General features: G+C 45.5%; 4 protein-coding genes and 2 long non-coding RNA genes across 16 annotated transcripts; 2 read left to right on the top strand and 4 right to left on the bottom strand.

Moving 5' to 3' along the window:
* Positions 1-26159: 26159 nt before the first annotated feature.
* On the top strand, positions 26160-92372 carry RAF1 (Raf-1 proto-oncogene, serine/threonine kinase). 9 transcript variants are annotated; one of them, XM_032121123.1, is made up of 20 exons: positions 26160-26390; positions 63837-63892; positions 72359-72574; positions 73295-73407; positions 74421-74523; positions 76089-76246; positions 77160-77258; positions 78691-78844; positions 80307-80366; positions 81447-81452; positions 82137-82164; positions 82256-82383; positions 83376-83493; positions 84744-84828; positions 85730-85906; positions 86755-86801; positions 88184-88302; positions 89558-89689; positions 90264-90398; positions 91312-92372. In XM_032121123.1, the coding sequence occupies exons 3-20, from the start codon at positions 72368-72370 to the stop codon at positions 91450-91452; spliced, it is 2010 nt and encodes a 669-aa protein (XP_031977014.1). In that variant the 5' UTR covers positions 26160-26390; positions 63837-63892; positions 72359-72367; the 3' UTR covers positions 91453-92372. The 9 variants fall into 9 exon arrangements, with proteins under 9 accessions (XP_031977014.1, XP_031977013.1, XP_031977011.1 ...); XM_032121122.1 differs by lacking the exon at positions 26160-26390 and adding an exon at positions 53018-53041; XM_032121116.1 differs by lacking the exon at positions 26160-26390 and adding an exon at positions 53666-53783.
* An 803-nt stretch (positions 92373-93175) lies between these two features.
* Positions 93176-102160, bottom strand: MKRN2 (makorin ring finger protein 2). 2 transcript variants are annotated; one of them, XM_032121128.1, is made up of 8 exons: positions 102058-102160; positions 101416-101544; positions 100265-100419; positions 99283-99587; positions 98305-98519; positions 97235-97345; positions 96068-96212; positions 93176-95575 (listed from the first exon to the last, which is right to left on the bottom strand). In XM_032121128.1, the coding sequence occupies exons 1-8, from the start codon at positions 102081-102083 to the stop codon at positions 95432-95434; spliced, it is 1230 nt and encodes a 409-aa protein (XP_031977019.1). In that variant the 5' UTR covers positions 102084-102160; the 3' UTR covers positions 93176-95431. The 2 variants fall into 2 exon arrangements, with proteins under 2 accessions (XP_031977019.1, XP_031977020.1); XM_032121129.1 differs by lacking the exon at positions 100265-100419 and having other exon boundaries at positions 102058-102144.
* A 58-nt stretch (positions 102161-102218) lies between these two features.
* Positions 102219-106745, top strand: MKRN2OS (MKRN2 opposite strand). Its single transcript, XM_032121130.1, has 4 exons — positions 102219-102433; positions 103802-103851; positions 104475-104637; positions 106020-106745. The coding sequence occupies exons 1-4, from the start codon at positions 102234-102236 to the stop codon at positions 106264-106266; spliced, it is 660 nt and encodes a 219-aa protein (XP_031977021.1). The 5' UTR covers positions 102219-102233; the 3' UTR covers positions 106267-106745.
* Positions 106746-107127: 382 nt separating this feature from the next.
* Positions 107128-114674, bottom strand: TSEN2 (tRNA splicing endonuclease subunit 2). Of its 2 annotated transcripts, XM_032121126.1 has the most exons (12): positions 114234-114674; positions 113720-113909; positions 112887-112968; positions 112167-112203; positions 111277-111781; positions 111098-111175; positions 110571-110621; positions 109783-109921; positions 109056-109092; positions 108332-108443; positions 107860-107949; positions 107128-107434 (listed from the first exon to the last, which is right to left on the bottom strand). In XM_032121126.1, exons 2-12 carry the CDS (start codon positions 113891-113893, stop codon positions 107375-107377), a joined length of 1365 nt encoding a protein of 454 aa, XP_031977017.1. In that variant the 5' UTR covers positions 113894-113909; positions 114234-114674; the 3' UTR covers positions 107128-107374. The 2 variants fall into 2 exon arrangements, with proteins under 2 accessions (XP_031977017.1, XP_031977018.1); XM_032121127.1 differs by lacking the exon at positions 114234-114674 and having other exon boundaries at positions 113675-113812.
* A 1162-nt stretch (positions 114675-115836) lies between these two features.
* On the bottom strand, positions 115837-117742 carry LOC116449386. The gene is made up of 2 exons (XR_004242362.1): positions 117289-117742; positions 115837-116000 (listed from the first exon to the last, which is right to left on the bottom strand). It is a non-coding gene; the product is annotated as an uncharacterized LOC116449386 (long non-coding RNA).
* A 1240-nt stretch (positions 117743-118982) lies between these two features.
* Positions 118983-133460, bottom strand: LOC116449624. Its single transcript, XR_004242468.1, has 8 exons — positions 132811-133460; positions 132054-132176; positions 131156-131274; positions 128364-128453; positions 121545-127457; positions 120948-121001; positions 119546-119870; positions 118983-119436 (listed from the first exon to the last, which is right to left on the bottom strand). It is a non-coding gene; the product is annotated as an uncharacterized LOC116449624 (long non-coding RNA).
* Positions 133461-137768: the final 4308 nt, after the last annotated feature.

Raw genomic sequence — 137768 nt, 5'->3', positions numbered from 1 at the left:
GAGGCCCCGCCCGCACCCGAGCGGCCGGCGGGAGCATTGGAGCCCTTGCCCGCCTCACTCCCCGCCTGTCACTGCCCGGCCCAGTCCGCTGCGCGCCGTGACTCCATGTTGTAGCGGGGAGCCGTGCTCGGCCCCGCTCCTCTGTCCCGCCCAGATTCCCGCGCCGAGCCGGGCAGCCCAAAGCCTCCGGGAGAAAACCCCGCATCCCCAAGCGAGACTTGCTCGGGACTCGCCGCCGCCCCTTCCCCCGGCAGCCTCTGCCAGCCGGGACTCCCTCAGCCTCCGTCCCGCTCCCCGCGCCGCCCTGTCCGGACGGCGCCGGGCGCCGGTGCTGCGCTCCGCGGTGCGGGTCGGGATGGGGCCGCATCCCGCCCTCAGCCGGCCCTCAGGCGCCGCCGCCATCTTGGCAGGGCGCGGGCGCCGCCGCAGCGCAGGAAATGGAGGACGCGGGGCCGGGAGGGCTCCCGGGGCTCCGTCAGCGCTGAGGGCTCCGCTCAACGACTGCGCGGGGCTTCCACGCGCGGCAGCCGAAAGGCCGGGGGGGAGAAAAGTTTGTTTGAGTTGCTGGACAGAATTTGCTGTCAGCCGTTGTGCGTTACGCAAAGCTCAGAAGTAATTTACCGCTTAGTTCAGCTTCTGAGAATGTTTACATACATCTTCTCCCTTTTGCTTGGGAACTTTGTAAACGGATTAACGGCCAGTTATCGCCCCAAACTGTACTCCTGCGTGGATAGTGCAGCAAGTACAACACACCAGCGTTACCCACAATTAGTTGTCATCCATTTGTTTAAATGTCTTTCCCTTCCTGTTCTTCAGGTACCAGAAACCCCCACTGAGCCCCCGGGCTGAGGAATAAAATGAGGCTGATCGTGGAGACACTTTGGATTGACCTTTCCTCAAGCTGTAAATCTAATATTATGGCACTGTTAAGTTTCTTTAATTAGACTATGAGTAACAACATGTGCCTTTTCCTCCCTGTTAAGTGCAGCTCATTTAAGATGGACTTGGGTTTATTTGTGTTTTGTGGGCTGTGTTTGCATGTCTGTGTGGTGTGGTTTATAACATGCTGTATTTTCCACGGAACTAAACTCATCCTGGGTTGTGAAAAGGCAGTGAGCCTCTCAGCAAAAACATCAGCATCGCCAACAGGCTTTGAACTCGTAATAACATTTTCCCCAGTAATAGCATTTCTTCCCATTAATTACTTTTTAAATCTCTACTGTCATAATCCTAGTCCAGCATAATTTTCATGGCCTTTGGTTGCCTCAAATACATTACAATCCTGTTCCCACGTTCAGTTTCAGTCAATTACTACTGTTTTCAAGTGATAAAGGGAAGAAAAATAGTATGTGTAGCTAAGGAAGTGCTCAGAACTTATAAATCATCATTTTTTTCACTGCATGGGAAAAAACAACCAACAGATCAATGTCACTCGCAAAGGCTGCAGAAACAAAATCATATATGCTCATTTTTCATCAAAGCTTTTCTAAAGTAGTAAAACCTGGCTTCTCTCTGAGTCTTTGTAATAGGAGTCAGGAATTTCGGACCGACAGATCTCTTGTAATAAAACTTTTCTAACTTTTTGTTGTGTTGTACTGGTTGTACTTCTGGAGCTGTCCCTGAGGCCAGGAAACTCCAGGCTTAATCTTGGTGGCACCTGTAGACTTACTGTCATAAAAAGTTTTTGTGACTGATGAAGGTGATAAATTGCCCTGAGCAAATCAAAACTCTTTATTTAAAAACTTTAAATCATACCCTGGAGTCTCCCTTAGTTGAAGTGGAACCAGGGTGCAACTGTGAGTGAAAATGCTTTACTCAAGAAGTGTTACTGTTGGTGACACATCAATTAATCATCCTCTCTAAGTGTACTGCCTCACATTCATCTCCAGCGTTCTCATAAGATATTCTTAGCGATGTTTCATTCTAATGGAGGAAATTCTCCCCCAGCAGATAGTAAGAGAGTCTTTAACAGCATTTGGTTTGTGTACTTGCCTCAATAATGAATTTGGCTTGTTGTATCTTCATAAAACTTGTAGTTCTTGTTCTGCAAGTTTCCCTTTGATATTTAGGCAAAGCATAGTCTTGCAGTTAGAGAACAAAAGTGAGGAGCGTGATATCTATTCTGGGCTCCGTTAGTACTTCCTAGAGAAAACAAAGGAGACAGAAAACAAGGTGGAAGTACAAAGTCTCTACATTTCTTGCACACAAGGAAAATACAATTTTATGTCATGTGTCTGCCCCAAAAATCCCAAGCCTCCAGAGCAATTTGCGAATAGCTGTGCTCAGAGGAGCTCCAGTGCAGTCCCAGCTGAAGGTAATCTGTTGTTTCACCAATATATCTTTCTTAACACAGACAATTCTTAGAAGTGTTGGACAAAGAGCCAAATCATTTTAAGACCAAATAAAACAACAAATCACGTTTTGTTGTTGCATTGTTTTCCTGTGAGTGGTCGGAGCTGTGGGTAGAGAACTGTTCTAGTTGCTGGGTGATTGTCATTGCCTCTCAGCCCCAGATTTCCATTGTTAAAGCAAACCTTTCTGCATTTTGTCGGTGGGATTTTTCAAAACCGGGGACGCCTAAAATAAACGCTGTGGATTGTTAGTATTTATTTGGAAAGAATCGTATTTATTCTGAATGTGGCTGAGCTGAAAACACCTCATGAGCAGCACAGTCAAGAACAAGTGGTGGCTGTTTCCCCTTCCTTCCCCATGCCCTGCCATCCCTTCCCCTGACAGGAGGCCGCAGCAGGGCAGCAACACCCCCACCTTTCCAAGGCCTGCCCCTGGATGCTGTGCCCCAGCCTCGGCAGCAAATGGAATTCCAGGGGGCTAAGAGTCTACAGGCAGCTCTGTGGATTTACTTCTTTAGAAAAGTCACACTCAGCCTGCTGTGGAACAGAGGCCTGATGAACCCCCAGTGAAATCAGCTGCTGTGCTGAGAAAGGGGAGACTGACTCTGGGTGACCCTTGGCTGTGTAAATGACAGCTTGGGGAGCACCAGGGCTGATCTCAAGAGACTTCTGAAATGTAGAAGGCACATATTCCCTATATTCCCTGGATGATGCAACAGATAGCAGGAGAGATCTGCCTGCTTCTTGTATAAAATATTCGTATTTGTATTCAAGCTTCATGGCTGAATTATTTCATAGGCATATATATATGCATGTATTTTTTATTTTGAGAGTGTGTCTATGCTAAATTAGCTATATACAGTCTTCTAGGGCAAAATGTGTCTGGTTGAAGAGAAGCAATCATACTGATTCCAGATGCTTAGTCCATTTTGATTTATTATAATTAGCTGATGAGATTTCCAATAATTACTTATTTAGTGTATATAATAATACAAGAGTGATGAGTTAGCTCATGACTGTTGCACAGATATCCACATTTAGAATCGGGCAAAAAGAACTTCCTTTGCTAGCTAAGAACTGCAGCTACACAATCATCCCTCTATTTCTCTAAAGAGATTGAAATCAGTTATTCAGGAAGTCCTGTGGAATAAAGAGCCAGAACTTACATGGTACAAGAGGGGGCCTTCAGGACTCAGTGCCTGGAGCAGCAGATTGGTGTCCCATGAGAATGGGAAGGTGAAACTGCAGATGAAGTCACCATGAGGCCATACCCAACATAACCAGTGTGGCACAGGCTGAGGCACGCTGACAAAACGTCTCAATAAAGTATCCTCTAAAGCATTTTCTCTGACATGGAAAGAACACACAAACCTCCTTGTGCTGTTCTGTTACTTTTAAAACAACCTGTGGAATAACCTGCTGGGTGCCAGCTGCTCGGTGTACTTTAATATTTTACACTGTGCCCACCTTCCAGGTGTCATTTCCTTTGGTCACACGGGCACTTCAGCACCGAGCCCAGCGTTATGGCTGTTAAGCTGGCTACAGTGTTAAGAATCACAGCAGCATTGGACGGTATGTGTGGCACTGCAAGACCTGCTGCTGCAGGCTCTGAGGCCACGCACCCCCAAGACTGAGGGACAACCTCCAAAACCTGCAGTGCCAGAGGCACTGTGCCGTGAGAACAGCATAGATGTTTATGTACACAGTGCTGATGGAGTTCTGGTGTCCCTCTAAAATGGGATATTCCACTGAAGGGGCAGATTTAGTCATTCTGCTGCTTCTCTTTCTGAGCAGTGCCCTGGGGTTACCCAGGACAATGTGGAGCCCCGGTCAGGAGGTGCCTGGATTGTCCCCAGAGAGCTGCGGCTCGCTGGGTCTGTTATCAGCTGTCTGCCCTCAGGCATCTGCCGCAGTCAGTCTGCAGCCCGGGCTCCTCCCTTGCTTCAGATGCTTTTAGCACTGCTCCCAGACACTTACACAAGTGATTCCAGAATTTGAGTTTTACTGATGAGGAATCGGTGACCAAAAATTTCTATGCAGTGTTTATTGCAAATACAACTAAAAAAAGTTAATTATTAATTCAACATGATTGGACTCGATGAGCCCAGGCGTTCCATGATGTTGATGGTACCAGTTGAACGCTTGTGCCGTTCTGACAGGGCATCTCCTGAGCTGTGACTCCAGAGGAGGATCAGATCCCACAACTAAACCTCCTCTTTGCTCCCAGTCCTGCTGGGCTATGTCAATGGATTTTGGAGCCTCCACTTGAGATTCATAACCAGCCCATCTTGTTTCAGTGTATGTTTGACATTGAGCAACCGTATCTAGACACCAAAGGCTTTACCTTGTTGAGGGGACATCCCCTCATGACTGTTCCAGTTAACTCTGGGAAGGAAAGAGATTCTTAGGAAAAAAACCAGTATGTCCAGAGGGCAGTGGCGGAGCAGAGACATCCAGATGCTGGAACAGCTTCATCAAGTTTTCCAGAGGCAGCTGGAAGCAGAGAAGATGGACTGGTCTAGGCTGACTCGCCTGAAGAGAGTACCAAAGCAAAGCTGCCTTGTTCTCTCCCACTGCCACAGCTCCCAGCAGCAGGTTCCTAACCTAGTTTGGATGCAGCAATCCTCAGCTGGGATCCAACACTGAAATGAGCTCTTTATCTGTACTTGACCAGGCTCCAAGTGATTTCAGTAAGAGGAGGCTGAGTCAGGACTTGGCTATAGGTGGATCAGAGCCTTTGCAGTGTTTATTTATGAAATATATCCCATCTGGTGCCCTGTTTGCAGCCTGCCAAAGCAAAGGGGATTAAAACCTTGCCCCCCCAATATATCATTACTGAAGTAATGAGTAGAACTTTTTTTCCCCTCTACATTATTCCTGGAATAAGCTGTCAAGCAAGCAGTTGAGTTGTTGCACCTTACCACAACCTGTGCCAAGAAAGATTTAGCAGCATGATAATTTGATGGAAAATATTATAGCCACATTCCTTTCAGACATAAATTCTCTGAAAAAAGATAGATATCTAATGGGAAAAATTTTGTGTTACTATTACAGTGATTTATCTGCTTTATTGTTTTTTCCAGTGAGGTGTTTTACCCAAAATAGTGCAGAGGATTTAGGAAAGTGAGCTAAGTGAGGTTATCCCACCTCGGATTGAAATGTGGATATGAACCTGACAGCATCCTTTCAGCTGCATTAAATAATACTTAGAAGTACAAAAATAATTATGAGAAATACTCTTTTAAAAGAGATGTGCCCCTGAAGCTGTGCAAAGCCATGTTAGGGATATGCCCGTCAGGAAGGAGTGGTGAGAATAACTCACAGGAGAGGAGAAATTATCTAAGAAATGTAAGCATTACCAACAACAAAAAGATAACTGAATTCCGTGGTAATTTCCACCAAGTAACGAATGAAAACAATTGGGCTCTACCAACAGAGATGACAAACAGTTCTGTAGTTCCTAGAATATTTGTGCGTGCTAAAAATAAGCGTGGCTCACTTCAATTGCATGAGAAACTACAAGCTGAGGATGAGTAAAAGGTCATAGAAAGGGTACTGGCTTGGAGGTAGAAAAGTATAGGAACAAGCATATCACAATTCAGAGTTGTGACAAAGGGGCGTGTGTAAGATTATAGAGTTGCTTTAATTATGTTATAGGCTCAAAGCTGGAGCAGTAATGCAGCTGAGGCAGTTTTAAAGGTTAAAAACCCCCCAGATACTGTGGGGTTCCCCAGCAGGACAAACATACTGTGTTTGGAATTGTAAAGGTTAAAATTTACAGGTAAAAACTCCTCTAAGCTACTCTGACTTCTGCTCTTTTCATGTCAATTCCATATAAATTAAATAGAAATGAAAAAAATTTCTCCTCACATTTGTATCATCATATAATTTTTCAATGCTAAATTTACAGATCTAGTTGTTTGATTCAGCCAAATATGAAAAATCCTCAGCCTCAATGTAGGCTCTTGGTAAGTGACAACATCCTAAACACACGACCAGCTTCTTCTCCTCAGTGCACACAGCTGGGTGCTGCTCTTCTCTTGGGATGTTCTCGAGTTGTTTTAAGGATTTCAGTCCCAGAAATACAAATGGACATTGCAAAACCATACTGAGGTCCTGGGGTGTGACTGATTTAAGCAAGACTTTTACTTAGGAAGGAACTATCTTCGTTTCCTAGGCTTCTCCTCATTAACATGTGTAAAATTTAACTTAGTGAACAGCTACCGAAGTCTTGAGTTTCAGAAAAGGATTTATTCATGAGCACATATGGCCTGCTATATAAATGCATAGTTCATAATTCATAAGAGGTGTGATCTTCTCTGTATAAATAAATAATTTTCTTCTGTTTTCCAGCTTTTTGAATTGATTATTTATAAAATCTTGTGGTGCATTCTTAAGGAATCTAGGAATAGCTCTCTCTGGCACATACACTTAATACTTCCACATAAACTCTGCTCTGGTGTGAGTGCAGGAGGGGCTTCCATTCAGCATTTGGCCTTTCAGGATACATTTGCCAGTGCTCTGTCATCTTACAGGTCCTTCCTTCTCCTGCTAAATATCCCCAGTTCTACTGCTCAGTGTGAGGAGTGGCTATTTCTATTTTGCGAAGTTGTATGCAGCAGGTTTTGTTCCCCTGGTGTTTTTAATTCCCGGGTGGTCTCTCTGGAGCGGCTGGAAACCCCACTTACATGTTTTGTCAGACTTCAGAATTACAGAGTGCAAAACTCTTGTGCCAAGTGTTGCACATGGGTTGTGATCTGTACCTAAACCCCTGCCTGGCTTTTGCAGTGCCACAACAGCACAAGGTACCGCTGGTCCTTTGCTTCAGAGAAGAGGCTCATAAAGGAAAAATACTGCTGTTAAAATGACAGGCTTGAGTACAAACTGGCAGAAACCAACAATTAAAAGGAAAGATGTTCCCTCCTGCGTGTTTTGTAGCTTGACCAAGCTGCATTACAGGGGACAGAAATGAAGAGTCATTGCCTAGCCTGCTCAAGCACAGCCAGAGGAAGAATATATGCCCAGTTAAAAGGGATAGGTGCTTGGAGGAGAGCAGGAACGGGTCTGCCTGAAGCGTGACTTAAATACTTGATGACTTTTTAATACAAAATAGTGATTTTTGAAGATCTTAAGGACCAATGGAGGAGTCAGAGTAAATCCAAGTCTTTTGGCACATGTGGAAGTGCTGTTTGAATTCCTTACCCCACACGTGAGAAATGAGACTTCACACTTTTAAGTCATTTTTCCCCCAGCGCTTCATGATTATTTGACCAATTTTACGCCACCTTAGGTATGGAACCAAAGAATAATAGAATGATTTAGGTTGGAAAAGATCTTCAAGATCATCAGCCATTAACCCAGCAGTGCCAAGGCCACCACTGCCCCATGTCCCCAGGTGCCACATCCCCAGAAGAAGGTAAACAGGGCCTGGTGTATTTGCACAGTTTATCAAATTGTGTGTGTGGACTTCCGAGCTGCAGCCACTGGGCTTTCAAAAGATCCCTAATTCCAGGGTGATGGTACAACATACTTTATATAGGAGTGCTTTGGGATTCCTGTGAACACCATAAAAGCAGATAGAGTCACCTAAGAGAAGGATGGCATTTGGTTCCAGCGTTTGTTATTCAATAAAATGGAGTAAAAAGCCTGTCATTGCTCAAAAGTATGGCTTGTTTTTCCTCACTGGCATCCTATTTGATAATATCATATTATAGTAATTAAATATGCAGTAACTCATCTGAGACTCATATTATTAATACTATCACCAGCTTTAACAGGCATGCTTCATATTAAAGTCTTCTTTAAAAAATTCTTCCTTTAAGATTCAGGCAGCTGGAAGTCTAGTCATCATTATATCATAAATATCTGTCTCCAAGGTTAGTCACACTAATGAAAGGAGTCATCTAGGAGGATGCTTTATCCATGGGAGCCTGAAAATGGCACAATACTGGTATCTAGCAAAAGATAGGGAAAAGGAGGTTGTATGTGAATTTAGGAGAAAAATCAGCTGTCCCTGAAAACTGAAGAATAAATAGAATAATGGGTTTTTTTCTTTGCAGAAGGGAGATGCTATTTTTCAGAAATTATCACTTGTTTTTCTCTTCAGTGTATACCAGGATAAAACACATTATCTGCTCTGGCCATGGTTATTTTCCTGGAAGCAGCTCTCAGTCAGCTTCAAACTGGGAAAAGTGATAGAAGCAATGGAAAGTACCTCAAGAATATACTCTCATATTTTGTGTTGGGAATGACCTTAGGTGTTGGCTGATCCCTCTATTGTTCCCAAGGTTCGTGCAGTGACTAACGTTGACACCGGAGCGTTCAGAAACAAACACATTCATTAGCCAACCTGATGAGCAGGTTTGCGGGCGTGCAACTCCTGCCTGAGTCAGGAGAAGCTCGGGGTGTTTGGTTGGAAGCAGAGACCCGAACTGCAGGGGATGTGTTGTGGGGTGGCTGTGACTCCCTCGTGTGGCTCTGCTGGGGTCACTGAGATGGCTGAGACCCCCCAGCACCAGCACGGTGCAGCTGAGGGGCTGTGCTCCCACAAGGGATGATGCCAGCTGCTCTGGGCAGCTTTTCAACCTGAAGGAAGAACAAGCAGCTCATCGTTCCTCACCTGCTGTTCACCGGCATCTCTTCCCCTGCACGGGTGTAAAGGGAATGTCTGAGCCCACTCCATTAAATTTTCATTTAATGAAATGGAACCTCCTGCCTCAAAGGCAGGAAAGTGGCTTTGGGCCAGTCCATTAGTGCTGGTGAATAGAATAGTTAATTCTTCCTCATATCCGAGCACTGCTACACCTGCAGAGTGTTGGTGATGAGTGTTCGTTCCTAGACAAAATTCGCCCAGAAAATGCAGTTATTAGAGTATGTTACACCACACTCCAAAACTGGGGCATGCTAAGGTTAAGTTTGTTTTTACAACCTTAATTTAGGAATCTTGTGGACAGAATTACAACAGCCTTCAGTGAAATAATTCAATGCTGCTTTTTCCTGGCCTCCTTGGGGTCAATCAGGGTTGCTTGCTAATGGAACCTTTACCTTGTTGGAAAAGCTGGGAGATGCACAAGGAGACTACAGCAAAGGGAAAGGACAATTTCATGGCTCAGAGAACTGAACCTTGTCCAGGGTGACTGAATTCTGTCCTTGTCTGTGTGACAGATCTCCGGGGGGATGCTGCACAGGTCACAGAACCTTTTCCCAGGTGGTGACAATGAGTATGTGCTTCATTTCCAAAGGCTCTGTGTGTGGGACACTCAGGAGTGAGCAATGAGCAGAACTGTAGGCAGGTCCTAACCCTGAAGCACAGGAGCTTCTTCTGAGCTGAGGGAAATCATCTTTGGAAATTGCTGAATCGGTTTTATTTGGTTGTCTCAATGTTGGCTGAGTGTGTGTCTCACCACGTGGGGGGACACGTTCATCTTGGAAAATGTATGAAAATGATGACAATTTGGGAGAGTCCCAAGCAACTACCCCAGAGCCTTCCAGAGGAAAACCCTGGTAAATAATCCACAGTACTCTGTTAGTGTTTGGACTCTAGAGACGGGGGAGCCAGCGGGAGAGATGGCACTGAGGAAAACAGGGGAACTTCTGCCTTTCCAGTTTTAAACAGTGGGACACTGATACAGCACAGGCCAACCAACAAGGTTTTAGGGAATGTAACAAACTTCTCACACCAGTGTCTCTGTGCTGATCATTCCTTTGAAAGAGGGGCTGCTCCAGTGCATTTCTGCCAGTACACATCCTAAAACCCCTTCAGATGTGTGTCCTGCAGCTGCAGGCAATGTTCAGCTCTGTATCTGCTTCATGTGCTTCCCTGTCCTCCCCTTAGATCCAAGTGTCCTGATGGTTAATCCTAAATTGTAAACAGGCCTTTGATTTCACCCCAGCCCAGGGGGTGGAGGGGAGCCGTGCCAAGCCCTGGGCACACGCAGCGCTCAGGTGAGGAGGACTCAACCCGTGGCATCTCCCAAGTTTTGCTTCGTGTCCCTTTCTTTTTAAAGAATAACTTGATAGAAGAATGACTCCCAAGTAGTTCTTGTAGAGTACTTGGAGACTGATCAAATGAATTGCAAGTCAGTGATGTTCTGTCTCTGTATTGCAGTACAAGTGGAAACACAGACTCCTTGGCAATACTAAGCTTGTCAAAATCAAATCTAAAACTCCTGGTTTGTTTTTCTGTTTGACATCTCTCTTTCTGGGTTTTCCACAGAAACTCAGGGAAAAAATACTTGTGGAAAAAGGGTGAGTGAAAACTGATAAAAGGTGTTAAGCAGAGCCAGGGGAATCCCTCTGTACAAACCAGCCTTCCCCCAGTTATGTCTCTGAGAACGAGACCACTGTCCTTATGTTCTTATGCCCTTATTTTTGTGTTGTCTCTGAAAATAAGCAATTTATTTCTGACATACTAGAAAAGAGGATACTGAGACAAAGACTTTCTTTAGCCACTCACTGGCTTCCCCATCTCGAGTAAATTTAAACCAACTAAAATCACATCCAGTTAGCGGAGTAGCTTTAGAGTGTTCTCTTAAAATACAGCCCAGCTTATTTTCATTATTATATCCTAGAAAGCCACTGGTCTAACCAGGCCAACATTTTGCACTTGCATTTGGGAGTGTGACTGGATCAGGGGAGTAACTCTATATTTGAATAGTGACGAGGCAGAGCCCCGTGGTACATGATGTGACAGTGGTCCATGCAGGGTGAAATCCAGAAAGCTCAAGGGCCCCTTTCACCCTGTTCATACCACGGAGAACGGGATGTGTGAATTCCAACAGATCTGATTTCAAGTTAACTCCATATTTATACTCCTGGTGCTCATCTGTTCCACCAAGAAAAGATCATCTGAAAAACGTGATCCCTGTTAATAGTAGCTAAAAGGCTCATTCAGCTCATTAAGTGAAGCAAGCAGAAAGCTCCTGGCAGGAGCAACAGCTGTATGCCTGACCTTTCCCCATTCCCCCTTTTCCCTGTCTGCACTCAGGCCCAGGCTCAGGCATTCCTAGGAGCCGTGTATTTGGAAAAAGAGAGCTATTTTTATTCACCGTGTGGTTTCTCAGCAGAGAGGTCTTTAGGAATATTTCCTTTCACGTCAATCCCTTTAAACGTTTTACAGAGCAGAGTCTGTTCTGGGAAGTCAGTAAATCTGAATTCATGTTTTGAAGTTTTATCATGGCTGGGAATATAACGTGCAGAAGGCAGCCAGCAGGGCTGATGAATAAAGCAAATGCAGGCTGTGGAGTCCTGCTAAAGCTATTACCAGAGTATTTTACATTTTCCGTGCACCCAAATTAAACCCTTTACCCAAGCAAAGTAATTCAAAACCATCTGGCACCAGAATTTGGGATTTCATAATGCTTTATGCAAACCATGTGAGCAGAATGTCCAAAATGTCTGTGTCACTGGGTTGAATGAAGAGATGTGAAGATGAACTTCGCAACAGCTTTGTGCAGTTTTCACTGGGGTTGAGCAGGGATAACCTCTGCACTGTCACCTGTCCTTGCCTGACACTGGGCACCTTCTGTTCCTGGACATGGAGGAAAAGCCAGGATCAGAGAGGAGGAGCCCAACTCTGAAGCCAGATGTACAACTCCAGAATAAAGCTAAATAGCCACATGAGTTTTTTCCATCTTGACAGTCAGGATTTGTTATATAATAGGTCATCAAAGACCTATTTGGCCCTCAGTATGGAAGAGATGCTTCATCCTCTGCCAGTGTTCTCCTGAAGTGCCTTCCCACCCTGCACTGCAGTTTAACAGGCAGTGGGAATGACTGTGACAAAGGGAACTCAGGATCGCTCGGAATTCAGGGTTCCTCTTTCCTCCTCTCAGGGCTCAATCCCACCATGAGTCCCCAGGGGGTGATAGGCAAGCTCTGGTTCTGTGTGAGGGAGCCCAGTGTTCTCAGGAACAGGGCAGGTCACAGCCAAACCGACTGCTGACACCTTCACCAGGCACAAACTCTGCCTTCCCTGGCTGTGCCTCTCCGGAGTGTGCTACAAGAGGCTTTGCCAAACACCTTCACCTTCCCAGGCTCTTTGAGGTCCCAGTTGTGGATTCTTTATCCCCTTCCCTGTATGGATTCTTTATTCTTCCCTACACATTTTGTTTGAGGGCATTGCCAACAGTCCCCTGCACTGCCCACGCTGGCCTTGGGCCCCGAGGACAGCACCACTCCTCAGCCATTCCTCAGTTTAGAGCACCGTGCTCTCATGGAAGGAGGTGGATCCTAACAAGATGCATCTCTAATGAGAAGGGATTGGGAGGTGCCAGATTCCGGTTGCACTTGGAAATGTGCACAGTATGGAATGGGCACATCATGGAACAGTTTGGGCTAGAAGAGACCTTAAAGCTCATCCCATCCCACCCCTGCCACAGGCAGGGACACCTTCACCTATCCCAGGCTGCTCCAAGCCCCGTCCAACCTGCCCTTGGACACTGCCAGGGATCCAGGGACAGCCACAGCTGCTCTGGGAACCTGTGCCAGGGCCTCCCCACCCTCCCAGGGAACAATTCCTTCTTAATAGCTGATCTAAACTCTTTATCAGTGTGAAGCCTTTCCCCCTTGTCCTGCCACTCCATGCCTTGTAAAGAGTCTCTCTCCATCTTTCCTGTAAGCCCCCTTCAGGGACTGCAAGGCCATAGTTTGGTGACCCCAAAGCTTCTCTTCTCCAGGCTGAACAATCCCAATTCTCTCAGCCTTTCCTCACAGGAGAGGTGCTCCAGCCCTGTGACCATCCTGGAGTCCCTGAATGTAACAGACAGCTCTGCCCTGCAGGGTGGAGCATGAGAGCAGAGGACTCATCTGGCACCAAGCCTTTCTAGACAACATTTTAAATTAAAAACCTCAGTAATAGTGCCAGTAAAATAATCACAGCAATTACATTTATCTGGGATGGCAGGAGCAAGGTCCTTACGGCAGCCTGAAGCCTCCCCTGAGGATGTCAGAAATCACCTGGTGGTTGCTCAGTTAGGCCAGGAATCCATCAGGAAGGGCCAGAGAAAGGCAGGGGTGGATGGAATGTGGCTGTGCTTCCACTGCAGCCTAGGGCAGCTGGGTTTATCTGGGAGAGGCACAGCTCTCTCCCCTGCAGGGTTGGGATGAGATTCCATCCCCAGTGTCCAGAGAGCTGGGAAGGGCTGGGAAGGGCTGGGAAGCCACATGGCCCTCAAGTGCCTCAGCCCAGGAGCTCAGGGTCTGCTTGGCATCCACCCTCCAGCCACTTCCCTGCCACTGGAGGATGCCAAGGGACACTCAGCCTGAGAATGTTCTTTCCAGACTCTCCAATCTGCAAACTCCCCCCTCTGGAGCTTCTCTCCTTGAACTAGCCACCCCCAGTTCCTGGTCATCCATCCCTGCCAGCTTTCCTTTCCCAGTTCCCTCCCAGAGCACAGGCTGTACTGGCATTGGTGGTATTCTGGTAGTAATATACTGTGTTAGGATTGATACTTCCCAGCTTTGGAAGGACCTGAAGCTGCTGGAACAAGTCCAGAGGAGGCCCTGGAGCTGCTCCAGGGCTGGAGCCCCTCTGGAGCCAGGCTGGAAGAGCTGGGGGTGCTCACCTGGAGAAGAGAAGGCTCCAGGGAGAGCTCAGAGCCCCTTGCAGGGCCTAAAGGGGCTCCAGGAGAGCTGGAGAGGGACTGGGGACAAGGGCTGGGGGGACAGGAGCCAGGGAATGGCTTCCTACTGCCAGAGGGCAGGGCTGGATGGGATATTGGGAAGGAATTGTTCCCTGGGAGGGTGGGCAGGCCCTGGCACAGGGTGCCCAGAGCAGCTGGGGCTGCCCCTGGATCCCTGGCAGTGCCCAAGGCCAGGCTGGACATTGGGGCTGGGAGCAGCCTGGGCCAGTGGGAGGTGTCCCTGCCATGGCAGGGGTGGGATGGGATGGGCTCTGAGGTCCCTCCCAGCCCAAACCAGTCTGGGCCTCTGTGATTCTATACCAGAAGCCAGTACATTATCACTTATGTAGTGACTTTGCCAGCAATTCTTTCTGCTAATTTAGTAATTACTTTATTCCAAAATGATTATTTGGCAAATTCAGTTTGTCAAATGAACAACTGGGAGCATTTTTTCAATTCTCTTTTATAAATCTGTGTTCCTTTATCTTTGAACACAGAAATAAAGGCCGATTCCCTGTCCCTGCTGCCGGGGATGGCTCGGGACAGCCCAATTTACCCAATTTGGGGCTCTCCCCGGGAATCCCCGAGTCCGCCGCGAGAGGGAGGACGTGCCTTGTGCCACGCTCAGATTCCACCCGGGAGCTCCCGGCTGGCAGGAAAGTTACACCCGTTTACATTAAGATTCTATTTTAGATCAGGGTAGACAAAATCGGTGCAAGATGTTGGCTGACATTTGTAGTCGAGTGTAAGAATAGCTTATTTTGGGTTGCCATAAACACATCCCAAGCTGACATAAACTAAACTAAGAGCCTTTACAAAGTGTTTATACCAGTTTCACTGAGCTGGTTGAAACCTCCGTGGGGGATTAACCAGTGGGACCTTTGTGTTTGGATAAACACTGAGCCTGAAATACACTAATTTAGCTCAGAATGGGAACGAAAAACTCTGGTTTATCTTCAGAAGTAAACGGTGCACTGTATTCATCAGCAGCTTCACAGAAAGACCCTCTTGAAGAAGAGACTCCTCATCTCTACTTGACTGTTTCTATTTGAATATTTTGCATTAATTTTTGTTGTTGATTCTGCTTCCAGACGATCTCTTACCACTGGGGCATTCTGTGAATGCAGCCACATGTCGGAGGACAAGGGAGATAATATGTTCTAGCACTTGGCTGCTTGAGAACTTTGCATTTAAAGCAAAATTTGTAGCAGAAAAATGTACTGAGGATTTGTTTCAGTAATGGTGCTGAGGTGTTGCTGGTTTGTTTGCTGGGATGCAGGGGGAAATCGCTGTTTGGAGTGGTTCAGGTTTGAAATGTCTGGGTCTGTACAATGTCTTCTGAATATTTTTTCCATCCCTCACTTCTCTCAGTTAAGATCACCCCGTTCCTCCCTTTCATACACTTCCTCCCAGGCTTTGCAATCTCCATTGCCCCAAGGAAATGCAGCTGTCATGATGGTTCACAGATCAAAATTCAGCCTTTAATGTAGCTAAGGCTTGATCCATTAACCACTTTGAAGATTATGACCAAAGCCTTAAACTGGCATCTGAAATATGAGACTTCAGCAGGAGTTAATGAGGCCCAGGAAAGCAGCACAGCAGCTCTGCTGTCCCATACAGAGAAATTAGGGAGAGACAAAAGCAGCCAGCACTGCAGCAGGAGGGGGCAGCAGGGCGAGGGAGAGCCTCAGACATCCCAAGCAAGGTTAAAACCCAGTAATTTTAGTAGTAAGAAAGGAATTTTTTGGCTACAATATTAAACAGGCATAGAAGGCAGCAAAGTCTGGAGGCAAGAGCGGCGTGGCCGTGCTCAGATTCCCAAGCCAGGCAGCAGCACCCACCATGATCAGGAGTTACTGAGAGCAGTGAAAATGCAGGGAGAGACTGTCCTGGAAGCAGAAGGATGCACGGTGGGATTTCCAGGGTGCACAGGAGGCAGAGGAAGGCGCTGGTGATGTAAATGGCAATAATACAGTTTATACTGGATTTATTGATTGGCCATGGGCCCCGTCAGCTGAGAGGGAACGGAGGGAAATAACCCAGCCTGAGCTGGGATGCAGCACTGGCAACCCCATGTTCGGATCTGTGAGCCTGTTTTGAGTGAAGAAAGAGCTGCAGTACTTAAAACTCCTGCTAAAAACAAGCTGTACCCTCACGGTGACCAGCACAGCCCTGGAGAGCCAAAGGTGAACCTACGGATTTCCTGAGCTGCAGGAGAAAATGAGCAAGAAGGAGCCATCCACAGCATCAATTAAACAGTGTAGAGAGTTGCTAAGATCAAGGACTGACCAGAAATAGTCCAAAAAGTTTCCACTGAATCAACATTTTCTGATGGAAAACTCAGAATATTCTGTGATTCTGTCCCGTCTGGAAAAGTTGCAGCATCTTAAATTGTTACACTGAAAGCAGCAGTTATCATTTCTCCATTCTATGAATACCAAATGCTCACAATTGCTGCTTTTTCAGGTTTATTATCATTCTAAATATGATCCTGCTGTGACCCACTGGAACAGAGCAAATGGCAGAAAATGTACATTGACAAAACTTGGAGATTTAGGCAGGAGAATTATTCCATTCAGTCTATACTTCAGGCTCCCATTACAAAAATAATTTATAATTTTGTTTTCAAATACTCACCTCTCCTTGTGCAAGGCAAAGTCAGGCCACTATAACTTGGTTGTGCTCTTCTGTTTTACACAGCACCAGCTGAGGGAACATATTTCCATCTGAATATTAAAGGAGACAGCCTAAAAAGAGCAATAATTAGTCAAAGTTTTGTGTTTTCAGCGGGTGATTTATTCATGAACAAGCAAATTTTTACCAGCTGACACAGTGAAAATGGAGATGGCCTTGTTCATACAACTAATCCTAAATTATTCTTCAGCTTTCCCCACCGAGTCAGGCAGGATTCAAAAAACAACGTATTTGAGATGGCAGGTCCTCACCCAACTGATAATGAGCAATTTTTTTGTGATAGGAGCAGCACTGGGCCTGAGTTTCAAGGAATTTCTTTCCAGCTGTTTGCCCTAATCTGGGCAACCCTAGAGATGAACTCAGTGCCCCGGTTCTAGTGAATGAACCGCTCCCAGCAGAGTCAGCTCACAGCAGGCTGTCGGTGCCAGAGCAATTACATCACATCTGGGCACTCTGTGACCTTCTGTGCAGGGGACAGCTCCCACACGACTTCCAAGAAATGAAACTCCAGTTTAGGATTGGATATTAACTGCTTGCTGCTGGTACTTTTGGTTGGAGAGGGTATTTGTTTGGTTTCATTCTTTGGAGCTCACTGCTGCATCAGGTTTGACTCCCTGCGCCTGGGAAGCAAAATCTGAAATGCAGCTCGATTTTGCATAGTGACTTTTGGGGTTTTTTTACTTCTTTAGTGGCTGAGGTTCAGGTAGAAGGTGTAAATGTTGTGTTTTTTCCCAGGCCTCAACCCATGGGTCATTACAAAAACACATCCTTTGGGTCATGGACTCGACAGCTCAAGGTGCACAAATGCCTTTGACCAGCATCTGTGTCCCTAAAACAGCACAGCCATGGCAGTGGGTCAGTCCCACAGGCTCCAAAACCATCCCAAAACGTGGAGTCCTCATTCCATGTGCAGCTGTGCTCGCTAATGAACCGCAGCGCTCCCCGTCCCCGCGAGCCCAGATGCAGCCTGTGGTTTATGGATTGCAAGGCTTGGCTGCAGAAAGCTCCCACGTGTTCTTTGCGTCCTCGCAGTTGGAATTTTTTAGTCTAGAGCCATGCTGGGACTGGGATTGCTTTGCTTTTGTTTGCTTAAGCATTAGCGGGCCTTTGTGAGCAGGATTTGAATAAAGTAGAGAAAGAGCCACTGAAGGAGTGACTGAAAGAATGACAGAGTGGCTTCAGACACTGAACCCCTTAACCCCTCCATCCCACACTGCCACAGCCGAATTTGCTGCTGCTTGTCTGCAGCTGCAGAGAGCTTCTCAGATGCCCCCATGCTCTTCTACCTCTGCAGGTATTTTTTTCCTAGCTGCCTGCAGATATTTTGCAGGAGAATTTCCTGCAGGGCACCAGGGAAGTTGTTGTTAACTCTCTCCAGGCCAGTCTGTAATATGGAAGCCAGCCAGAAATCTTGGATTAATACCAGCATGTCAGTGTTTTGTTCAGGAGCTCTGACAACCAAACCATCTACAGCATCAAACAAGGCCCTTGCCGTGCTGGATGCTGCCTGGGAGAACACTCGGGAAGCTGGCACTTGCTTTGAGCCATGAGGAGAGAGGGCAGGATTTACCCGCCCTGGTGCCCTGGTTGAGCTGAAGTCTGAAGCTTTTCCATTTCTAATCCACTTCAGGCGTGTTTTCAGAAGTCCGTTCGGACTGAGGGGAAGCAGCTCGCAGTGAATCTCGGTTCACCAGGACTGGCTGAGGATGCTTTGGGAGACATCGTCTCGGCTTTGGTGGGGCCGGTGCAGACGTGGCACAGAGCCCTGGGGGTTGGATGTCACCATTTCCCAGGGTCGGCCCTCCTGCTCTGCTCATCTGCAGGGACCAGAGCCTGCCCCTGTAAACCAAACAGCTCCTTCCTCAAGGTGGTGCAGAAGCTCTCTCCTCTGGGTATCTCTGCAGGCATGTGGGGAAGGGGGCATGGGAGAAATAGGAGTGACCCCGAACCCCACGGGCTGAGCGTGCAAAAATCAGTGACTCTGTGAGGGTCACGTTGCTCTCCCTGGCTCTGGCAGTGAGCATTTCCCTGGGCAAGTAAACCTCAGCTGTCGCTGGTGTTTGCTCTCTGCGTACACGGTAAAGTATACAGGATATGGAACGCGGAGCACCCAGGGATGCAGGAACAGCTCTCGCTGAAAGGCTTTCCTGATTTAATGCCGCGCTAAGGTGAAAACCTCACTCTGCTGTAGTAGTTGCGCTCAGCACTTCACCGAGGAATGACCCTCCATCTCTTCTGCACCCTGGAGGCACAGAACCGCCCAAAAGTGCCCAGAGGCTAGGCCTGAGTCAGACAGCCTGGCTGGAGAGCCGGGCAACATGCAAAGCCGATCAGCACCTTGCCACAGCTGCAAGAGCCCGGCTCCCTTCATGTAAAACGCCTTAGGGGTAGGTGTCATTTGGAATTCAGACCCGCTGTGAAATAGCCCGAGCTATTTTTAGGCAGTACAGTGAGTGAGGGCTGGTGGCTCTGAGCAAGCCCCGTGTCCCCCGGGGCAGAGGCGGCCGTGCTCGGGTGCCTTTGGAGGGGCCGGCGCTCCCCGCAGCTGCCGGCAGTGCCGAGTCGGCTGTCGGAGCCGGCTCCGCTCCGCGGGGATGCTCGGCGCGGGCTGCAGAGCTGCGAGCTCCCCGTCCGGCCTTTTCCAGAGGGGTTTTTGGCAGGTCCGCCCAGATCGGAGCGGGAGAGAGCGGGCAGCGATCCCTGCCCGCAGCGATGTGTCCAGCAGCCAGCCCGCGGAGCGGCCGACAGCTCTGCGAGGGGCAGTGCCAGTCCCAGACGCGACTCCGACGGTGACACTGGGGACACTCCGGCTGCCTTCCCTTCGGGCTATAAACTTCTTTTCCCCGCAGGTTCCTCCCGACTCACGCTTTGGAGATGCTGGGACTCGTTTAACCCCTGGTGGGCACTCAGCTCTTCTCCTGCAGACAGTAGCTGGCACAGCTGAGCACACCCGCTGCTTTCCCGGGTGCCCTCCTGCTGTCTGAGGAGCCTCACGAGTGGCTGGAGGTGCCTGAAGTCCTGCACAGAGACCCAGAGTGTCCCCACCAGACCAGAAGAGAGGTTTTAAGGTTGCTGTCGCTGTTAGGAATAACAGGCTGGCACTAGCATGGAGGAATCTAAACGTTCAGAATGACCAGAGGTTTTTTATATCACAAATTGGTTTTTTACTCTGTTCTTCCAGCTTAGGGAAACCTCACCTTAATTAGTATTTCTTTCATTCTTTTCCAGGATCTTCTAATTTTTGTATTACAAACAGCAAGGAATGAGTGAAAAAAGTTCAGGCTGTTGCACATTTGAACCCAAAAACTGCAAAAAGTTCCTATTCTCAGCTGCGTACTACTCTTGTAGGGCTGTACAACCTTCCCGACCCACAACTGCCTTCATTTCCCACCTGTTTTTGAGGAAAGTACTGAGCAAGACATATGACCCCGCTGAAGTCACACAAACTCAGGGGTCTGTGGCTTTGTGTGGAATTCTCTGGCTCTGAATCAGTGCAAGAAGCACCGTGCTGAGGTGTCAGGGCTGGCTCTGATTGTGGGGGTCTGAGGCGATTGCACAGGTAGAATATCTGACTCCAGAAAATAGAGTTCTTATTGTTACTAAGTGGTTACATTCACGGAGCTGAAATTTAACTGCTGTTTTAATTTTGACCAGAGTTTCAAAGTCCTGCACAAAGCAAACCTCCTCAGCTTCTGGAGCCCTCTGCAGAGATTGGAGCGAGCCCCATCAGGAGCCAGGCTCCAGCAGCAGAAACTCGAGCACTTGCTGCCAGCTGATAACAGGAGATGGAGCCCAGGCACTCCTCCCACCCTGCCACATAAAACGAGCCCTGAACATCAAGGATCCAGTTTCAGCCACAAAGCACCGAGTCCTTATCAGCACCAAGGAGTGTCTTTGTTCTCCTCCTGGCTCTTGACCTGCATCAGGAAGGCAAACAGGCTGGAGAGTTGCCTTTCCTGTGTCTGAGGCATGAATGAGCTGCTGGGGAAGTCTGAAGTCCTTGTCCCAGCACAAGTTTTTCAACATGCCAGTCATCTCTGTCTTTCCTGCTGCCCCATGCGCTTGGGATGCCCTGTTTGCCGTGCTGATAAGGGCAACATCCAGTTCTCTACTCTTTGATAAGTTGTTAGGGCGCCAAGGGGAATTCACCCCTGGGCACTGGACGGTAGAGACACCAAACCCCGGGTTTCTTTCCCACAAATCCTCATTGTAACTCAGGTGTAACTATTGACTGGGAGGACTCGGGGATCCTCTCTTGGTTTTGCCTCTGCTGAGCTGCTGAATTGCTCTCAGAGCAGCTTGTGAAGCTCAACATTTAATGCTTCCTGCTGCACTCCTGAACTCCTGACACCCCAGCTCACCCCGAGCTATCGGAATCATCAGAATTATTCTGGTCATCAGTTTTATGAGGTAAGAAAAAAACCGAAAGAGTTCTTTTTCTCCAAAGTTATATTACTTCTGCATCGTTTCCAGGCTCGGCCCTGTCCCAGATGTACAAAAAAATCCAGTTTTCTGTTTAGCCATGTGGTGTGATTGCTGTCTTCTAAAGAAGAGAGAGGCTGGTGATACTTCTCAGTGATGTAATGGTCATAGGGGAGTTCACTCCCCTGCTCAGATTTGGTTCCTGGTTTCCAGTGTCTCCTCTATAAAGCAATTTATGTTACATGGAGACTTCAAGGGCGTGGGAGCCTGTGTGAGAAAGGCAAACAAAATGTTAACTATTGCATCATCCTCGAATATCCAAGTGACCAGGTACAGCAACTGCTGTAAGAAATCCCGGATTTGGTTAAAGTTATTTTACTTTTAATTTTGTTGAGTATTAACCTACAAGAATGAGGGCGTAGGGCATATTTTAGTCAGTAGGGTTTGCAGTTTGGTCTATCAGAAGATAAGAGATGTAAAAAGAGACCAGGTAGGGTGGCCTACTTTGATTCTGAAAAGGAAATACTTCTTTAATCACTGTAGTAAACCATCTGAAATGAATTTATTTGCTCATTTTAGTGGCGACACCCTTCACTGCAGGTGGGAATCTGATTTGCTGCAGACTGTGTGCCCTGCCCCACTCTGATACCTGCACTTCTGCAAACACTGGCCTTCCTCTGAGCTGCATAAGCAGCCAGAAATGGGACCCCAAAACAGAAAGAAACCAAGTAAAAACTCTGGAACAGCACTCAAGAAGCAAGTCCAAGTCAGTAAGTGAGTGATGTTGGTAGGAGCCTGAGCTCCTTGAAAATACTCTTTGTATAAATAATGCTTTTTTCATCAGTGAAGTAGTTCAGGTAATTTCCCTGCCCACAAAAAAATAGGTCAAAAGTAGTACAAAGTGCATTTATTAATGAATGTTCAGTTTATGGATATGTCCAGACCATGATACATAAAAAATGAGGGGTACACTTTTCCCCCTGTTTCAGGAAACATTTAGGAAAGTAGGTATTTAAGCATTTTGGCTGATGGCACCAGTGACAGGGACATTGTCAGCTGTGATCTGGAAAAAATGTGTCAATGAAAACCATGGATTGAGCAAAACAGCTCAGAGAGCTGGGTCTGGTCAGCATTTGACAGATGTGCAATTCTTCTCTCCCAGTGAAACAAGAGAGAGGAGATCACAGCCTCCCCAGTCTAAAGTGAAATCCTCATATTGAAGGAATTAGTGTGAAATGGTTTGGCTCTGCTTATCCTGGCACACTCTGTACTCATCAAAAAAGAGAGACAAGATCTTCCACAAAGTAACTTAAATAAAAAAATGGGAGTCCACTTCTTTCCTGAGAGACCCCAGCTGCAGATCCTGCAGATCAGGCTGTGTGGGCACTCTCACCCCCTCTGAAAAACATAATTAAAATTGCTCTCTCTGAAGGCACAGGACTCAATAAAAACCTTTGGAGTTGAACTTGAATTATCTATGCCTTCCACAGTTACCTCAGTATCACTGGGTTTAAGCCCTGCCTTCTGCCCAGTACAGATTCCCAGATTATTGGTTTTTACCAATAAAAGAGATAATAAATAATTTTTTTCCAAAAAAAGAAATAATAAATCAGCAGAGCAGAGAGCAGGGTGCCTGCAAGGACATGTCAGGGCAGGCAGGAAGCAATCTCTTTTTAGAGATGGGTTGTAAAGAAGCTGTTTATTGGGGGCAGCTACAGAGATTAGGGTTTGAATAAAACACCCTCGCCCTGGAGAGCACAGCAGGATTCCTGTTTACCCTGATGCACAGGACTCCCTGCCTGCTTTACAAATATTTACATGGCATGAGCTTATGGCTTCTTGTGTGTCCTGCACTCAGGGGTCCCTTATCCATATTTCTTGCCGAGGGAAATGCAAGAAGTGGATGAATTATGACCAGAAGTGGAGACTCAGTCCTCGGTGTTCCATCATCAGTGCCCCCTTTTCTCTCCATAACTGCCTCAGGCTGCTATGTGCACATCCTGGGACATCTGGCTGCACTCCCTGCCCAGCACAAACAGTTCTGCACCATCCATCACCAAAAAAGCGCTGCCATGCACATGCAGAGCTCTGTGCAAACACAGAGCCCACTCACAATCACTTTTAGCAAGGGAATGCATTAAACAGGTTGTAATATAGCCCCCCAGTCATACTTCAGGTCTCAACTTTAAAAGGGATTGTATTGTGGCCATCCATGCTTTCTCCTGGAATATTCTCATGGAATATTCTTCCCAAGCAGGGCAGAGCCCAGTGTGGTGCCCCACGTTTTCTGTTCTGCTGCTCCAATCTGCTTTGGAGCCAGTCCAGAGGAGGCCAGGTTAATCAGAGGGCTGGAGCAGCTCTGCTGTGAGGAAAGGCTGAGGGAGTTGGGATTGTTCAGCCTGGAGAAGAGAAGCCTTTGGGGTGACCTCACTGTGGTGTTCCAGTGCCTGCAGGAAGGATGGGGCAAGACTTTACCAGGGCCTGGAGGGACAGAACAAAGGGGAATGGGTTTAAATTGAAAGGGAGTGGGTTGAGATTGGATATTAGGGAGAAATCCTTCCCTGTGAGGGTGGGCAGGCCCTGGCACAGGGTGCCCAGAGAAGCTGGGGCTGCCCCTGGATCCCTGGCAGTGCCCAAGGCCGGGCTGAACAGGGCTGTGCTCACCTCAGGGGGCTCCTTGGTGCTGGATAGTCCAGAGCTGCTCCCAGCTGCCCAGGAACCAGCCCACTCTCAGCACTCACTGGGCTTTCTGCCTTGAGCCCCTTCTCCAAGCCCTGTGGACCAATCTGAGAGATTTCTGCGACAGTCGTAATATTCCAGAGCTCTCTGCCAGCTGATGTGTCAGCTCACACTCCCTGGCAGAATCTGTGTGCATCCAGAGTGTTAGAGACCACAAAAAATTTAATAGCAGATCAGAAATTCCCTTAACAAATCACCATTACTGTTCTACCACTTAAAAAAAAGAGCAAGGCAATGGGACATGGGCAAATTGCCAGTTTTTGACTCATCATTGAGCCTGAATATGAAGCACTTTCAAGGAGGTGTCTCAGGCTGCCAGCCAGCAGCAGGGAGAGAAAGCGAAGGCTTTGGGTCACTTAAGGAAAAATCTGGATGAGAAGAACAATTCTATGGAAAATTTGCATCAACATGAAAGAATAACAAGTTTTTCACTTCAGTTGTGCTTGATGTGATGCGATGCTGCAGCATCACAGTGGCAACAGCAGCTCCTGAACTCTGATAGTCAGCACTGAGGGTAAATAATGTCACTGTCCTTGTGGTTCCTTTTAGGAGTTTGCTAATTGGCACAAAGAAAATGAAGGGTTCATCAGGATTGAGGAGGACCAAGAGGAAATGTGATCCAAAGAGTACCTGAAAAGTGAGAGGAGGAGCACACAGGAGGTTACATGAGGTATGTTTTTACAATCTCTTCCCAGTTTGTGCCACAGCAGAGCAGTGAAGGCAGAACCCTTCCTGCCTCTGTGTGAGGTGGCATCAGGGACAGCTGGCAGGACTGCTCCCAGTTAGGTGAGCAAATATGAAATACTCAATGCCATCCTTGCCAAGGAAACATGCTCAGGTTACATAATTTGCCCAAACCAGTTTTAAATATGCCAGGAATAAAAAACCCCAAAAAACATGACCTTCTTCATGCAGTGGAGAAAGCTGACAGGTCACAGTTGCTCTGTTAAGATCTCTGCTTTCAACTTGTTCTACTCTGCATTACAGAAGGACAGAGAAGCTGCCTCGTGAAGATGTCGTTTCCAGGCACTGTCAGTGTCACACACACTCTGTACGTGCAGTGCCCTGGCAGCCCGGCGCTCCTGCCTCTCCAGGCTGTTCCGCGGCGAGCCCAGTGCTTTCTGGTTGCCTTGATGTACCCTCTTTCCTGGCAACAAGCTCTGAGCCCTGCCAAGACACAGACAAGCAGCGAAGCGCAGTGCGAGGGCAGGAGCGGAGCATTCCCAGCCTTTTGGACTTCATTCCCTGGAGGCTGCGGCAGGAGCAGCGCTGCGGTGAGCGGCGCACGGGATGGGCAGGCTGAACACCCCACTCCAGCCCAGGCTCTGCTGCTGGCTCACCGTGTCACCTCTGCGACATAAAATGCCTCCACACACTCTTTCTTTCTTCCTTGGAGCCGTCACACTCTGTTGCAGACACGTTGCCGTGGTTGCAGATCCTAGAATAGTCGGGATGTTCAGTTTCTCAATCAGATAAACTGGCAATCCTTCACTTTGTTCTCTGCTACAGAAAGCTAAAAAGTCAGTTCAGGCAAGGGAACTCAGCCGGATTTATTCCAGTTGTACAGTGGGGAAGGGAAAGGTAAGAACCTGACAGCTGCCCACCGAAGGCGGGGCGGGAGATGTGGCCCTGATTTATCTGGGAGCTGCAGCTCTGTGTGCGTCAAACGAGCCATCATAACTTGGAAAAAGTGGCCTGGGAGATGCCTGTCAGCAGTGACCTGCTGCCAAGCAGCCTTTTCTTATTTAGCCAGCCCAGCCAGCCTTGCTGACAGCAGCCCCTTCTGAAGGCAGCCCGCGTTGTGCGCGCCGGGCCCGTTCCCAGCTCACTGCAGTGAAATATCTCGGGCTTTTCTGTAAACTCGAGCTTTTGGAAGCCAGCTCACACAGATCTGTTGCGGGACAGACCTTTCGGCATCTTCGATTTCTATTTGCTTACCCCTAACCCTTCCCAGCTCTTCTTTCCCTTCCGAGGAGCTCCCCGTGCCTCCTTTCCCAAGCCCTGGGATCCGGGCAGGGTTCGGGCTCCCTGCTTGTGCCCAGTGCCGGGGTTTGTGCTCTCGCAGCGTGCTGATCGTGGCTGCGATTCCTGGCTCGCAGGAACTCGGGATCCAGTTACATTTGCTGGCGTCAAGCAGGCTCTGCAGACCACTGTGAAATACTGCAGCTAAAAATAAAAGAATCAAAAAGTACAAACCCGAAGAGAGCGGGATATTAAAATTCCAGGAAAGCTGTAGGAAAGGCTGGAAGAGCAGCCCCGGGGGAAAACACCAGCATTATGGGGCAGTTTAAATTAAACCTCTGGAGTTGCCTTTTTTAGCCCTGTCACCCGTGTGACCCTGCCGGGCTCAGCCTGTGGGGCCAGGTATTTGTGCCCGCACAAAGAACGCGTTGGAGCCTTTTGGGAAGCAGAACCATTCCCGGTGCCTCGGCTCTCCCCGAGAACTGCTAACCCCGGGTGCATCTGCTTCAGCAGTCCCAGCCGGGTCCCTGTGGATTTTCCGTGGATCCAGAGCTCCCCGGATGGTGCCCGTGGGCTGGCTGGGTGTGGGAACACGGTTCTGGTGAGTGCCAGGGGGGCCGGGTGGGGGCGATGGGGTTTTCACAGCTTTTGCAGCGCTTTCAATTGTCTGGAAGATTAATAATGGATCTGTGACTCCAGGCTAAAGGGTCAGGATTAAATACTTGCCGAACCTGCTTCCAAAGGTTAAATTAATTAGTCTGCAATCAGATGGAAGAGCCCCAGTGCTATTTCTAAGGGGAGGTTTATGAATTTTGTATGAACGATTTGGTGGAAATTTCCACATTTTCTAAGGAAAATTCGTAATCTAATAATCTTTGAAATTGTCGTTTTCTACTTAAATATTAAAGCAGCACAGGGATTCATGTTCACAAGGTACAAAGTTGTATTTTGAGGTGTGACTGCCCTTTCCTGGAGCAGCACCGTTCCATTTCAGGCTTTCAGGCTGCGTGCCTTTGACTTGTTTGCAAAAATCCTTTCTAGATTTAATCGAAGCCTCTTTGCAGGAGACTTTATTTCTGCCTCCCTTTCTGATGCTTTGAGACGAAACCCGCGAGGAGTGTGAAAGTGAGGTTGAAAAGTAGCTGCGTGTTTGCATAACAGTGAATTATATCCGCACAGTCCCGGTGCTCCGATAGCCCATCTGCACCGGGAGCTCCCTGCATGTAGGTCAGGAGTTTCCAAACCATGGCTGAGATTAATGTGCATTAAGGCCTGCGTTTTCCAAGTGTGCCACAGTTTAATCCTGGCCCTCATTAGCATTTGGTGAGCGCTGGGGAGTTCTGCTGCTCCACGGGAGCAGCCTGTGCTCAGCCTGGAGCAGCCTGTGCTGCTCAGGGATTGCAAAGTCCCGTCTGCAGCTCGGGCTCCTGCAGGGGATGGAGCAATGGGGCCCAGCACCTTGCCCTGTTAGGCAATTTTGAGATTTGCTTTGGTTCTTCATCTGCAGAGCAGCAGCTCACACTGTGCTTTCTGGAGGAAGCTGGAGGGGAGCTCAAACTGCACAGGTGTTTTTGATGGAATCACAGAACATCCCGAGTCAGGAGGGACCCACAGGAACATCAGTCCGGCCCCTGTCCCTGCACAGACACCCCAAATCCGCCGTGTGCATCCCTGGGGGCGCCGGGCGTGGCTATCCCCAGCACTTGGGTGTACAGTGTATGATGTGTGTCACGCTCTCGGGCAGCTTCCAAACCTGCCTTGCTGTCTTTATGAGCTTCGTGCAGCTCCAGCTGTTATTGAGGAGCTTTCCTTTCGGCTGAAGCTCTGTTTCACAGCAATCAGCTCCGTTTTTGTTAAAAGAGTTGCCTGGTGCAACCCCGGTGTCTCCACATTCATTTTCCAGCAGCAGGTGCTGGGAACAGCTTCAAGGTGTGCCCAGGGTGCAGCCAGAGCTACCAACACCCTCTGGGAATTGGGTAGAAAACCCCCATTATTAACCGAAAATCTCCAATGTTTACTGACCTCCTATTAGCCCTGTACTGATTTATTTTAGGCTCACCTCACCTCTCCAGCAAAATTAGAATTGCCCTTCCAAAGACCTGGGCCAGACTCACCTTTACTGCTTCCTGAAGTCATTAATTAAGGTAGCAGCTAATTTTGTGTAGGATCCTTTGGGTTTTTTTGCTGTATTTTACAGAATGATTGCTGGAGCAAGTTGGATGTGTTGCGTCTTGAGTGTTACTGGGGCTGGACAGCAGCCAGAACAATCAAGGAGCAAAACTTCCAGGCAGTTTTCTGTATCTGCAGTAAAAGTCAAGTCTGCAGCAAAGTTATCTGAGGAATTCAGGCTGTGAACAACAAATGGAAAGGGAATGACACAGATATAAGGAAAGAAAAAAAAAAAACCCACCAAAGTGAGGCATTTGATGATTTTGGACAGTTTCCTGCAGTTATATCACCGCATTGCTATTATTCCTCAGCAGAATCAGAGCCAACAGATTGCACTTGAGCAGCAGCCCCAGTCCCGTTCCCATTCTCTGGCAGCCTGGGGAAATCCAAGTGAGCTGAGAGAGGTGGATCAGAGGTGATTCCCCACCCTTGCCCATTCACACCATGGTCAAGGACCAGAATGTTGTGGATACTTCCCAGGATTTTAATTGCGTTGTGCCTCATCTTTGGTACAGTTTGTTGAGTATTCCATGGCTTTTTTAAAGAATGAGGGGACTGAGCTTACTGTGTTCTGAATGTCAGAGCACATTTCAAGGGGATAAAAACCCCCATTGCTCCATGAGCAGCAAGACTAGAGCAGTTTCACCACAGATTTGTGTGGTCTCGTCCCTAAAGCACCTCGGCTCCCCAGTATGATAAATAAAGATATCTGAACTGTGGTCCTCATTTCAGGGGGCAAACCCCTCTCATCGTGGGGCTAATTCAGCCTCAGGTGCATGGGCACTGGCCAGCCTGCTGCATAAACAGGATATTTGGTGCCTGAGTTCTGTCTTTCCTTCAGCTGAGGAATGAACATGGTTCCGTTTTCTGTCTTCAGTTGCTGACTTCCAAGAAACTTTAGAAAATTAATTATTTTTGAGGCCTTGACTCATGTGTTAAATATGTATGAAATTTGGAGCAAGAGATAGACTGAACCATTACATAAGCTTCCTCTCCTTAGGAAAGCAACCTAATCAAGCTTGTTCCATAAAAACTCCCCACCCAAATGAGTGGAAATGGAGGTTTTTTACAGACACAGACCTGTGCCAAACTATAGCCATCAGAACCCCTTTGCCCAGTGTCCTTTTTCTTGGCAGAGACACCTGCTTGTGTTGGACAATGCAGCACACTTTGTCCTCAGTTTTGAAAGAGGAGTTTACAAGTTAAGTATAATGTCAAGTTATATTCCCAATCCAAATCCTTGATAAACTACCATTAATCAGGCTGGGGGAGAAGGAATAACAAAATGGGAGTGTATTAAGTTTTTTCCCCAAATGTTTTGTTGCTGTGTTTTCCCCTCTAAGCTCCAAAGCCACCCTGTGTTTCCCTCCACTGACAGGTAGCCCATGCAGCCTCAAAATCTGAAGCAAAAAGGTTGGGATGAGTGTTTTGGGCACTGCATGTTGGATTAATGTCGTTGGCTCCCTGCCCTGCATCCCCTGGTGAAGTCAGCACTCCCTCAGCTCCTGCTGAGTGTGGGCCCTGTTGTAGTTGATGTGGTCGCTGCCTCCTTCATTTCTGACATTTCACACAAAATGTGACATTTTTCCCATTTTTTTTGAATGTTCCTCTGGTTTGGATTGTGCCACATGCTGGGGTGCTCTGTGCTCCTTCCTCTGTCTGGGAGAACATGAGAGTAGTGGTGTGCTTTTTCCCCTTAGCACATCCCTCCTGGGAAAGCCCAGCGGGGTGGTGGTGCCAGAGAAAGCCCCAGAGAGGAGCAGAGCTGCCAGCAAAGCCCAAGGATGGAGCAGCATTCACTCCAAAAGGAGCTGTGGCACTGCACTGATCCTTGCACAAACCCCTTGCTCACACAGTTCTCCCCCAAAAGATGGGTTGGGCTTATTCATTTTGAATCATAGTGCCCTGAAAATTTAATGAAATGCTTCTTCATTTTGATACTCAGGATGATATTAACTTTTAAAATCAGTTGAATAGCAGCAGATTCAGTTTGACACTCAGGTTTAAGACTTGCTCATTTTGATCCCACGAGGTGTCCAGAAGTCCCTGCTTGAAGAACCTCATGTCTGAAGGTCCTTTGCTTGTCCCCTCCTTTGGATATTCTCAACCAGGAGTCACTCTTTCTCCTTGCCTCAAGTATTTTGTTACCCTGGAGTGTATCAGGTAGCAGGAAGTGTATCAGGCGGTCAGGAGAGAAACCTTTTAACTTTGGAGGCTGCAGAGAAAGATTCCAGAATTCTGTCACAAGGTTTTATTCTATTCTATCTTGTCCCCCGTTCACTTGCAGTGCAAGAAGGAAGTATAACAGTTCCATAAAGAATGTGGACTTTTATACAGAATACATCCCCCTGGTGCCCAAACGCTCTGGTATGAGAAATGACTGTTTGCTTAAGAAAAGGAAAACAAAAAATGCAAAGTTTTGGCAAGCCCTGGCTTTGCATGCCCCAAACCCCAGGTAGGCACCTGCACAAATATTGTTTGCATACCAATAAAACCGTGAACACAGAGGTAGAGAAAATAAATCTAAAAGCTGAAGCACTCTGTAGGAGCCAAGCCCCTGCTCTCCAACTCTTTCAGGGTGTAATTATTGAAATAATTACTGCAGGAACTGTATTAAAGGAAAAAAGAGAATAAACATTTTTGCTGAATGCTGGCAGGTTCACACTCTGGGGCTTCGCTGGCATTTTTAACTCAGTGACTGAATTTGAAGCAAAGTATTTTTGGCTGCACTTGCAGGTTGTTTTTGCTTTTGTAAGATGTCTCCACACCCCCTCCAACCTCTCCACCCACTGTCTCCAGTGCTGCTGGAAGTACCACACACACAGAGACACCCCACAGACTGGATTATCTTTTCTTACTTTCACTTCTTAGCACGGACATGGGAATAATTTCACTGGTTTCACTTGAATTTATAATCTGCCTGCCCACCAATTCACCAATACCTAAGCCATCTGGCTGAAACTTGACTTTCCTCCCATAACTTCCATAGAGAAAATGATTTCAGACTTTTTGTTAGGAAATCTGTGGTGGATTTGAAATGAACTTTGTAGTTATGAGTACTAAAAAACACAGAACAGTTTTGGGTACAGAGGCTTGAATGCTGAGGCAGGGAAAGCAGTGCTGCTGTCTGGAGTAAAGGCTATCCCAGACTTTGTTATAAATCCTGGCCTTCCTGTGCATTCCAAAAGCCAAACTCCAGGTGCTTGGGATTGAATATTTTCCTGGTGTCTTGTCTACTTCCCCACATGTGCAACAAGACCGAGGCCACAATGAAAGCAGGGGCTTGATGCCAGCAGGAAGAAGAATGTTTCTCAGAGTGAGTAAAAGGAGAGGAGTTGGTGTTTTCATATTTCAGCCCTTTTTCTGGTTGCCACAGACCCACTGTCACTCCATGCTCCTCTGCATTTAATCCTGCAGCCTCCTCCCCACTTTCACACGGCTTTGGCCTTGACCAGCTGCTCATTAACAGCAGAATCTTTTCAAGCTGAGACAGTGGAGGATTCCTTGTAATGCCTTTGCCTGAGTGCAAAGTGCCCAATGCAAGAACAACCCTGATTTTGCAAAAGGGGGAAGACAAAGTGTGTCAGGCTGAATTGCTCAGCACCTGGAGCCATTGGGGAGCAGCAGCAATTGCGATTGCTCACTGGGGCTCTTCTCACCTTATTAAATCAAGTCAATACTCACTCAATGATCAGAATCTCTCCCAGTTTTGGTCTTGTGCTGGAGCTCAGAGGAGGAGGCTTCACAAAGGCTTTGCTGTTCTCCTCCTAAGAGCTAACAAACGGTGTAAAGATGGAAGCAGGAGCGATGCCTCCTGCCCAGGGATGTTACTGAAACCTGGGTACATGGAAATTCATTCTTCCTTGGTGATGGCAACTCCCAAGCTGAAGTCACCTGTAGCAGATGAGGAATTCCTTGGGTGTACCAGATACCTCACTTACCTTTGGGGAGATAGCAGGAGAAATTACAGGTTAGTGAGCCAGTTCAAAAGGGAAAAAACCCAGGGCAATTAGAGAGCCCTTTATAGGCAGGAGATGAATACCTGCCAAGCTGCATTCTGGGGTGCTGGGATCAGCTCCCACTGCCAGCAGATGACATCCAGAAGTGCAAGGCTTTGATTTTGAAATGATACACATAAATATATACACACACACATATATTTTATCTGAGGGAAGATTGTAATCGCTGTTTAATCAAAGGTAGAGTTTCCAAGGTGCAGAAGGAACTCTGCTCTTCAGATTATAAATTAAAGTTGCATATACATTTATAAATCTTGTTTTGTTGTTTCAAAACGTGGATATGGTTTTACTTTTACTCACAGTATGTGATATATTGGTGAGTACAAAAATATAAGGTTCCTGTCCTGAGAAAGCCATTTAATGTATGATAAATTGGGGCTATTTTATTTATTTAAAATTTTTTTTTTTGATTTATAAATTTTAGCTGTGAAAAGCATTTAAACGCCACAGTTAATTTTACACATGGGCTGGAGACAGCTCTGGTTCTTTGTGTGGAAACACAAGGTGTGCAAGAGACCCTTGGGACAGTTTTGTGTCCCTTTTGAAGGTATTCAGCTCACAGAGTAAATAAACAGTGCTTGGAACTAGGCAGGCAGATATTGAAGCCTATGTTGAGCAGCCAGAACTGGGGAATTTACCCAGTCCCTGCAGTTAATTTACACACCAGGGGATGTGCAGTCTCGCTGGCTATGTCAGCTCTTCCTCTGCCCAAATTAACTCCTTCCGTCAAAGTTTTCACCCCATACTGTGAGGGGTGGGTGATGCTGTGGGAGGGTATGGGCACGTGGAAGAGGGGATTCTTGCAGTAATTTTTATTCTTGAGAAAATATCACTAGATTGCATTACAGAAGCTGATGTTCCTATGTACTGAGATTAAAAAACCCCAACAGGTTTGATAGTCATTCCTTTCTCCTAATTCAGTTGAAGGAACCTGTGTCTGAAAGGCTTCTAAAAAAGCTCAAATTCATTCTATGCTACTTTTTTATTCATTTATTATTCTTGGAGTTACCCAAGATACAGTTCTCTCAGAGGAGCTCAAATCAGTCTAGAACCAGCTCAGTGCAGTTTTGCATATGTGAGTGAATTAAGGAAAATCGTTTATTCCATCCACACAAGCCTTTCTCTGAGGACACTCTGAGGTCCCATCAGGGCACTTAAAGGTGTCCTGCTGCTGGGTTGCTTCCACAAGGCTGCTCCTTTCTCCTGGACACCAGGAGCTGCACCGAGGGATGTAGGAGTGCAGCCGAACCAGCGGCCACCTGAGCACCTGCTGGGGAAAGTGGCTGCAATGCAAAGGAAGTGTTTGCCCTGGCTGATAATAAAGCCAGGCTGATAACAGCTACCTCTGCAGATAGGCAGCTCTCAATTTCAAAATCGAGTTTAGAGTATCCTGCCTTGCCGACTCCTGCTGTGCCCACTTGCCAGGATGAAGCTGTAAGAACCAGCTCGGTGTGGAGCAGTGAAAAACAACCCCAAACCTGGCTGAATTGCCCCCAAGCCTCCCACCTCAGCCTCCCTGCCAGCTTCCTGGGGTTAATCACTCTCCCATCTTGCCAGCCAGTGCCTCCCACTGTTTGCCAGCACCTTTGTGAATCTGGTTTCTCTCACAGGCTTTGCATTTGGATTCCTTCACATGCTGCCAAAATCCCGCAGTCCTTTCCTCAAAGCCTCAAAATCCCAGAAGAATGCTTTGTTACCTTTTCCTGGTTCCTTCTTTGGCCCCATTCTCCCTACAGACACAGAGCTGAAAGAATGCAGTGACAGCCTCAGCTCTTCCAGGAGAATCCCACCAATTGATATTGGTTCAGGAGCTGATGAAACTGTGAATGAGCAGATGCCACATCAATTCAGAATTGATTTGCTAACAAGGGCTTGGGGGAAATTTATTATTTCACCAAAGAATTTCTCGAATTCTTGAGTGCAGGCTAATGAGGAACTACTGGTACACAAAGTTTTACACACTTAGGCCTTAATCAGAAGCTTGTGCAATGTTGTTTATAGAATTGTCCAGATTCAAATACGGCTGTCACGCCAATTTTGTAAAGACTAAATAGATGCCATGGCACAGAATAAACACTGATGCTTGATCAGGATGCCTGGAAATGGAAGTGATTACTGACTAAAGTGTTTATGTGTGGACAAAGGTAGCAACAAAAAGCCCACCATGGCGTCAGCAGGACCATCATTCTTTGATACAGCTGAAATGAATCCCTGGTGTGAAATGAATCCTTCCCACTAATATTTCTTATCCAGTGCTTGCCTCTCTTCCTTTTTTCCACACCCACCACACCTTTATATTATTAACTATCAATTTATGTGAAAAAATGACCTTAATTGCTCTGTGCCCCTTTGCTTGTGATAAACTGCTCTAAGTCCCACCTTTCTGCATCCTGCACCTCCAAATGTGAGTATTTGCAGCAGAGACATTCTGTCTTCAAGAGGCAGTTTTTTATTCTCCTGGTTTCAATTACACTCTAAATACTGAGATTATAAAAAGGTATGATCTCACTGCTGAAGTGTCTCCAACCACCAGTGGACTAAAACTGTTTTTCTTATTCAACAAACAAAATGCAGCATTTCACAGCTCTTTTGAACACGGTTGTGGAACTCTTAATTCAATATTGGTAGCTTGTACACCCATATTGTGCTGGATTTTAAAAAGGCCAGAGGGGAAATGAAAATATGCTGGCTGTGTTAGCAGAGGTGTGGTGGTCCCTGCTCTCTGCTCTAGAAACAAGACACAGGATGTTCAAGTCAGGAGGGAAAATTATTGAGAAGCTGGGAATTTAGGGTGCTTGTCCTGTCCACAGGCACTTTTGTGCACGTGGTGACAAGAGAGCATCCAAGAAAAATGTATTTCCCAAATCGTAGGGCCAGTACCTGTGGCCAGAGACTGAACTATGCAGTCAATTCCATTAGCAGGAATTCCTGAACTGTTCCTACATCACCAGCATCAAACCTCTTCAGATGCTGCCCTGGGGTTACACATGGAGGGTGCAGCAACACTGTGTGGAGGCACCTCTGCTTTAGTCTTGTTACATCTAGAGGTCAGTAAAACTCACTGGGGTCATGCCAAGCAGAAAAACGTGGAGTATTAGGGAATATGTGTATGTTATATACGTTAAAGCTGCTTCCTAGGTTGCCATTCACAATCACTGTTGCTTTAACTCCATCTCCCTGTACGAAACCTGACAGGGCCCTTCTGTGATCACATCTTCCCTTGCAATGGAGCATAAATTGTCAGCACTCAACTGCAAAAAGACTCTTTGTGTGTCTGGTTTGGAGTAAGCACAAAGATAATACAAAACATTCAGATTCTCTTGTGTTCCCATAATTTCGCTGCTCAGAGTCCCGTAAATTATCACTTGATGGGCCTTTAAGATTCTGCTTCAGTGGAATTTATTGGGCAATATCAAAAGCAAGCAAACAAGTTAAGAATGAAACCCAGCTTCCAATCTAAGGGTAGTGTTCAGTGCTGAATTGTCCACAGAAATTGTAATTGCTTTCTAGCAGGAAGCAAAAGATGTTAAATCTCTTTCAGAAGTAGAAATTAGTCCTGCACAGATCAAACTCTATTCATATGCAAAGACCACTCATCAATAAATTGCAGCTGCCTGAAAATGACTGCAAACCAGTAGAGAATGCTTATGTGGATTTGTCAAGTTAATTGCTTATGTAAAATTGCATCTGTGGGATGATACTGATGAAACTCATGATTTTCAAATATCTCCTTGGCCTGTAGAGTGATTACTCAAAACGTATTTCTTCAGAAAAAGAACTCATCAAGGATCTTTTGACAAAATGCTTTTTCATTGGGAAATGAGATTCACACCCAAAAGTTTTGCATGGAAACCAATTTATTTTGGTGCAGCTTATGTCAGGGAAGGTCTCAGAGTTCTAACACAAAGTTTCTGGTTTACATGAGGCATCCCTTCATTCCAAATTGTCACAAAGTCTAGGCCAATCACTTGGAACAAAGAAGTTCCAGGATTTTGCTCCTATTTTTGTGTATTTATACAAAGTAAACCAGTTCCATCAGGAGAGACTGAAAGACAAAAAGAAAAAGAGGAAAACCAGCCACCAGAGCTGGGTTTGGGTTATCCCACCTGGGTCTGGCAGAACCTGAGGACTTGGCACATACAAAAGAGACTTTACCTCTAATTTTTGTGGTGTTTTGTTGACAAGTTTCAAAAATAGTCTTGGCTGTATCCTCTAAAACTGCTCAGCCTCTCCCAGCACCGTCCCCTTTCATACTGGGTAGAGTCTAAAAGGCCATTTTCCTCCCTCTCTAAGTTATCTTCCCCTCATGGTCTCTTGCAGACATCACTGAAAAGGAGAGATTAAACCTTTTTCTGTTGTTTTGGTGGCTAGCACTCTGCTGTGTGTAGGCCCTCGGTGACGAACAGCTGGAGAATACCTTCAGCTATAAATTTGGTGCTGGGATTACAGAACTAACCTCAAAAAGCACAGGCTGGACCCCAAAATGACCTGTGGAAGAAAACTTCTACCACAGAAAAGAAAAACACACGGAGTTGGGTGTGTATCTATTTATTTGATTATCTGGAGTCTCCTAAATTCATGGAATGCCGTTTGCCTTGGGGAGCAGGCACTTCTAAAGCTGCCTGGCAAAAAAAGGCTGCCAGTGCCACCTCAGCTGCAGCTCCACTACCTTCCCTCAGCCAGTGACCCACTGGAGACATCCCTGAGCAATCCTTGTGGGATCCAGCTCTCGTTTGCTGTCCTTATTTATGAATTACATTCCTGTTCCTTGGGGAGAAGGGATAAGGACTGGCCTGGACTCTGGGATACTTTCTGCTTCTTTTTTCCTGTGAGGGCTGGATTCCTGATTCTGCTTCCCATTTAACCTCAGCTGAAAAAAAACCACATTGGGTCTTGAAGGAGAGAAAGAAGGGTCCATCTGCCTTGGGAAGTAATGACCTGGATGCTGCATCCCAGGAGATGGAGGAGCAGATGGTGAAAGGACTGGGAGTGATGAGAGAGCTGGAGCTGCTGGATTTCCAAAAGAATGGCTGGATCACAGGACAGAATCATTCTCTGCCTGGTAAAATCATGAGAAATAACCACACTGCTCTGCCAGAGTTCAAAAGGATTGGTCAGGGACCATCGTCTGTTCTTCAAGCCAGGCCACGATGGTATCACGGATGTGCCACACTCCTGAGGATCCAGGGAAGAATTTCCCTGTGCAGGATCAAACAGCAAGTTATTGATGACTGCCTTCAGGAGATGAGAGCTTAACGCAAACACAAACTTGTATGTGGCCAGAGAATTCAAGATAAATTCCATGTAACTTCTTATTTTCAACTTTCCAGTGGAAGTCTTCATCTTCAAAAATAGCTTTGGAAGGAAAACTACTTGGTATTCTTCAGATCTCCCAGAATGTTAGATGTCAGTGGTGTTTAATTGTCTTTCCCATTAAAGATCAGATGAGCCCAAGCTAAAGAAAACTTCAGACAGCTTGGAACTGAAGTGGCCATCACCTTTATTCTCTAGGAACTTGCTGCTTTGGGATGGCACTTTCAGACATTTACAATTTGGAATCAAATAGTCTCCATAAAAAAATGTCAGGGGGCAGCTGTAACTCCTGCAACATCACCTGAATTTTGTTCCTTCTTTTAAAGGCCGTGGGGAAAACAGGGCTGCTAGGCAGGGAAGGGCAAAGTTCATATCATTTTAATGCCACTCAGTCTGCTGAGCAGTGAGTAACTCTTAATTTGGGTTCTGTTTATGTTTTGGACAGCAAGAGCAGACTGTTTATGCTGCAAGCATGTTGGTGAGACTCTTCCTAGGCAGACATGTGAGATTTTACAGATATTTGGAACAAATGGTAAGAATGGAAAAAGAAAATCAAACTTAAACCAGAAGCAGTTTTTCCTGAGAGGACAGACATGCAAGTAGATGCTCTTGGAGAGCCTGCCCTTCTGTGAGGAGTTTCTCTACAGGTTGCTGAGAGATTTTTCCCTCTTCATTCCCCACATCCAATGGAAAAGAAGGGAGGCAGATTCCTCAGACGGAGGAGCATGGTTTTGCAGCTGGGATGTTCACCTACAGGGTGGAGTTTCTTGTGCAGGGACACCTCCACCTGCCTGGCCCAGGGACATCAGTGAGGTTCACTCCTGCTTAACTCCCATGGCTCACTTTGCCTCTCATCCCCCAGAAGTGGGATAACACTTCTCCAGCTGACTCATGGCTGAAGGGAGAATTTTATGTAGGAAATAGCCGTGTGCAGTAAATATCTCTGTTTTCTGTTCTATGCTCTACAATCCTTCTCCCTGATCCAGGTGGGCTTTTTGTTGTTTTCCAGTGTCTCCCTCTTCATGAACACAGTTTCCAGTGTTAGTAAACATTGGAGATCTTTTCCTTGGCAATATTACAGTTATGTCCAGTGCTGGCAGGATTTGGAATGATGAATTTGTCCCTCATATAACCACTGTCAATGCCTCATAAACAGTTGTGGAAGTGTTGAAAGGCCAAGGGAACCTATTTCCACTGCAGGGATAGGAAATTGAGGCCTGGGGAGGCTGTGGACCCTTCCTGAACAAAGCATCTTCCAAATATGTTCCAGAATGTCAGAACTGCATGCTCATTGCAGTAACACCCAGGAGTCTTGTGATGTTTAGCTTATCTTTTCTTCCTCTTTTCTCACTGAGGGATGGAAGTGTAAAAAGCAAAGAGAAGGAGTGAAGATTGGAGATTTAACTCTCTCTAATGTCTCACAAAACACCTCTGGGATGGCCTTTGCAGCATGATTGATGTCCCAGAGGCTCTGAACCTCTGGGTGCTGCTTTGGGCACAGCTGGGGCATGTTCTGGTGCCCACGAGTGCGTGAGGAGCCCAGAAGGGCAGCGGGTCCGTGTGCTCAGGTGTAGAAGCTGCACTGAGTGGCTCTTCCAGAGCCCCTCACACAAAGCCCAAATCCAGGGACACGTGGAAAACTCACAGCAGAACTGGCAGCTCCACCTCAGCCTTTCTCGTTCGGTGTCACCAAGTCCTGTGACTTCCTTGGGTCATGTGAGGATGGGAATTGGTCTTGTGAGGATTTGAGAAGTTCCAGCTTCTCTGTGGATTTCAGCCCAGGACAGGACAGGACCCCTGTGAAATGCTGGTTTCCTCCTGGATGTACACTGCAAGCAGCAGCAGCAGCAAGGCTGGGACAGAACAGAATAACCCAGAGTGAAACGCGGGGCACTGAAAGAGCTCTTGAATTGAGAGTGGTGGTAATAATCTGAGATACCCCCTTATCTTCTGGGAACAGAGGGAGAACAAAAACAGGACTAAACAGGATTATCTATTTTTACTTTAGTGTGGTCTCCCAGTTTTGATGCTTTGGAAGCTCCAGGTGTACAGTACAATAGATATTCCCTGTTACTGCCTTGTTGTTCACACTTTTCCCCAACTGATTCCCACTATCACTAACAAAGTCATTTTGCCATTCTTGGAAATCTCTTTATTGCATTTAACTTAATCTCAGAGCCAGTAAAACATTTAAGATCTGCTAATTTCAGTTACTCCCTTGAGTGACTTGACTAAGTACTTTCTGGTAGAGCCACAGTTTGAGCCCTTCACTGCTTCAAATCCAAAGCCTTTGTGGTTGTTGCTCATTATCATCTGAAATTTGCCATGATATTGTCGTATATATTTTTATTGTGCATTCTATCTTAAAACCACAATATTTCCTTGTTAACACATAGCTCTGTGAAGAGAATTAATCACACTTGAATATTCAGGTATTCCAGAAAAGAAAGCTGGAGTTAATGGAGCTGGATAATGAGAGTAACTTTAACCAGCAGGAGCTGTGACAGGCTCCACAGCCAAATGGGGCTGTTGCTGAACTCCTCACTGGTGTCCTGATGTGGGAGAAATGCAGAATCAATTTATGGGCTAATTAAAATTCAAGACCAGTTCTAAAAGATGGACCTGGCAAGTTATGTGCAGCTCATGGCAGAGCCACTTTTTAAGTTTGTTTTGTCATGAAGGACATTCTAAAACTTTTTTTTGTTTCTCTTTCTGGCTGCATTCCATGCTGGAAGGAGCAAGAGTTCTTCCATGTGGTTAGCAATACCCACTTGGCCAATGATCTCATGCACCAGGGCTATGGAATGATGCTCTTTGCTGCCATCAGTGATGAACACACTGCATCAACCATTAATTATCTTTAACCTGTCACAGCTCAGCACTCTGGTCTTTTCCAGTATATTCCAATGGAAGTCTCAAGAGTTATTGTATCTTTTTTCCTTTCTTCCTTAGAAATGTTTTAGGATTATGTTTTTAATAAGGGCTCTTTGAAATACTTCAGATTTTGGAGAACCTTATCCTGGAGCATGTTACTGTGGGAGTGCAGGCTGCCCAAACTGAAATGCCAGCACTGCATCTCTGATTTCCTGGGTGTCTTTATTTCCAAGGACATGTGATAGAAAAGCAAAAGCCCTTTGTATTTGAGAAGCCATGAACTGCCTTCCTGAGGGCAGAACCTCCAGGTGGGGTTGCTGGACACTCCATATCTATTCCCTCCTCGAACAGAGGGAATTAAGAGGCTTTGTGATGATGTGTTTAACCAGAAATAAAGGTGTTACCCATCGCTTCCGTGCAGTGATTTCTCTGCTCTGCCACGGGACACTGCTGGAGCACCAGGAGAGCTGAACTGCCCCTGACCTGGGCCACTGCCCTTTGTGGTGCTTTGTGCTTTTCCCAGAGTTTCGCTGAATATAAATTTTTCAGTTTAAAAAAAGCAAGGATTTCTTCCATGTTCACATTACATCACTCCATGTGACTCCTTGGGTGGCTATTTTTGTAGCCTGTGGTGATATCACTGAGTTCCTAGAATCACGATGATAAATTTTAGCACTGAACATTTATTTAGTTGAGGAACTTCTGTATTTTTTTTTTTTTTTGACTGCAGAGTTCCTCATTGTACTTCTCTTTTCAGCCTGGCTTTCTGCAAACTGTCTGTTTACCACATTGAGTGGAGTCTGCTCTACTCCCCAGAATACCTGCATGGGAAAATGTTATTTCTCTTTCCCATCCTCTTTTTTTTTCCCCCTTAATTTTATGTATTTGTGAGAAATCTGGCATGAAAATCCCATGTGTTTTAAACCTGCTTTTTAAAAACACATTGCACACTTTCATGGGGCTTTGTGTTGCCAGGCTCTGTATAAACAAAAACCCTGAGTTCAACATCTTTTTATATTCTTCATGGACCTTTATTCCAGAAATTGACACTCCAGATGTTTCTCTGGGATTCACCTCTCATTTTCAAGGATTTTCAAGTTATTTTTAGAATTTTTGTAAACACAGCACAGCTTTTTAACCCTTTAAATTAAACCATGTGGGTTTTCTGCTTTACTGTCAAAACTGTTCTAAGTGTTTTTATGTCATATTGGTATTTTTTCTGTGTTGGAGAAGCAACTCTGTTTATCCTACTTAATGAAACAAAGGCCAAGCATGGCAAAACGTGCTCTCCAGGATTTTGTGAGGGAACAAGAGCATCACTAAAGCTGAGCCATAATTATTCTGAAAAGCCTAGGCTGTCCTGGCTTAGCAGATCCAGATTCCAACAACTATGGAACAGATGGAGAACAGATCTGCACCTAAATCTTGTGTCCTAAATACTTTTCAAATTAGGAGATGCGCAAGTAATTTATATTAATAATAGATTGCTTATTTTTCAATAATATTGATTTTATCAATCTATGCATTTTGAAGTAACAGCTGAAGGGATAAAATGCTTGCAGGTTGTTTAGCTTAAAGATGCTATTCTAGAGACTCAATGTAATCTAGAAATTTTAATTCAAAAAACCCAAAAAACAACTAAAGGGATCTTACCCTCCAAATCTGAACAGGATGAACAAGGAGCAATATTAGCTGCCAAGAAGTCATTGTGTAAGTCATAGTGTAAGTTGCTTCTAAATGGCAATTTAAAAGCCCTTGGCTCTGGTATTTCAAATATAAAATCATAGCAAGCTGAACACAAATCCCAAAAGGCAACTTAGAGAAAGCATAAAAGACTTTCAAATGCCCAGCAATAGAAAATCAGCCTCCAATTCAGGAAAACCTTTCATTGATTGCTACATCACTGGAAGTCAGAGTGGGAGAAAACCCTTTTCTGTTCACACACAGCACCCTTCCTGATCACCTCTCACTGGATTTGTCGTGGTTTGATAGAGAATATCTACAAATACCCAGCACAGTGCTGACTTTCTGAGTTTCTCTAATTCTCACTCAAATCTTTTCAGTCCCTACAAGATGACTATAGAGGCATGTGAGTGGTGCTTGTCCTATGGAAATAACTGTATTTTTTCTCTCATCCTTTTCTCTCCCAGCTGAAGACTCCTAATGCAGTTAGGTGCTTATCATGTAGGAGCTGGTTTCTATCTCTCCAAATCCCTGGTGCTCTTTTCTCTTCCTCTTAATTTTGTTACACATAAATTGCAGGGCACAAACAGACCTTCCTGCTGTGTTCAAAATGTGGTACAGCCTTAAATCCTACAATTTAAGTAAATACTCTCTTCTGTTCTGTTGTCATCTCTCCCCCATCCTAAACTCCTGATGTTGTTTCTTGTTTTAACCATTGCTGAGCACTGAGCTGGCATTTTTAGGGAGCTCTGCCCAGTAAATCCCACCTGTCTTTATCTGGTTGACAAGAGCTAAAGCAGAAGCCCTGGCTGCTAACACACAATGCAGGCTGTCTTTTCCTAGACCGTTGCTTTGCATCCACTTGCATGAGATGGAATCTACTATTTCATCATCTAATATTGCACTTTTTCAGTGGCTGCGTTTTAGCTTCAAGCATCTTGAAAATTTTGTTTATCAGCAAATTCTCTTGCCTTCCAATTTACTCCTGCTGTTATTTTTTATGACCTTTTGAAGAAGTCACATGGGCTTTCTTCGAACAGGCTAATACCTGTGGCAGGTAAATTAATTATAATGTATATGGGATTTTGAACAATGGATTAAAAAAGAATTAACAGCTTGAGCTCTGACTGTACATCATGATACTGCTGCTCATGTGAGCGCGATAAACAGCTGAGTAAGCAGGGCTGGCCCTTGAGATCTACTTTGCATATGCAAAAGCTGCTCTTTGTGGGATCAGTTTCCAGCTGCTCAGGCTGCAGTTTCCCAGCCAATAACTCGGCTCCGTGGGCTGCTGCCAGATGGGGAGATTCCAGTCCCTGCACACCTCAGCCTTCCCTGGCCGTGCTCACGGAGCGCTGCGATGGAGTTAGTCAGGAAAACACCAAATCTGACTCACGGTGCGGTGCCCTGAGCGCCGATCCAGGGTGCGAGAGGCAGAGGCTGCAGCTGGGGCTGCAAGGGGAAAAGGGGCTGTCCCTCTGGCACCCTTTGGATTTTAGCTCCTCGTCGAGTCTTGTTTTACAAAATATTAACTTATTTGAAAGACTGCCCAGGCTTCTGCTGCAGCAGAACAATCCCATTTACTCAGGATACAATTGTACTGTTAAACTGCACCTCAGCCCTAAAGCATAGCACTGCTCCTACTTTTTATTCACGGAAGGAAAGATGAGGCTCAGAGAACTTAACCAAACCCTGGTTTTCTCCATGTTGTCTTAAGCAAATCCTGGTTTTCACACTGCTGCAGAGGGAAACTTGAGCCCTTGACAGAGCCATGGACTGCTTGTCTGCACTGTCAGACCTGTGAGAGCATCACTCGGGAGGAGGTTACACTCACACCGCTGCTGCTGGAAGGGAAAGCTTGTGCCTGGAAATTAAGCCAAAAATTGAAATGTTCTCTGAGGAAATACGAAGCCTGACTCAGTTAATCCGTCTGATAGCGTGAGTCTAGTAAGAATAACTCGCCAAGCTTTTTTAGCTTAATTCTGTGAGTTCTCTGAATGGAAAGGCACCCCCCTCAATCCCGAATGCTGAATACAGAATACCAAGCCCAGGAGAAGCTTAAAAATCCAGCAGTTGAGGCTGTTTGAAGGTTGGTGTTGGTGGAACTGAAGGAACTGCATGGCACATCAACAGCTGCTTCCCTGGGACACACTGCCTTTCCTAATGACATTCATTAATTTGAGAATGCTAATGAAGACCAGGGCTGTTATGCCTTGTAGTAAATAGTTGTGGCAAGAGCAGTATTTATAGGGCCTGCTGCTTTGAAAGTTTTCTACTGCATTCAGTCACTGTGGAAGGATAATTCTGTACTCTTGCCTTCTGTGATAAAAGTTTTCTTGGAACTGCTGTTCTTTCAGTGAGGAACGCAGTATTGAATGGAAAACTACCAATTTTCATAAGAAAATAATTGTTAATTTTAACAGCCTGCATAAAGGATTCTTTACAATACTGTTCAACTTTGGCTACCTAGGATTTTATATCTTTGTCAAGTCTTTTACAAAATAATATTTTCAATATGTTGTTATTCTTTGAAAGCCCGCCCAGGTTTCTGCTGCAGCAGAACAATCCCATTTACTCAGGATTAGTAAATTCTACAATACCAGCTCCTTCCAAGTAGTGCTTTCAGACCGAAAACTGCAAAGTAAAGGTGATTAGGACATCTTGGCTGCTTGCCAAATTCCACAGCAGGCTTCCTTGGCAATTATCATCCCAACTGTTTCATGTGAGCTGTTCTGCAGCAGTCGCACCTTCCTCTAGGAAAAGAGATCTTACAGAAAGGGAGTCTGAGCAGTTCCTACCTCTCGCCTATTTCATTATTTATTGTTCCATATCACTACACAGCAGTGACATATTTTGTGTAAATTCTTTCCATTACTCACAAAGCCACACAAACAGCTCGGAGCTTTCCTCAGAGAATTCTCAACTTCCTGCAAAAACAAGCAACAAAAAGCTACCAGGAAAAGTAACCAAAGACTTTTATTCACTTGAGTCTATTTCCGATCCCTAAGAGAAACTAGGATTTTCCACGTGCTTAAGTTAAATACTCAAGTGAACTACATTACATTAAACTAAATAAATCCATGATATTTTGTTGTGTCAAATATGAGAATGGATCCTATTTCTTTTCTTTACTCAAAGACTTCCTAAGGTTGCTCCAGAAATGGGAATTCCTCTTGAGTAGCTCTGTTTTATACAATCTCAATAATACACTTTACTCTGATAGACCTAAAAATCTGAATTTAGGCATTTGGTTGTAATGGAAATATCCTGAACCATCCTAGGTATAAGAAAAGCAGGAGTGACAATTTATTTCATTTTATAATATATTTAATTTATAATAATACATATACTGCATATTATAGTTAAAATATTATTAAATTTGCTTATAAAGCATGCAATTTTTATTTTGAACAAAACTATGTCTACAACCATCAATACTTCTTTAAGAATAAGTGCAGTTGACTGTTTTCAAAAGATAAGTGAAGAGGAAGAGGGCGAAAAAAGAAGGCAAATAATTTTGCTTGCATTCTTGTCAGCCAAAAGCGTGATCCTACTTGAAAACTTGATATATCAAAATCCATTTCTTGAGGAAATAATTTATTGCTTTGTACTGAATGTTTCACCCAAATATTTAGTAAAAATAGCCAATCTTGAAGTCTGAAAGCTACAAGAAGTTAGATAATTTCCCCAGAGAGTGCTGGGGTGAAGCATCAGAAGATTGCCTGCACCAACATATCTCTGGTCACACTGTTCCTCATCCACAAGAATAAGGTTTTCACAAGAGGAGGAGAAAATCCACCGGGGTTTATTCTCAAAAGACAGCCTTGAAAGAGGTGTATCTGTCAGGTGTGTCCTGGGGAGATGTCTCAGCCCTGAAGCTCCCCAGATGGCAACAACGCCTCGGAGTTTCACCCTCCTTCCCTCAGCAGAGCCTTGGCTTTCCTGGAATTCCAGAGCCACCAGAGAGCCCCAGTGCCTGTGCCACTGCAGCGACACTGCTCAGAATGAAGGTGATAGCGCGGGATCTGTGTAAGAACTGAAATGGGGGGATGCTGAAGCCATCAAACCCCAAGTTGGAATTATCAGTAAACGCATTATTACACACTGGCAACAAAACATTGCTATTCCTTTCCATCCATTCAGCATTGTATGTGATAAGAGGGAAAAAGAGCCTTTTATTCTAGAAGTTAGCGTGTGAACATAGAATCAGTTATTCTAAGTTACAAATACTTACTTTATGAAAAGCAAAGGCTTCAGCTTGGCTTAGATTTTGCTTTTTTGGGTATTTTTTGGCCTCGCTATCAAATTAAATGGATGTCTCAGCAATAATGTTCCAGCAGTTACTCAAGTCCTTATGTCACAGTTCCATTTATAGGGAGGGCAGAAGAAAGCCTTGCATAATTTGTTGCTAATGCAAAGCTTCTGTCTCCACCAGAAATAGGTTTGAGGGTGAGGAATGTCTGAATAAATGAATGTGAATACCTGTGAGTATTAGATGTGTATCTCCAAAGTATTAAAAGTACTCAGGTACAAGCAGACATGTCCACACTCATTTCTCTGCAGTTGCTGAGATTGAACAAATCTCCTAACGCAGCACACTGGGCTCCTGCACTGAGCTCCAGCAGGAGACTTGTATGTTTGCATTCCTTTGGCCTGATGTCTTTGCTAATTACTGCTCAAGTAATTTACTTGTTTTGCTCATAGCATTGTTTTGGGTTTTTATTATCTTGCAAAAAGAAATTAAAAAAGAAGTTCTTTCAAAAATAAGACCAAAGTGAACATCTTGTATTGGAGGCTTTAATCATAGTTCAGTAGACTTTTGTGTTGTAGCAGAAGCATGTCCTGATGTATATAATCAACCTGATTACCGCTGTCCAGTCTGAGAAATGAATGTGCAACAGCAAAAAAGGCCTCAGCAAATGAAACATCTGACAAAAACATCCCTCACCTTTATAATCAGACACCAAACGAGCCATATCCATGTGCAAGTTTTTAAAACATAGCATAGCTACACTGGTGTACCATGTTAGAGCTTCCCAGGGGGAATCTCCCAGTGCCTTGTGCTGGGACAGAACAGTGCTGACCCCTGTGAGGGATGTGTCCATCAGCCCAGAGGGAAATGCCCCCTGTGCAGCTCAGTGGAGCTCTGCCGGCTCCGTGCTCTGGACAGGGCTGGGAGGAACCTACCCTTGTGCAGCCACCAAGCCTCATCAGCTGCATGACCAAAATCCTGCCCTGCTGGCACATTTTCCTGAGTGAGCTGCTGCTGAAGGCAGGTGCTTGCAACATGAGTTTTAATTGTCCTAGCCCTCAAAGCACAAATTGCTCTATAGGACACGGAGGACAAGAATCAAAGGCCGGCTACAGCAGGGGTGTATTGCCAAAAGTAACGCAGCCCTTTGATCACCTATCTTTGTTTATCTGAATGTTTGAGATGAACTTGAAAGACAATGGATAAATAGGCTGCAGCTGAAAGCAAGATAGCTTTTTTTTTTCTTATTTTGCATTGCTTTTTTGTACCAGAATCTAGTTAATGAGAGTTGCATTTCTCTCAGCGCATGAATGCAGGCACATGGCTAAAATGGACTTTTGTCTTCTTGCTGCCTACATGAACCTTTGAGTGGTGCAGGTATTTATGACCTTATACCCACATGCTAATTCGTGTGTGTTATCTGGGAACAGCAGAGCTGCAGAGCAGTTGGATGGATTCACTGGCTGCTTTGGGTTTCCTTGTCTCTGGAATCTGCCTTTGATAAAAGCCGAGAGTGACGGTGGCAGGGCAGCAGTGAGGGTTTCTGTGCACAACACAAACACATCACAGGGAGAGCAGAAAAAACCACTTGGGCTTTTTGATGAAGAGACAGAACAAATATGATTCGTGAAGAGATAAAGGAAGGTTTGTGTGTTTTTCAGCTACAGTCTGCTACATGTGTGCACAGCCTCCCATCTCACCCTGTCACTACTCATTCCACACTCATGATTCCTCACAGAAAAATGAAATTTTGTTGTCATCCTGTACATTATTACAATGAACAACTGCAATTCTTCTGCTTGTAGAGAAACTAAATATTGAATGGAGTTCATTTACCACGAGAAATTGTCAATGCACAGCTTAATGCCACACTAAATAAGATGATAAATCCTTTATGTAGCTCTTTATCAGGTGTAATTGCTCTGCTGCAGAAGAGGTTTTTAGGGTATGTTCAGGCTGGGTTCTAAAAATGTTTGTCAGGAAAGAGCTATTTATGCTTTGTTATTTTTAAACTGCAGTACCTAGCTCTGAAGAGATTTTGTTGTGGTTAGACTTTTTCAGAAAGTCAAAATAAACCAAATAAACCAGTTTGGTTAGGTTTCAAAAATAGAATACATGTGTAAATCAAAGTGCTGTATTTATTGTCTCTGCAGTAGGAATGACTGTTTAAATAGACACAAATTATAGCCTAGATTTTAATTTTTTAAAAATATTTTCCTCTTTTTGGATCTCAAATAATGCTTATTCAGACTGACTCTTTATTCACTGTGCAGGTGGCACTCATCAGTTCAGCATCTCCACATGAAATTTATAAAACATTATTCTAAAATTATTTCCATGCTTTGATATTCTCAGTACCCAGTGCTATCCCAATTAACCTGGTACATTTGTCTTGTGCTCTTTGAAACTTCCTATGTTCTGAAAGGAGATTTACCCAGACTCTCAATCCTTTCCAAAATTATTTGGAATTTAACTGCTATTCCTCCAACACAGTCCCAGCTATGGGGAAAAACCAATTATGGTCATAACTGATAAAATACATCTGTACCTGTCAGCCACAGCTTCATAGAGAGCACTTTGAAGCCATGTGGCTTCAGGGATATTTTCTATTTGATTTTTCTCAGCTGGTCTGTACAAACAAATGGGGGCACCAAGGTGTGGGACAGCAGAGGACTCAGAGGATAGGGGCTGGGTCATGAGGGAAAATGGTTTGTGAGCAGGACCTGCACTTGACATCTCAGGTTTCAAAGCTCTGAGCAGCATTCTTGCATGTCACAGCTTCTTGTCACACCAGGAGAAAGTTAAATCTTGGTCATAAGTGCTGCAAATGACTATCTAAAATTCAGGAAAGCCGCTTAGCTCAGCCTGTCTGGAGAGGAGCCTGAGAGAACTGGCTGGGGGAGAGCAGTGCCTCTGAATTTTCCTAGAAGCAAATTGCATTTCACTGAAATTGGAGAGCCAGCAATGCTCTGCTGCACTGCACAGAACAAGGCCAGAGACACTGGATATCTGCAATACCATAAATGACAGCAGCAGCTAATGCAGGACTGGAAACTGCTGGAGAGTTTGTTGAAAATTCTAAGAATCTTTCATGTAAGATTATCAGTGAGGAAGGGCTAATATAACTTTATTTTTTCAGCAGGAGGTTGCTGTTTACTGTTTATAGAGCTGCACTCAGAATAATTTAATTACTGCAAGGCGTAATGAAAAGCTGTTTCAATTTTATTCTGAAGTGTTCCCACACCAACTGGTATTGAAAAGCTACATAATTGATGTTTTCATCCAACATATTTAATCTTAATTTTATAGAAAGACACCATATAAGTATGAACACCTAATAGATATAGTAAAGAGATGGAATTAATTCTAAAAGAATATACAATAGAGGACAATAGTCCTCTATGGAATAGTGATTTTTAGATAAACGTGTTTCTTAAATGAAAGCATTAAGGCAGTGAAAAGAAAGGGAAAAAATGAAGATACTAACTTCAATTTCTATACAGAATAAAGCAGTGAACAGATGAGGCAAAACTTGTTGGCAGCATTGTGAAGGCAACCATGGCCCAGTGACTTCAGCTGGGGGTGTAAAATGTAACAGAAGAACTTTGCAGGACAGCTCTTGGTAACTTAAAGTACTCAAACTGAATTTCCCCTGGAAGTAAATAAAGTGAATTGAAGCCATCTGTGCTGTCATTCCTTCCCACTTCAGTACGTGTGAGGTGTATCAGCCTGTCCTGTGTGCATGGCTCCACCTTACACCGGCATGAAGATTCATTGGGCAAGTCCTGGGGGTTGGGGATACACAGACCTGCACAGAGCCTGGCTGGCTTCAGTGGATCTGCTTCCAGAATCCAGCCTGTCAGGGAAGTAACAAAGTCACTGCAAGCTTCATTTATCACCAATTAGATAAAAAGGGAAGCTTTTGGAAGGAGCTGACTGTTGTGTGGTACCTATGGGAAGTCAGGTGTTATTTTCATGTGGAATAGAGAGACTCCCAAGATTTGGCTGAAGAGCTGCTGGACAGGGTGAGAAAGGCAAGCACTGTAACCAGCCCAACAGCAACCACCTTTAGCTGGATATGGATAAAGTAAAAAGTTGACAATTCGTGCAGGACAAAGCAACAAAAATAATGGTTTTCACTCCAGCAAAACAAGTGTACTGCACTGTTAACAGCTTCATATATAAGATGTCCTGTTGTTGTAAGGCAATTTATGCAATTTAAATTCTCAATGCATGAAAAACCCAAACTAAAAATTATATTCCACTCCCTTGAACACTTCAGTGACACAGGAAAATAATAAAGTCTTTCAGCTGGATGATAAAATATAAATAGTTTATGCATCATCATACAAATAAGGGATGCCTTATTTGGCTTCTCTTCTAGGTTGCTAATGCTTGATTTGTTCAAGGCCACTTTCTTCATGGTCTCTGTATGCTGGACTTCTTTTGTATCTAACTTGACTTAAATTTTTTCCTAAGCAATGTTCTCTTAGTTAAAAAAAAAAATTTATGCAGGAGTAAGAGAATAATTTGCAGCATAACCAAACCTTGCAGAAGGACAGTGCTTTGACTGTGGCTCAGAGGGAAGCACCCTGGATAAAATGGCAAAGTTTGTCTATAGCAGTCCTTGGTTTGAGGAGGAAGGAAGTAAGATTTGATACCCAAAATTCCATAATAAAGTGAGTATATGCATTTCTTCTTTTTTCCAGCCAGCATTCCACTCCTAATTTTTGCTGCTCATTCTTCTGAGGCTTATAGGTATTAAGGGTACAATTAAGGTTATGTGGTGCCACTTCAAACATATGATATTTTTTGGAGAATCCCCAAGTAATGACAGCCAAGTAGACTGGGAACACAGGAATATTGCAAATGGAAACACCACAAATAAGGAAAGGTTTCACTTTTCCATGCTCCTTTCCAGCAGGCAATGTGAAAACTCTTCTCAAAGATGGGGATCATCCCTCCCATTTTGGACTGGGAGGAAGCTGAGGTCCATGAGGCTGGGATGGCTTTGCCTGTGTGACAAACCCACTGGAGGAAAGGGAATTAATCCCCAGGGCTACAACCACCAGGCAGACTGGCCTCACACCTCCAAAGAATGGTGCTGTCACTGGGCCTAAAGCCCAGTGGTTCTCGTTTTCCTCCTAATCACGCCTCAGGCTGCTTTTTGTGCAGGTAGAAGACACCCCAGAGAGTGGAAATGTAAGATCTGATTATATGCCTGGACAAATGAAAGTCTAACACCCGGACATTCACACTTTAGACATCTAATCCCAAACATAAACCAGATCAACCTCGGGAAGAATGCTGGTAATTTTCAGTTTATTTTGGACAGTCTGTTCAGTTTTCATTTCCCTTCTACTTCAGTGCTGTAATGTTTCAGTTTCCTTGTTTGCTTTTCTGTTTCTTTCTTGCAATTATTGTCTTTCTTTGCATGTGCTGCATTGTTTAACTCGAAATTTGGCTTGCTTTCCTACAGATCTGTGTTTATTTGCTCCATGACTACAGCCCTGTTCTAGTCTTTTAAAAGAAGTTTAAAACTTTATGAAAGGTCTTTGTCGAAACCTCCTTTTCTTGAGGTGGTTTTTCCTGTCTTCTTTCCCTCTTTCTTTTCAAGCTCCTCATTGTACTTATATTTTATATTACAGTATTTTAAGATCCTTTTGCATATTTTGCTAGAATCTGTACTACTCGACCATATTACATGGACATGCTTAGTCTAAAACCATGTGAATATTTATTGTTCACACTGCTTTGAGTGTAGTTCTGTATTTTTTTCTCCTGGGCCGAGTTTTGCAGTCAGACATATGGATATGACTCCTGTTAAAGTTGCATAAATAAACTGGGTCTGTGCATCACGGGACTTGTTCAGTTTAAATGTGACATTGAAAAGTTACTCTATAAGAATTCGAAAAGAAAGATTCAGATTTTAAATTTTGCCATTGGTGGATACCACCTTGGTCTGGATTTGGCATTTTGATAGGTCTGAGCCCATGGCAACGGGGAAGAAGAAAATAAGAGAATAAGATCTTTTAATAGCTGGCATCTCCATGTGGTTTGTCTCGTAAAAGAGTGCTACAAAAGCTTAAGTATTTCTTTTAGCAATGTCCTCTAAATTGAAGGCATTATTAGACTGGAATCAGTGGTCACTTTCAGAGTATGTGGGAATCATGGTATTCTAGAGACATGGAAACTTCTGTTCCAGCCTTCCAGAGCTCCTGGTTGCCATCCCCATTTCAATCCCCTATGACTTGGCAACCCCACCTCTTCCTGGAGGTCACCAGTGCCTAAGGACTCTCTGTGTTTTGGGGTTATTTTCTTATTTGGTGCTTAGGAGAGGCAAACCCAACAGTGCTGCTTTTTCCTTGTCCTTGCTATGCCTCTCTGAGGTTAACGTGACTTCAGCTGAACTCGGGTTTTGGTTTCTATCAGAACCTTCTTCCGCAGAGAAATCCAAAATAAGGCTGAGAATTTTGCTGGAGGCTCTTTTTTAGAGTAACGCTAATTTAATTAACTTACTTAATGTAACTTACGTGACTGTAAATGCAAACGTGTAATGCTCTGTAAAAACAGTCCTAGGAGAAATGTTTTCCTCTGCAATGGCTATCCCGAGAAGCTGTATTTTGGGGTGATAATTTGTTTACTATTTTGATGTGCCATTCTGTATGTTTTCAAAGCTAAAATAAGCGAGCTAACAGCGAGCAGAGCCCTTTGGTATCCCTACTTTTCCATGGACGCTGTGGTGAGTAACACAGGGATTGCTGCCTGACAGCTGGTCGCTGTCTCCTCCAGGAAAAGAGCTTGCACGCTATTTTTTTTTATTTATTTTTTTTATTTCTCCCCAGATACCTTTCCCAGCAGCTCACACCCCACCCCTCAGCACGTACCGCCCCTTGGGAATTGCTGCCTGCTCCCTTCAGAGCCAGGGTTTGCTTTGCACAGGTAGGACGGGGCTTGCTTTGCCCAGGTAAGGCAGGGCTGGGCTGGCAGAGGTAGGGCAGGGTTTGCTCAGCTCAGGGCTCAGGGGCTCTGCTCCGGCAGCGCGGCCGATGCGGGTGTCGGACCCAGCCGGTGCCGGTGCCCACACATCGGGGCTGACGCGCTGCCGATGCGCCCCGCTTAATTAATTAGCTAATTAATTATCAAACTACTGAGGGACTCAGCCGAGGCAGGGCTGGTGCGGGTGCAGGGAGGCGGCCGGCTCTGGGAGCGGAGGGCAGGGGGTTGCTGTGAGGCGGCAGCGCTGCGGTTGCCTGAGGGGAGCCGGCTCTGCCGCCCCATCAGCGCCCGTTCCAGCCCCCGGCGCAGCGGCTACGCTCATCCCGCACTCCCAGGCCGGGTCGCGGGCAGGGCTGGAGGCGCAGCGGCGGCGGGATCCCATCGGGATCCCATCGGGATCTCCTCCTTCCCTCCCTCCTCCCTCAGCCGAGCCCGCGGCGTCTCAGCCGCTCCCAAATGGCGGCGGGGCGGAGCGGCCGATCGGCAGCTCGGCGCTCCCCCCGCCAGGCGGGGAGGCGGGAGCGGCCGGGCAGACGGGCGCAGGGACGGCGTCGAGCGCCGAGCGGGCGATGGGCGGGGATAAATGTCTGCCTGGGCGCGGGGCCGCCATTTTCTCTGAGGCGCGGAACGAGCGGCGCCGGGCGGGACCGGGGCGCGGGGGACCCGCCAGGGGCCCGGCACACAGGTACGGGTGGCCGGGGAGTGCCGGGGGCGAGCGGGAGAACCGCTCCCCGTATTTCCGCTCTTTGCAGTGCTCCGTTCCGCGCTGGCGCCGCTCCGGGCTCGGCCCCGGGCGCGCTGACCCGGCCGCCGCCTTGGCCGTAAGGGCGGGTGGCCGCTCGGCTCCGGCAGACACTGGGGAAGGAGGAGGAGAACCGGGCGGCTTCGGGCCCGCGGAGCTTCGCGGCCGGATCGCCCGGGCCGGGCCGGGGCTCCCGCCGCGGGGACGGTGCCGGGAGGGCCGGGGCGGGGCGAGGGTGCCCGAGGGTCGGGGGGAGCGGGACTGGGTTGTGGCCGCCGCCTGTCAGCGCCAGCGCGGAGCCGCGCGGGTGGGCCCGCACCGCCCGGGGAGAGCATCCCGCAGCCCTGGAGCCGTGCCCTGTGCAGGGAGACTGAGAGCGGGCATCCCGCACAGCTGGAACTGTGCCCTGTGCAGGGTGACTGAGAGCGGGCATCCCGCAGCCCTGGAGCCGTGCCCTGTGCAGGGAGACTGAGAGCGGGCATCCTGCAGCCCTGGAGCCGTGCCCTGTGCAGGGAGACTGAGAGCGGGCATCCCGCACAGCTAGAGCCGTGCCCTGTGCAGGGAGAGTGAGAGCGGGCATCCCGCACAGCTAGAGCCGTGCCCTGTGCAGGGAGAGTGAGAGCGAGCATCCCGCACAGCTAGAGCCGTGCCCTGTGCAGGGAGAGTGAGAGCGGGCATCCCTCACAGCTAGAGCCGTGCCCTGTGCAGGGAGACTGAGAGCGGGCATCCCGCACAGCTGGAGCCGTGCCCTGTGCAGGGAGACTGAGAGCGGGCATCCCGCACAGCTGGAGCCGTGCCCTGTGCAGGGAGACTGAGAGCGGGCATCCCGCACAGCTGGAGCCGTGCCCTGTGCAGGGAGAGTGAGAGCGAGCATCCCGCACAGCTGGAACTGTGCCCTGTGCAGGGAGAGTGAGAGCGGGCATCCCGCACAGCTAGAGCCGTGCCCTGTGCAGGGAGAGTGAGAGCGAGCATCCCGCACAGCTGGAGCCGTGCCCTGTGCAGGGAGAGTGAGAGCGGGCATCCCGCACAGCTAGAGCCGTGCCCTGTGCAGGGAGAGTGAGAGCGGGCATCCCGCAGCCCTGGAGCCGTGCCCTGTGCAGGGAGAGTGAGAGCGGGCATCCCGCACAGCTGGAACTGTGCCCTGTGCAGGGAGAGTGAGAGCGGGCATCCCGCACAGCTGGAGCCGTGCCCTGTCCAGGGGAGGATGAGCAGTGGGATGAGCATCCCGCACAGCTGGAGCCCTGCCCACAGCCGTGGCTGTGCTGGCCCGGTCTCCTCGGGTCCCCGCTGTGATGCTGTAGCTTTGTCACTCCTGCGCTTCCAGCGGGGCTCCCTGACCCTCCTGTTACTGTGATCCATAGTCTGCTGAACTGGGAGTAGAAAAAGCCTTTAGGTGTATCAGCACAACTGGATTCTTTCTGCTCGGGCATTCTTGGGTTTGAATTGCTTGCTTGATTATTTTTTTGTAACTGAAATTCAGTTAGAATTTGCTAGCAGGAGATTGTTTTGTGTCGGGATTTCTTGTAAGCTGTTCAGCCTTGCCAGGTAGCAGTGGTGTTCCTGCAGAGCCCGGGCTCCAGCCCTGTGCTCTGTCCTGCCTCTCTTTATCTGCAGCCTGACTGCACACACCAATAACCTGCCTGTCCCACTGCTGTGCCTTCTTCATCTTGCCTGTGACAGGCCAAATGACTTGTGTAGAATTGTTTTTCTTCCTAGCCTTGAAGTGACATCCATAAATGCAGGGACCTTAGCTGGCCAGTGAGACTGCAGAACCAGTTGCAGTGGGATTGCTGCAGCACAGTGTGTGTTCCAGCTGCAGCTGGAGGTTGTAGGTGTGCAAAACAGGAGGCTCTGTAGTGGTGTAAAACTCAGAATCTTTCCAAAACTGAAGCCAAGTTAAAATATTTGAAAATGTCGTTTATTTTAATGTTTCTGAAAAACCCAGCTCCAGATATTGCCTAAAGGATCACTGCATTGTGCTGAACTAGGATATCATTGGAATGGGCATGCTTATTCTTCATGACATGTCTGCAGTGTTGGTGCAGAAGGAGAGATTGAGTTGATGAATGTGAGAGTTAATTCCAGGCAATTCTCTTAAATCTCTTCTGGGGACACCCACTCAGAATGGAAGTGGCTTTAGTTTGGTTTGTCTTAATGAGAATTTTCTGCAGGCAAACCCTAAGGCTGCAATTAATCATGAAAGAGGTAGGGATCTCTGTGTATGCTCATGAAATGAATATGGTGACTGATTAATGTACTAAGCAATTTAATCTTAGATTATTAAATCAGAAGTGAAGTAGCATCATTGGGTTGGAGCATTGGTGCTTTCAGAGACCTGGAATATGTTTTTCATATGGTTTGTTGCTATTCTTACTATCTTCAGGACTGAACAACTTATTGTGCAACACTGCTGATTAACCTGCTTTGAAAGAAAAGCTGGAAGTGGAAGAAAAAATGCCTGTTTTTTCTTTTTTCCAAAGAAGATCTAAACATTTTTTTTCAGTTGAATTCCTTTTCCATTTTTTATTCTTAACCAACAGTGCATTCTGTTCAAATTACATATGAAGTCACTGCTGTCTCAAGGGCCTGAACTTACTACGTCTTATTAAAATAACTCATTTTCTAAACCACAAACATGACCCACGGAGATCATTGGTCAGCACTTCTTGGTACGCTAAATCAGCAGTAATTTCTTCTGGGACATGTACTCCCCTCCTCCCCCCAGATTATTTATGTGGCTCTTTGCACTGTTGGAAAACCAGGAGTTGAGAAGAAAACCGAGTTTTCCTTGCTGGAAAACATTAAATTCAGAGCTGTTGGTTTCCAATCTCCTGTAGGAGATGGGAACCAAAAGCTGTTAGGTTGAATTGTTTTATGTAAAGGAGCTTTCAGTCAAGGTTCAGTGCAGGAGTTGAGTTGATGCACTCACTTCTGTGTTCTGGATACAGGATGTTTAAATTGTTTTTATATTGCTAATTAAGTTAGTAGAGCAAATGAACTTGCACAGTCGAATTCAGTGCAGGGTGGTATTTGGGTCTCTGCTGCACACTCTGTCCTTTTCTGTGCTGCCAGAGTCGTTCCCTTTGCCACACCTCTGTCACACCTCCAGCACCCTTCTGCTCTTGCTTTAAACACTCCCCGGTTGTTTTCCTCCTCCCCTTCCCATGTTGTCACGTTCTTGTCCTGCCTCCCTGGGCTGCCAGCTGGGCAGGAGGGAGGGATTTCCGTGGATTTGGGCTCCTTATGTGGCGATGTGCTCCTGCTGTGATGCCCTGGCTGATGGAGAGCAAGGAATTCCTTCATACTTTGCCTTCCTATTTCAATATCCTGTGGGAATGTCCTATTCTTTGTGCCTCTGCTTAACTTTAGTTGAAATGAGAGATACCCCAGAGTTCTGGAGGAGGGGCAGGGCAGTTGGCTGCCACAATCACCTAACGCCAGATGCCCAGGGAAAGAAGATAATGGGGTTTGTGCGGCTGCGTTTCCAAAACTTTCATGGCAATTCAGGTAGAAATGAATGATTGAAAAGGATGATTGTGTTGTAAGAAATAAGTTCCTGGATCATCTTCTGAATTAGAAGCACTGAAATCTAAAGAGTGTGTAACGAAAAACAGTATTTAGAGTTCTATTTATAATAAAGCCATCAAATTGTGTAAGTCAAAATTATCTTTATTTGGGGAAGCAACAAAAGTCATCAAAACAAGATGAAAACTTGTGATTTCCCAGATTTCAAGCATGGTGATTGAAGCATGATTTCAGTAAGTTTCACTTAAGTTTAATTTGTAAACAGATGTTTACATCTACATTGTACCAGGTTTGATTGATTTTGTGTAGTTGCTTATACAAAACTCTTTGCTATTTTCTGGTATGAAATAATATCCGCTGTGTATTGAATAAGGTTGTGGAAACATTTGGTCAGCTCTACAAATTAATTGAGAGAGGAGTTGATGTAGCAGTAGGGACTTGGCTAAAAAGTCTAACTTTTAAATTAACATGGTATGTTAGCAGTGACTGTGAATTAGCTCACGGCTTTTGAGACAGCATGAAGTAGATAGAATTTATTCTGTATGGGTAACCCATGTTTAGTGATGTTCTTACTTTTTCTGAAAAGAAAGTCTACTTTGGCCCAAGTTCTGTGAATAATTCTCCGAGCTCTGCTGGCTCTTGCTGCGTGCGCTGTTTTTTTGTAAACAACGCTTTTGCTTTGAAAAGCAGCTGGCGCACGTTTATTCCTTTAGTGACTTGAATATTGTGTTTGTACTATAAATGTCATCTGTTTTACACAAAGTTGATTTTATTGCAGCAGTGTGTACTGACCTTTTACAGTTTAATAGGATATGGTCATCTTGTGTACTGAAATGCTGCAGTGCACATAGCCGATGAGGGTAAACAAAGTGCTGGTCTTGAGTCACTTGTAAATGAGAAAAGCGTTTTCTTGGTAGAGTTCAGAGCTAGGAGTTAGAACTGATAATTAATAAACAGTATGTTTACATAAGTATTCTTTATTCATTCAGGCTTTTAAGTGATGTAGTCCACGTGATCGAATTGTGTATTTTCCAGTGGGTTTTGCTTGCTTCTGGGAGTAAGGTTTTAACAGCAAGACTCGATTTGTGTAGAACAGCAGGGTGGCAAGTGCAGGTCGCTGCGTTTATTTGCAGTTGCAGGTGTGGCAGCTCTGCCGTTTCTGCTGTGGTGCTCCAAACGCATCCTGGATGCAGCAACGGAGCAAAGCGAGAGCACAGCTTAAATCAGAACTGTTTAACTTCGGGCAAAAGAGCTGGAAAACCGCCTTGCGAATAATCTGTGCATGTGGTGAGCGTGAAAGTGACTGTGCCGTGTTTTCTGGGCACTATCTGGAGATCTGCAATGAGACCTGTATCTCCAGCTCCTGTGATCTGAGCCCCCTTTTATGTTGCTCGCAGTTTCGTTGCTCCGTGCAGTCTCTCCCTCGCTGTGTTGTGGCTCTGCAGATGCTGCGTTGATTACGGGGTGCTGCTGTTTTCCCTCGCTGCTGTGCCAGTGCTTCATCGCAGATTTCACTCCCGTTGCGTACCTGCCATTGGTTCGCCCCTCAGATGCTTCAGTTCTGACAAGCAGCTGACAAAAGGGCGTTAATTAATGGGGCATTCCGATGCAAAGACGTAGTATCGGTAGGAGCAGTTGAGCCATTGGTGTATTTTTAGTTCACAAGCAGAGGGAGGTTGCTTCACTAACTCGCAGCTGGGTGTGGCGTGGGGTTAACCAGATTAATTAAAGCTGGCTCAGAGGTTCAGGCTTTTAAAAATGGCTCTGAGCCCCCATTATAGTCTTCTGTTATATAAATTTTTTCACTGTAGAACAAGCTGGAGTTCTGAAAGTGAGGATTTTAGGAACACTGAGCTGAGAGATTAACAAGAGGAAGATGCAGGATGGTGCACAACTAGAAGAAAGATGTGTCTGATGCTGTTGTAGGGGAAAACATTTAAGGTATATATTGAAATACTTTAACATATGACCAGTTTTCCTTTTTCTGTAGTGTCTTTTAGTTTGCTTCCAGTGTATGTCCCTGTCAGCTGTATCAGTAATATGTTCTAGCTTTTGGATATTCCACTTTCTTGTTCTCAGGCATTTAAGAGTGTTTGCTCAAAGTCTAGTCATACTTTCAGTATTTTATGGTGGTGTTTCAGTCTATTAGCACACCACAAAAGGCACTGCTGTCTCTCTACTCACTTGCTGCCTGTGGTAGAGATGACTAAATTATCATGCTATTTTCTTTATTCAAATTTTCTTCGTGTATAAGAAACGTGTGAGATTTTACATAAGAGTTTTTTGGTGAAACTAAAGGAGCATGGTGAGGCAGGTGAAGATGCCATGTCCTCCCTTTTGTTTGCATGGAATTGTTGCAGAAATGCAGGAACACAGAAGGAGAATCCTGCAAAGAACAGATAGAGGGGACCATTAGACTGGAAGCTTCAATGGTGGAAGTGTTGCTGGGAAGAAAAAATACTGGTTAATCGTATTTTAATTTTTTTTTTTCCAATTCCTAATTTATTGCTACCCAAAAAAATGCTATTTATGTTGTTTCCAAGTCATTATCGTAGAAGGTACACTATTGAAAGTTTCTCGTAAAGGGGAAAGTAAAGTGGAGTTTAATTCCACTTAATGAGGAGGTAAGAGTGCCTGTATGACCTCTCCAGCTTTCACTTGAAAAGGTGTATTTTGATACATGGTAACTTGGAGTTGTGTAAACTTGGCTGTAGAAACTTTGTTCTAAAGTTTCTCTGAAAGGTGCTCAAAAAAATGGCATGGGATGTGACTCTACCTTCACAGTCCTTTTTTTTCCAATTCCTGAAGTTCAGAATTTACCTAGCAATTGTGGATTCCAAGACTACTGTTGGGTTAATATTTTCCTTATTTTGATGATTTCTGATAGTAATTGAATTCCTTCAGATCTAATCTATTGGATAACCCCATTACAATATTTTTTCAGCTCTTTATTTGTGCATTTTCTGTTGTAATTTGATGTGTTTGGGTTTTTTTTTTTTTTTGGTGAAACCTGTGTTGTAAAATTCATGTATTAAAAGTATGGCAAAAGTGTCCAAACTCTACTCTTGAATTTGCATGAGACTGATGTTTAGTTCTTAAAATAAACACACAGCACTGGGGCCACTGTGTGCAAATAACAAACATGTCTGATATTCCAGGACTTTCAGGTTTAAGGTGGGGTAAATTTGTTGATGATCAGTCAGTTTTTCTTAGATTGAAGCAGAAAAGTGTGAGAGTACCTGTGCAAGCTCAGTGACTCCCTGCTTTTCCCAAGCTTTCTTTTCCCTCCCCATCTGCCTCCAATAACTTTGGAAAGCTGTGTCCAATCAATCCCAATCTGTAGGGTGAGCAGGCAGGAACCTGTTTGTGGTGTTGAAGCTGGGAGGGTGCACGTTTCCCTGGTGCCTAATTAGAAAGCTAAGCAGTTTTGGTCACCTGGAAGTCAAGCTGCTGGCTGTGGAGCAGAGTCTCTTCTGGTAAAACAACATTTCTGGCTTTGTCTGATCACTGGGCTCACAGTTTAACTGTTCAGGTTGTGATGGTTGTTATCTTTATGTGGGGAAAAAAAAGCATTTAGAGTTCAGTGCTGGGGAGGGGTTGTTCCAGGCTGGCTGGTCTGCAGAAATGGGATGAAGGGAGTTCTTTAGAGGATGGGTCGTGTGGCTGGCAGAGAATGGAGTAAACGAAGGAGCTGCCAGTGTGCTGCAGCCAGAAGGAGCAACAAAGTGTGCAAGCCTCTAATTTTATGCTGACATTTGACAAGAAATCCGCTGTATTCGGAATGACATTGTCCCTCTGTGCTGAAGGCTGTGGAGCAGCTAGAAGGCTTACACAGGCAATAACAGTGTGCTGCAGCAGGGGGTTGGTGTCAGTGATACAGTGGATTGATTTCAGCTCAGAGACTCAGAGCTTTCTCTTAGATTTCGCCAACCTTTTAAGTTGACTGTGTAACTCGCTCACTGGCAATCAAGAGGTTATAAAAAGAGAGCCAGCTGATGTTGCAATGTAAGCACTGCCCCTGTAGTGGAAAGACTGTCCTTTGGCATGTTCACTGGTGCTATTTTTACCTATTCCAGTAAGATCTGCCCTTGTGATGTTGAATTACAGGACAGTACCTGGAATAATTTTCTGTTACAGAAGTGCTGTACGCTCTGAAGAAAATTTTCAATAAAATTGGGCAGATTGACACTAAAACTGTCTTACATTGAAAAATATTTTTTGTTCTATCAGCACAGATAATACTGTAGCTGTGACTACAAGAGATTCTTTCACTTTTGTTTGCATATTTTGTGTCTGGCAGAGGGGTTTTTTTTAATGTTGGGTACCTTTGTATATTGATTGTTTTGTCTTTCTTGGTTTCTCATGTGGACTTCAAATAGGCAATGTGAAATTTAAAGATGGGGATTAACAGTGTAGCCCAGGAATAAGTGGAGTAGGAGGTTTTGTCCTAATTTCTAAAAGGTCAGGTTGATGTTGGATAAATTTTAATTTGGTGATTCCTTTACGCTATAGGAAATTAATATTTTTTCTGGGAATAAGTTATCAGCACTGCCAGTGACCAAATGCTGTATCTATCCAAATACTTGTCGTGGAAACTGGAGCAAACAGCAGGAATACCCTGAGTGTGAAACACTGGGGTTCAGTGGCACAAGTATCACATAGAGATGTGTGACTGCCTGAATTACAGTGCTGAAATGTCTGACATTTGTGGTTACTTCATCTCAAATACAAGGTGTATTTTCTGAAACCATCAATATCTATAGTTCAGAAGTGACTGACAACACTGAACACCCCAAACCTCAAGCTTTTGTCCTGGCTATTTGTGCATTTAGAAGTTTATTTGGGGCAGAATTTTTCCAAAGCAATGGTTTGACACCAAAGTGTGATGAGTGATTAACTTGTATGAGTTCGGCATTCCCCTTACAGGCCCTTGCTGGCCTTGCTCCTTCTCCTACTCCTCAGTGCATCTCAGGTGGAAATCCTGCAAGCAGGCAAACTTCCTCCAGGACACAGTGATTTTCTTCTCCCTTGGCTTTGCCATTGTCTTAGATGAACAATTCTGGTCAGGTTTAATTGAATCTCACATCTGCAGTAACAGCTGGGCTTTTTGGCAGCTCTTTTACTTCTTAAACCCTTGTTGTTGCCAGTTCTATTAGCAAATGTTCTTACTTTTTTTTTTTTTTTTTGTCATGTGTCTCTTATCTGTCAAGAAAAATAAGTAATTTTTCCTGCCTTACAACTATTGCTTTGGTGGCAGATGGAAATACTGCACCTGCTTCTTCTTCAGCCCATCACATGTATTTTATGCTGTGCTGTCTCTTCTTGATTTATGCATGAGATTTCTTTTTCTTCCTGCTGATTTTACAGTAAAAATGCTTTAGGTTTTCATTCTGTAAAGTCTCTACCCTTCCCCATCAGTTTTCCCTCCTCTTTTTCATGTAACATCATCCATCTTACTGACTCATTGTCTTCTTTTGTATTTGGTTGTAACTAAAGATCTCACCTTTTCCTCTGGTGTGAGAAAAACAGAATTCCTTCCTTCTCCCCAGTCTCCCTGCTTATCTTTTTCCATGATTGAAGGCATATTTACACTATTTTATGTGCCACATTCCTTAATGTTTGTTGGAGACAGGTGTGCTAGGTAGTAAGCAGGGTAAGCTCACAGCTCATATTGTAAGTAGACTTTACTTTAAAAATGGCTCAAGGTGGAGGTCCCAAAGCATTCATCTGATTTCTTGTTAATCTTTGGGAGTTTGCTGTCTTGCTGAAATCATTGCAGCTTCTTTTTGTTTATTTATTTTAATTTTTTCCCTACTTGCTCTGTCCAGAAGAGAAGATACTTCTAACCAAAAGTGAGCTGGCAGTATAAGATCTCTTCTTGATTTTTTCTTGTATTTCTTATAAAGACATGAGGAAGCCGGGACTTCTGGTCTGGAGAAGAAAAAGCTTTTTGGGGGAGGATCCCATAAAGATTTCTTCAGCTTCCCTAGGAATTCTTCCTCTTACAGTTGGTGCTTTTATGCAAGATACAGAGAGCCTTCAGAGGCTTGGCTGCTTGTTACTGTTTTATATGCAAGATTTGTCAACATTTGTGAGTCAGCAAGGTGTTTGGCTAAGTGAGGAACTGACGTGTGAGTAGGGAGTATTCATCTCCTATTTAATTTCTACTTCGGTGAGTTTTTAGCAATAAAAGACTTTCATGATGTTCTGGAATAAGAATGAGATGCTGTTGTGCTGATAGCATTTGGTTGTCCTGCAGTCTGGCCTTGCACTCTGTGTCTCATTACACTGAAATGCTGCATAAAATAATGAAAGGCTGGAAGACCCTGAAAACTCTGAAAGTAGAAGGATGATAATTTATCACTGATGTGACTCACAAAGTAATTTTGTTGTTATTTATTTGGTATGTAGTGCATGTATATGTTTGTCTGTTAAAATGTAAATAACTTCTGTTTTTGTTGTCTTCCACAGATGATGTGCTTCATCCTTTTGTCATAGGACTTCATTTGCTGAAAGGAAAGCTAAAGGTATAAATAACTTTCTTTTATCTTGCCCTTCCTCCTTATCCTGGCCCATTCTTTCTTCTGAGGTGCCTGGACCTTTCCTGGGGGAAGGGAAACTTGGCTCAGCCAAGCTCAGTGCTTGTATTCCTGCACTGCTGCTAAAATTCACTTTTTGTTTTTTGAAAAATACCACAAAATTGATATGGAACATACAGTTGTTCCAGGGCTTGCATTATCAGAAGTGTGTATTTAACTTAAGCTCTTACTTCAGTCAGTCTCCTTGGGTATTTGCTTTGCAGGGGAAAAGCCCTTCCTCACCTTCCTCAGTTTAGAACTTCAGCTCTTGATGTTTGCCTGTCTTCTCCAAATGGCATTTGCCTTTCCACACAACTGCAGATCTGTTGGGAATGATCCAGACCTAATGTAAATTGTGTCTGTGACATTATCTGAAAGCTCTATGTCTGAAACATAATGGCTGGTATGGCGCTTTGTTAAATAAATAGAAACCCACCCAAACCAGAACTGTAATTTCATGGGTGTATTTAATAAGATAATGTTAAAATGGAGCATAATTTCTTTTTGGAGGCTCTCAGGACAGTAAATGTTTGACGTAGTCTTAAGTAATGTTTGTAATATGTGATCTCTAATATTTAAGTACATTCTGTTTTTATTTGCCATTTTATTCAAGTTTCTTTGCAAATACAGGTGCATACAAACCCAGAAAATAAAGTTGTTAGAGCTGTCCAGGCATTATGTTGTGGAAAGATATATCCAACTATGCGCAGGTGCATTTTGTTATAAAATACAAGGGAGAATCCTTCATTTTATCTCCTCCAGAAGCTCTCTCAAGGCCCTTTCCAAGAGTGGCTAGGTGCTTGTCCCTGTGCCCTGCCCTCTGCCCGTCTGGGTATTTCCATGTCCCAGCTCTTGGAATCACATTATTGACCTCCACGTGGCACTGCAGGCCTGGCACAGAGCCCACATTTAATTAAATCGATTTATTGGCTGAGAGCTGCCCTGAGTGAAAGCAGGGAGCACCTGGCTCTTGGACCGGCTGGGGCAGATCATCCTATTGGGATGCACAGGTAATTCAGCATTGCCTGGTGCTTTGCAGTGCTGTTTAACAGCACCATGCAGGCTCTCTGTACAGTGTGATGTGAGCACAGCTCCCAGCAGCTTCTTTAATAATCCTCAGGCTGTTCCTTCTCTCCAAGCTGAGCTTGCTGTAGATCTGGGGTATTCTCAGTGCTGGTGTCCTCAATGCTGCTGCGTTTCCTACACGCGACCGAGGGAGGACAGAGCCAGGAATTCTTTGTGCTGAGGTTCTCAGTCACTTTTTTGTTTAATCCTTGAGAACTTGTGTGGGAAGGGCATTTGGTGGATTGCTGACATTTGAGTAACTTTTTTCATCCTTGCTGTAAAGTGGATGAGTTCCAGGCAACTGCAAACACAGTTTGGGGCTTTCAGACTGGAAACAATTGGAGAATGAGCAAGTGCAGAATGCAGATAGGCACATGGCTGGGAAGGTATGTGCACTTGATTGAGAGACTTGGGGTGAAAAAAAAGGCTTGTCCAGAGTGTTTTGACCATGTAAAGACAAAACACTTGTAGTCCCACTTCTGTCTGCAGTGCAAGGCCCATTTTAAAGAGGTGTCTCTGTAAATCTCTCTTTGGAGAATTCTCCTGGGAAGAATTTAACATAATGGCACAGAAACAAGAAGTCTGAATGACAGGACTGTCATATGATGTGATTCTGATACAATCAGCTTTAAGAAAGCAGTGTTCAGTCCTTTTTGTTTCTAGTAATGAGTTTGAATTTGCTGAATTAAAAAAGGAGAACGTCTTAAATATCACTTCAGCCTTAGTAGTCTTCATAATGTTAAGAGCACGTTAGAGAAAAAAATTATGAAATATTGTACTAAAAAAAAGTGGAAGTTTTATTCCATGGCAGAGTTCTGGTGCTTTGATAGCAAAACTTGTATAAAACATATGTGCACTTTCCTTGCTTGCTTTTTCCTTTCCTACTGTTTCAATAGTAATTTCATAAACTTCTTTGTGAATCTATATAAACTCAGCAGCTGTACTTAAATCCAATTTAAAAACATTCTGACTGCTTAGAAACACCTGCTGCATTTTTCTTTTTACTTGGGATTGGTTTTTTGCTTTGCCAAAGGGAAAGCTTTGGATTCTGGGTGTTCAGTGCTCCTGTTTCTCTAATGTAGGAATTGTGGTTTCATAGGGAAGCTTAGAGCTCCATATTTAAATTTCATAGAAATATCACGTGGAAAGAAATGGGTGACTGACGTGGGAATGATCTGTTTGGAAAGGACAAACCAAACAGATCTTCCTGAGAATTGGCTGGGAAAAGTATTCTGGAGCTGTTACAACCAACAGAGAGCAGGCACAGAGTGGCCAAAGGTGCAGATTGTTTTGGTGACAAATTCCTGTTAAGCAGAGCCCAAAGTACAGCCTGCTGCAGCCAGGTAGTCTGACTGGGTTTGTGATTACTAGCCAGAGTTTCACTCTGAAAGTAGCTTTTAGCTAAAAAGGCATTAATCTTACCAATTAATAAGTCTAAAAGCAGGTTGAGAGTTGTATTGCTTATGTCCTCCTTACTGTAGGGCCCACTTGTTGGAAAACCAGTGTTATTTTTTTTCCTGAAGGCTGAAGTAGTGACTAAGAACAGAATAGTTTTGATAAATTAAGAAAAAAGAGAAAATATAACTTCCAAGATCCGAACATCAGAGGCAGAAATTGTATGTGTTTCAGTACTGGTTGTTCTTTGTTCGGTTTGGTTTTTTTTTTTCCTGAACACTGACTTTCCTTCTGTTAATTTTTAATTTTTGTCAGTTGTGTTAGGCAGGAGTTTGCTTTTTGGCATTGATCTCTTGAAATGAAGGACACATGAAGGAAAAGCACCAACCTTGTAGACGTTAGAGGGATCTGCCTGGGTTGTTACACTGATCCTGATTCATGCCCTGCATTTATATTTCCATGGATCACAACTTTATTTATTGATATAGGAATGGGTCCCTATTTATCCTCTACTGCTCTGAAAAGCTACTTTTAAAAAATACTGGTATGGATCATAACAGAGATTTGTCTGGTTTGAATTTCCGGTTTTCCCCCAGATAATTAGTCACCCAAGCAATATTAAATCAATTGATACTTACTGTATGGGAGGAGAAAAGGCCACAGTTAAATGGATCATTGATCTTTTTGTGTCAGAGATGAAAACTTTTCTTCTAAGCAGCTTTTCAAGCTTATATTTACTGACAAAAGTTTGTATTTTGAAATAGATTCTGGACTTTGTTCTGTGCTGTTTTGCCTTTGTAGATGTACTCCATGAAACGTGACTGTGTGTGGATAAAAATGGCAGCACGTGTGTGTTGGCAGGGGGGACTGTTTCAACATATTTCTAAGGGCTTTTTGGTGTTTGTTTCAGAAAAAAGAAAGCACAAAGTACCTAAACTCTGTAGTGAGAGTTTAGCTTTGTAACATGTGAACTTGCAGCCTAATTCGGTCCCAGTTCTGGCATTTCTGAGGGAGGGAGACTGAAATTTTTAACAGTCCAGACCAGCAATTTGTCCTGGTCATGGAAAAAGTCAGAGTAACTTGCAGTACCTTTTGAATTGGAATGAATGACATGAATGTATTGATTGTGTATGAGTGACTGATCTCCAGGAATTTGTTCCTGTCAGATGTGCACATTCCAGAGCCGATCCGTGCTTTTGGTTTGATACGTGTTCCAGTGATTCATTAGCAGGATCTGCAATGTATGCAAAAAGCACTGATGAAAAGTGCAGTCTTGGTCACAGTGTGCAGTATTGCTGGGGACTTGCAGGCGTAAATGATGTTTTTTTTCTGCTTAGGCTGAACATTTAATGTGAAACCAATCTGTATCAGTTTCCCAGCAGTTGTGGATCTACAAGAGGACCGATCTACTTCCATATCTTAAAATATTCTTTGAATGCTGCTCTTGCAGTTTCAGTTGTAGGAAGGCTGTTTGGAGGCATTTTCATGGAAGTGATGAGCTGCAGAAAGAAAAGTTTTGAAGACGATTTTTAGAAAGATGCATGAAAATATCCAGCTGGCAGTGGATTATTTGAGCATGGCATAAACATAAATCCAGTATCTGATAATGATTATGTTTCAGAAACATGCTTGTAATTAATTTTAAGAGAGAAAAGCTAGTTTTTCTGGAATAGACAAACCTAAGAAGAATATAATTATGAAGGCATCATCGTAAAATCTTTCCTCCTTTATTTTAAATTAAATTTCTCCTTAGAACACAGTTTCAAATATCTTTTCACTGGAGTGGATTGGTGTGGATCTTGGGGGAGCTGGAGTAAATGAGCATAGTGAGTAAAAATGCCTCTAATCAATTACTGCTTGGAGCAAAATACCCAAAGGGAATAAACAAATCAATGCCAGGGCCCAGGTTACAGGACGCTGCAGGGTGGGCTGTGCTCTGCACGTGAATTACCTGCTGAGGTGGACTCAAACCTGTGTCCAGAGATGGTCTTCCTGCTTTGTTCTGCTGTTGTGCCCGTTCAGTGCTCCCTGAATGAGCTAGAAATTGTGTGTGGCTGTGCAATATTAGGTTGTGTCATTAAATGTTATGTTCTGTCAGCTCAAAGCTGGTCAGTTAGGTTCCATATTAATTCTCTTCCCTCATACCTGTGCATGCAGTGAGCTGCTGGAGTTCCAAGGGGATAGTTTTGTATGTATTAATATAAATTTTAAGCCAGCTTTCTATGCACTGGAGGGCAGAGGAAAGGTGTAAGTCATTTGAAAATCACTTCCTAGGCAGCAGCTTTTCTGGCTGTCTATTCTTCCATGATAATAATTTGGAATAAGGCTTGAGAAGTGAGCATGGCTGCCCATGCACTACCAGAATTTGAGTGTTCTCAACCAGACTGTTGCTGGCCCGAGTGAAGAGGTGTTTGTGAGGCCCTGGAACCTCTTGTCAGCCACAGAGGGTTGTCTGGGAATAGCTGCAAGAGTCAGCAGCAGGACAATTAGGGTTTCTTCAACAAGCTCCACCTTTCCAGCTGCAAGCCCTTGTACAGTGGATGCCAGAGCAGGTTTAGCAACTTTCCATCAGGGATTCCCTGTCTCTCCCCCGGAGACTGTGAATATCTGTTAAACTTCCCCTTCTTCTCCTGTGCCCCTCCACCCTCAGGCCACTTGGCAGGTTTTTGTCAGCTCCAGGCCAGATCTGACCTCTGTTCTCATCTGTTCCCTTCAGTGCTGTCTCCTCCTTGAGTGCACAAGTAGAACCTAGAGCCCTCAGTTTAGGAAGGAAGGAGAGCTAAGGATGGTGTGTGTGGCACATCCACTTTCTAGGAAAAGAACTCTCGACATCTGTGAGCAAACCCAGACTGCCAGGAACTCAATCCTCAGCCAAAAAAGATGGCAAAACCCCACTGATAAAGGACAGTGGCAAGAGAGAGCAGGGTGTTGCTGGAGGGGAGGATTGTGCCAGACGTGCACAGTCTTGAGACTGTCCAGCACTTACTGAGGCAAAGATCCTGGGAGAGAAGGATGCAAATGCCTAATTAAAGATAGAACTGACATGTGGATATACAGAAGGCTGATAGCAGTTGCTGTCTATGTTTTTCTGTGTGTGCAACAACCTTAAAATACATTGCTGTGATCTTCCCTGGCAGTCTGTGCTTCAGTGTGCAGTGTTTGGGAGAGAGAATACCCTGAGAGCAGGGTAGTAACTTTTTTGGTATGAAGCTTATCTTTTGTCAAAATGCAAGTTTGAATTCTTTGTCATTTCCTGCTCTCTCTGGAGTTTTTCAGGAAATGTTGGCAGCATATCAAAATATTAAATATAAAGGCTGTAATGTTGGGCTGTTGTCAGCTTCTATCAGCAAGGACAACAAGGGGGTTTTGATGGCTGCCCTGCCATTCCTTATCTCGCCTTCTCAGCAGAGAAATCAAGTTGAACTCCTTTTCTTGTTTTGTCTCATCTGTTACCTGGAAGGGTGAAACAAAGGAGTTTCCCATAGGGGGTAAGTTAAGGGAAGCTCTCTGGGTTTCATCTTTCCCCTCTTATCTAACATTTTATCTCAGTTTTTATTGCTGCCATCTAAGTAGTTACTCCTTCAGCTGCCATGTGCATTATATGGGTGTTGCAACTGAACATAACTTGTTTTTCACCTTCCTGATGCCTAGGAATTGTGAGATGTTGTAGGTGCTTATGTGTGGTGAACTTGGTTGTATTCCTCAATTTTATCTCCCTTCCATTTTTCACAGTATCTCAGTGTCTTCCTATTCCTTATTCCCTTTTTACATCAAATATAAAACTCTTTTAAAAATTTATATGCCATAGATTTAAAAATAAAAAAAAAAATCCAAATATGGCAGTCCTGTTAGATTTTGACTGGGCATTGAGTTTTAAATCTTACTGGCATTTAAATATTTGGCACCTTTGGACAACTGGACCTGCACAGCTGATGGATTCAGGAATGACAGGGATTGGCAGGAGGGAAGGTGAGGATATGTTGTCACTGTGTACCTTGTCAGTGAAGGAGATATTTAGGAACTGGCTGAAAGTTCTCTTTGAGGCTGAGAGTTCTGCTGCTCTGGGGTTTGCATGCAGTGGTGATGACTTCACCTAAACCAAACCTTTCTCTGGAACTTTGTTACATTTCCTTTCTGGCTGCTGGTCAGAGCTGGGTTTAGGTCTGGAGCAAATTTACTTGCAAATGCAGCTATGGCTTTTCAGAGCTGTGCTGTGAAGGAAAACACTCTGAAATTCAGCTTATCCTTCTGGGCACCCCAGAATGGACACTTAACATTAGTAGAGATCTTTTTTATCCAAGAATTCCATTGTTTTAACTTTTTCAGTGAAACAAACACCGTTGGCTTTTCTCTGACATAAACATAAGGAAATGTATTGGAGGGTTCAAATAATTTACAACAAAGGAGGTGCAGGACCACACATGAAATGAGACTTGAGCAGCTGATGACAGGTGTTCAGTAATGTAGTGTTGGCTGCTCTGAATTAGGTTGTTTGATTTCAGTACAGACTTTGGTTTTGCTTAGTTTTGAATACGATGTTTGAATATAATTTGGAGTTCAAGCTGCATTGCAGTTGGGATAGCTGGGGAAAACATACAATGATACCTTTGTCCCTGCATGTGCAAAAACGTGTGCTGGTTTGGAAGTGTGCAGGGGAGGGGGTTGTTTGTGTCCTTGCACTGGAAGATGTTTTTAAAATCATAAAAGTATTTGGGTTGAAAGGGACCTCAAAGCCCATCCAGTGCCACCCCTGCCATGGGCAGGGACACCTTGCACTACTCCAGAGTTCTCCAAGCCCCAGTGTCCAGCCTGGCCTTGGACACTTCCAGGGATCCAGGGGCAGCCACAGCTTCTCTTGGTACCCTGTGCCAGGGCCTGCCCGCCCTCCCAGCCAAGAGTTTCTCCCCAGTATCCCATCTAAACCTAATCGTTGTCTGTTTGAAGCCATTCCCTCTTGTCCTTTTAATTGTAAATAATCCCTCTCCATGTTTCTTGTTGGCTCTTTTCAGGTGCTGGAGGGCTGCAATTAGGTCAGCCTGGAGCCTTCTCTTCTCCAGGCTGAACAATCCCAGTTCTCCCAGGCTTTATTGATGCTGAAATGTAACAGAGCATAGTGCGTGTGAGGGTTGAGAAATTTTTTTGCTGTTTTCATACTATGTAAATTGTGATAGTATTAAATAAAAACCCAAATAACCAAAGCCCCAAAATCAGTGACAAAACCAGTTTCCTTAATTAATTCTTTATATTATAATTCCTGTTAAGCCTCTTTTCTTTAACAGTCTGGGCTAATGCTTGTGTGGCATATCTGGTTTATAGGACTGTTGTTCTGGCCTGCGGCTACAGATCCCTTCTCTCTGTGAGCCAGGACAGGACCCAGGGAACGACTGGAGCTGTGTCAGGGGAGATTTGGGTTGGAGAGCAGGGAAAGGTTCTTCCCCCAGAGGCTGCTGGGCACTGCCCAGGCTCCCCAGGGAATGGGCACGGCCCCGAGGCTGCCAGAGCTCCAGGAGCGTTGGGACAGCGCTGCCAGGGATGCCCAGGGTGGGGTTGTTGGGGGGTCTGTGCAGGGCCAGGAGCTGGACTGATGGTCCTTGTGAGTCCTTTCCAGCTGAGGATATTCTGTGATTCTGTGATCTGGCTGCCTTCCTGAAGGCCCCTCAGACACTGATTATGTAGATTAACGTGGTGAAGGGCTCCTGTGACCCCGAGGTGCAGTGGGAGGAGGTACACATGTATTCCTCGTGCTCTGTTTGTGTGTAGAAAGTCAAATGCCTTCAAGAGTCAGGCTGATTGTGCAGCTGTGGCTGAGCTGTACCCTGCATGTGTAGGTTGATCACATCACGAGGCAGTGCAGCTCCAGATGCTTCCAGCAAAGGCTGAGGTTCGTTGTGTCAGGAGGAGAAAGCACCACTTCGAGTGACGGACATGGCCATCTTCCTGACTCTCTCTCCGTAGGCCGCATCAATGGAGCACATCCAGGGAGCTTGGAAGACCATCAGCAATGGGTTTGGGCTCAAGGATTCTGTCTTTGATGGCCCCAACTGTATTTCACCAACCATTGTCCAGCAGTTTGGTTACCAGCGCCGGGCGTCCGACGATGGCAAAATCTCGGATGCTTCCAAAACCAGCAATACCATCCGTGTTTTCCTGCCCAACAAGCAGCGCACCGTGGTGAGTCTGTGCTGCCTTTGTCTCAGAATCCCACTGCTGCCACTGGGACGTGGATCTGGCATGAGAAATGCCCAGCTTCAGAAGGGTCTTACTGTGATCAAGTGATGGTCAGCAGTTGGTTGGTTTTAGAGGATGTATTCTAAACATGCGCTGTATCTGTATTCTGAGAAGCTGTGGATTCGCTGCCTCAGTGCTGTGAATTTTCTGATGTACATGAGCATGTTTCATATTAAAAGACAGTTGTTGGCTGACCTAAACAATGATGCCTGTATGACAGTTCTGTCACCATTTTCCTCACTTGGATGCCCACAGTGAAGTGTGGGGGTTAAAGCTGAAGTGAAACTTCTTGAGGGAACACTTCTGTTCAGCTTCTTGGAGCTCAGTGTACCTAATAATAGTCTTACCCAAAGTTCCCTGAAATCTAAATTAAGCCTTTTTCTGTACTTGAGGTAACTTTATTTGCCTGCATTTCTATTCCTTCTATGGGCTACTTGTATAAAATCCTGTTTCATAGAAATTTAGTAATTGTAAGAAATGGAGAAGTTATAAAAGGGCTTCAGAACTTCCTTTGCAGGAGTGCGCAAAAGTGCACTTTGTGCAGCTTTCCTGGAGTTTCTAAGGAAAATGAAAAAATGGTCTTCCGTTCCCGGAAAAGCTTAAAGAAATTGTGCAGTCAGTGCCTAAATGTTTTGTTGCTTTTTTTTTTTCCTTTGGCCACAGGTGAATGTGCGAAATGGGATGACCTTGCATGACTGTCTCATGAAGGCACTGAAAGTAAGAGGTCTGCAGCCAGAGTGCTGCGCAGTTTTTCGACTTCTTGCTGAACCAAAAGGGTAAGAGTGAAACTTCCACCCAGAGAATGTAAAGATCTTGGGTTTGGAATAGCAGCAGTCATGCTTTCTTCCCCTCTGGCTAATTTCTTTAAAAGCAGTTTGGTTGTGAACACTTCCATTATGCTTTCTTTGCCCTCTTCTAGGGTAACTCTGTCAGCTTCCTGGGTATTAACAATTTTATTTTTGTTTCAAAGCTAAATATTGAAAATACTTAAAATGGAGGGGTTCACTGAAGTGCTTGCAGCCCCTTGGTGAGGGTTGTGCTGTGCTCTAGATGAACTGATGCCTTCCTTCATATTTGAGGTGCATTTCTATGCTGCATTTGTAGTTGGTGAATTCAGTGTTAGTGATTCTTAGCCCACTTCCCTGAACAGTTCTGTGTGCTCAGTTTTAAGGCTCTACATTCCTCTACAACTTCCCAGTGTTTGGATTTCAATCTCACTTTAGATATTCCTTATTTTTTTGTAGGACCGGGGATGCTGCTGTTAAATACCAAATGATTGTTTTAGAAGCTGAGGGAGTGAAGGTGTCTCATGGAGTTAATGCACTTAACTTCACGCCTCCTAAGGCTTGGGTTTAAAGCTCCCTGTAGCCTCAGGCATTTGTGGGGTTACATCTTTGTGCAACTGAGGCCATTCTGGGGTCACCAGTCATGTCAGTACCCAAGCACCTGAAAATGGCTTTTGTGTCACTGAGTCACTCATAATTCCTGTTACATTTATAAGGGTATTTCTGTGACTCCATTAAACCTTCTAGGTGCTCTATGTCAAATATTATGTATAAATAACATGTTAAAAAATGAGCAGAAAAACAGGTGGCTTGCAATGTGTTCCAGGTTGTTTCTGACTTTTTGAGTGAAAGACACTGAGATCTGTCTAGCTCACTGTAAGAAGTTAGCCATGCTTTTCTGGGTATTTGTTTTCAGCTTACTCAAGAAAACTCACAAAACATAATTGTTGATGAGGCCAGGCTTATCTCCAAAATGATTTTGTTGTCCGCATTTTCTCTTTCAGAAAAAAAGTGCGTTTGGATTGGAACACAGATGCTGCCTCCCTGATTGGAGAGGAGCTGCGAGTGGACTTCCTTGATCACGTCCCCCTCACCACACACAATTTTGTAAGCTTTTCCTGCTCTGTATTCTGGTGTCAGTTGCATCCATTGAACCACATATTTGGCCAAAGAATGCTTTGGGCATTAGATAACTTCTGGCTTTCTGGACACAGGGATTTTCAGAAGTTGTGGTTGATTCCTTCACCCCCGCTCCCCACCAATTGAATTGGCTAAGTATCAGTTTGCAGTGAAATGCCAGAATTGTATTTATTACACTGGTGATCCCCAGGTGTCAGAGACTGTCAAAGCTCACAACATGCATATTCTTCACAGGTCTGATGATTGCCGTTTTCATTTTATATAAATGCCTATGTCTGTAACTGTTGTGTTAAGATAACGACATCTTTAGAGTCCAGTAAAGGGAGAAAATTTCCATTTTCAATCTCTGTCTCGTCAGTCAAAAAGGCTGGATAAGTTCAGCAGCTTTATTGGACTGGTGGTATTTGTACTGCATATTCGGGGTGCTGTTAATTCTGCAGGCCATGACATTGTTTTGTGAGTTAATGCTGCCTTGTGATTTGACAGAGTGTCCTTTGGGGAATGAAAGGTTTTAGTTTTGTAGTTCCTTCTCAGAAATGGATTATTTATTCCATACAGAACAAATAAGTAGAAGGTGGTTTTGTGCTTTGTGGGTTTTTTAATTAATTTTTTTTTTTAATTCTTTTTTGTTTACAAAGAGATAATGCCCATCTCTTAACAGTTGTACCTTGCAATATGTTCTCCTTCCTGGGAAGGAACTCTGTTTCTATATTTCAGCCTTTGTATTGTTTTGTTCTAGAAATACATTGTGCCAAGTGGCAAACCTAAAGGATTGTCACTGACATCCATATGAAAGGTTAGGATTGATTTACAAAACCTGAAAGTCACTTTATGTCTACATTACATTTAAAAAAAAAAACTACAGGAAATGCCATCTACAGTTGGTCACCAGAAAATGAGTATTTTTCTCCAGATCTGGAAGAAGCTGAAATTTGGAGCCTTCCTCCTCCCCAGTGTGTTCTGGAAGAAGAAACCCCTTGGTTCATTTGAATCTTTTTTCATACTTCAGAAGCTTTTAAAAAAGCAAAGTAGGCTGCCATTTTAAAAAAGTAGAAATTCCTTAGACTATTTTAATTACTAAGGAATTTATTTCTCATGCAAGGGATATTGGTTAATCATAAACACCAAGAGTTTTGGCTAATAAAAAAAATGAGGTGGGCCTTCTGATCTGATCCTCTTCTATCTCTTTAGTGTTACTGGAAACAAACAAAAACCCCAGCTCCTGGCTCACACAGCTGTCACCTTGCTGAGCAAGAACATTGCTTTTGCATTTGACAGAACACTTGTCCTTTTTTTTTTTCCTTGATTGGTTTTTTTTTGTAAATAAAACCCTCAGTGTTTCTAAACTTTCCAGGTTTCCAACCAAACTGGAAATCCATGCCAGAATATTCAAGTGTGGTTTTAAACTCAGTAGCAATCTGGGGGCTCTGATAGCATTTTAGCATAGTTGTTTATTTCTTCTGTTTGAAGATCTAGATCTCGGTTAATGAAGAGCTAATGAGCTTGGGTTAATCACTTGCTGTGTTTTCCAGGCTCGGAAGACATTTCTGAAGCTAGCCTTCTGTGACATCTGCCAGAAGTTCCTGCTTAATGGCTTTCGGTGTCAGACATGTGGCTACAAATTCCACGAGCACTGCAGCACCAAGGTGCCAACCATGTGTGTGGACTGGAGCAACATCAGGCAGCTCTTGTAAGGACTGTTCCTTTCTAATGGCAGCAGCAATTCTGCGTGGCAGTTGGTTTTGTGTCTCTTACCACAGAGATCCTTTTGGATTGTTGGCAAGTGCAGTCCCCGTGGTTGGTGTGCAGAGTTGGGCATTGATTTCATGAAACACCCAGCAATGAGTGTCTGTTTCCAGGGGGAGAAAGCCATTCATGTTGACTGCATTTTGTTCTTGCTCTGAATTTTAGTATTCTGGGACAAGCAAACAAATACCTGGAATGACCAGGCAGTTGCTCTAATGCCCTCTGTTTGAACAGGGGGACAGCAATTCCTCTCACACAACACTTTTGGTAGGAATAAACCAGGCCATGATTCAGTTGGATTTTAGCTGTTGGAAGCGTTGGTGTTCACTGTTGAAAATGGTGAATGGTGAGAAAACAGATGAAGGATAATACTTTCCTAATACCAGTTACAAAAAGTTGAAAATTGTTACGTTAGAAGAAGTCCTTTTATGCAAAAGTGTTAAAGTCTGTAATTGTTTTTATGTGTCTTAGTGATTGAATTTTTTTATAACTAAACTTGGTCATGTAGTTACACTTTTTCTCCTACTAAGAGAGTGCAGGATGACTTGTGCCACTTGGTGTTACCTGGCTTTAATAGAACTTAATTGTGTCAAGTACCCTTTCAGGAAAATCCGAAGTCTGATATAAAAAGATTTTGTCTCTCAAGTTTAGAAAGAACACGTGGAACTTTTCTTTGGGAGTCTGAAGGCAGAGGTTTTAGTTGTACACAGAGGACAAACATGATGTTAAGATAGGAATGTGTTCATAAAGTTAATCATGCTGCAAAAAAACAGCCCTGTAAATTTTCAGCTTTCAAGAGCATTGTACAGGAGGTAGTGTAGCAGTTGAAACTGTAATTGTTTTTGTTGATATTTCAGATTGTTCCCAAATTCAAATATCAGTGACAGTGGTGTCCCTGCACTACCTCCCTTGACAATGAGACGGATGCGGGAGTCTGTCTCCCGGATACCTGTTAGGTAAGCTTGTATTTCCTGTCATTTCTCTTTTGGGAAATACACTTGTTTCAAAACAATCAATCCAAAGCAACAAAAGACCCCCAGCTCCTGCAAAGCAGAGCGATCTGATAGAAGGTTGGGATGAATGTGCAAGGCAGCAACACCACTTCATCACAGACAGTTCTTTCTTGTTCTTAGATCCACCAAAACATTGAGTTGAGATTTTATAGTTTAATTTTTAGCCTTAAAATCTTAAGGTAGGGTATTAAAGGCTTTTTGGAGACCTTTGTTTTCCTGCCTAAGAAAATCCAAGGCTCCCTTTTGGTATTTTTGTGAACAAATTTCATTTATCTGATCAGGTAGTGTGCATCAAGGGTTTGTGTCTCATGATGGATGATTCACATCCATGAACTAAAATAATGCTCTGATATTTATGATGACAGATAGGAGTTTAAAGAGAGAACAGTGGGAACTGAAAATATGTTCCTCTTAAGGAAAATTCTGAATACCTAAAGAGAACATTCCTGTAGTTTTAAGTGCTGAAATGTGTCCCTTTGCAAGGGGCCTGTCCCCTGATCCTAACGTGTGCCTGTATTCTTTTCCTTGAAATTCTAGAGGCTGAAGAGAGCAGGCCAGCTTTTGTTTTTTCTACACCCATTTGAAAAATCTGTTCAGGAATGAGGCACAGAGCACGTAGCTGACTTGTAAATGGTTCTATGTATTTATTTCTTTACTTTAATGGGAACTTCATCAGGAATTGATCTTTGCCATCTTACTCGTATTTCCAGTGTTGTTGAACGGTGACTTATTAACTTAATAGATGTTTTGAAGGGTTTTGTGAAGGCTGGCCCATTTCAGTTAAGATACGTATGTGTTTTGGGATCCTTACGGTCTGAGTGGCCTTAGCTGTGATTTATAACTCTTGGTTGAGCTGGATTTTAGTCTTGGCCTCCTTTTAACTGGTGTTGGGTTTCATGACTTCCTTGCTGGCTGTTCTGTGCAAACCATTGAACAGTCTTGCAAAGCTTTACAAATTCAGGGCTTAGCTCTTAAGCTGTGCATTTAACAGGCTTGAAATGAGCAGTTTGTTTAATTTCACAGTCCTGAATTCATCTTTCAGAGCTGGTATTTTGTCAGAGTATTAAACATGATTTGATGGGGATTGAGGTGAACTGTGGCAAAATTTGTAACAGCAGAAACAGACCTCAGCTAAACACACTAATGAAGTATGTGAGCTGACAAGATCTTCAAGTTTTTAAAATTTATTTCTTAAATTAAACTGGGAATGATTCAGCTGACCAAATAGTGTAGTTGATGTGTAAGTCCCAGCTTTTTCTCTGCTTGGAATTATGTGTATATTGCTTTTGGACAGGTTACATTGAACAGTGTTTTTCACTTGCTGGAGGGGAAAAAAATAACCACAACTTTCCCTTTCTCTCTCTTTCCTTCTCAGCTCCCAGCACAGGTATTCTACACCTCATGCCTTCACTTTCAACCCATCTAACCCTTCCTCTGAGGGCTCTCTGTCCCAAAGACAGCGCTCCACATCCACACCAAACGTGCACATGGTCAGCACCACAATGCCTGTAGACAGCCGGATAATCGAGGTAACGCTGCTGGGGGCAAGGAGCACAGAGTTAAACTAAAACTGCCACTGCCCATTAATAGTCACTGGATGGTTTTCCTTCTTGCCTTTCTGTCATTTGCTTACTGTTTGCTTCAGTTGGCTGAGTGGTGAAGAGTTTAGAAGACATATTTGCATAAGAAGTCAATAATTAATTCTTGCAGTCTATCAACTTTGCTGGAGTAATAGGCAAATTTTAGGGGTGTGCAAAGATGGGGTGGAGCTTAACTATTAAGCTCAGTTTCATGAAGAACTGCTTTTTAGCCATGTCTAAAAATGTTCTTTCAAATTTAAAAGTCTGGGTTTTTTTGGGGGGCTGGTGTTTATTTTAAGTCAGACTAAAGGTGCTCTAAGTCTGGGTGTAGTTCTTGGACTTGGAATGCTCAGGTAGAAGCTTTCTGGTGATCTGTTTTGTCTTATACCTGTATGGAATTAACAGCAGTTCTGGGCCTGTGGGCTAAAGCCAGCTCTGTCTGAGACACTTTCTGCTGTTCCTTGCCTTCAAGCATCTTTTTCTTGGATTTTCCTTAGACTGGCAGTGAGAGACAACCCTTGGAAATCAGGCCTAAAGTGTGGTTGGCTTTTTTAAATTTCGTTTTGTGATAACCTTAACAAAATGGTGTGGAGGAAGGGCTGGCAGGAGAAAGTGCAGAGCTGCAGGACTCCGGAGAGAGTGAGCACTGTTTGTTGCTTTTGCCTCTGGAATAGTTTAAAAACTCTTGAGGCCAAGCAAAAGCCTTTGACTGCTGAGTTCCCCTGCATCTTCAGCTGGTGATTTATGGGCTTCTGTGAAATGTGAAGATACTCTGAAGTGAGAATTCCTCTGGACCTTGGGAACAGTACAAAAGTGCCCTGCAGCCCCAGGAAGCATTTTTGGCCAGAGGCTTTTTGTCAGCTGGGATTTATGGGGAAAGGTGTCCTCCCTTTCTCTTTGGGTTTCTTTGGCTCACAGCCCTTTTTGCTGCTTCAGAGGCCTGGCTGACCATCTTGGATGGCACAAACCACAATGAAAGTGCTCTAGAAAATCTGAATTACTGAGCTTGGTAGAGTGATGAGTCTTTAAGGAGCCATTGCTTGCTTTATTCTTTATGCAGAGCAGTAACAACAGAAAAGCTTTCTATTCTGGCTCTTTACGTTATCATAAAGATCGATAGTTGTTAGGTCCTAAAGGCTTTTAGAAGGCCTCAAAGCAATGCAAAAAGAAAGTAGCAGAGACTTCCTAGTATACCAGGAGAAAAACCATCATTACAAAGTGGTTTACCCAAGGATAGATCCTAGTGAACCTCTGGGTTTGAGCAGGAATACTTAAAAATTTTACTGCACTTAATTGTCATTTATCAAGCAAATTAGGTTACTTTTTCTTTCATTTAGCCTAACATTTAATTAAATTTTTTTTTTTTATACTTCCTCTGTTCTTTTCTTTTATCTCTTACTGTGTGGCCTAGAATAACAGCCTGAATGCTTCTCCCAGCTCCTGGTGCAGACGGTTTTGTTTGAGGGGAAGAGTAGGTATTTCCTTGATGCCTTTTGTTTTCTTGTGATTAACAGGATTGCTGTAACTTGTAAGCCATGGCAGTGTCCACGTGAAGTGTTTAATCTGGAGCTGATTTGATGAGAATCTTTCCAGCATGTTTATACTCAAAATATTGAGGCTGTAAATGGGAAGAGGCAAATTGATGAAGAGCTTCATGTTTAGTTTAGCTGGCTGAATTCATCCTCCTCTGGATTTGAATAGACTTGGATTAGAATGCATTAGGTCACACAGTCTTTAAAGCAAAACCTTCTCAAAACACATCCATTGTGTGGCTTTTTTCCTCTGGAAACTATTTTTATTGACTGTACCCATACAAAGCCCTGAGATTAAGAACAAGTTGTACTGTTTTTATTTCCCATCAAAGTAAAGTTGACAGACTACAGCATTGGGGATGGTGTTACTTGTGTTGTAAGAGCAGCTCTAAAGAACAGGGGATTGGTTTGTTTGCTGTTGAATTCATAAGCAAATAAGAAAATATTCATATCAGTGTTGAAGCTCAAAAATACTTTTTCAAAGTAAGAACTCCATATCATGAGTACGAGAAACATTTTAAATTCTTTAGTTGTCCTTTGCCAGCTTCCTTGAAAGCAGTTACATTCTCTGGCTGATGTACAAAACCAAGCATTTGTTACTCATTCAGGTTCTGAAAGGTTTGTTATCCTTAAAATGAACAAAAATAGTAGATTGGAGAGTTCTTCATTGACAGTTCTTGCAGATTTTAGTCCACTCAGGTGTTGAGCAGTGGCCATCTGCAAGAATGCTGTACATAGTCCAGCCTGGGTGAATGCAACTAATGAGCTAAAACAATGTATTTCATAACTGAATCTTTGCTAAGGATAATCTTAATTTGAAACTGGGTAGTGGAATGTGGGCTTGTTCTGTCCTCCTATCAAATCTGACATTTATTATTCTACTAATTAGTTAGAGAGTTTGAATTGACTTCTGTTAACTTTGACGGTGTTTAACCTCTCTGTAGTGCATGTTCTTGCTTTGTACTTACACAGTCCCTGGATATTTTCCCTTTCCTGTTTGTACTTTGGGATAATACAAGTGGCAGGTGAGAAATGCTGTGGAGTGCTGTTTGTCAGAGCTTAGTTCTCTCTTGTGCATGGCTGTAGAGTTGTGTTGTGCCCGTGGCATGAGGTGAGACTTGTGGCACTGTCCTGGTGACCTGTGGGAAAACACTGCTCAAATGCCCAGTTCCCTGTGGGAGTGTGCTTGGAGAAGGAGAGGGGTTTGAGTAGGGGCACTCGATGTAGCCTTTTTGGGGGTTGAAGTAGTGTGGTAGAGTTATTTCACAATGGATATTGAGTTGGAATATTTGGGGGGTTTTTAAAAGCCCTGCTTTGAACCCAAAAGCTGTTTGGGAGTTGTCCCCTGGGGACAGAGGCTGTCCCAGGAGCTCTGTCCACACCTGGAACATGAGCATGAAGTGCAGGGGGAATGCAGACAGTACTGCTGCTGTTTCTTCTTGTTTTGTGTCCTCCTTTGTCCTCTTTCCTTTCTGGTAGCAGTACTTTTAATATGCTGTGAGTCTTTTCCCTGTTTTGTAAGAATTCACAAATTACATGGGTTTCCTGCAGGATTGGTGTGATGAGCAAATCCCCAATCCTGGAGGTCTTGGCCAGTACTGTATTGCACTTGACCAAAACTGGCACAGCAATTTCCACACCATCCCTGCTTGTTCCTTTGTGTGCTCTCACATATTTATTAACTTTATTATCCATCTTCTCTGTTGCAGGATGCAATTCGAAGCCATGGTGAATCAGGTATGGTTTCAAAAATCAAACATATTCTAATATGATTTGATTTGTTTGTTTTCTTGTTCATAAACTGTTTTCTTGTATTTCTATCTTAAAGCCTCACCCTCTGCTCTGTCTGGAAGTCCTAACAATATGAGCCCAACTGGCTGGTCTCAGCCTAAAACCCCAGTCCCAGCCCAAAGAGAGAGAGCCCCTGGATCTAACACACAAGAAAAAAACAAAATTGTAAGTACGGTGATATTTGTTCTGATTAAAAAATAGTTAAACTGTGCTGGGAGGAGTGGTGTGTTGGGATAAATTTCTGCACTTCCAGGTGCAGGTAATCTTGGATTGCTCTGTACTGTGTATACATTTCAATTTTAATTAATTTGGGAATGATGGCACTACTGCCTTGGGTTATACATGCCCAGAACAAAGTGTTCTGGGTTGCAAATGAATTTCAGGCAGTGGTGTGACATTGTTTGTCAGTGCAGGTCCAAGGATTACCTTTTAAATCTTTAGAGGTTGCATCTTTTTGATTCTGTTTTAATATATTTAAAATTGGCTTTATTAGCACTGTTTGAACTGTGTTGCTTCCATAGAAAGTGGATATTGATAATGCCTTCATTTTCATTGGAGAGTCAAATGGCTTAGGGATAAACAGATTTAACAAAATGCAACTTTTGCCTCAAAGGTTTGATTTTTAACTTAGGGATGGGGGGAAAGAAAGAAAGAGAGAAAAGTTAGAATAATAATTAATAATATCTTCAATGTTTTGAAGGCTTCTAAGCTTAGTGGGATTCACAATTTTTTCTCACTAAGACATTCTAGAATTTTGCTCTTATCTGTTTGGCTTCTTCCATTTAAATATGTAAAAGAGTTAGAGAGTTTTAGCATTGTACTTTTGAAGTTTCTTAAATATTTCAGATGTTTTTAAATAATTGATTGTAAAATATTTGTTCCTCTTAGGATCTAAGATTAGGGTTTAATTTTCTAGTGCAGAACTTCATGATAAGCAGTTCAAGACATCCAAGAAAATGTGGTGGTTTGTTGTTAGGATTTTTTGCTAAAAACCCCACCACCCCTGACAAACTGAGGAAAACAGAAATCCAAACTGCAAGACAAGCCCCTCAAGGTTTCAGGTCATCTTGAACTTGTATGAAGGAAGTTATTTAATTTTTTGTGTGTCTGTATAATATAAGCAGTTAAACATTAAAGCCTGTGAATTGTTGTTGCAGAGGCCTCGTGGACAGAGAGACTCCAGTTATTACTGGGAAATAGAAGCCAGTGAAGTCATGCTCTCCACCAGGATAGGCTCAGGCTCTTTTGGGACAGTTTACAAGGGCAAGTGGCACGGTGAGTCTTGATCTGGTGGGACAGCAGTCCAGGGAAGATGGATTTGGTGGTGCTGGGAGCTCATCTGCCACCAAAGGCACGGGGGAGAAACAGGAGCTGCCTTACAGAGCAGCACTGAAATGAAAGCAAAGCACAGGCACCAAAACCTGAATCTCCCAGCTGCATCTCCATTTCCACTACACTGATCTCCTCATTGCTGTGTTCTACACCAGCTTGCTTTTTGAAAAGGGTTTATTTTCTATTAGCAGGGAATTTCCACAGCCTGATGTTAAATTATATTTACCTTCTTTTAATACCTTTGTGGTTTAATTAGCATGCTTCATTTCAATGTGGGAGGGAAAGGAAATCAGCATAAATTGCTTCTACTGTGGGGTTTTTTCAGTGAAAAAATGCTGAATGTGAGAGTTTGATACGTAGTTAGTGGGAATGTTTTGAAAACAGGTACCCTGCAGAGCTGCAGAATGTTTCCAAATTCATGGCTTGTGATTTTGAAAAGAAACACAGAAACCCTTTCAGGCTCTAATTTAAATAGCAGTATTGTCATTAGAAAAGGTGACAAAACAAATTTCAGAAACTTATCTGCTGCCCTCTATTTTTAATGAGTAAATACTTGCATGTCTCAAAGCCCAAGTATTGTCAGCAGCAAGGGAAGCAGTATTGTTACACTAAAAGTAATGAACATCCTGGTTTTCATTATGGAACTGAAATGGAACACAGAAATCAAGAGGAAAAATAACTTCAGTAATATTTCCGTGAACAAGCTAATGAAAAATAATTTCATATTAAGATGTATTTTAACAGAACATGTGCACCTCTTCAAGTATCAATAATTAAATTCTTAATTAAAGCCATTTAATGAAGGAGAGGTGTTAGGTTTTCTGATGTGCTCAGCTGAAGGGCTGTACTTTCATAAATAGTTTATAAACACATCAATGTTTAAATTTGATAATAAAAACAGGTGTGTGTGTATGTCCTGCAAAGATCATTTTAGCCAGCTGTAGCCCTTAAAAAATAGAAGGGAGGTGTGTGAATAATTAATTAATGACTTTCTCCGTTAGACTGAAATTCAGGTAAATTAACTGCTTGATACCACAGAAATTTGTCTGCAGGGAAATCTTGACCTTTGTACAAATTAGTAAAGGTGTGCTATGCACAAATTAGGAATTATAACTACAATATATATTAATGTTATTTTGGAGAGGAAAAGAAAGCTGCATTTTTAGCAACTTTGGTGGTAATTGTATTTCCAGGGGATGTAGCAGTGAAGATCCTAAAGGTTGTGGACCCAACCCCAGAACAGTTCCAGGCTTTCAGAAATGAAGTGGCTGTCCTGAGGTGAGTTGGTGTTTCCCTGCTAAATCCTGGCAGTCCAGATGCTGCATCCCAGCCCTCCCTGGAGCCTTCAGGCCCAGTGTTGTGTGTGTGATAGGCACAAAAAGCAGATTTCCAGAGAAGAATAAAAAGTGTGTAGTGATAATTCTGCATATTCTGTGGAGAGACTGAGTTGTAGTTCAGGTGTTTCTGTGGTATGTTAACACCCACAATTGTTCAGGTCACACTGGGCAGTAAAAGGTGAGGATCAATAAATTCTGCCCTAATTCTCACCACCAGGCAAAGTACTTGAACTGCTCCTCTTCAAATTGCAGCATCATAATTTTTTTTCCTTAAACATACACACTGATCAGTGTAACTGTTTTCTGCTTTCAAATACTGGGGTGTTTTTAGTGTCCAATGAAGTATCTGTGATGTTACTCCTGAAAAAGAGCAAATTAGGTACATAAAAACCATCTCCTCATATGATAATTCCTTTAGGGTTTATAGTTATGCTTTGGTTTTCTCTTGGGATTCAGTCTTCTACCTAAAGCTATCACTTTTTCCCAGCTTTCAGGGTGATTTCTGTCATTCCAATAGCTTCTAATACCACTTGCAAGTGTGAATGTTGGTTATTGATATAAAACCATTTGCATTTTCAGACATCCTTTTCTTAATTGTTGATTTAAAATAACTAAAAGGAAGTGTTGTAACTAAAAAGCAAAAGCCCAGCTGATTTTATTAAAAAAAAACCTATAAAAATTTGCAACTGTGGTATATTTTTATTATTTGTAAACCCAAACTTCACTCACACATTGGCCTAGGATTCCAAAGATGAGATTCATTCAGCCAGGAGTGCATTTTGAAAAACCTTTGAAAGCGTTTTCGATGCAGCCACTGATTTCTCCTCATGCTCCTCTGTTAGGAAGACCCGGCACGTGAACATCCTGCTCTTCATGGGCTACATGACCAAGGACAACCTGGCCATTGTCACCCAGTGGTGTGAGGGCAGCAGCCTCTACAAACACCTGCACGTGCAGGAGACCAAGTTCCAGATGTTCCAGCTCATCGACATCGCCCGGCAGACGGCGCAGGGCATGGAGTGAGTGGGGCTGCTCTGGCCCTGCTCTGGGGCTTCCTTCCCTCCCCAAACCCGAAACACGGAGGGCTAAAATAGCCACAGGGGTGTACCAAGGAGAGATTCTTCACTCGGCACTGTTGGGTGCAGTTGTGCTTTGATTTAGTCATTTTTTCCCATGGATTCTTGCCTTGGCTCATGTAATTTATCAGTTAGATTTTCTCTGTTTTACCTGCTTTTATAGCTTGAGGTCTTGCTGTAGTGTGCTAGATGCAATCCTGTTCTAAATACAGAATGAAGGGGTTTTCCTCCCCTGTGTTACTGTAGCACTGCAGTGTTTGACACACACTGATTTATACTCTGAGGTGGGGGGTGGCTGCTCTGTTCCACAGGACTCACACAGATGCATTTGGAAACATTTTCCAGCTGTCTGAGTTGCTCCAGGCCCCACCTCTCTGCTCTTCCAGCCCTTGTTCTGATGTTGGGAGCACAGAAGCAGCTGCTGCTGCCAAAGCTCGTTCATTTTGTAGATCAGCACCCAGGTTTCCAGTCAGACACCAGAAAACTGGGGACATTTAAATGAGGAGAGTTAGGAACAGTAAACTTCAGCACAGGATACAGATCTCATGCATATGAGGACAGTCCCAGTTTTCCAGGGTTAATGGAATTGATGCCACTCCTCCTTCCTGACATTTCTTTACTGCACTGAGCACAGCTACATTTCTCTGTTCCCAAAGTAGACTCATCCTAAACAGTCAGAGGTGTGTGAAGGGGTTGGGTGTGTAATAAACTGAATAAACTCTCTGTGGGGAATGAAAATGCTGTTTGTGAGCAGCCTTGCTAATGGCTCTCTTCTGCTTTTCCCTTCACAGCTATTTACATGCAAAGAACATCATCCACAGAGACATGAAATCCAATAGTATCCTTCCTGAACCTTCTTTTCTGCAGTCAGGCACTGATTTATTGCTAATATGGAGCTTTCTGTGGGGGTTGCAATAGCTATTTCAAATATATTTTTATATATAACTGCTGATGAGCAATCCCCATTGATGAGCAAGAAGTTGCTGTCAGCAAGGACTTCCACAGCACATCTGTGCTTGTTTACCACGCTTGGGATAAAAATGTGCAACAGTTGTGCTCCAGAAGTCTCTTTTTTTACTTAAGTGGGTTTATTCAATCCTCTGGTACCCAAATGCTGCACTGCTCATTGATGGGAGGTGTGTGTGCCTGTTCATCTGTGTGCACACATGGGTTTGGTTCTGTTTCTCGTGTACTTTTAATATATTTAGAACTCCTCACACGACTGGCAGAAATGAAGCCAGAAATCTTACTTTAAACTCAAGAAAAGGCAGCCTTTTACCATTATGTTTCGTGCAAAAATACTTATTTAGTGATGCATCTGGAGTGAAAATGTTGGGAGCTGATGTCTTTCACCTTTGAAATGCCTGCTTTTGGGATTGCCAGGAACATCCATGGAGCTACCAGCAGGAACTGGGGCTTCCTTCCATGAAATGTGAGCAGGATGTTTGGCAAATGTCAGCATAAAAAAATACACCAAGTTCAGTAGTTCCAGAATGTCAGTGGATGCCCATTTTCAGTTAGACTAAAAAAAACCCAGTTGTAGTGTATAGGAGGCCAGGAATTTGTGATCCCTAATAATGATGATCATTTTTGTGAAATAAATTAGCTCAGCTCCTGACATAGAAATGAGAAGGAGTCAGTCATGTTTATATTTCTGAATTATCTGTTTGAACTTGCAGCATTCCTAAGTGAAATCATTCAATGATATCTTCTTAAAATAACCCCAGCAAAGAAAGTGCTGGTATCCACAACAGACAGATCCATGAAGGAGATAATTATAGTCTGCATATATTTCCAGTTACAATCATAGTTAAATCTCAGGAGATCTGCCAGAGAACTTCATGGAAATAGATTTTATTTTGATACTTATTTCTCTTTGTAATTGTTTTATTTTATTTTTCTTTTCTGAGTTGTGAACCCTCTGTGCTGTTTCCCTTTCTCAGCACCAGTTACTTAAGGAGCTGCAGGCATGGATGGTAATGAACTGTTGATTTCTGTCCTAGCTCACCATAAAGATAAATCTACAAATAATGTTGGAACATCTGCTCTGGTTTAGTGTTAAATGTTAATTTAAACACGGCTGCCATAAAAATCCCTTTTCCTTTGTTTCACATACAGCTCACAGCAGGTTTAAATAAAACCATCAGTACTTGCTCGTCAGGTCAGAAAATACACTACTCTTGACCCAAGTTTTTTTCAGTTTCTTTAACAAAAATACAGATATATTTCTTCATGAAGGCCTTACAGTGAAAATAGGAGACTTTGGTCTGGCAACTGTAAAATCCAGGTGGAGTGGATCCCAGCAGGTGGAGCAGCCCACGGGCTCGATCCTGTGGATGGTGAGCAAAACATTTCCTGCTTTTAAATGTTCTCCTCGTGCATCTGTCACTCAAACACTGTTTTGGACATTCAAGTCCATTAGTCCTGTGTAGATTTTTATCCCAGCTGTAGGACAAGCTAAAATTGAAGTGCTGGAGGGCTTAATTGTGTAAAGTAGGCACCAGGCACCCAAGAATTCTGCTTTGGGGTTTGTGAGTTATTTTAAATATTTAGGTCTGCCCATATATCTGGAAATGTGTATTAAAAATATCAGGATGCTTGGCCAAGACTAGTTTGTGCTCTGTAAAATACACACATCACCTGAAGCAAAGTTCCAAAAGCAGGAATGTTTTTTTCTTTAAAAAAAATTTATAAAAAGCCAAAATTTTTAAAAGATTCCCATAAAAGGATTTAAAACTGATTTACCCAATGGTATACAATGTATTTGTATACAGGAAACAGACCTTGGGGAAGAAAAACCCTGCATATTTGCTCTTTGCAGGAATTTAAAAAAAAATCCTTTATTTTAGTAATTTCTAGCCCATCTGTGCTGAGCTGCCATTACATAGAAGGGGAGGTTGTTTCTGTTTCCTTGAAAGTTCCTGTGATCCCTTACTGGGGTTGTTGTGCTGCTGTACTTCAGTGCTTTGCTCAATAATTCTGAGGGAATTCTTTAGGAGGGGAAAAAAAATCTTAGCCAATGGGAAAGTTATTTTAATGGTTTACACCTTGTTTTGTTCAATCATTCAATGTTGGTTATTTTAAGAAGCTTCATAATTTTGCAAATATGTTAAAATGCTCCTGCATTTCTTCCCTGATCCTCAGTATGTGCTGTTTTGTATTTGGCTTTCACATCTCCTGACCATGTTTTGGTATCAATTTACAAGAGATGAGAATTTTGTATTTTTCCCCTTTAACCTCGATACCAGTTTAAGAACTGATGGTGAAACTCAGGCTCAGTTCTGGGTAAGATGTAACAGGAGTCACTAAACATTGCAAATCCAAATAATATTTTTTCTAATGGCAAAATGCTTGTTCAGCTAAAGCATTGCTTTTTTGTGTGCTCTGAACTGTATTGATATTTTTAATAAGATGTGGAGTAGCCCTCCCTGAACTTCCCCAGAGCCTTAAGTAAGGCTCATCAAAGGCTTGGTATCCTTTGCTCACTGATTTCTAGGTCAGCTCACTGTCTCTGCTTCCAAAATACTTTCCCTCCTCTTGTGTTTTCTCTTCCTAAGTTCTGTTGTTGTTCATCATTTGTTTTCCCCCTGCCAGGCCCCCGAAGTGATCCGGATGCAGGACAGCAACCCCTTCAGCTTCCAGTCAGACGTCTACTCCTATGGAATAGTGTTATATGAGCTGATGACAGGAGAGCTGCCCTATTCCCACATAAACAACAGAGATCAGGTGAGAAACCCTCTTGGAACATTCCAGTTTATTTCTGGGCATGGCACATTCCCTTGGCCTCGAGAAAAGCAGGATAAATACAAATGCAGACCAGCTGAAGCGATGTTGACAACCTGCTTTGTTTTACAGTAAATCTGGAACTGAATGTTCACCTCAGTATTGACAGTGCAGGTACTCAAAGGAAAAAACCTCCTTGTTTATAAACATTTGAAATGCCCTGTTAATTTATTCTCGGGTTAAAGCTTTTGCTGCACAGTAAAATCTTGTTTTATACATTTGCAGTTATGGGAAATTCCCATTTTAAGTATGTGTTAAATATGCTGCTGTTACATCAGGAAGATCGGATTTGGTGCTTTTTACTGGGGGGAAAAACCCAGTGACTATTGTCAAACCACTGAACATTGAATATTTGTGTTTAGTCTTTACTAAGCTGTGCTGTTACCCAGCCAGATCTGCGGGGCTCTCTTGGTGTCCTGTGGGACTGGGTTTCATCACCTTGGGAGGCACTAAAGCCCCCCAGCAGTGAGGCCCCTTGTGTAACCCGGGTTTTGTGCTGCTTTGTGTTGTTTTGCAGATCATTTTCATGGTTGGCCGGGGCTACGCTTCCCCAGACCTCAGCAAGCTGTACAAGAACTGCCCCAAAGCCATGAAGAGGCTCGTAGCAGATTGTCTGAAGAAAGTGAGGGAAGAGCGACCTCTGTTCCCACAGGTGAGTGTGGTGTTCTGCTCAGGAGTGTGAGGATTTTATCGACAGCCATTAGCACACACAAGAGTCTCCTCAGAAGTTTTGGTTACGGTCAACTGCAGCCTGTGTCCTGTTTTTGTCTCAAGTCACAAAGCAGCTCTTTGGGCAGTTTGTATTTTGGTTGAATTTGCAGTTTCTGTAAAGCTCATGAAACACAATATGCAGCAGCTGCAGGCTGAGGCTGTGCTGGACTAACACCAGAGCAGGCTTTCAACACCTGACCTCTCTAGAGATAAGCCAGACCCCACCTTGACACAATAAAAATGAAATCTATCTCTGGATATCCATTTTATTTTAAAGTAGGGTTGAGGGAAGTGAGAGGCCACTCCTCCTTTCCTTCCCCACAGCTGTGAACAAGCAAACAAAATCCACTGGGGGATGTGAATTCATGTAGCAATTTTTGGTATTTTTACAAGGGATGCTTTCACTGTGAGGATGGTGAAGGTACTTTTTTATACTCATTAAATAGCTGGAATTAAATATCAGCAAAATTTGGAAAAATAACTTCTTGCTGTTGCAATCAAGTCTACCTATTGTTTAGAAAGTTCTTTCTAAATGTCAGGCAGAAGATGCAGTTCCTTCCCTGTTTACTGTACTGGAGGATGGTTTAGATGCTTGTTAATTGATCCCAACGTCTGTGAACTGATGCAAAACAGCCTTCCCACCCTCTGAAACTGCCTGAGGCCCCTCCCAGCACTGACAGTGGGTGGCAGAGTTGGATTCCTCCAGCCGGAGAGGGGTTTTCAGCGCCCCAGGGAGCATTAAAGTTAAGCTTAAGTTTGCCATAATTGAACTGGGTAAGAACTGAATGAATGTTTGAGATGGGAACAGGGAGCTGCTGGTCCCACAAGCCTCTTTACTCTGCTGTTTCCCTCAGATCCTGTCGTCCATCGAGCTCCTGCAGCACTCTCTACCCAAAATCAACCGGAGCGCCTCGGAGCCGTCCCTGCACCGCGCTGCCCACACCGAGGACATCAACTCGTGCACGCTGACCTCCACCAGGCTGCCCGTGTTCTGAGCTGCTCCTGCCCTCGTGCTCCCGGCGTGGAGCAGCAGGAGGAGCACAAGTTGTGCTTCCCATGCCTCGGTGTCCAGGCTCCTCCAGCAGGATCCTCCACGTCCCACTTGGACAAAGAAGCTGCTACGGATTCGTGCAGTTCTCAGCCTGCAGGGACACAGCTCCTCATTGCCTTTGCTACCATCTCTTGTTCTGGGAGAGGTAACAGACTACAAATCAAGAGATCTATTACTATTTTTTTAATAGATGCACTTGAGCCTTATTTTCCCCTTCCCAGAAGCGATGGCTGTTTCTTTGGCAGTGGCTCTGGCTGGGTTTGATCTGTGCTCAGTGGGGGTGGCTCTGAGGACAGGTGCTGTTCTGGTGCTCTGACTGCCCCATGCCAAGTGCCACCTCACCCTGGGGAGTTGTGCCTGGAGTGGGAAGAGGAAATAACTCTGGAAATCAGCTCCTGCCTAAGAGCTTCACCAAGCCAATGAAATAAGTTCAAATGCTAATTCAACACAAAATAGTTTTGCAATAGTTTTGCACATAGAAGAAAAACTCTTGCAAAAGGATGGAATCTGTTGTGAATTGTCCTGCTCAGAGAAGGAGGTGAGCCAGTCCTGCTTTGGTCATCTTGAGAAGCCTCCAGCTGCCTTTGGTACTATGGACCCGTTCCTGCAGCCCAGCCAGGGGTGAGTGAGGAAAGCTGGGCTGGGGGCTGGAAAAGGCTGAGGGATGTTCCCATCTCCTGCAGAGGCTGCATCCCATCGGAAGCTGTCGTCCAAGAGATGCACTAGCAAGAGGAAACTGAGCATATACAGTTTTTCTTGTTGATTTGGGTTTTAATTTTGTTTTTATTGCTCCTGAGAAAATGCATTTATTGTAAGCCAAGGTTCCTCTGATTATCTTATTTTAATAAAATAAATTAAATTTTAGGTTTAAGATTCAATGTCATCATTTTAATGTAGTCATCCACAGTTCCGAGCGGGACATCCGCATTTGGAAAACTCAGGAAATGACATTGTGAATAATTTTAAAAAAGTAACTGATAAATAATAGCAGGGCAAGTAAAAACACACTTGATAAAACCCCCCCCATTTCCAGTCACATGCCAAGGCAGTTTTTCTCCTCCTGCAGTGATGTTTCAGCAGCTCTGGGCACCCACACTGATGTGCTCTCAGGCTCTTTCCCTGCACCACTTCTGCTCGGTTTTCTCTTGTTCACTGAGGTGCAAGTGACTGTGTTGCCTTGGCTGAACTCCATGGAGGACAGGAATAGGTGGTTGAATCTAAAAATGGCTTTTTTTAAATTGCAGTCTGGTGAACTGTGGTTATTGGGGCACGAATGGAAGCCCAGTCTGGGACTCTGCCTTCCTCTGAGTGCACAGCTCCTGGGGGCCCAGGGAGAGGTGACAGGGGCTGGCTGTGCCCTCTGGCACCTCCACCCCAAAGCTGCTGGGCAGAGTTGCTGCCTTTGCTGGGAATTGTGACAGTCTCTGTGTCCAGCTCTCCCTGTAATGCCCAAACAGCCACTGCAGCTTCACATTTGCAGCAACAAAACCCCACAGAGCTCTTGTGAAAGGGAGGAGAGCCAGACACAGAAAGAACCTCCAGTGTGTCCTCAGAATATTCTATAACAGAACAAAAAGGGTGGGACATGAATCCCTGGGTGATAACTGAGAATGACCATAAGCTTTGCTTCCTCAAAAGGAAATTGAGACTTCAAGGAGACTGTTCCATATAGTTCTGCATGGTTTTTAATAATAATCTTGGTATTTGGACTGCAGCTCTCTCTAAACATTATTTATCTCTAATTTTAACTTCATTACAATAAGCTTAAAAAGGGGAAGAAAAAAAACCCAGAACAGGTAAGCTGCTTTTACTTTAACTCTGATTTCCCAAAAGGAACCATTAACCCATGATTTTTAAACCAGATTATGTGTCTCTTGAAAAATTTAAATATTTTTGGTTAATAGGTTTATTTTAACCAGCACTTGCTGCCCAGTTAAATGAAAGGTGCTGAGTGAAGAGCTTAGAAACTCAGACCTTGTAAGTCCCTGGGTAGCCTTGAAAAACAAGTTACCTTTTTCATTTCAGACTACTCCTTGTGGCTTCTTGGGGAGGGTGAGGGCTGAAGTATTCTGTGGTAAAAGAGTGCTTGGGTGCCCTTGAAACATCAGCTTAGTGTGTGACATGTCTCTTAGGGATAATTTGCCTTCTTCTTTGTAATTAGTGCTGACTAATTGCACTCATTGGACCTCAGAGCTTCACTGGTGCCTTCATGGGCCAGTTTAACCAAGAAGCTGGGAACTGATGTTTGTTCAGACACCGCCAAGGCCAGGCCTGACTGTGCAGTGAGCACTGCTAAAAATTAACTTTAGAGGGGAAATAATGATGGGAAAGTTTAATTTCCAGGTCAGAACAGAGGGCACAGCTGGCACGGGCAGTGCTGGGCAGAGGGGAGGAGCTCCCCCCTCACAGCTGCAGTGTCACCATCCTGACCCAGAAACGCCAGCAGCAGCTGAATGGATAATCCTGGAGTCACTGCTTTGGTGCCAGTTAAAGATGTCTGAATCCCAGATTAGGGTTCCTGCTGTTCCCCTCCCAGCAGGGACCCAGATCCTGCTGTCACCAACCCCTGTTTGCCCAGCTGGCAGCAGCTTCCTGCCCAAGTCTCTCTGAATCCATTTTGCCTCATAATCCCCCACCCCGATGGATCGAGATTGTGGCCATCACCCAGTCCTGTCACTGATCCTCAGGTGCTGATTACAGACCTTCCTGCTCTTGGCTTTTCTTTCTTACACATTTTAAAGTATTATTTTGATGCTTTTATATTGCTATAGATAATAACCAAACCAGTTACACACCTGCCTTCCATTGCACCCCCACTGTTCTAAAATAAACCCCACATCTCTGTTTATATTTACAAACACTGAGCAGTGATTTACAAGGACCTGAGTCAGGCTGACAGCTCATGCTCAGGTGTGTCCAAGCTCTTCCTCAGCAGCCACTTGAGTGCACACTGAATTCTTGGTTCAACTGCAAAGTTAATACAAATGACTTGGCAGAATTAACTTCTGCTATCAGATTTTTTGCCACACAAAGAGGAATCACATTTTTAACAAAGCCAGAATTCAGTTCTGTTAACCCAGCAGAGATGTGCATTAATCCCTCAGCCCTCCTGGGCCTTCAGCACTGCTGGGGAAAAGGTGAATGGAGGCACTGAACTGCTGCAGAGCCACTGCTGGTTCTGGGGCAGGACTCTGGCCAGCATCAGTGAGAACACCTCACTTGTGCTGCAGTTCCCAAGCTCCAGATTGTGCAGTAAGTTCAGTTTAGCTCTGCCTGTGCCACCAGGAATCAGTGCAGCTGCATTTGCTCTACAGCAGGTGCTCCTGGAGCCACTCCTGACTCTGAGCACTTGAATTAGTGTAAAACAGGGGTGGGAACCTGACTGGCAGCACCTGGAGAGCCAGGCCCTGTCCAGCCCCATCCCCACACCCCCTAAGGGTGCAGTAAACTCTACTCTGAACTCCAGGTACTATTTGAGGTATAATATACCAGCTCCTTTTTAAGGAGGAAACCCTACACTGACTGTTACTCCCAGTGGGTTTTGTAGTTACACATTTAGCTGATTTAGTGAAGGAAAAAAAAACCCCAAAGCACCCAAACTCTATTTAGCAACAGTTTTTACCAGCTTAAGCTTTCACTGGACCTGTATTTACACTACCACTCAGCTCACAAGACAGCATATGTTAGGCCAGAGAGGGATAAAACCCTCCTGGGATTAAGGGATTTTTTTTCCATGCAGCCAATTTATTTTTTTTTTTAAATATATTTTAGTCTTTTTTTGTTGCCATATAAAAACTATCTGAAAACTTTACCAGGACTGCACAAGTAACCACCAGGGCACATTTGTTCTACCTGTGCTGGAGGGAGTAAAAGCTTGGCTAATAAACAGCTGCACTGCTGGGCTCCGAGGGGCTGTGGGCTCCTCACTGGGCAGCAGTGGGATCCTCCTCAGCCCCCGAGAGGTGCATGAACAGCTCCCCCAGCTCCGTGACCTCGTCGTCCGCGCCGGGCGCGCTCCGGCTCTCCCTGTCCTCGATAAAGTCCCACAGGCGCACGGAATTGAAGAACTGCAACAGAGAAGAAGCTGCCTGAGCACCACCCAGCCACGGTGCCAGCACAGTGCCGGCCTTGGCACTCCTCTTTCCTCTTAAAAACCAGTCACAAGTTGAGATCCCAAAGCTGGGTTTGAGCTCAGGGCTGGCAGCCAGGCTCTCGTGTCCCAGAACAGTGAGGGGACACAGCTGGGGCAGAGCCACACCAGCTGCTGAGGTTTCACCCTTTTCAGCTGCCTTATTGCCAGCACAGGAGAGGAGCTTCTGGTACTGTGGGTGGAAGCTTTAAGGCCAGAATTGCTGTGAGGAAAGGTTTGCCATGGAAGTACTGGTTGGAAAAACAAAGCAATGATATTTCTCAGTTAAATGAGAGGCACCTTCTGTCCCCAAGATCAAACCTTTGCCTGAAGGGCCATTCAAAGATGGTTTTTTCACTTGTCCTGCATGGCAGGAAACGTTCCCCAGTGGCACAGGTGCCCCTGAAATGAGGTTCTGGACACTCCTTACCCGCACCGTGCCCTCGGAGCTGAGCTGCTTCCGGGGCTTCTCAGGCTCAGCCCGGGTCCCGTCGGGATAAGCGTGCAGGTAAAGACACTTCCCTCCAAAGGGACACGTTCCTTTCCCTTGCTCAAAGTACTTGCAGGGCTTTTTCCTGAGTTGGTTAGAAGAGAGAGGGTTACTGCCTTCAGCTGAAGGGCAGGAGACGCAGTTCAGTCCCCACTGCCTCAGTGATGCTCTGGTAACACAGCCAGAGCTCTGGCCTCCCATTCCCCAGCCGAGAGCAGCCAAACAGAGGGCAAAGATCATTAAAAGGGAACAAAAACACATAAAAAAGAACAGCATCATAAATCAAATAAAATGGAGCTGCCTTAAGATGTGGGAAGTGAAGGATGTTCAAAGAACATCACCATGAGCCAAGCAATTACTGTTTTCCAGCCTGTGTTGTCTCCTGCATTTCCCACCACTGAGTTTTTATGATCCAATTCCTCTCCTCATGTCCTCTGAAGGCTCTGTGCCAGTACTTTGTTAATTTAAGTTTCCCTCAGCTCTGCTGGTCACCCAAGCTGTCCTGGCTGCACAGCAGTTCCAGGGTGGGTCCTTACACAGGACCTGGGGGTGCTGGGGGCTTGTTCTGCAATGAAAAACAGCTGCAGAGGAAACTACAGGCCCAGCTCTGCCTGGTTACCTTGAAAAGAGGGAGCAGGAGAGAAGTGACAGTTTCTCAGTGCTCTGGGAAGCACAGGCCTCACACAGTGCAGCCAGACTGCTACTGGACAACACAAGCCCTGCAGTCCTGGAGCACTGGCTGTTTCCAGCAGGCATTACAAAAGCCACATGAATTATTATCCCACTGTTACATTTTCCTTCCCTGTTTGCTCTCCTCAGTCACCAACAACCTTCCAGGCCATTGTGGCTGAGGGATCCACAGGAGCCACATGAAGCCAATTTTGGCAAGTGAGCTGAAATAGCTTCAACATTTCTGAGCAGGGAGGCTGAATTTCTGAACTGCAATTACACAGCCACAGAGTTGAGCAGAAGTGTGAACAGAGATGAGGAGCTCTCTCTCTGCAGAATGGTAAGTACATTAAGTTTAAAAATAAAGGCTCAGCAATTCACTGAGTCTTAGAGCAGCTAAAGAACAACGTGAGGAGTGTGGGTGGTTCCTGAACTTACCCCACTCCCTGCTTAAATGCTTCAATCAGCTCATTTTTCTTCTCTTGCTCTTCCACCCAGTAAACGCTGGGAATGACAAACTCGGAGATCACCCGGCACTCGGGGCAGGACCTGGAGGAACAAGACAGAGCAGAGATGCTCTGGGACCTGCCCAGACTGGAACCCTCCACAAATCTGCCACAAGCAGTGAGGATCCTCCCCAGGGAAAGGGGATGTTTGTCACCTCAGGCAGCAGACACCTCCTCCCACGTTAGCACAGCACTTTGGTGTGCATTAGTTGGGAGTTCCAGCTGGGATAACCCAGTTCAGGGCACCCCAGGGCTTGTGTTTGTTTCTGGACTTGAGCAAAAGCAAGGGAGGTTTTCTCAGTCTGCAGGAACAAACTGTGTTCCCTGAGTGCAGCAGGAAGCCAAAAACCCAAAGTAAGGTGTCTCAGCCTTTTGAAATGCAATGAGCTGATGGCCACTTCACTGAAATGTGGAGTAAAAGTTGTGCAGAAAAGTCTGTTTTGGTAGAAGACTGAAAATATTTCAGTCTTCTTGAGAGATGCTCAAGAAAGGAAACTTCCCTAATTGGACATCTTAAATTCTCTCATCTGAAGAGAACATATTTGGAACACATTTCTTGTAGAGCTAGAAGATGAAGACACTCACTCAGACACAGATAAATGTGTGGTTAGTGGGACATTTACCTGGAGCAAGCTGTAATTTAGGGGAAAATCCTGTAATTAACATACATAGGGGAAAAAAAGGAGTTCTTGGTTTTGCACACAGGTCAGTGCAAGGGGCAGAGCTTTTCAAGGTCCCAGCTGTTGCAGAGTCCACTCTGCCCACTGACCACACAATCAGACAGGGCTGAGCTGCCATGGGCCAAACTCTTCTCACAGTGGAACTGTTACCAAAGGGCACCCAGTGCATCCTGCTCTCGTGGAGGCAGCTCTCATAGCCAAGTCCTGGGCCTGGCCAGCACCTGGAGCAGGCTCTGCTGAGCTCTGTGAACATTTGCAGCTCCAGCCTCCCCTGTGAGCAGGCTGAGGCCCCTCTCAGGCCACAGCAGGTCACACAACTCACTTGATGATGGGGTTGTCGAACTGCTTGGCACATCGCCACTGGCGGATGCAGGACAGGCAGTACGTGTGGGTGCAGTTGGACAGGATCCCAAACCTCCTCTCCGAGGCTGAGGGTTTCTCATACACCACCTCCATGCAGATGCTGCACACCTTGTCCTGGCTGGCCTGGAAGGCAAAGGCCCTCTCCATGTCGTGCTCAAACGTTGCCATGCACATCTGTCACGGGAGAGAGTCACTGTGAGTGCAGCCCACCTGCCAAGCCAAAGTCCCTCTGGAAAGGATCCACTGCAGGGAAAACATGGAACACTCATCACGGGCATCATTCCTGCTTGTCACTGTCATAGCTTCATTTAAAGAACATTAAATTTAATAATATATTTCAGCCTTTCATGTTCTCTCAGCTGTCAGAAATAAAGATGCCAGGGTGCTTCATTCACCCCTTTCTGCATCTCTGTCAGGGAACAGGTATTGAATTACTTGATGCTTCAAACATCCCCAAAAAACATCTCACTGAATAGGTGCCACACTCAAGGTGTTCCTCTCATTATAATTAAGGCCACATTCATTCACCTAATTTTTACCCAGTTAAGGAATTAAGTCTCTTATTTCAGGCTTTCCTCCAGCATTTCTCATCCTAGCAGTGACAATCCACAACCCATTCACACTCCCACAGCACCGCAAGGTGAGCTGGTGACTCAGTCAGAGGCCTCCAGAAGACATTCTCCTGGGAGACTTTCAGGGTGCTGTGGGAGAAGGCTGCAGGCCAATCCCTGATGAGGATGAAGTGGAAAAAGCCCCAAGCTGCTACCTGCAGTATCACTGCCAATTCAGCCCCAGATGCTTGAGCAGAGCACTCTTAGCACCTTTCTCTAGACAAGCAGTGAAACAGAAGCTCTTTGGAAGAGGCTCTTCTGCCAAAAGCACTAAGACAGCCCAAACCCCGCCCCGAGCAGAGCAGATCTCCCAGGTCCCCCTTTACCATCTCGTGGGCCTTCCTCTGCTCCTGGTCGAAGGGGTGCAGCACCTGCAGGCCGCAGATCTCGCACAGCTCCCCGTGCAGGTAGAGGCAGCGCTCCCCGAAGTGGCAGGTGCCGGCGGCGGCGTAGGGACACAGCTGCTCCCCGGCCCCGGGGCAGCCCCCGGCGCCCGGCTCCCCCAGCCCGCTGCAGATGGCCTCCAGGTAGGAATGGGGCTTCCCCTCCTCGCTGTCCCCGGGCTCGCTGCAGCCCAGCACGGCCCCGGGGGCACCGGGCTGCTGCTTCTCCTCGCTGGAGCCGCACAGGTCTGGGAGGGACAAGCACAGGGCACGGCGCTCAGCCCCCACCGCCGGCTCCAGAGCCTTCCTCTCCAAATTTAAGGTTTTCTTCCCAATGGAATCCCATCTCTAAGCCCTTTCTGCTCATGAATCGCAGGGATTTTCCCAAGCTGTTTCCTGTTCACAGACAGACTCCAAGAATCACAGAATCATTAAGGCTGGAAAAGACCTCCAAGCTCATCAAGTCCAACCTGTGAGCAGCCCCCACTCTGCCATCCAGCCCAGAGCACCGAGTGCCACATCCAGTCTCTCTCTGGACACCTCCAGGGATGGGGACTCCCTTCCAATGCCTGACCACCCTTTCCATGAAAAAATTCTTCCTGATGTCCAGCCTGAACCTCCCCCGGCTTGAGGGATCAAACAGTTCCTCTTGTCCTGTTGCTGACTGTCTGGGAGCAGAGCCTGACATTCCCCCCACTCCATCCTTCTCTCAGGGTGGACAAAACACTCCCAGCTCATCCCTCAGGGAGCAGAATGGAAGCAGTCACTTCACAGGGCCATTGAAAGCGACTGGCAGGCAGAGCACCTCCAGGAAGGAGGCTCCAGCGGCTGGGGGTTCTGGCTGGCCTCGAAACTCCGATAACCCCGGGAGACAGCACCTCCCTCCCCACAGCCCCAGGGCCGAGCAGAGCAGCCTCCCACTCACTTCTGTCCCGGAGCACCAGCGTCCTCTTCTCCCGGCGGCTGCGGGCGCTGCCGGGGCCGTGCTCGGGGGGTGCCCGGGGGCTGCCCGGGGCCGCGGGGAGCGGCGGAGGCGGGGCCGCGGCTCTGCCCGGCAGCGGGAGCCTCACGTGGTCATACCTGCGGCAGGAAAACCGGGATCACGGCTGGGCACACGCCAAACCCACCCCTAACAGCCGCTGGGACCATGGAAACAGCCCAGTAAAATGTGGAAATACTCCAGCAGCAGAGCACGAGCAGCCGGGGAGGCAAGGGGCTGCTGCAGTGGAGCCCTGAATGTGCCCAAGTGCTACAGAATCTTCATGGGAGCAGAAATAATGCCCATCTGTTGTTTCTGGGCCTGTACACGTGCACCAAAGTGCCCAAATTCCAGCCAAACAGCTGGAGTAAAACCACACACAGCCTGCAGCCATCACTCTGAGCCCTGGGAGTAACTCAGCCCCATTCCACGGCACCAATCCCAGGTGAGCAGCTGATGGAGGCACTGATGTCCAGCCCTTGATCCCGGTCTGGCACACGGATTAGGCACGGCAGGGAACTCCAAGGTGAGCTCCAGGCTCCTCACCCAGCAGGGAATTCCTCCAGGAAGGAGCCAGGGGCTGCCCTGGGCCACATCCCTGAGGGACCACTGCACCAACATCAACCAATGCACAGGATTCCCTGGAGCATTCCTCTGGGAGTTTTAACCTGGAGAGCCCAGCGAAAGGTGTGGAACTGCTCAGCCTTCCCAGCAACCCAGGGGCACACAAGGAGGGCACTTTGCTCCGAGGCAGAGCTGGAAGTCCCCAGGTTTGTGCACTGGAACGTGCTGGAGGGTGGCTTGGAGCTGCACCAGGAGCTTCCACCCTCTCCGTGGCCATTCCACACGCACCTGCAGCTCTGACTGCAAGAACTGGATGGAAAACACACGTGAAACCCAAAGCCTGCTTTTGACAGAGCAAAATAATCCCTGAAGCTGAGCCAGAGCAAAACCTCACTACTGGATGTGACAGCTGCTTTTGGCTCTGGCAAAACTCGCATTCAATGAATTATTTCATTCTCTTTCCTCGCTCTGTGACTGGACACGGCAGGACATGAGCCCTCCTGCCCTCCCAGCGCCCAGGGAGGGAGGCTTACCTGCAGCGGGCACCGTAGGCACACTGCCCCTTCTGGTAGTACTTGCAGATGGTGGAGGATTTGCTGCTGGACAAATCATGGGAGAACAGGCACTTGCTTCCCTCCCGACACACGCCCTGCAAGTAGTACCTGCGGAGAGGGGCAGCTGGTGAGAGCAGGCGCTGCTCCAAGGAGGAATGCTTCGGGTTGGTTTGTTCCCCAGAATCACCGAGGCTGGAAAAGCCCTCCCAGACCACCGAGCCCAAGCTGTGCCCCATCCCCGCCCCCCAGCCCAGAGCGCTCCCGGCGCTCCTCGGCCCCTCCAGGGACGGGGCCTCCAACCTCCCCCGGGCAGCCCCTTCCGTTATCTGATCACCCTTCCAGCGAACAAAACTGCCCCGAGGAGACTCGGAGGAGCCTTGCCACGCTGACCTCGCTTGTTTCCCCGCGGGGCCGGGACCCCGGGCGGCTTCGGGGGGAGAGCGCGGGGCCGGGGCCGCGCCGGGCGGGGGACAAGGGTGACCCAGGCGGCATCCACGACCTCCAGCTCGGCGCGGACCGGCCCCGGGGGGAGTGCGGGGGGCTGTGAAGGCGTCCGGCAGGGGCTGAGGGGGTGCGTGCGGGCCGTGCGGGGTGTGAGGGGTGCGGCCGGGCCGCGCTCACCTGCACGTCACCTGCTTGGTGCTCATCGTGCCGCCGCACCGCCGGGCCCGGCCGGCTGCTCACGCCGCGCACCGAGGTTCCGCGGCGCGCGGCGGAGGGCGGGGCGCGGCCGTGGCACCGCCCCGAGGTCGCGGCTCTGTTTCCGCCCGGAAGCTTTGTGCCGGCGCGCCGGGGCCATGGCGCTGCTGCGCGTGCGCCACTGCCGCGCGCTCCTGTACTGCCGGCGCGCGCCGCCAGCGCGCTGCCCCGCGTGCGGCGGGGACCTGCGCGCCGCCGGGCTGGCCGCCGCGCCTGTCCGCCTGCCCTGCCCCTTCCGGCACGGCCACGGGCAGCCCCGCGCCTTCCTCATCAGGCCCACCCGCGGCACCTTCCTGCAGTAACCGCCAGGGGGCGCTGCGGGAGCGGGGAGCGAGGGAGCGGAAATAAATCGGGAATAATGGGGAATAATGGGGAATAATGGGGAATAATGGGGAATAATGGGGAATGGGGAATAATGGGAAATGGGGAATAATGGGGAATAATGGGGAATGGGAATGGGGAATAATGGGGAATGGGGAATAATGGGGAATGGGGAATAATGGGAAATAATGGGGAATGGGGAATAATGGGGAATAATGGGGAATAATGGGGAATGGGGAATAATGGGAAATGGGGAATAATGGGAAATAATGGGGAATGGGAAATAATGGGGAATAAATAGGGAATGGGAAATAATGGGGAATGGGGAATAATGGGGAATGGGGAATAATGGGGAATGGGGAATGGGGAATAATGGGGAATGGGGAATAATGGGGAATGGGGAATAATGGGGAACAATGGGAAATGGGGAATGGGAAATAATGGGGAATGGGAAATGGGAAATAATGGGGAATGGGAAATAATGGGGAATGGGAAATAATGGGGAATAAATAGGGAATGGGAAATGGGGAATGGGAGCGGAAATAAATAGGGAATGGGAGCAGAAATAGGGAATGGGAAATGGGGAATGGGAAATAGGGAATGGGAAATGGGGAATGGCGAATGGGAGGGGAACTGGGGAATGGGAAATAGGGAGTGGGAGCGGAAATAAATAGGGAATGGGTGCGGAAATAGGGAATGGCAGGGGAAATCGGGAGGGAAGGAGAATGGGAGGGGAATAGGGAGGGGAGGGGAAATAGGGAGGGGAAATGGGGAATGGGAAGGGAAATAGGGAGGGAAATAGGGAATGGGAGGGAACTAGGGAGGGAAGGGGAATGGGAAATAGGGAATAGGGAATGGGAGGGAAATAGGGCGGGGAGGGGAATGGGGAGGGAATGGGAATGGGAGGGGAAAAGGGAAGGAAGGGGAATGGGGAGGGAATGGGAATGGGAGGGGAAAAGGGAAGGAAGAGGAATGGGGAGGGAATGGGAATGCGAGGGGAATAGGGAGGGAAGGGGAATGGGGAGGGGAAAAAGGAGGTCACTGGGAGGGAATGGGGAAAGAAAAGGGCAGGGAAATGGAAGAAGAAAGGGAAGGGAATGGGAATGGGGAGGGCAAAGGGCAGGAGAAGGGAAGGAAAGGGAAAGAGAAGGGGAACGCAAGGGGAAGGAAAATGGAACGGGCAGGGAATGGGGCAGGAGGGGGAAGGGGAAGACAAGGGGAAGGGGAAGGGACGGCGCAGGAAGGGGGATCCCGCCCGTTCTGGGAATGCAGCCCCTTTTCCAGGTGTCGGTGGAGCCGTGCGGGGCCGTTCTGTCCCTCAGCAGCCCCTCTGCTCCTCTTGCAGCGGCTACGACGGGCACTCCGACCTGCACGTCGGGATCACCAATTCCCAGGGTAACCAGCACCCTGGGGCCCCCTCCCACACCCCGGCAGGAGCCAGCTCAGCCCCGTGTCCCCTCCGGTCACCCCAGATGCCACCCGTGCTGCCCTGCAAATGCCAGCTCGGAATATCCTGGGATCGGGCACTGGGAATGATCTCACCTTGCAGCAGAGCTCCAGAGCAAATCCATTCCCCTGAAGGGACTGAACAGGCCTTGAATAGAATAAACATGTGCCTTCCAGCCCGAATGAACTGCTAGGCCTGCTTTAAAGGAATTACGGGAAGGTTTGAGTTCCACACAGTTTTTGGTAATTCTAAAAACACCCCTAATTAAAAAACATTTTTAAAAGTCCTACTGGGTTCTCCCTAGAGTAGGCCCACCCTGCAAAACATCATTTCAGATGTATATTTAATACAGTCAAATTTGAGGGTTAAAAATGAAGCCTGGTTGTCCTTAAATTGCTCTGATTATCAGAAGAGCAAAACTTTTTTTCAAACCACGCTGTGAAAATGAGACCAGGTCTTTGCTGGAAGCCAGGACTGCATTTCCTACTCAGCTGATGGGAAGTGAAGTCACAAAAACACCCCAAAAAGGGCTGTGTGTGTGTCCCCCAGCGCCCCATTGCTGTGTTTCCAGGCGTGGTGTACAACTATGACCAGGAGGGTGTGCACAGGGCTGGCAGTGGCTGGGAGCAGTGCATCAGCATCCCCCTGGTGCAGCCAGACATGTCGGAGCTCCTGCAGCAGTGGGATGACCTCCTGGAGGAATTTTCCTTGGAAGAGGCCTGGCTCCCTCACAGGTGTGTAGATGACAGTCTGGGGTGTGTTTGGGATGAACTGGGCTGGTTCCTCTCGGACCCCACAAGGTGTGGGGGTCATTCAGAGCTTGGTGTCCTTCAGGACACACATTCCTGACAGCCCCAGGATCGCCCTCAGCCTGCCCTGGATGGACAGAGTGTTCTGAATTTTAAGTAACAAACTCATCTGCTAGGACATGAAACCTCTAAACCAAGAGGTGGCTTTAGGGAATTTTGCATTAAGCACTCAGTTTAATGACACAGTACCTGCACACTGCTGAGTACAAAAGTCCAGGCACAGCTCCATAATTTTTTCTAGGTTTCAGGAGTTTGAGTTGTATTTGCATTTGAAGGCTGAGCACAGTGATGGGATTCTTGCCCAGTTCTAATATCCAGATGATGTTTTTGTTGTCAGTGGTGAGAAATGGGAAACCAGGCTGGTTTCCAGCTCTGCTGGGGACAGAGCAGCTCTCCAGGAAAACACCAGTCCTGGGATTGTCCCTCAGTAGGAGCAGCTGTAATACAGAGCCCGCCTGGCTTTCACTGAATAAATGTAACCATAATATAAAAGAAAAAAAGAAAACACCAAATCAAAAGCATTTTTTAGCAATTCTCTATGTGCTGACTATAAAATTTCAGGGATCATACATTACCCCCCTAAAGGAGATGGAAGAATTTAATTTAGAAAAGAATTTTTAGATGTTTACAGAGTTGGTAAAGCCAACAGGATTTGTGTTACTTTTACAGTTCCCAGTAGTACTGACTTGACATCAAAAAATCGCTGGCAGGAGGTGGAGAGATGTGTCCATCCCTTCTCCAAGCTTTGGTTTCCATCTGCCACCCCCTGACACAGTGACCTACTTTTTCTACAACCAGACCAATGGCCACTGAACTGAAAACTGAACTCTTTTAATTAAATCCTCTGCTTATTTTTTCAATGGACAGGAACTGCACTAAACTAATCCTGTAACTCCTTTGGGTTCAGGCCAAGCCTGATTCTGATTTTCTAGATAGCTCTTCACTTACTGAAGGATAGTAGAGAACATCACAGATAGAAGGAACTGGATTTTAAATGAGCTCCCACACACCCGTGGTGGCACACAATTAACTCTGGGGCTGCAGGAAAGAGTTGGTAACAACAGGTGAAAGAGCAAAGGGTAACAAGGTAAAAGCCAAATAAGGATAAAAAAAAAGAACTAATTTTTGTCAAATCTTGCAGCCCTAAGAATAAAACTGAGAGAGTTCCCTGGCTGGGAAGTACCGCTTGTGATGAATGGAATCTATTGAACCAGTGGGATCAAGGGGAAGCTCGTGGAGAGCTTTCCTTGAGTAAGCATTCCCCCTGAGTGGTGAGGAGGGCCCTTGCTGAGCAGCTGTTTCCCCAGGTACGAGGAGCAGCAGCACAACTGCTACACCTTCGCCCTGGCCTTCGTCAACCGCGTCCGGCAGGGCCGGGGCCGGGAGCCCCTGAGCAAGGCCCAGTTCACCGAGAGGTTCCTGATCCCACACACCAGGGAGGCCTCCAGGTACCTCACCCTGCACCAGGAGCTGGCACACAGCGACTGCTACGTCGTGCCCCTGCCCGAGCAAGAGCAGGACAGCGGGGCTGGAAACGACACCTTGCTGGAGTAGGACAGCAGCCATGGGAAAGGAAGGGTTAAAGCTCCACATCTCAGGGGTTAGGGCTGAATGTTGTTAAAAAAACATCATTAACTTTATCCTGCTCCTTAGGGAAGGATCAGGAGACTGAGCTTGTGCATTTCAGTGAATGAATGTACACATACAATGTACACAGCACAGAGAATTTCCATGGGAACTATTCCTATGCAAAAATCTTTCCTGCTTTAACACTCACTGTGTGCTCTGTTCTGCAAAGACACTTCACACCAGAAATCAGGGCTGCTGTGGAATTCAGGGCTTTACAAATGAACTGTGGGAACTTCAGCTGCAGCAAACCTCAACGGCCTTTTCCTGCTGCAATTGTTTACTGATGAGTAAAAAAAGGGAGCCTGCTGGTGTGCTGCTGAAATCCCCAATCCCTATCTGACTGCAGATTCACTGTTATTTTCCTTTCCTGTAATTACTAATAAATACAACAACAAATAAATGCAGCCTCTTTGCCAGTCAGATTTCTTTTCCATTCTGAACTGCATGGTGAAGCAAGGAAGCCAAGGCCGATGTGTGAATTCCTGAGTGTGAAGTGCAAATCCCAAGGGAAGCAACACATCTCAGCCTGATGGGGAAAGGCGCCCAACACCTGATTCGGCCACAGAGTAAATTTAAATCCTTGCACATTCTGGGAAGAGTTCCTCAATTCTAAGCTTATGATTATGAAAATAAGTTCCAGGGTCCAGGCACCCAACTGCAACAACCGAACCTCTCCCCAAATCCAAATTTGTGCAACTTCACCAAGACTGTGCAGTCAGGTTTGTGGTGCCATAATACCAGAAATACTGTTCCTAATGACTGCAGCGTAGCCACCACTCAAACATACACCTTTTTATCTTTTATATTTTGAGTTGGGACACAGCTTTAATTTTTTCCCTTTCATCTGTTCAGTTACATTTTACAGTACAACATTCTCTCCAGTAAACATGATACAACTCATTTTAAATAGCATTTATACACACCAAGTGAATATGTTGGTAGAAAACCTTCTAAGGCAACAGTTCATCATGAGATCAGGTAACAAACAACAAGAAGTGATTTTATAAAAGTGAGTTTTTTCTTGTGCAGTCAGTTAAAATTCATCCTGTTCACTGCGCTCACGGGAAGAAACCCAACGAGTAACGATCAGTTCCTGAAATAAAACCCAGCAATTATTATGGGAAAAAAACCCCAAAGCTACAGATAACCTGTGAGGGATAGGGATTAGGTCTGTAAAATTGATTGTATTACATGACCATTGAGAAATTTTAGTAGATGACTGCGTTTGCTCCTGAACTCTCACACATTTCTCCATTTATTTCTGAACATGAAACACATGTTCAGAAATAAACAAACATACCTCCAGAGGTATTCCTATTTCCCCAGGCAAATGCTTACATGCACAGCAACACTCAGATTAGGAGATTTTTAAGTTTTTAGAGAGCCTGCAATGCACTTTTCATGACTTGGGGCATGAAGGAATTTAATTTTATTGCAGCCATGTGTGCAAAACCCAAATCAAGCCAAAGAACAAGAACAGTTCTCCCAAGGAGCTGCAGAAAGGCAGGAACCACTCACCTGAACCTTGATTCTCTTCATACACTCTGGGGTTGACATCTCCTCTGCAGTCATGTCAGAAGGTCTGATCAAATAGCAGAGCATGAGCTCCTGCAGGCAGCCAGGAAACACAGGAATTTCAGTGGATTATGGAAGCACCGTGAAGCTCACACAGAAAATCTCAGGGAAATTTCAGTCTCACTGCTCAAAAGAAAATCCTGGGAGGTGGAAAGGGCTTTAAAAACAGAAGTGGCAATCAGGAAACAAGTGTCCCTCAGGTCTTTTTGCTGTTTCTCACACAACTTTTAACATTCCTACAGGTGGCAGAACTTTAATAATAATGATTTAATAATAATTCTTCCAGGATTCACTTGGATATTGAAAAAGGACACTTCTCTCCCTACTCATATTGTTCAGCCTCAAACTCCCTGCGCCTTTGGAGTGAAACTGCACATTAATCACTCCAAAGCTGTTTTTACCCCAGCACTTGTACCTTAGAAGCATTTGCAGTTGTTCTGTTCAGCCCAGACAGGGACATCCAGCTGAGGGGTCTGCGAAGGGAACCTTCAAAATTATCATCCACCAACTCAGCAATGACAGAGTAACTGGAAGACACAGCAGGCAGGACAAGTCACAGAGAGGAAATTGCCATTTTCTGAAGAAAACTCAGGAACTAGAGGCTAAGAACTGGCATTAAACAATCTGCCAGCTTGCAGGTAGCAAGTTGAAATTTAGTCTTTTTCTGTAAGGAAGAGAGGAGAAATACTGAAGTTGTGGATATGCCAATGGCACCTTCCCTCCCCACCCTTCTCCTGATGTTTGTGGCATTCTCTTTGTTAATGCCGAGCTGACATTTATAACCAATTTATTATCTAGGACTTCAACCTGACTAGCCAACAAATAAAGACAATTATCATCCCTTAAAAGTTCTCCCAAATCACATCAATTACCCAGACCATATATTTTTCTAAGTCAGCATTAATAAATCCAATTATTTTCCTGAGTGCATCATCATCTACAACTTGTAATTTTTAATGCCTGTTATTTAAAATCAAAGAAATGGTGTCACTTTGTACTCTACTAGAAGAAATCTCACATTCCTAGCTGGCAGCATATTTTCAGTGATGAATCTGTGCTTAACCAGTGAAGATTCTAAATTGGTGTGAGTGGAATTTAATTTGAAGCAAGGGAATGAGGCAGAAACATGAGTGTCAAACCTGGCGTGGTAGAAGGGGGGCCCTTTTCGATACAGCACTGAAATGAAAGAGAAACACCTCAGTTAGATCAGAGTTCCAGTGAGTTTAATACCAGGGCCCATCAATATTGTCACATTTCTGCTGCAGTAACAGGCATTACTGCACTGTTTATGTTGACATGAGCTAAATAGAGTTCTTAATTACTTTGCAAGGACTCCACTAATTATTTCTGTAATCTTAAAACCCCCGACCATTAATGACAAAAAAACAAGTCCCTTCTCCCTCTCCCTCCAAAAACCCATACAGAGAAAGAGTCTTAGCAGTAAATTCAGCACAAGTCCAGCTTCTATTGAATGGGATGAATGATGTGCATGAACTTTGATGTGAGTTGGGATCTGAATTCAAACCTGTTACTCTAGAGACTGTCACATTAGCACTGCAGAAAATGTGTTTAGAAGGGGACAGAGAAAGTTGGGAAGGGAATTTCAGTGCAATCCTGTAGGAATTATGAACCTCATGAAGCAAACCAGACCTTCCAAGCTGTCTCTTCAGCGGCTGGATATGGGATGTTCCTTTCCACTCACATCCCAACTTCACTGCTAACCCCAAACGTCCTTCACCAACTGCAAGCAGCAAAGGCTGCTCCAGTTCTGCAGCTCCTCATTGAATTCCTCTCTGGGCCTGCAGTTCTGCCTTGCCTGAAGGAGGAGTGAGCTGGAAACGATCCCATTTTTGGGGAGGTACTCACAGAGATCCGTGCCGTACTTCAGCCCCACCTTGGGCACCCAGCCCTTGCCCCTGAAGTAGTGATAGGCCATGTAGGTGGTTTTGAAGTCAGGCTTCACCTCACTGAACACTTCCCACAGCTTCACAATGCTCAGGGGCTCCTGAAAACCACACAGCAAGGTCACTGCATTGATATAAACCAGTCATGCTCTGCTACACACACCACTGCAGCCAAACACCAAATATCACAGCAGCCAAATACCAAACTCCCCAGGCTGCTGCACACAGCATCAACTACAGGCAGTAAAACACAGAATCCCTAAAAACAAGACAGGAACCTGGTACTCCACTTTGTGGGTCTGTTAGGCAGTTCACAATCAGTCCCATAACAGCCCTGTTTAAAGGAAAGCCTGATAAATCTTAAACTAAAAGCACAGGTTTGAACTACTGTCATTTCATGAATAATAGTTCAATAGAATTAATGTGTCAAATTCCAAGGAATTTTGCCATTTCAGGTGGGACTATTCACCATATTATTTCTCCCACATTTCCTGCCTAAGTTACAACAAAAATCCTTTCTCAACAGACAGACTGTGCTTAATTATATTTGTCTTGGTAAACTTAAAGCTTTCAGACCTGTATTTCCTAAACATAAATACCATTACTTGTAAGAAAATCTTCCCAATACTCTGATATTTCCTCCTCCAGAATTAACAGCATAAATCACTGCCATATAGGTAAAGATTTCAGACCAAACCATATCCAGAGGAAGAGTATCCCCAGTAACCCAAAATAATTTCAATCTCTTACCTCACCATAATAAATACTTAAACATCCCAGGGCATACACCAAGAAAAAAGCCTGAAAAAACCAAACAGATTAAGTTTAACTCATAGCTACATTCCTCCTGTGGTTTATACACAAAGCCTTGCAAGAACAAAGGCTTAATTAATTAATTAATTTTCTACATCATCCCTGCTGAAGGCATGGTGTTAAAATTAACACATAATATATTTAGAAGCAGCACTATTGAAACAGGATTCATATAAACATTATGTTCCTGGTATTTCTATATTTAAGTCCTGCCACTGGTCTCTCTGGCAGTGGGATTATTCATCTAAAGCAAATCGGATTGGACCCTTACTATTTTTTCATCATCTCATGTAATTATCACAGGTTATCCAAGCTAAGTTTTATGACTAAGACAATGCAAGTACTTAGGAGCCACAGGAGGACCCTGCACTCTAGAAACAGGTATTAAATGACATTGTAACATAGATCAATGTTTGCTTTTTCATATGAAAAGCAAACCAACTTGCACTGTGCTTGACACATACCTCTTCCAAGCTGAGTTGTAAGTACTCAAAAATCCTAAATGGGTTTTTTCTGCATACTAATACTTCCTTCTTGACAAGCTACAAGAAAAATTGACTGTATTACTAAAATGTTAAACTGGAAAAAATACTGAATTTGGAAAGCAGCTTTTCTAAAAGATGAGGATCCTCTTTTTCCTTACATTTCCTTGTGCACAAGTGGAGTCATCTTCAGGACAGGAGCTTCCTTCTTCCTCCTCTTGCACCAGCACATACTCCGGAGCACATTCCCTCAAGTCCATCCCCTGCCAAGCCCTCTGCTCAGGGCTCTGCTTCCCCTCGCAGCCACAGAGCACAGGAGGGTCCCTGTGGCAGGATCCTTCAGCCATTTCTCTGGAATCCCCCTGCTCCTGGTCCCTGGAGCCACTCCCAGGATCCATGGCTGCATCTCCTCCCTCCTTGGAGCCCCCGTTCTGACCCTCAGGACTTTGGGCTCCTTCACTGCCAGCAGATTGCCTGGATGGTTCTGTATTTTCTGGGTTTGGGCCCACGCTGGTGCAGCTGTCTCCAGTTTGTTCAGCCCCATCCTCTCTGGAGAAGGGCAGCCCCAGGGGTTTGGTGTAGCTGTCCAGGATTTTGGTGACGGAGCAGTCGTCGAGGCCCTGCTCCTGCAGGACACTTTTAGCCCACTGCACACGGCGCTGGTACCTGGGGAACAAAATAAATGAGGAATTCCAGGGATTACATCCTTTAATTAACACCTAAAACCCTGGAGGTTCAGCACAGTTCACAGACACACACCAGCAGTTACTGTGCACAAATGTGCACAGGTAATTACCCACACCATGCATGCACTCAGCCTTGGCTTCTATTCAGCACTAATACCTGCAAGCTTACATGAAAAACCACCCTGAATATCATCCCCTACCCTATTTCTACTTCTTCTAATGGGATTTATAAATGAAATAATGAGAAAACAGAAGCAAGTCACCCTCATTATTTATACAGCCAACAATCTGAAAGCCAGTAAGAGAAATATAAACAAGAGTAATCTGTTTCCTAAAAACACCAAGAAAAAAGCAAATTAACTTACTTTTGAGATGTAATTATGGGCATGTTTGTGTTAACACCTGTTAAATAAAGAAAAATCCTACATTGTTTCATCAATATAAAGATGGTTTTGTGAGATTCTGATCACTGAGATGGTAATTATCCCCCTTTTTCAGTCCTCAGTGCCATTTTGGTCCCACTTTTCAAGCAGGGCCACAGCAGAACCAGAGAAGGTACAGAGGTAACAGCATGCACAAGAGAACAACTAAATACACTGTTTTCCTCCGGGCAATTATGGAGGGATGTGATAAAATGCACTGATGTCCACTGGGGCTTCACTGTCATGGGAGAGAAGAGTAAGGAATGAGTCTTCCTATAAACAGGCAAGAGCAGACTGGGTGTAACTGGCTACAACCAGATTGAAAACTTTACAAATCATCCCCTTATGATTTCAGGGACATCAAAATCTGCAGATTAAACCCCAGGAAAATAGGGGAAAGAAAAGTCCCAGGATGGTCCCTTTACTTCAGACTTCCCAAGCAACAACTCAGTGAAGATTTAGGAGAATGCACTAAGGAATTATCCACATGGATTTCATATTCTTGGATTTTCCTTGGCACAAGAGATGGGGAGAGAGATACCCTCAACCTGATCCAGCAGATTATTCTTCTGCAGGTAATTCATAAAAATACACCTTCAATGAGTGAGGAAAGGTGAGAAGAGCTACCAGAGCAGTGATGAGGTACAAACAGGCCCCATTTACCTCTCCACTTGGCCACCAGCAGAGGATCTGAAATGCTGAACACTGGCCGGCTCCTGGAAAGGATCCCTTTTCCAAAGTAGCCCTGCAAAGGACAGGAAAAACCCCTAATTATCTCATGGCACAAAAATGAACTTCTTTCCCAGTTATAAAACGTGGACTGCTGAGATCAGCTGGAACAAACAGCTGAACTCCTGCAGCATTTAAGCTCTGCCTAAAGCTTGTTTGGCTGCTCGTAACTGGTTCAGTATTAAAACACCTGATTTTACCAGGGGTTTAAATCCCATTTAGCCTGGAGAGTGTTGGGTCTTTTTCCTGAATTCTGAATATTTGTCAGCCAAAACCTCCCAGCAAATGTTTGAAAACAACACCTGAAACCAAAGAGATACCACTGCACTAGAATGCTGCTGAAATGGTACTCAGACACAAAAAACTTAACACAGATTATTGTACACAGGAATAAATCACTCTGAAGTTAAAAGAATCATACAGGCATTTATAAAACATCAATATTTCAACCTCCTGAGCTTTAAAAACACGAAAATGCTTTGAAAAGTCGCATGAAATCTTGAAATGAGACATAAACATGAAGGCTTTGCAGCTGTTTCTTAGCTCACAGTATCACTTAATGCCAAAATTTACTTGCTTGGATAAGAAAGACTTTTCACATTTGATACAGAATAAACTTTTTGTATCGATTTCAGGAGAGAAGGGAAATAAGGAGAATCACAGGAGGCTGAAGGGGCAGGAAAGCATAAAGGCAGCAGATTTGAACCAGTATTATGTTTTACCTGCATTTAAAACACTACAAATATTGTGCTAACAGGGTGCAGCACCTTGTTGTAGAGCTGTTCAATATCCTCTGGGTTCCTCACAATCACATTGTTGTTAATGATCTCAGCCTGGCATACTCTGAAATCCTTCCCCCCTACATCCACAGGAAAGGGAGCCTCGTACGACTCAAAAACTCTTCTTTTCCTTCTTGGGGGGTGAAATACTGCTTCTGCCATTTCCTAATTTTTCCTCCTAAAAAATGGAAACAAAAGATTTAACACTCAGGAGTTAAGGTTCACCCATTTTTCTGTGTTTCAGCAAGACCCCCTCTGCAGTAGCAAATTCTCAATGGATCCTGCAGGGTAACAGAGGTTCAGTTCTGTAACTCTGACACCAGAGAAACACAGGCACGGGTGTGCTGGAGATCTCTGATGTGGCCTGGGGCATCCCCTGCAGAGCACACAGGGATGCTCCTCAGCTAAGAGCATATGAGGGAAACTCCAGTAAATAAAGGAACAAAATACATTCAGGAATAAAGCAGAGGTATGAGCACAAAAGCAGACACCACACAAGTACCTAAATATGAACCGTTCTGAACAGTCTGAGCTCCCAGGAGCGTTTGGACAATACTGCCAGGGATGCCCAGGGTGGGGTTGTTGGGGTGTCTGTGCAGGGCCAGGAGCTGGACTGGATGATCCCTGAGGGTCCCTTCCAGCTCGGGAGATTCTGTGACTCTGTGAATCAGGGAATAAATTCTGCAGTTAGAGCCGTGGCCTGGCAGGCTTCTCTGCCTTAAACCGGGATCCGCTTTGCCAAGGGACGGCGGGCTAGGGATCCACACGGGGCGGGCCGCAACGTGATGGGGACCGGCAGGACCCGCACCCGGACCCCGGGGCGGTACCGGAGAGTTCCCGGGTGTCCCTGTGGGTTCGGACGGGCAGTGCCCGGTCCCGGGGTGTCCCTGTGGGTTCGGGGAGACCGAGCCGAGCCGTTCCCGCCGCCCGCGCCCGCCGCCCGCGCCCGCCACCCACCGCCACCGTCACCGTCACCGTCACCGTCACCGTCACCGTCACCCTCACCCTCACCGCCGCGCCGCCACTGCGCCTGCGCACGGAGCCCGCGCGAGGGAACGGCCCGGCCCCGAGCCCGCCCCGAGCCCGCCTCAGCCTCGCCCCGAGCCCGCCTCAGCCTCGCCCCGAGCCCGCCCAGAGCCCGCCCCGAGCCCGCCCCGAGCCCGCCCAGAGCCCGCCCCGAGCCCGCCTCAGCCGCCCCGAGCCCGCCCAGAGCCCGCCCCGAGCCCGCCTCAGCCGCCCCGAGCCCGCCCAGAGCCCACCCCGAGCCCGCCTCAGCCTCTCCCCGAGCCCGCCCCGAGCCCGCCCCGAGCCCGCCCCGAGCCCGCCTCAGCCTCGCCCCGAGCCCGCCCAGAGCCCGCCCCGAGCCCGCCTCAGCCTCTCCCCGAGCCCGCCCAGAGCCCGCCCCGAGCCCGCCTCAGCCTCTCCCCGAGCCCGCCCAGAGCCCGCCCCGAGCCCGCCTCAGCCTCTCCCCGAGCCCGCCCAGAGCCCGCCCCGAGCCCGCCTCAGCCTCTCCCCGAGCCCGCCCAGAGCCCGCCCCGAGCCCGCCTCAGCCTCGCCCCGAGCCCGCCTCAGCCTCGCCCCGAGCCCACCCCGAGCCCGCCCCGAGCCCGCCCCGAGCCCGCCCCGAGCCCGCCTCAGCCTCGCCCCGAGCCCGTCCGGAGCCCGCCCCGAGCCCGCCTCAGCCCCGCCTCGACCCCGCCCGGAGCCCCGCCCGGGGTCCCGCCTGGCTCCATCCCCGGTCCTGTTCCGTCCCCGCCGTGCGGGCCCGGTCCCGCCGGCAGCGGCTCGCTTGGGCGCCCCGCCCTGGCAGAGATGGGGACGCGGTTTCCCGGCCCCGCGGTGCGGGACACGGGCCGGCCCCGGCTGCCGGCCCCGAGCGAGGGATGCTCCCGGCAGGGAAGGACAGGGAATGCGCTCCCGGTGGGGAAGGACAGGGAATGCGCTCCCGGCTCCGCTGCGGTGCTGTCCCCTGTCCCCGCCGGGGCTGCGGTGATGTCCCCCCGGGGACAAATCACCCGGCGCTGGCGGCTTTAGCGTGACCAAGTGAGAGAAGCTCTTGGAGGGAGCGATGAGCTCCACGAGGAGGGGCAGGAGACACACGGGGAGATGATTTCTCAGCGGTGTTGGGGAGGCAGGGACAATGTTCCACTCATTTGGCTCCGGAACAAACCCCGTGGCTCAGTGGCCACCCGGGACAAGGCACCGTTGTCCCACCAGGTGATGCTGATCCTGCAGCTCAGAGCCAGCTCGGGAGGACTTGCTTGTGTAACTGTAAAATAAAAGCACCTGAATAAAATACAAAGCATTTTCACTATTTAGGACCCGACAGCCTTTTTTCTACCAGCTTGAACCTTGCTCATCAAACCCGCAGTCACACCTTCACCCACAACACACCTGTTTTGAGGTTACCCTGTGAGGTGCCACTGTCACGCAAAGAGGATCAAGACAATTTGGCTCCTGGGATGCAGACTCTCATCAGAGAATTCTGATTGCCAACAGAGATCAGTGAATTCCCTGATGAAAAGTTGAATAATACATCCTTCTTAGGAGGTGTTTTATCTCTCATTCCTGATTTTTATGGTGAGCCAAAGGGCAGGCAATAGTGGTTACAAGGCCGGACAGGAATTATTGCACAAAACATGAGGATACTAAGCTTGTGCTCTTGCAGTTATTGCCTACAGAGTTTTACTTCATACATCAGCTCAGGACTGTTAATTTGTTTTGATGTTGATTCACATAAAAAGTGTTGAAGCCAAACCACAGAGGGCCCTGATGTATTCCTGGCACCAAGGTACAGAGATGCTCTGGTAACTTCAGGTTAATTCATAGAGCCCTGCCATTAAAATACCCAAATTAAAACATTCCAGGTAACAAAATGAAAATGACCCAGCATCAAAGATGTCACTCTGATTCAAAATTCCTTCTAAATTTGTCAAATCAGGTCTCATTTGAATGAAAGTGGGGTTTATCTCTGCTAGCAGTTTCTGTATTTTCTCCCTGTGCAGACACATTTACTATGAGACGTTCATTGCAGGGAGAAGCAGACAAAACACAAGGAGCTACAGGTCATTCACATTTCATTATCAGTGTGCAGCCTTGGGAGGGAGCCCACAGCCAATTAACTCAGTCACACTTCTATTTCTTCAACCAAGTATGTGCTCCCTTTCCTGATGATAAACCCAGATGGTGCTGCAGCCAGAACTTGCTGTCTGAAGGACAGGCTTTGGATGAGTCACGCCACATTTCTTTTATCTGTCAATTTCTTTTATCAATAATGGTACGGACACTCTCACAAATGTCTGCAAGCTCCGTTTTTATGATGAGCCAGCAGATGAGCAGGCAACACCCAAATGAGAGGCTCTGAACTGCAGCCCTCGAGGTCACAGTGGATCCCAGGGAGTCAGAAATGTCACACTGCTGTCAGGAGCCAAGGGGAGAGGGACAAGGCTGAAATAACTCTGTCTAGAGATGGCAAAATGGGAAAAACAGATCTGCATTGTCCTGCAGGACCACTGGAATATAGGAGGAGCAAAACGTATTGCAAAATAATATTGTACCTGTGAGTGAGGACAACGCTGAGGATTGTAACGTGTCCCTCACTGGGAGTTTTCAGAGCAGGTGAAACAAACATCTTCCAGGAACAGTACAAATAAAGCTAATCCTGCCTTGAGACACACTGAAAGCACTGGACATCCCTTTCCTGGGAGTTTTCAGGATGTATTTTTCCTTCCCGGAGCGTTCCTGCTGTGTCTGCAGTGCGGCAGAGAATGCGAGCTCCCTGCTGCCCTACAGAGGCTGAGCGCCTGCAGCTGCTGCCGAGTCATCCCTCAGCTTTCCATCTCTGTGCTCCAGGCTCAGGAATGGCAGGATGGGAACAGAGCATTCCTTGTTTTCTCTGGCTGATTCACTGCTCTAGCGCAGAGTATTCAATTGCTTACTATTTATTGATACTCAGCTGATTTATTGCCTTTTTAAATTAAGGTCCAGGCCAATGTCAGCTTTCTGACAAGGCTGATATGACTCTTCCCTAAATCACCGTGGCTGTAACCCACCAGGTCTGGAAATGTGTTGCCCTAAACCCTGACACTGTTGCCTTTGCTGCCTGGTGTTCAGCTGTGCTGCCTGACTCTCAATGTCCCATTGTTTGCTCTGCCAACCCCAGAAATTCCAAGCTCTATGGATAGAAATATGGACACGTTATTGCATCCACATCAGATCCAGTGCATCCATAGGAACCCCTCTGAACTCCCAATATCTTTCCAGGGGGAAGATGCTCCTGCTCTGTGTCATCACAGGATTTCTCAGGCCCTGGTGGAGTAGAGCTGAAAACCAGTTCCAGTGGCAAGACATGATCTCCCTGGCAGGCTCATTAAACTCCTCCTGTGACCACACACGTGGTGATTTCCTTTAAAATCTGCATAACATTTACAGTCCAGTGCTCTCGGCCCGCCTGTGGTTTGTGTCCTTCCACAAGCACTGTTACATTGCGAAGCCCATCTGGAATCATTTGGAAGAAATATTCCATTTATAAAATAGGAGCTGGTTTAATATTATATGAACTAATATTTAATGGCTGATATTAACTAGTTACTGTGCTATGAAGTTTCTACCCCAGTAAAATTGAGTTGCCATGTGGAGGAAAATACAGGGGAGTTTTGTTATCCAAGGTGGTTTTCTGAGTGTTTTGGGATTTCAGAGGCAGTTGGGAGTTAATTCTCAGTCCTGCCTCAGCCAAAACATACAGGCCAGGTACTCCTTAAATACATATTTTACTTGCTTAGGCTTATTAAAAGAAACAGAAATGTCAGCCTGTAAAACTGTTTGCCCATGTAGAAAGCTACTCATAAAATCATAAAAGAATGATCTGTTCTTACAGTGTCTTTAGGTAATTTTGGAATCCGTGCCAAAAAAAGAAAAGGATTTTGTTTAGAATCCCGTGAAATTCAAGTCATGATTTGTCATTGTAATAATTTCTGTCTGGCTTTGACAGAATGTTTCTGTAAAATTTTGCCATCCCATATTAGTTGAAATCCACAAAACCCCCATATGACCCTCTCCTTTCTGAATAAAGCCCTTTTCTTTCTCACAAGGTGATGTGGACAGTAGTGGGAGGATGGGCTGTAGTTATTTACATTAGCCAGTTCCAGTTTCCCCAGACTGACAGAAATTCCCATGGAAATTCTGGTTACATTAACTTTGACAGAGATACGGGACTGTTTTTGGAAACTAAAAAAAAAAAACAACTAGGGAATACTTTTCATTTTTATTAACATGCAGCATCTTAATTTTGTTTATTAAGGAAATAAATCAAGGTTAGTTTCTGCTCAGTTTCAGATGGTTTTCACAGGAGACAAAAAAAGAGAAGTCAAATACTGGCCAAGCATCCAGTGAGGAATCCCATAATAGCAGCAATCCCGAGGTGGATGGCAGTGAAGGGAACAGCATGAGAAAAGAGGACATTAGAGATGAGTGTGTCCTGAGTACATTTACCTCAGACATGGACAGTGATTGCGTGTTCTTGGAGATTAAACACACTTGGATGTGGAATTCTTGTAGGATCCATCCCATCCCATCCTGTCAGGGCTCTCTGAGGGCATCACAGTCACTCCTTATCCTCAGTTTGTATTCCAGATGCATTTGAAAATGATGTGAACATTAATTTTCTCTGATCAAGTCTCTGCAAAGCCACTGCTTTCCTTCTCCCCCTGGAAACAAATGCAAAAGCTCTGAGCTTGCCATTCCAGGGGGAATTAAGGGCACTTAAACCCCCTGATTTTCACCCAGGCCTCCAGCTCCAGTCCCAGATTTATTTACCTTTTGCTGAAGAACCATTTTGTTTCTGCATGGGTCATTAGTTTTTCTGCTCCATCAGTCCCCTGGGTGAGCTGTTCAATGAGGCACAGCTTCTGTTTGGCCAAATCCTGACTCCATCACCTTCACCTGGTGTGGCTCAGCACTGGGCTGGGCACAGAACTCCAGGCTCCAGCGAGATGATCGCTAAAAGTTCCATTTGTGGTGTGTATTCCAATCGGAAAGAGCACGGCAAGAGTGTCTCCACTAGGTGTCCATGTTACAGCAATTTTCACTTAGGGCTCCCCTCACAGCCCCGTGCAAAATGCAGAACAATTGTTCTGCTCCACTGCAAGATGTAAATGTGAGATAGATTTTCATATTAGTCAAGTGTGCACCTGGGCCTGCGTCTAAAAAGGCACAAAACACTCAAAACCCACCTTTAAATTGCACATCTTAGACACTCAAACGGGGCCTGTGAGGGCTGGCAGACTTTTCAGATATTGATTATTGCCTCTCTTGCTTTTCCTAACGTTTTTCAAATTATTACGTGCTTTGTATTAACTTGTAGGAGCAAATAGAAAAAGCTTTCCAGGTTTTCAGTGGGTTTTTTAATTTTCTTTTTTGTTTGGCTTCCAGTTTTCCTCTGCACGGCCCTTTTTTGAGTTCAGATGAACGCAGAGCCCTAAAGCAGTGGCTCAGATTTTTAGAAACACCTGCCTAATTGTTAAACAACTGCTTTGCTCATTGCATTTCTCTCCAAATATTGATGCCCAATATTTACCTACTTTTCCTGGCTATCTAATGGGTGCTGGAAGGCACAGTTTGGTGCACTAAGTGAGCACATGCACCTTTTCATGCTCCCAGTTTTAAACAAACTGTAGGTAGCAGCCTTTGGGCTTCGGTGCTCATTTACTGAAGATGTTTTTCACTGCTTGTTTTTGTGATTTGCACCCCCATTCATTAATAAGAGGTCAGAGAGCTGTGATTTCATTCAGATATGAGGGAATTCCACGGAGCTGAAATGAAGATTACTGAATTCCGTTCTAGGAATAACCCAGCAGGTTTTTCTTTCTTTCACTCTTTTTCTTCTGGTTTCCCAGGCATTTTCAGTTTGCTAAATGTAAGGATAGAATAGATTTTCGGGAATGCTCTGTGCCAGACCATTTTAAGGCAACTTCCAGGACCACATGCAAACGAGGCTCTAGTGAGTTATAATTCCCATAGCTGTGAGTGTAACATCTAAACCCGAGTTTGACTCCAAAACTTTTACCTCATTTACAATGCTAAGGAAGCAGAATAGGTTATTTTATTATCTAACAAATTGAAAATCTGGTGTCACTCCATCTAATTTGGACTGTGCCTGATCCAGGAATGTGCTTTAAGATTTCTGCACAGAAACAATCCTATAGGATTCAGATTTTACCTGAAATGTGTCTCAGAGCTTGTCCCAAATGCTGTCTAGGTTCATGTGTCACAGCTGCCAGAAGGACAAAATAACAAGCAAATCAAGAAAATTCCCTAAATCATCACATTCTAAGAGCTGAAGTGAAACAAATATACCAACTTGTTGCCAAAGGTATATATGTTTTTAAATACAAAAAAAATCCCCAACCAACCAGACCCAGAACATCCTCTTGTGGAATATATCCCAGTCTCGAATATTTACTTTCCGTTTGTTTAATAACAGGAAAAGGCTCGTCGCTCTTTTGTTGAGTTTCACATGTCAGCATCTTAATATTCCTATGGCATTCTTGAAACTTTTACCAGGAAGAAAACAGTGCCATGGCCTATAGTAGGAAATGTTCTGTTTATTTGAAATGCCTTTATGAGCATACAGAGGCAAACAATTACTGTCATAAAGTGAGGGAGCAGCTCCTGGTGGTTTGGTGTCTCATCTGGGCTTCTTTGTGCAGTTCCTTGGCTCATTTGTCCCTGCCCTTCCTGTGTTCTGCTCCTCACCTCTCTCTGCACCTTCTGAAGCCCAGTGCAGGTTAAATCCCTTTTTCCATCTCCCCATTACCTGCTGGGCTCTGCTGCTTTTGGTGTCTCAGCCACGGGAATGTTGGGTTGAAGGTTTGTCATGCATCTGCTGCTGGATCCACACTTGATGATCCTTGTGGGCCCTTTCCAGCTCAGAATATTCTGGGATTCTGACAAGGATTGTCACAAGCCTGGAACTGAAGGGCTGATTTTTAATTACATGATCCTGGGAATGGACTCTGATAAAAAAGAATGACAAAGAGCTTTCAAAGATTGTTAAGCTTCTTACAGAAAGTTCTGAACTTATTTTGGCCTTGCCTGTTTTGTTCTGGCAAATGCAGTAACTATGGCAAGTTTGGGCCTATTCATGTTAAAAAAAGGTAATTTTATTTATGTAGGATAGACCTATAAACTGTATAAACCAGGCTGGCTCTCTTCACGTAGCTCTGGTGTGCTGTGGGTTTGTTTGAACAATGACTGAGCCACAAACAGCCACTGACTGGATTCCCCAGAGGCAGAACTGTGGGCACAGGAGTGTCTCAAACCCAGGCTACAGATAAAAAAATAAAAGTAAATAACTCATAAAAGGAAGTGCAAACAGCAAGAAAATCTTGTTCCCATCTGTACAGCTCTGTAAAAGACAGGCAGGCCTTTGTGTGGGTTTTGAGGGCATCTCACATCCCTGGAGTAGCTGGGGAGGATGTGTGATCTCCACCTGATGGTTCTGCATCTTCCCTGAGCCACACAGCAAATCTCTTGCACAGACACCAAAATTTCAGAGGTGAACATCAGGCTCACAGAGCCAGGGCTTTGTTTTCACATCTGCCTCCTGATTATTGCCAGGAAAGTGAGATTCAGCACAAACCTGGGATCATTCCCTCTCCTTAAAAAATGACTGGTCCAACTGCCATGGAGTGAAAGAGCACTTTCACTCTGATCTGAGGAAGTTTACCCCGTTTACCTGGGTAGTTTATCTAGGAAACACCTTTCAGAACTCAGACAAGGGTGACCACCCATGGCTGGAATGGGCAGGTCAGGCATGGCCATTTAAAGTCCTGCTCATATGGACGTGCTACACCAGCTAAAGTAGTCTTTGTAGGAAGAAATCAAGTCTATAAAATGGAATTTAAGCATTATTTAGCAGTGAAGGATGTGTAAGCAAGACATGATTTGGAAGTCAGAGGGCAGAAAAGAAGGGGATGATCCAGAATTTATTATGTTAAGAATTAAAAACTTAAACCTTGACATGGTCGTGGTCACTGAGGGAAGTGGCTGTGTTTCTGTGAACATATTAATAAGACTGTATTAACAACATGAGCACATTAGAGAGGTTTGCACAGGACAGAACTGGCTGCTCAGGACTTTTCTGAGCAGTGCAACCAGTCAGCAGTGCTCCAAACCTCCCTCAGAGGATGCACTGTAGGGTGAAAATCCCTCTGCTCTCCTGGAGAATGGCATTTTCTGTGGCATCTCACTTGGAAATATGAATGCAGAAGCTGCCACACTACAGAGGCTTGGCTTTCATTAAAATGCAGCTTTTTACACCTTGGCTACGTAACTGTTGGAAGTATGAAGTAAGAAGAGAAGCACTTTATTTTTCCCGTGATGTGCTGTGCTGTCATGGCACACCTGGAGCTCACCTCTAACTCAAGGTGTGTTTAACTCCAGTTGAGGCGCTGGGTCTTCACTGAGCTTTCCCCTCAGGATTGCTCCTGCCCAGGAGTTGCCCCAGATAAACCCCACAGATGTTTTAGCAGCCTTTCCTGGATGTTCCTGCGTTTTCAGACATGATAAAATTCCCAACAAGCTCCAATTCTTTTGCTTCTTATCTAAACCCAGAGCAGGGGAGTGTGGCCAGGCAATTTGGGTGGCTGTGTTTGGAGATGCACAGTCCCTGTGAACCCCACTGAGCAATTTAGGACAGGATTGGGTTTTGTCTCACCAGGGAAGGGGTTCATTAACAGTCAAGTGACAACTGGATATTGGCATTCAGATGTGTGGGGCAAAATGTATAATTAGATTAGCAAAACTCCACATAAACACCCCATTCCTCATATCCTTTCCCCCACAGCAGCAGGTAGGAATGACACACATCATTTACTGATCTAAAATGCTTTGGCTTTCTACATTTATCATATTTCCTGTAAGGGATTTCCAGCCTGTTGTGCCCTGGAACATTAGAGGAAAATGAAAGAAATTTGAATTAACACCTCCAACCTGCCACTGATGGAAAATTCCATCTATAGATGGATGTGTTCAATCCAGCCACAGAGTCCCACAGGAGAATCACGATTCCCTGAAGTGCCTGTAGGCCTCTGGGTTATGGATTTGGGTCTTGGATTAGGAACAACACCTGTAACCAGAGAGCACCCTGGTGAATACCCCTCTGAGGAGGCTCACAGGGATGCTTTTGAAAGGGTTTAAGGTCTGGAACAGCTTACACGTGCTCAGTTTGTTTTAGATGTAATTGTGTGAGTTTATTTGGGTCTTTAATATTCTTTTTCCCCTGAAAACTGCTTTTTTATCTTTCTTTTCACCTCGATTTGTGTGTGTTTTCCAACTGGTTTTCCTTACCAACATAAACATTTTATAGATATCTGCCTTTGCTAGAAATGTTTTTCTAGAACTTTTGAATTGTGGTATAAATAGCAATATATTTCTGTCTCAATAACATGATTATCCTCATTCTTAATGTTCTCCATTCACTTGGCTTACAACACTGGTGTCTTGCCTTACCCCTTTCTGGGGCAGGGGCTGTTTTCAAACGCAGCAAAGTAAAATCTTGCTCCTGCTCGAGTCCTCAGCACTGCTGCAATGCAAATATTGTGGCAGTGTGTGTGATTTTTTAAAATTACTCAGTGGAAAGTCTCACAGGTCCCGAATTAGCAGGAGTTTTGTAAAGTTCCTATTACTAATCTATGGAATTTATACCAAAGGTGTTGAAATCACTTATGCTTCTGCTGACTCACTTCCCCCAGGGAGGGCTGCTGACCTCAGAAATGCCCTCACACAAGTCCAGGGCACAGAGTTGCCATCTGTGCCATGCAGAACATCCTGAACTCTCAACTCTGCTTCATTCTAAATTTCTTTCTTACTGTGTCCTGCTGCCCTGCAAGCCCCAGTCTGTTTGAAATGCCACTTTCTTTTACAATCTGCTCTGACTCAGATGCTGAGTTGGAGAGGTATTTACAAAATATCTGTATCGCCGTGGATTTATCTTGCCAAGGAAAGTTAAATGGTTACGGATTAAAAAGATTTTATAAGCACGATATGCCACAGTAAGCATTAGTAAAAGTTGCTCTAAAACTATTTCTGTCTTTTGTTGGGGAAAAAAAAAAATTATTGAGGCTTGAAGGGGAAGACTGCTTGGTAAAAGGAAGGAGAATTAACCATAGTGAGGTTTTAAAGGAACTCTGGTTTGCTGATTAAGTGCTTTTTCCAGAAATGCGACTAATGTTTCCTTCTTTTTTGATTCTTAAACCAGGCCCAAGTGCCAGCAAATTACTTTCTTTACTGTGTCTGGAGGTTTATTTTTAGTCCCAAGAAGGGTATAGACAGCAGGCTGGAAATCAAGACATTTGCAGGCCAAATAAACTTCCCCACACTTGAACTCTGGGTGTCAGCTCATTCATCTCCCCGTGGCTCAGCTCAGTTTTCTGTCAGAAGCAGCTTTGCAGTCCCATCTGCCAAGGCTCTGAAGCTCCTGACACCCGGGTCTGTTCTTATCTCTCGGAAAGCATCTCCCAGTTTTACAGCTTCAGGGTTTCACCAGGGCTGAATTTCGTAGCACGAGACTCACAGTGAGCAGGAGTTTCATTTTCTTGCCTGTAAACGTCTGACAGCAGAACTGTCTGGCACGTGGGGTTATTTATTCCCTGTGGAAGTCTGGGGGGTGGTGGGCACAGCCCCCATCCTGCCCTTTCAGAACCGAAATATCAGTGGATGTGTGACACAGGAAATGGCTCGCAAGTCTCTCACCAAAAGTTTAACACCACCAGATGACAACCTGGGAACCAGGTGGCAAAAGACAGATTTTTTTAGGTGCCTGCTGAGCAGTTGGTGCAGTTTTTCTGAGCAGGCTGCTGCCTTATTTTAAATGGAGAGATCCAAGAGATCCAGCTTTTAAATGAATTTAAATTAATTTAATGATTTTCCTTTCCTAGGGAGGGGGATTTGTGCCCACCAGTGCTGTTTGCCAAACTCCAGCTTGTGCTGAGCCACTGCTTTTCCCTCCTGTTCCCACCTTGTTGAATCAACACTCTGATGGTGACAGCAGTGCTGGGGTGGTCAGCCTGGAGTATTTGTCACACCATTAGGGGACAGAACATCCTCTCCCGTGTCAGCTGGCTCTCAGCAGTGCTGGAACACGGAGTGGGTTCATGCTCAGCCTCCCTGAGATCCACTCATGAGCTGTTTGGTTTAGATGAAGTGCAGCTCTCCTCCGAAAACGAGACAGCTCCCAGAGCTGCTGCTTCAGGAGAGTGCTGTCCTCAGCTCATCTCAGCTGAGCAGCTAAAAAAAGGGATTTCTTTTCCATTTTTGCTCATGCTGTAGAGGTAACACAATGCCAAGAGAGTGAACTGCTGGTTACAGCTCATCTCCTGGAACTATGAACAGAGCTGTTTTCTGAGCTTCTGCCAATCACACCTGCACAAAGTCATTGTGGCAGGTGGGTCACTGAGGGTTTGCTGACATGGGGCGCAGCACGGATGGATTTGAGGGCCTAATCTGACCTCTAGAACCTTTTCGTTTTGGGCACATGCAAAGAACATGGAAGACTCTGATCTCGTGCTCCAGAACCCATGCTAAACTTGCCAGGATTTGGCAACCAAAAGGTTTCTGCAGTGTCTGCAGTCAGTGTAACTTGTCATACACATAAATGTGTGATTATTGTCCTCCAACACCCATCAGAGTGATGTGTAAGTCCTTGTCAGTCACTACAGAAACCATACCAAGTAAATACCCTTGGAGTCAGGCAGAAATCTTGGGCTGTGACAGTGCTGGATCCCATCTCCGTCACCAGCAGGGCTGCCCAGTGCCAGCCTGATGGCAGAAACGTGAATTTAGGGAAAGTCTTGCAAACTCTGACCACAGCTCATTGCAAGACTGGAGCACGATTGCATCAATTCCTGCAATGGGTGTCCGAGCCCCCAGAGAACACTGTCTGATTAAAAAATGACTCGTGGTTGCATTCCAATACTTGGAATAAATAAATCAGTGACAGACTCTTGTGCAAGGTCTATACACTTTCCTCACAGACTTTCACAAAAATGCCACATTTCTGACACCTTTCCAGCAGGCTGTTTAGAGGCACCAGGGTCTAGGCAGATAAAAAATTTGAATTCTGGGTTGTGTTGCCCATTCTGACAGGCACTGGACACGGAACACCTCAGTTACTCACTCCTCTATTTGCAAAAAGGAATGAAGTCTCTCACATACCACTAATTTTGATATTAACAGAGAATAATACTGTTATTTAAGATCTATTGTTTCTTATAATTCTTTTTAAGAATCCTTTAAAAGCAGCTCATTGACAAAAATTAGTTTCAAAATGATTACGTATTCACAGCCATAGCAGCATCTATCTAAATGCAAATGTACTGCTTCATCCTAGTAAGTATCTATAATGCACGTTTAAAATCTCCATAAACCTCCCTGCTCCATGAGGAATATTCTGCTCTCATAGGTAAGCAGCAGGAATTTGAAAAGGCTCTCTAATGCACTGTGAATCAAAGTCTTCCCGTGGAAATCCACATTTCTATGGATGGCAAGTTGAAGTATCCAAATGTGCAAAAAAAAGGAAAGGGTTAGGAATTGTTGAACTGTACCAGACCCAGGTGGGTCTAATCTGCAGTGTGAGCTTTCCTCCTGCCTCAAAGGAAGATGTGAAAAGTGAATATCCACTGTTGTATTTCTGCAGAGTCTTCTGTCTTTGCTGGAATGGGAACCATGGCTGTGGGAAAAAAAGGTGTGAAATTTGAGAAATCGACCTCAAGTGCCTGGGTTTGAGCTCATTCTCACCAAGTAATAGCCAGGTTACACCACATTTCAGAGGCAAGAATCCCTCCCCTTGATGCCAGCTCTGGATGCAGCAGGACAGCAGCTCTCCTTCCAGCTGTGTCCCACAAACCGAGATGGATTTTGGAATTGTGGTCTGACCCCCCTGCAGTGCCAGCCCTGCTGCTCCTTCACACTTGTGATCTGTTCAGAGGGGTGCAGAATGACCACACACAGCACTGAAAGGCAGGCAGGCGCTCAGGTTAGGTTCTGCCTCTCATTTTTTAGATAAGAGGTTTAGAATTAGGAAAGATCTGGAGCTCCTCACTGTAATTTTGACTGCTGTAGCTTAATCTCCCCACTGGTTCTCCCACATATCAGAACCTCAAGGCAAACTCCACTGTTTAGTCTCTGCCACGTTGCTGCAATGTTAAATAATGCCAGTGCACAGAAATAACTTAAATATATGGACTTCACTACTTAAAACACAATAACAACATCTATTTGCACCCCAGGATGTCCAAATCCAGGCTGCTGTATTTGAGCAGCAGGGTTCAGGGGTGGGCTGTGCTTTACATTCTCTGAGGCAGCATTTAATCACAATTAGATGCTAATTACCAGGGAAGAAAGCAGGCAGTGGACACCAGCTTATCCCATAAGAAAAACAGGAGCCTGCTGGATCTTATCCTCGCACAGCCAAAACAAAAAGGAGGTGCCAGAGCAGCAGCTCCCCTCAGAGATACTCGGTGCTGATCTGAGCAGTGCCACAGGACAGATGGGCACAGTGCCAGCCTGGCTCTGCTGTGCAGTGTCCTGGTGGCACTCTCAGGAGGTGGAACTCTGTTTGGTAGTGATTTCCTACCTGTTTGCAGAATTTCCAGAGGCAGTCAGCTCATGCTGGCAGTAAATCCAGTCCTCAGGGAAGGAGGGAAGTGTCGCTGCATCAGCTGCTCTGGAAAATCGAAGCAGACACAGCCAGTGAATGTTTTAAAACACAGGAACAGTGTCAATATCATTAATTCTAGGAGAGGTTTTTTCCGACAAATGCCCAGAACCTTCATTTTATGGAACTAGTGCTGCAATGTTTACAACCATAAAAGTGGTGAAAGGGATAAAAAGGATTTTTAGCCCATACAGAACAGTTTTCTACAGCAAAATTGCTGGCTCTCTTTAGGTCTGTGCTGATCATTAGTAGCAATATGTCCTCAAAATACATTTTCTGATGATCCTGAAGTGAATTCCTCCCTTCTGCTAAAACTGAGAAAATCACAGAGGACTTTGAAAGCAAACCCAATCTGAATCATCTCCTGCTCTGCCTTTATGAAATGTTTTAAGGCTTCTTTCAAGGCTCAAAAATCTGCCACTGTGTATTTCTTCGATCCGAACTGCCGAGCATAAACAGAATGATAAATCCTAGAAGAGCTCCTTGCCATAAAGGAACAATTCAGTGTTCCTCAAGCTTTCTAGAATTTGTCCCCTTCTTCCCTGCAGCAGTGCCAGCCACAATTCCAGCCTTTGGTCCCTTTACCCTTCCTGGCTCAGAAACACTGGCTTGCTCTTCACATGGATGCCAGGAAGAAGGGAATACTCTGAGCGAAGAGAAATGACTGGAGAAAAAAAGGGGAGAGAAATGTCAGGAATTCCATGAAATTTACTGCAGGAGTGCAGGACAAACCCCCTACTCCTCTTTAGGACCTTCTCTAGTTGTGAGAAACTCTTTTGAGAGAAAGAGGCACCTCAGGAAGATTAAGTGACTTTAAGGTTCAGCCTAAAAACCAGGGTACATTTGCTTTTAAGATCCCAAGAAGCAGAACTTCACAGAAAAAATATTCTCAGATTTATGGTCTTTCAGTACTCCTTGAATTTTTAACCAAGTTTTTTTGTCTTAATTATGTTCCATTATTTCCAGTTGCATTTGCAAACCCAGCCCCTCGTGTCCTTCCCCATGGGAATGTTCCCTGACCTCTCAACATGGAACATTTGGTCATTGGGCTTCATTCCCAGGCTGGGAGAGCTGGGGGTGTTCACCTGGAGAGGAGAAGGCTCCAGGGAGAGCTCAGATCCCATTCCAATGCCGAAAGGGGCTCCAGGAGAGCTGGAGAGGGACTGGGGACAAGGGCTGGGGGGACAGGACACAGGGAATGCCTTCCCAGTGCCAGAGGGCAGGGATGGATGGGAGATTGGGCAGGAATTGTTCCCTGGGAGGGTGGGCAGGCCCTGGCACAGGGTGCCCAGAGCAGCTGGGGCTGCCCCTGCATCCCTGGCAGTGCCCAAGGCTGGGCTGGACTGGGCTTGGAGCAGCCTGGGACAGTGGGAGGTGTCCTTGCCCATGGCAGGGGTGGCACTGGATGGGCTTTGAGGTCCCTCCCAGCCCAAACCAGTCTGGGATTCTGTGATTCCCATCACTCTGAAGACATGGGAAGGCCACCAAGGGCAGTGTACCACAAGCAGCTCTTCCCAGTTTGGAGCTGCACCAAATCCCTGCTGTTAATGAAATTCATGAGATTTTGTCTGGTCCTGAGGTGAAACTTTCCCTGTCTTTTTCAAATAGCCCTATTGCAAGGCCTCATGTTGCATCAACATGAGGTTTCAAAATAGAGTAAAAACCAACTTGGCCTTAGATTCTTTATTTATTTGGTACTAATGTCTGAGAGAGCAGCAGCATTCCTGACAGCAAGAGGATTCCAAGCATCTGTCCTTAGCTTTCCAGTGACCCCGGGGAAGCAACCCATAATCCACATATTTCAATTGCCACAGGACTTTGTGGGCTGTGGAGGGGTGGGAATGTGGGCAAGACTATTTCTGGGTCTATAATTAATCCTATTTGTTGTACAAGTGTGATTTATGGGCCAGCCTTGGCACCGCGGGAATAAAGGAGTTGTTCCACGGAGATGTGGAGGGCTGAGATTTAAAGGAAGGAGAATTTCTCTGTTTAATAAGAGCAGTTTCTCTGTTTAATAAAGCAGGAGGATTGGAAAGGCTCTCATGAAGTACAGGAGCATCCTGCCAAGAATTATCCCTTCGTTTTCTGCAGCCTGAGGATTATTCCAAGAGCGTCCCCAGAGTTTTTTTGGCTACAGAGTTCAGGATTCACCAAGAATTTGAATTCAGGACTGAAGCAGAAGTCAAAGCTTGCTAAACAGAGGCTTGCAGGTTTTCTGACAATGGATGCCCTGCTCACCTCTGCTCCTGCCCACAAGGAAGTGTTTGCCCCCTTTGCCCAAAGCAGCACCAAAAGGAAGGAACAAACCATTCTCCATAACTTTGGCATAAGCAGATAAAGCATAACCTGGTTATTGTTTCATGCACAGCCTCTTTTGGAACTTAATCATCTTTTAAAACCGTATTAGATAATTTAACATTTTTCCTGCGTGAACCCTTCAGCTCCTTCCATGACGATTCTGCATTGACAAGGACTCCTTATTCCATTCCAGAATAAATTAGGGCACTAAAATTAGCCCACCAGGAGCATCCTTTAGCCGTAAATGTTTCTGCACATGCTGACCCACCCCTGTCCTGTGACCAGCACCAGTGGTCATCTGACAGTCCTGTCCCTGCTGCCTCCATCACTTCCTTTTTCCACACTGAGCTGCCCCCGTGCTGAGTCACCCCTGTGGTGACAAGACACTGTATGCACCAACAGGTTTCACTTACAGAGTGCTTGTGAAAGATCAGTTTTGATGTCCAGGCTCAGTGCTTGGCGTGGGGCAGTTGCAAAAGGCGATTCCCTCCTCTGCTGAGTCAGGGCACAGCAATTTCTGTGCCTGTGCTGCCTGGAAGAGGAAGGCAACCTGAATTCTCTGTATTTAAACTGCTGGGGAAAATGTGAAGAGGTTTGTCACTCGTGCCCTCAGCCATCCCCACTGATTGCCTCGGAGCTCAGGCTCTATTCCAGTCACTAATTTGGATGCAAAGCTGTCCTTAACGCAGTTGCATACAAATAGCAATCATTTGCTAAGACAAGAAATTATTCCATTCCTCCTCCTGTGAAAGCTTAAAAATTGCTCTAGAAATTAACTGGCCAATCTATAATTATCTCTAATCAGCAGCAGCTCAGCTCTGGTGTTATCTGCAGCTTCTGGTACACAAAGCTTCAGGGCCCAGGTTCAGTGCAAATGGCTGTAGCTGCCATGCTGAGCTGAGAAATGCAACAGGGCTGTGCTTATCACAAAAAGATTCAGAAACTGCGTTGAGTTAAACTATAATAATTCCAGAATTTAGAAAAATAGGCTGATGCTGGCCCTGCTTCAGGAGGCAGCTGCTATTTCTGCTTCACACAAATGTGACGAAAAAAATGGAAAAATTGTATGAAAAAAATTCATACAAACGTTCCTTAAAAAAAATCCATCATATTGGACACAAACCAAGAGATTTTCCATACCAGCAAAACTATTGATTAGTGCCCAGGGGATGAAATATGGGCTGTGCACAGCACAGCCAAATTTACAGAAAACACCCTGGTTCTTACAGCAAAGGACCAGAAAATCAGTGAGCACCGTTATCAGTAGGCTCAGCAGGGTCAGGAGGGAATGGTTACAAATGCTGGATTAACCTGGGCCCCAAAAGTGGCTTTCCAGGCTGGTATCTGCAGAGAGGGACTTCTCAACCAGCCTTGCTGCTGAATCCCATTGTTCTGTAGGTAAAAAAACTTCATTCTCCAGAGATTTGATCTCATCTGTATAAAAAGAGGAGGAAATGAATGGATTAGACATAGCCTGAGCAGGATTCCATAAATCCAGCCATTCTTCTCAAAGCCTTGGAGGAACATGGCAGAAGCAGCTGAAATTGGCTGTTGATCCCACTGATTGCATTTCTTAGAGCTACTCCTTGGGAAAGTACAATAAAAACTCTTCCTATCAAGTATCCCCAGCTCCTGGGAGGTTGTGAGGTAGAGGGAGGGTGTTAAACCTGGAGCGTTGGATATCCAGAATGCCTCTGTCAAAGGTGTGGCTGCCAGTCACAAAACCCCCCGAGAGAGCTCTGTGTACCTGCTGGGGTGGCACACGTGGAACCACACCCAGGACCAGGCTGAAAATATTCCCCATCACTCCCCTGTCGCTTTGGAAAACCTGCTGGTCACACCACGGCCCCAGAGACAAATCCTTTACCATGAGGGACCCTGTACTCTCCTACATCAGAGCACTGATTGCAGGACAGTGCCTCAGAGGCAAGTGGACGGCACAAGAAGTTAAAAATGAGTCATTTTGTTGAATTAGGAAAAACAGCAAATATTTCATGGAGTGAATGCTCCTGTTCCCATCTTCACAAGCAAAGCAGTGGCATCCAGCCATAAATTCAGTGGTACTCACTCTTCAGTGTCTGGAAAGGCTTTTCCTGTCCAGAAGCAGCCATAAAACAAAGTGACACCGAGTGATCAGCCACCAGAAATTCACAGGCTTCCTTCAAGACAGGGAAGCAGGAGGAGAAATCCAGCGATCAGAGCAGCTTAGCCCACTTAAGATGTTTAGATGTCACCCAGCTGCCTGCTGGAACAACTGAGTGAAAATGCACAGTCAGAAGTCCAGGGAGGGAGCTGCGGAGAGCTGGTGGAAACACAAGTCCCAGCACTTCTCTGCTCAGCATTTCTCGAGCTGTTTACCCAAATACTGCTGAGGTTTCAGCAGGATGGCAGTAATTCTTCACGGGGTGACTCTGTTTACAGAGCTGTCCTGCAGCACCTCGGGAGCAGCGATTTCCCTCCCGTTCTCCCTGACAGCTGGCACGTTGCCCCTGCTGTGGGCGAGCCCAGGCTCTCTCTGCTGTCCCCTCCTCTGGTGCCGGCACAGCTTTTCCTCCACTGCCAGCAGCCAGGCAAGGCCACTGCCCCATCAATCTTCCCTGGCTAAAGTGTGGGGGTAGGATGTGCACAAATCACCTCTCTGTACACACAGAGGGAATTCTCTGGAGCTGCTGCCCTGCGGAGTTTGTCCCCCTCTGACTTACAGGATGTGCAGAGCAGCCTCTCTCAGAACATGACTCACAGCCACTTCTGCCATCATCCGAGGATGTTCAGGCAGAACAAATAGCATGTGACCTGGGGCCAATCACAGCTGGGAATTTGGATTAAAAATAAAAGAGGAATGAGAACATTTGTCACAGAATACTCTGTCCTTCAAGGAGAAGGAAATTTTTCTAACGGGGAATAAAAACAGCATTTATTTTTATTAGAAGTGCTTCTGTTTCACTCAATTTTTTCTGACCCTAAGAGCAATTCTCCCTCATGGGTTTGGCTTAGTGAAACAACACAATGTATGTTCTTTCTCAGGCTGCAAAGAGGGAATGTCGTGCCTGGGAGAAGCTGCCTGCGCCTCGCACTTCTGAGCAGAGTGAAAAAGCAATTGGATTGAGATTCTTTATACACGTGGGACTGAGACCCTGCTGCCAAACAGGGCCAGGACAAGGAGGAAAGTTTACACTTTTTTTTGTCTGGGCTAAAGCTTGGGGAGTGTCCAAGCTGGGTTTGGTAAGGGGATTATTTCCTTGGGGTTAATTGTCAGCCCGTCAGGCAGGGATGGAACGCTCCCGTGTGGATACAAGGTCCAGGCAGGGCTTTGCTCTGAGTGCTCACCTTGTTTTCCACGGAGCTGCTGATGAATCAGGGTGTGTTTGCCACGCAGGTGACAGGACTGTGACAACCTGTTGGAAACCACCACCAGACAGAAGCTTTTTTTTGAGTTTGGGGGTTTTGTTTGAGTTTTTTATTCGCTTTTGTTTTTTGATAACGCCCATTTCTGCATTGCTTCTCTCAGAGCAGGCACAGGACCATGACCTCAGCAAACAGAGCTGCTCAGTGCCATGAACACCCTGGGAAGAGCCACTCACTCCACACTGCCTGCTTGAGCAGAGCTCCTGCTGCTCAGTTAATCAGTACCCGCTCCAGGGGCTGGGGTTTGCCCCTGCTGTGGTTACACATTTACCCACCCTGGATTTCCCAGCTGCAGCAAGAACCAGCCACCAGCACAGCCCGTAAATCACAAAGTTCCCTGGCTGATAATTTCGTCATTCCTTTATCATCCGGCAGGGAGGCACTGCTATCAATCTGGCAGGGGCTGGGGCAGTGGCACTCAGCTTACAGATTGTCACTCCACTATTTTGTCTATATGCCCAATCCTACACAGGCAAGCCAAGGAATTTTGCAAACTCAGCTCCAGCACTTCAGGCTTTGCTAAGCTCTGTAAACACAAGCTCCCAGAGAAGAAATCCAAGCGCACGCCGTGGCAGGGAAAAATATGTTTTAAATACATTTAGTGAGAATTACTTAAACACTTCATCAATCAAGTGGCAAACAAAAAGCGAGATCTTATTTATAATCCCTCTTTGCTTTGGGTATAGTGAGAGGTTAGTGGATGGCAGGAAATTAAAATCATATTTTATTTTTCCACCTGCTTGTCTCTGTTACACTGTGGCCAACGGTGTGTTGGTCTCAGTGCATTCCAGAACAGAGCCCAGGCAGTGTGGGAGCAATAAAGAAACATCATCATATTTTCTGGGAGCAACTGCAAAACCTGAGGGGGAGGACTGGGGGCTCCCTTCAGCTATAGGTTATTGCACGCATTTTTCAGGCAGCTGATAACAGGGAAAAGAACTATGCTGAAAAATAGATAAACACTGGTTTCCTTGGTTTACTTCAGGAACAGATTTCCAGGAGCACTGAGTCAGAAGAATGATTTCTTTCTTATAGTTCTACTTTCTTTTTTCACTTAAGTGTTGAAATCAATTATATAAATCAAAGGAAATCTGTGGCGATTACGAGGCTGAAACCCTCAGCCCCTGCTAAACTGGGCCAGTGTGTGTCTCATTTTCTGTGACTTGAAAACAGAAGTGATGGGGAAACTTGGTAAAATAAAGGATTTGAAGCAAGGCTGAATTTAACATCGTGGCCACTGTAACTCCAGGTAAAATGAATTATCAAGCTGTTCTCACCTCTGAAGGACTGGAACTCAAAAAGCACTAAAGAACACTTGGGATGTCAGGGACAGATTCAAGGAAAGCAGAGGAGGGGCTGGTGAAGGGCCTGAATACCACACTTAGAACAGAGAAAGAGAAGAAAAGTTCTAGAAGGGGAGCAGAGACGGTTCTAATCCATTCTCCTGTTCCAAGGCAGGAGCTGAGGGTCCCATGCTATTCCTGGTAGACTGGAAGGGAAAAGCAGAAGTTGGGGTGGAGAATCTGAAAGAGTGGCTGCAGTAGAAGAGCATTCTGTGGAGTTTGCTCTTTTCCTGGGCGTTTATTTGAGGGCAAAGGCACAAAGCTTTGTGTGCCACTGCTGGACAGTGGCAGGTGCAGCCCGTCCTGCTGCACTATCTCCTGCTTTTTATGAGCAGATCAGTGGCCTGCACGTTCCCACACAGTTAAACATAAATTCAGCCTATTTGTTGTCTCAAAGGTGGGGTTTTGTTGGCAGCTCCGGGGCTGAAAATGCTGGTACCAGGGAGATGGAAAAAACCCAACACATTTCACCTAAATTAAGGGCACACCTGGATTAAACCCACCTGACTTGCATCTCCTGCTATCATGGGGCAGTGGGGAGGTCATTTATGCAGCCACTGCATAAATTAGCCATTAGCTTAAACTTTTGCTAATGACAACAGTCTGGACATAAATATATAGAATAAGCGTTTCTCTCTTTGAAAGCAATAAACTCCAGCTCATTTCCAGGGGCCAGCAGAGTAGCAGTGGCTGCAGGAGCAGCAGCAGCTGGAGCTGTGATATCTGTTGCCCAATTCCACCTGCTAATGGCTTTCTGTATTTCCTGCTAAAGGAGAAATTCCCCACATTTGAATATTCTACCACACTTTAATGAAAATTCTGCCATGTGGACCCTTCCCCTTCTGCTCTTGGATGTACCCAGTGAAGATTTCCTGCTCAGGCACCCATGGTTTGCAAACACTGCTGTTCCTTCCAGCCCTGATTGCATGTTATCCCCATGGCAGATGCAATTGCCTAAGAGAAACAAACATTAAGAAAGCATTTAATGTATTGTTGCTTGTCCTCTGATAATAAATGCAACAGCTGGAGACAAAGAGGGGAACTGTCACGTGGAACAGCCAGTTCCAAGCACCCAGGATTCTGGGAGAGGGCCCAGTGCAATCAGAAATTGGCCCCAAGGGAAGGCTGGATCAGGCTTTTGGAAAAGCAGATTTGAACCATTTTTACTGAATATGATGATAAATATTACCATCAGATCCCACCTGTATCACAAACTCAATCTGATCCTCTTACCTGATTTCCAGATGGGATGGATTCAAACTGGGAGCTCTAAATTCACACTTACAGACCCTGCAATTACTTTGTTTTCTGGAAAAGGGCTGGAAGCCCTTTTGCCATCTTCTTGTGAGTAAAGAGCAAGTGGAAGGCAGAGATCCCCCCTCCAAGGATCTCCCACTGGGTGGGACTGAGCCGATCTCAGCACTTTCAGCAGGGCTCTGTCCAGGTCAGAGGAAAAGCCAGTGACACAAAATCTTTGCAGCACTCAAGCACCCTGAAGGCTTGGAGACAACCTTGGCAACCCCAGCCCAGTATGGGGAGAAGCAAATGCCACCACATCAAGTGGAGGGGTTGTATAAGAGAGTAAAATCCTCCATTTTTTTCAGGCAGACCCAAAATTTCTTGTGCCTCAGGTTTTCTTTGCCCAATGCAAGGTTATTTTACAAGTCTCGTGGATGTGAAGGGGAGAAGGGAAAGAAAGAGAGAAGAATGAATTGATGACATGAGCTTTGCTAAGTTCCATGGATAGATTGTATTATTTACTTCTAGTAGCAGATTTCTTTAAAGTTCCATACATTAAATGAGAGAAAGGAGCTTCTGGATATGACTGGGAAGAAGAGATGGGGTGGCACATGCTTGTGGAGACTGGGATTTGTCTCATTTTTATTTAGTCATCTAAAATTTCCATCCAGAGCCTGCAGAAGGAGCAGCACCTCCAGAGAACAAGGCAAACCCCAGCCTGGAACATCGATCCCTGCAGGAGATTAATGCCCACCGAGCTCCCCTGTCCTGGAAGGAGCCTAATTGGATGCTTGGCTTTTGGACAGACTTAAATTAAGGATTAGGAAGTCAAGCCGTGACATACATGCACATTTTTGCTTTGTAAATAGTCAAAGAGTTAGAGGAGAGGATCTGGAGGGAACCTAGAAATTCTTTCAGAACCAGATGATGACAGAAATAAATAAATCTGAGACTCTTTGGTGCAACTTAAACATCCTTTTTTTCTACATAAAAGAAGCACTGCTAATTAGCCAGGATACCTTACCAGCATCTTGTGCCA

The sequence above is a fragment of the Corvus moneduloides genome, chromosome 11 (genome assembly GCF_009650955.1).
Source record: "Corvus moneduloides isolate bCorMon1 chromosome 11, bCorMon1.pri, whole genome shotgun sequence".
Lineage (NCBI taxonomy): Eukaryota > Metazoa > Chordata > Aves > Passeriformes > Corvidae > Corvus > Corvus moneduloides.
The sequence above is the reverse complement of the archived record's forward strand: the minus strand, read 5'-3'. Positions and strand labels throughout refer to the sequence as shown.

Excerpts from the sequence above, each read along its gene's own strand:
- RAF1 (XM_032121123.1), top strand. The coding sequence starts at position 72,368 with ATGGAGCACATCCAGGGAGCTTGGAAGACCATCAGCAATGGGTTTGGG. Across the intron at positions 73,408-74,420 it reads CTTCTTGCTGAACCAAAAGG|AAAAAAAGTGCGTTTGGATT; the intron begins GTAAGAGTGAAA and ends TTTCTCTTTCAG. Across the intron at positions 90,399-91,311 it reads AGCGACCTCTGTTCCCACAG|ATCCTGTCGTCCATCGAGCT; the intron begins GTGAGTGTGGTG and ends TGTTTCCCTCAG.
- MKRN2 (XM_032121128.1), bottom strand. The coding sequence starts at position 102,083 with ATGAGCACCAAGCAGGTGACGTGCAG. Across the intron at positions 101,545-102,057 it reads ACCAAGCAGGTGACGTGCAG|GTACTACTTGCAGGGCGTGT; the intron begins GTGAGCGCGGCC and ends CCCTCTCCGCAG. Across the intron at positions 100,420-101,415 it reads GCCTACGGTGCCCGCTGCAG|GTATGACCACGTGAGGCTCC; the intron begins GTAAGCCTCCCT and ends TTCCTGCCGCAG.
- MKRN2OS (XM_032121130.1), top strand. The coding sequence starts at position 102,234 with ATGGCGCTGCTGCGCGTGCGCCACTGCCGCGCGCTCCTGTACTGCCGG. Across the intron at positions 102,434-103,801 it reads ACCCGCGGCACCTTCCTGCA|CGGCTACGACGGGCACTCCG; the intron begins GTAACCGCCAGG and ends CTCCTCTTGCAG. Across the intron at positions 103,852-104,474 it reads CGGGATCACCAATTCCCAGG|GCGTGGTGTACAACTATGAC; the intron begins GTAACCAGCACC and ends CTGTGTTTCCAG.
- TSEN2 (XM_032121126.1), bottom strand. The coding sequence starts at position 113,893 with ATGGCAGAAGCAGTATTTCACCCCCCAAGAAGGAAAAGAAGAGTTTTT. Across the intron at positions 109,093-109,782 it reads GAAGTACGGCACGGATCTCT|TGCTGTATCGAAAAGGGCCC; the intron begins GTGAGTACCTCC and ends CTTTCATTTCAG. Across the intron at positions 107,950-108,331 it reads CAACTGCAAATGCTTCTAAG|GAGCTCATGCTCTGCTATTT; the intron begins GTACAAGTGCTG and ends GGCTGCCTGCAG.